At 40.1% G+C, this 144,179-nt stretch overlaps 1 protein-coding gene across 2 annotated transcripts; it reads right to left on the minus strand.

Annotated features, from left to right (window-relative positions):
• Positions 1–20,191: 20,191 nt before the first annotated feature.
• Positions 20,192–22,007, minus strand: LOC147459154 (uncharacterized). Of its 2 annotated transcripts, none has more exons than XM_086510483.1 (4): positions 21,836–22,007; positions 21,345–21,594; positions 20,916–20,982; positions 20,192–20,826 (listed from the first exon to the last, which is right to left on the minus strand). In XM_086510483.1, the coding sequence occupies exons 2-4, from the start codon at positions 21,518–21,520 to the stop codon at positions 20,569–20,571; spliced, it is 501 nt and encodes a 166-aa protein (XP_086366609.1). In that variant the 5' UTR covers positions 21,521–21,594; positions 21,836–22,007; the 3' UTR covers positions 20,192–20,568. The 2 variants fall into 2 exon arrangements, with proteins under 2 accessions (XP_086366609.1, XP_086366610.1); XM_086510484.1 differs by lacking the exon at positions 21,836–22,007 and adding an exon at positions 21,711–21,728.
• Positions 22,008–144,179: the final 122,172 nt, after the last annotated feature.

Raw genomic sequence — 144,179 nt, forward strand, 5'->3', positions numbered from 1 at the left:
TCTTCCAAGCAAACCCGATGTATAAGTAGACCAATTTCTCCACAATTCTACAAAGGGCATGCATTGTACAAATGTGGACATTCACAAGTGGTATTTTCAAAACCGGTCGAAAAGCAGGATCCTCAATGTGACGTGTTGGAGCTTTTCTCCACCACTTTGGGTCCATGACCTTTGCAGGCTCCATGCATAACAAACACGGTAACTTTTCCATTGCACCCATTCCACAATTATACATGCACTTTAATGTTTTGAGGTCACCTGCAAGATGCCACTAAACTTGAAAGTCTCCCCTTCCATCTAGACGTAGTACCTCTCCCTGGTTAGTCTGTCGATCAATCACCTCCGGAATATTAGTTCGATGGAATACCCAATATAAAATCTCATGATCTTCTTTCTTTACCTGCAACACAAAATAAATGAGACTTAAGTAGATGTGAACATTTGAGCTTACCTGAGAATCTCGCTTACCTCAAACGCACCAAGCCACCATATGTTAGATTCTGATTGAACACTAAAATATAAAGGATCATCACTGGGACACTTTGAGAGGGCTCTATTCATTAAAGTAATAGTAACACGCTCTGCTTTTTCTCTTTAACAAGCTCACACTCATCCAGTTTTAACACAATGTAATACCCCTCGTGACTCTTCAAATGTGATGTTGTAAAACTCCACCATTCTCTTCTGTAATATCCGCAGGTCCATAAAAATATTGTTGAACTCATCATATGCCATGTTTGCTCCATGGCCACTGTAAGTTGCTTTAATATGAAAGGGCTGTCCAAGATAGTCTCCCTGTGCCTCGTTAAGCTGAAGCCTCTCTTTCCAAACACTTGAGGCTGATGGTAGAAGTTTGGATTTTATACCCTTCCTAACAAAGATGGATGAGACAGACTTTTGGATAGCCGAATATCCTCTTTTGCTTACACCAAGTGAATCAAGTGTGCCTTGTATCTCTTTTGCAGGCACTGAGTTCTCTGAAATAAAGCGGTCCACTACATTTCGTTGTAGGACCTTAAACTTATTGTCATGTACTATATCTGCTTCCAGGCTTCTACTTATAAGTGGCTTCAATCTCTTTCCTATATTGGCTTTGGGGTCAATGTTTTCCTTGTCGGGATAGATTGAATCTCTACATGAAGACAATGCATAAGTAAATAACAGAAAATTTGCTTCACTAACACTATTTAGGCACATGAAAACAATGCATAACAAGAAAAAACAAAAAGATTACTTAACTAAGACAATGTAGCCAACCAAGAAGCATCACCTTAATGCTCGGATTCTTTTCTTGAGACCTCCTGATGCAACCTGCAATGTTTCAAGATTGCGCAATTTCTTCTTTTGGATATGACCACCCAAGATGGTGTCCTTCATTTGACAACTTCGCACCTTTCCTTTCAGTTCTTGTACCTCTGTTTTATGTTGCAAAATGGTAACCTGATCTGTAGAATGTAAATGTGAAAGGCGAACAATCTCACATTGTTGAGCTTGGAGAATGCTCTTGTAAGTTTCAGCTTCTCTTGTAAGAGATTTACAATAACCCAGAAGGCCCTTTTCTCCATCACCAGCAAAGGTCAATAAGCTTGTAGGATTGACAAACGGTGGAGACGCATTAGTCATTGGATTCTTAGGGTAGAGAGAGCCTCTCGTACAGATATCTATGTGTTTAGCTCCCTGAGCTCTGAGCGTGTCTATGGAAGCGGGAGGTATATGTGTGTTTGTTTTACTGCGCTTAATCAATGGTTGGTACTCATTGTCCAAATCAATGTGAAGGTGATATTTGGCACGTTTCTGGGTAACATTTGTGCCATTTGAGGAGTGCGCCATTAGCCAAATGTGCAGGTTTAATGGAAAGTGAATAGCGGCTGCGCCTTCGTCCCTCCATGTTAGCCTCATTCCCTTCATATTGACGAGGTTCATTCAATGCAACTGAAAAGAGGATTATCCCTCAATCACTACGAACGAATGTTCAGAAGAGTAAGGAATCTACTTAAAGTACACTTTTTGAACTTTTACTATGAAAGACCCAGCTCTTTTATTTGCCATTTTTTCTAGAGAGAGAGTGCAAAAAATACATTTTCTTAGCAGGCCCTCCAAATGACCTCCGAAATTCCCTAATGCATAATGGAATTCTTCTTTTGGAAAGTTCTATGGGGAGGCAATACCAACAAGGATCAAGGTAAAAGCAAGAGGAATAGGTATGAGCCTAAGCTCGGGATATAAAGCGACAATTGGAGACCCCCTCCATCTACTCAAAGACTACTCAGCCACGAGAGGTCTCATGGATAAAATCTACAAAATGAGTGTAGAAGACTTGGAAGATCCACTTCAACAAGAATGATATCATTCTAGGAGGAAGATTCTCAAAAACTAATCCATTCTAGTTTGCACACAGATTGTCAAAAACGAACTTGGAAATCAAGAAACCTTCGAGTATTTGAAAGAAACCCTGTGATGGTAAAATATGAAGAAACCATATAGGAAAGCAAGAATTGGATGCTCTGTGTTGAAAAAATAAGGCCTCTGATGAGTGGAAGCAAATGTATATCTGTATTAGTTAATCAAAAAGTATTGACTACAGGCTACATGCTACAAGTCGAAATACGTCTTGAATTTGCAATGTGTAAGAGGCTAGGAAAATGCGAACGCCTCCGCCCTTTTGTATATTTTGGCTCCTCAAGGCACAAACAGTGCTTGAGGCTTATTCTACATTCATTTCAAAGATAATTTAACTCTACCACACTCACAATTGTGAGTATGGCCAAAAAAAGAGCAAAACATGCCATAGAGAAGGAGAGGCGTGCAAATTTTGGAATATTTTTATTCTTTAGTGTGTAAATGCATGCCGTCAATTAAGGGCGTTGTGAGACTTTGTGAGCAGTATAAATATGGAATGTCTATTCAAGGCCTCGTGTGAGTTTCTTTTTAATTTTTGTTTTAAAATGCCTATGTGAAGCCATGGCTCGATGGGAGCAATGGCTAGCCTTGTTATTTTTTTGGCATTAATCTATTTTCCACTCACATTTTGTGAGTTTGGCCAAAAGAAAAAGCCTATGTGAGGCTTCACTTTGTTTAAACCAAAGAAGCAGTGCTCAAACCCTCCTCTCATAGTCCAACACCAAATGTAGATATTTTTAAAACTAATCACCACATTTGGACGTTTTATATCTTATGGCTTGGCAACTAGGAGAAGGCTACCAAAGCCATCCCGAAATTCCACATCTATTCTAGGATGATATTTGGATAGCCGTCCAAATCTCAAGGTGTGCTTAAGGCGCTCAGTTACTCCTTTCCTTCCATTCTCAAATGATCTTTGCAGAAAGGCTTGCAATGTAGAGCGGGTGGCTCTTGTGGGTTACCACCATTTCCAGTCTTTAAACCTTCATCAGAACTTCACTATTGTTTGCAATGAAGGTAGTATGTAGCCAGTAGAAAATAAATGAATGACCTATCTACACATGACTTTGGAGTCTTGGAAGCTTCTAATGATTAAGATGTGCAATGCCATCAAGTGCAAGGGTCACCAAAGCATCAATACAACTGATGGATGGTTTGTCTTCTTACATATTCTTGACTAGCCAAAGCCTCATCTTCATGTGACAACATCAACAATTGTGGATGCCATAGTAGTTGGGGATGGAGTCGGTGACGCTCGACACAATTTCCTTCAAATAGTAGTGTTTTAAGAATTCGCAATTAGTGAATGATTACTTAGCCCATGCAACATGCAAATAAGCTTTGTAACGCTTGGGTGATGCCAAACCTACCCATTGTGGAAAGTGGATACACCTAACCATGCACCCACACCTAGGCTTTCATAAACATTGTTCAGGCACTCAAAACTAGTATCTTAATTACATTAGTAATAACCTAGGATTTGATAATTGTATTACTCTTGCACTTAACCCCTAAAGAGCCTAATTTACAATACAAAACCCCCATTGCAGATTACGATATAGGGAGGACCATTTCCATAAGTCGTATCTCCAATCTCTCCTTCACTTTGGCTTTGTAGCTTGACTTTGTGTAATGCATTACGAGCACTACACACTATGTAAGGTGCAACGAAAGTGAATATTGAGCTTTGCTCAAGATAGTGCTCCAAACTGTGCTCAAGGGTTCCTTTTATCTACGGAAGGGAGAGCCTTCCGTTCCTTTAGTGAGAGAGTGCAAATGATCACAAACAAAGTGAGAAACACTGTGAATGAAGGTGTTGAGACTGAGAGATAGAGAGACAAATATGTGACACCGACGAGAGCGGTCTACTATTGATTGCACAAATCTCTACAATGCAATGGACTTGCCAATGATGTCGACGACGATGATGACGATGACGAGACGGGCTGAAAATTCAAAACGCTAATGGCTGAAATCTTTAAAACTTATATCTGTTGAATTCTGACTTTATGTCGGTGACGACGACGATGCGATGAAAACAGAGATGCTGAAATTTGCGAATAGCGGGCTGAATCTGCAAACTTTGGTTGATCTAACCGTGATACGGGAAGGTGAGATCTCCGAGGTTTGGGGGTTGCGGTACGGTTGCTAACTGCTAAAAACTGAAAACACTAGTACAATTGAAGGTTTCGTCGCCTGGAATCTGCAAACGTTGGGGGTAGTAAGGGTTCTGTTGTGGTTTGCTATTGCAAAGCTGATCTGCAACTGCAAAACGTTGGGACTGATCTACACTTGAAGAAAACGATGGGCTTGTTCTTGGTTAGAAAGGCGAGGTTGTCATGCCGGGGGGGTCCTACTGAGAAGGTGCTTTGTTGGACACTGGGTCTCTGCTGCCTCTTCTGTCCTACTGAGTGACCGTCAGTTTTCTTTTATGTGAACTTGGCAAATTTACCCTACCCAGTTTTCAAACAGTCACTTATTAATAGTAAGTGTAAAATGGCTAAAATAGGAAAAATAGGTTATGTGCACTGTAAAATGCTCTTGATGGATTCTGATGGTATCTGATGATCATGATGTGTGCAACCAGAGGATATACATATACTCTTAAGTGTTTGGATATGCACGGTCTGCGAACAGACTCACAACAGTGCCAGATGACTTCCTAGGCTAGACTGATTGAACCCTTGTCATGAAGTAGCTTGTCCACGTACACATAGGGTTAAATGTGCAAGTGACATCCCCTCCTTTTCAAAGTGAGGTACTGGTACCGAACTGTATGGTGTCGAGGGAGATCGCCAACAATGTCTGGAATCCTGTGAAGGACTCTTTGTCGGCCCACTCTGATGCGTGGGTCGTGCGATACTTGAACTTCATAAAGGTCTGCAACGCTTGCTTTCCTTTGGGCCGCCCCGAAAGCACGAAGTCATCTGTGGCTCCTTAATGCTTTAACTTTGTCTATAGTCATGCGTCTACCTTCTTCAAGGATCTCTGAGGATGAAAATTCATGAAACCACTTCCAACACAAAAACATGAATATACGCATTCCATGTAAAGTGACTGGAAAAATTCTAGTCTTCTTTAAAGGTTGTACATGCAATATAAATGACCATATAGACGGAGTGACAAACCGTTCATCAAACACACGCAACCAATGGAATCGAAACTTTTCTTTTTTATATAAATCAATCACCTGTGGCAAATCCCAATGGAAATGCCGATGCTTAATGCTCAATCCTTCTTGTGCTCTTTCAGATACTGTGTCATGCCAAGGAAGAGACATGGAATGTGAATTCCTTTGGTGCAAACATTTCATCTTTTCATGAGTAATCGGCATACATCCGTGCTCATTCATGAGTGAATCGTGTTCATCGTACCATATGGCATGCCTGTGAAAAGGGATCACATAAGGACGGTGACTAAAATACAGGAAAGCATCACGAATGAAACACTATAACCATGCGTGCTGACTAATCATTCGAATACATAATAATTCATGTGGGGGTTTGTTGGACCTCGACTTGAGAGCCAAGATTGGTTCATTCGTGATCGATCGAATCTTCAATGAGGTTAGCTTCACTAGACAAAGTATCAACTAAACCATCATCCTTGTGAGAACAATCACATCTTTATCCTGCAAATGATCATGCTTGGGAACAATCACATCTTTTTCTTGCATATCATCATGCTCGTGAATAATCACATCTTGATCATGCAAATCATGGGTGCCGTGCTTTGGAGAAGAAAAGACTGAGAGAGTCTCCTTCTCCTGATTCTTTTCAATCTGCGCCTGCACATTAAAAAATAGTAGGACCAACTCTTGCATGCATTGGTCTCTCTACGCTTAACGCTCTAATTGTCTTTCTTCACGCTCGCGATCCAATTTGGCTTTTCTTTCTTTGTGCTCACACTCTATGGCTGCCATTCTTTTTTTGTGTTCACGATCAAATGTTGCCTTTCTTTCTTCGCGCTCACGCTCGAAGGCAGCACGTTGCGCTTCTTGTTGTAATTTCATCCTGTCCATCATCGTCTTGACCAAAGCCTCCATAGGATTTGGTGCAATCCTGTTAAGTATGGAGCCTGATTTGCCCCTTTTAATTTTTTGTATTGAAAACGCACATTTGTAAGGCCCCTGTTATGAGAAGAAGCCATCGTGAGTGAAGAAAAATCACTCGCCAGAAATAAAAATCACTTACGGAAAACCAAAATTTTCACGCCCAGTCTCGAGCATCAAGACAATGGTACTTGAAGTTCGATCGATGGATTCAAAAGATGCAACTCAGATCATTGTGTTTACACGAAGAGTTTGGGAGATGGGAAGTTCATCATCCTAATGCTGTATGTTAATGACATGCTGATTGCAAGTGCTAACATGCAGGACATCAAAGACCTAAAAGAGGAGTTGTCTAAATCTCTTTCAATGAAAGATTTAGGTGCTACAAAGAGGATACTTGGTATGAAAATATCAAGGGACGGGACGAGGAAAACAATAAAACTATCTCAAGAGGATTACATCAAGAAGGTACTAGAAAGGTTTGCAATGCAAAATGCAAAAATGGTTTCTACACCTTTGGCTGGTCACTTTAAACTAACCAGGGATATGTGTCCAAAGACACAAGAGGAGATAGCCTATATGTCTAAAGTTCCATATGCTGCAGCGGTAGGTTCTCTAATGTATGCTATGGTCTAGACAAGGCCAGATATTGCACATGCAGTGGGAGTTGTGAGTAGGTTCATGGAAAACTTAGGTAAAGAGCATTGGCAAGTTGTGAAGTGGATACTTAGGTATCTAAAAGGGACAACAAAAAATGCTTTGTATTTTGAAGGAATTGATATTTTTCTAGAAGGGTATGCTGATGCAGATATGGTAGGTGACAAAGATACTCGAAGGAGCACTACTAGCTATGTCTTCACGGTTGGAGGCACAGCAGTAAGCTGGGCTTAAAGGCAGAAAGTGGTCTCACTTTCTACCACGGAAGCAGAGTATGTCGCAATGACGGAGGCAAGCAAAGAAATTATGTGGCTTCACAGATTTTTAGAAGAGCTTGGATTTAAACAAGACAATTTTGTCTTGTACAGTGATAGCCAAAGTGCTATCCATCTTGCAAAAAATCCAGCCTTTCATTCAAGGAAAAAGCACATTGAGGGGAGATATCACTTCATACGCACTCTTTTGTAAGAGGGACAGCTAAAGCTAAGAAAGGTGCATACAAGTGAAAATCCTGCAGTCATGTTTACAAAGGTGTTCAACAAGGAGAAGTTGAGCTTTTGCTCATCTTCAATCAGCATTGAAGAATAAAAATCCAGGATGGAAAGCAGTCACAGATTTGGTGTGGATATCACTCTCCAAGTGGGAGATTGTTAAGTATGGAGCCTGATTTACTCCTTTGTAATTTTTTGTATTAAAAACGCACATTTGTAAGGCCCCCGTTATGAGGGGAATCCATCGTGCGTGAAGAAAAATCACTCACCAAAAACCAAAATTTTCACCACAGTCTCGAGCCCAAGCTCGAGACTGGCTTCGTCGTAATATTATGGTCGGACGGTGGTCGGAAAGTGGTCGAAAAACGATTGGTCGGTTGGCTAATTGGTCGATGGCCAGTAGTCAATGTCCTGTGGCCGAATTCAAAAGCGGACTTGTCTTCTCAAGAGCGACAACACAAGGGCAGATTGGAGGGTTCGATTTGGATTTATCTACACAAGGGCGGCTACACATGGCTGTCTCTCATGAGAGAGGGCAGCCCTTTTGGCCTATAAAAGGAGGCCTCTTCTACACAAAAAAATGGATTGTGAAGCATTGTGGTGCATTGTGAAGTTGTTGTGAGGTGGTGAGAGTGAAGCAAGGTGGGAGCTAAGGTGGGAGCTCTATTAAGGGTATAATCCCTTTGTAACCTACTTCTTATTTGAAGTACTAAAGCCATTAAGTGGCTGCTTTTTCGTGGATGTAGCCCACATTGGGTGAACCACGTATATTGTGTGTCATCTCTCTCTCTCTCTCTCTCTCTCTCTCTCTCTCTCTCGCTCTCTTTCTCTCTCTCTCTCTCTCTCTCTCTACTCTACTCTATAATCTCACGTGTGTAAAAATTATCTCTCTCCATTAAATAATCCACTCAATTATCTACTTAGCTATGTCATATTTCCTAACAACTGGTTTCAAAGCAAGATTTGCTCGTAGCTAAATTATCTCAAGGAAAGGATTCCTTGAATTGAGTGGGAGTAATGGTGGAGGAAGGGAAGCTCAAGATCGAGAAGTTCAATGGCAAAAACTACGAACATTGGAAGATGCAGATTGAAGACTATCTCTACCAGAAGGACCTCTATTTGTCACTAGGCGGTCTTGCAAAGAAGCCCGCACAACAATGGTAGATGAAGCATGGATTGTCCTTGATCGAAAGGCACTGGAAACAATCCGGTTAAGCTTGGTGTCAACTGTGGCCTTCAACGTTTCGGAGATGAAGACCACGGAGGACTTGATGAAGTCACTTGACACCTTCTACAAGAAACCATCGGCATCCAATAAGGTATTTCTTCAAAGCGCTTGTTCAATCTAAAGATGGCTGAAAATGGTTCAGTGTGGCAGAGCACCTAAATGACCTTAACACAAACATAAGTCAACTTTGATTGGTGAAAATCAATTTCCATGATGAAGTGCGAGCTCTCTTATACTATCATCTCTACCGGATAGTTGGGACAGCCTTGTGATGGTTGTAAGTAACTCTATCTCTGGTACAAATACTCTTAAGTTTGATGATGTTGTGGGTGTTCTTCTAAGCAAGGAAATGCGAAGGAGAAGCACAGGAGAATCATCAAGTGCTGCACTGTCACTGGAAACAAGAGGAAGGCCTAAGAAGAGGTTCAAAAATCAAAAGGGTCGTGATCGCTCAGGACGGAGCAAGTCACGCACAAAGTTAGTTCTTGAACGTTGGAACTACGGCAAGAAGTTCCACGTCAAGAAGGATTGATGGTCCAAGAAGAAGAAGGAGTCGGCGTCTCAAGATAACAAGCCAACATCGGAGGCCAATGTGGCAGATAAAGTAGAGCAAGATGCTCTAATTCTCTCATTAGACAATGTGTCTAATTCCTGGACAGTAGATTCCGAGGCTTCATTCCATGCGACACCACACAAGAAACATTTCCAAGATTACACCAAAGGTAATTTTTGGTACCTATACTTGGGAGATGATAAATCTTGTGAAATTGTTGGCAAAGGTATAGTTTGTGTCAAAACTGCTAACGAAGATGAATGGAAGCTTAAAGATATTAAGCATGCTCCTTCTTTGCAAAAATTTGATCTTTACAGGACAATTGGACGATGAAGGTCACAACATTGCATTCGGAAGCAAACCATGGAATATCTCTTTGGTGGTTGCCAAGGAAGAAAAGGTTGGTACACTTTACTTGTGTATTGTTAGCACGCAACCTTCAGCTTGTGCAACAACTACAGAATTCGGCAGAGCGGTGTGGCACTACCGGCTTGGGCATATGAGTGCCAAAGGAATGCAAATCCTTCAAACAAAAAAGCTTCTACCAGGTTTGAAAGAAGTGGACTAATTAGAGATCGATGAAGATTGTGTTTATGGTAAACAAAAGAGGGTAAAATTTCAAAAATCAGGAAATGAAAGAAAAACTAAAAAACTTAAGTTGGTTCATTCTGATGTGTGGGGTCCTTCCCCTTAGCCTCATTGGCACCATTGTTTTCCGTGGGCTTAGAATTTTCTTTTAGCCGTGTTTGGAAATTGATTCAAGAGGCCACCATAGTATGATGTATTACCGCCGATATGGTGTGTGGCCTTTGGGAGTTGACATACTTCGCCATTTCTTCGGTTAAGCCAGCACAAACTTGCTGCTTTCGCTCTCCAAAATCCAACTTTTTGAAGTCGGTGGCTTTGAGTTGTAGGTCCCAAAACTTGCTACATATTTGTGGATGGATTCATAGGGAGAGAGCTTCAAGCTTCGCTATTTGGTGAGTACTTTGTCTTTGGCATCGGTGGCCAAAAACTGCTTCATAATGGAAGCTCTTAAAGCTTTCCATGTTTGTGGAGCTTCACCGTTGGCCCGTAGACTAGACCACCATTGCCTGGTAGACTTTTGAAAGTGCATAGCTACATGGCGTAGCTTAGAGGACTCCGTAAAGCCCTCATCTCCAAACGCCGCATCGAATTGTTGGATAAAGGCCAAGACTTTGTCCGTAGCACCAAAAGTGCCATCATAGGTAAGAAAGGATATGCTCTTCCCTCCCTCTTTGAACTTCTTGAGCTTGGATGACCTCTTCCACGCGGAATAGGATTTCCTATGGCCTCTTCTTTTTTATGGTTCAAAGGTTGCACCATCACTTTCTTCAGAAGATGAAGAATTTGAGGAAGATGGAAAAGAGGGTGACCTCTTTCTTGCCTTTTTCTTGCCTTGATCTTCGTTGTCTTCACCATCACTTTCATAAGAGGTTCATAAGAGGAAGAGGATGAAGAAGATGGAGAAGAGGGTGTCCTCTTTCTCGCCTTTTTCTTCTCTTGCTTTTTGTCATCCCTCTTTGAAGTATGGTGTGGAGAAGTATACAATGGTCTTCTCCGTTTTGGAGGCGATGGAGAGCGTTTAGCCCGCCGTCTTCGTGGAGCCATCTCTATCGAGGTGGAGGGAGACTCACTTATTTCTCGTTCCTTTGGTGGAGGCTCTTGAGTTCTCCTTAGAGAAGGAGATGCATCATCAAGGAGAAAAATTCTGAGCCCTTCATAGGGATCCTCTTCTTCTTCCCAAATCGGAGAGAGGCCTCTTTTGGAAGTCTCACAAGGAGGCTTCCTAGGTGTTCTCTCATCATGGTGGGGAGCTTGAAGAATCCCATGAGCACGAAGCTGCCGTTGCACTTCACTTTGGAGGGATGGATTGCCCATAGCTTGTTGAATCCTAGAAACAAGATAGTTAACAAGCATGGGGGCATCATTAGTAGCTTGCTCATTAGCAAAATCAAAGTTATCAACATTAATTTCACTCTCTTTACTATTGTTAGGCATTCTACCAACTTTTAGGTGTAAACTTTTTAGGTGTACTTTGGCACTTCAAGCCCTAGTTGCTACTCCTCTTTACCCCTTTAGAAAAAGAACTCAAGCTATTGTACCCATGGCTCGAATACCATTAATTGCAAGGAATAGAAGAGAGGGTCATTCAACACCAAAACAGCACGGGCTCCTGTCAAGCTTCTAATAGCTATTTAGTGGTTACCGTAGGCAAGCCCCGTAGGACTCCTCTATTAGGACCATAGCTCTCGACGGTGATGCCCCATTAACTGCACAAAGGCAGGCGCACTGCAAGGTTGAAAAAATCCTATTCTACTTACTCACATGCAATTAATAGTATCAACCATTTATAGCTAGCTTAAGGACCTCCCTTCTTGAGCAAGAAAAGAGAAACCTTGTGCTATGATACCGATGTAATATTTAATGGTCTAGTAACTTGTGTGTAGTGGAAAATATCATGAACATAGTGAGCATTTCATTAGAATAGCTTCCTAATGAAAATAACAAGAGTGCTTGGGTGTAGAGAGCAACAAAAAGCATAACATCTAGTTAAATAGCATGAACAATATTTCAAAAGAGAGAGAAATTAAGCAATTGACAATAGTTGAGGACCGGATTTGCATGGAGCCGGTCCACCCTCCAAAAGGCTTTGTATTATGGTTTCTCCCATCAAGAGAGACATTTTACAATACATTTCTTGTGTTCCGACAATACTAGATAGTGCAATGAAGATGGAAACTTCATGCACTACGCAAAACACTTATCAAACACAACATCAATTCCCTCACGGTCTCAGACCCAAGATCTCACACACCTTCGAAGATGGTGAGAGCTAGCGGGGTATGAGAGTAGATTAAGAGGAAGAAGGAGTATTCTTACAAGAAAGATGTACATATCCTCACATAATCACTCATATTAGCATAGCTTAGCTTAGTAATTAGCATGGTAGAGAAGATGAGCATGCATTGAAGCTTGGCTCTTGGTTGGATTTGCATCACAAAGCCAAGAGTTGTTGGTGTAGGCCTCCCTTCTCACAAGCTTGGAGTAGGTGGTAAGCTTTCCATTAAAGCTTGAGAAGGAGAGAGAGAGAGAGAGAGAGAGAGAGAGAGAGAGAGAGAGAGAGAGAGAGAGAGAGAGAGAGTCTTCTTTACTTCACACATGAGATTGTGTGAGTGTGTGTGTGTGATAATTCCTTGCAAAAATCAGCCCCCTCTCTCTCTTGGTTGACCCCTTCCAATGTGCTCTTGCTACAGTCCTATTGGACCTCACCAGGCTTAGCCAATGGGAATTAAGCAGTATAAGTGATAGCCTTCTAACATGTGTCCCCCTTTCCCTTTTTGTGAGAGCTTTAGGAAATTATTTAATTCAACTAAACTCTCATTGGAACCCTTTGCCTCCTGGCCAATAGGACTCAAGCAAGCCATTGGGCTGTTGAATGCTCATTGGTCCCCTTGGGAGACTGTCCAATAGTCTTCTAGAGAGCTTAATTATTATTGGTTCTTTTATTAAGTGTTTTTAAATTAATTAAACTACATTTACTCTAGACTAATTCTCATTGGTCCACCTTCAAGGCCATCCAATAGGAATTGGGTACACCCTGTGGACATCTGGGCTAGGGAGCTGACATGTGTCCCTCATTTCCTTTGTGTAAAGGGAGCTTGTGTGTGTGTGAGAGAGTTTCTCTCTCATCCCCTACTTGCAAGGCTTGCCCCCTCCTATGTAGGGATTGATAAGGACTTTTTGTGACACACACTAAGCATCCAATTTCCCTAGTGTTTGGCCTTTGGACACAACCTTTGAATTTTGGAACCTTAGCATTTTGGAAGTCTTAATGGGCTTAACCTTAGGTTCTTTTGAGCCCATTGTTGCACATAGCTCTTTTGAAGATGGCCCCCCCTTTGGATCCCTATTTTCCCTCCTTTGGATCCCTAATGTGGCCGGTCTGCTAGCTTAACCAATATTCTAGCGTTTTCTCCCATATCACTTCCCCATATTAAATAATCAGTTAACATGAGAAAATCATTTAGGAGAATTAGATATTGATTATTATGACATTTTGTGCTGGCAATGGCATTCGGAGACAAAAGACAACCCCAAGGACACCTCAACAAAATGGGATTTCAGAAAGGATGAATAGGACAATCATGGAGCGAGCACGAAACATGCGGCTACATGCAGGCCTACCGCTTGAGCTTTGGACGGAAGCTGTAAGTACGTCTGTGTACTTAATCAACCGGTCACTCTCAACGGCATTGGATGGGGGAGTTCCAGAAGACGTATAGACAGGTAAACCGGTGAATTATACATTTCTCAAAGTGTTTGGGTGTGAGGCTTTCATGCACATAAATAGAAGCCTAAGATCAAAGCTAGATGCAAAGTCCAAAAAGTGTTTCTTGATTGGCTATAGAGAAGGTGACTTTGGGTATCGCATATGGAATCCTGAAGATGGTAAAATCTTTAGGAGTAGGGATGTAATTTTTAACGAAAAAAATATGTACAAAGATTACTTGGAAAGAAACAAAACAAAAGAAACAGGTGATGAGTACATGGAGCTTGAGGACAGTGAAGACTCAAGGACAGCAAACGGTGACAATGTGCAACAACGTCAACCAAATGAGGAGCCTCAACCTATTCCTCGAAGATGTACAAGAGCAAGTAGACCTCCAAAAAGGTTCATTCCATCCTTCAACCATCTCTTGATCTCAAATTTTGGAGAGCCAGAATCATACAAAGAAGCTATGCATCACGAATCCAAAGAAGAATGGATGAAGAGCATGCAAGTGGAGATGGACTCACTACATCGCAACCAAACATGGAACTTGGTTGAGTTGCCTAAAGGTAAGCGGGCACTTTAAAACAAATAGGTGTACAAGCTGAAGGAAGAAGAAGGTGGGAAGAAAATGTACAAGCATAGGCTTGTGGTAAAAGAATTTTCTCAAAAGAAAGGTATTGACTTCAATGAAATATTTGTAAAAATGAATTCAATTAGGCTTGTCTTAAGCCTTGTGGTTGCTCATGATCTAAATTTTGAGCAAATGGATGTAAATACGGTGTTCCCTCACGGTGACTTAAAGGAGGAAATTTACATGCTTCAACCAAAGGGATATGAAGTAAAAGGTAAGGAGAAAATGGTTTGCAGATTAAAGAAGAGCTTGTATGGTTTAAAGCAAGCATCAAGAAAATGGTACTTGAAGTTGATCAATGGATGCTGGATCATGGATTCAGAAGATGCAACTTAGATCATTGCGTCTACATGAAAAGTTTGGGAGATGGGAAGTTCATCATCTTAATGTTGTATGTTGATGACATGCTGATTGCAAGTGCTAACATGCTGGACATCAAAGATCTAAAACAGAAGCTGTCTGAATCTTTTTAAATGAAAGATTTCGGTGCTGCAAAGAGGATACTTGGTATGAAAATATCAAGGGACAGGACGAAGAAGACAATAAAGCTATCTCAAGAGGATTACATCAAGAAGGTACTAGAAAGGTTTGCAATTCAAAATGAAAAAATGGTTTCTACACCTTTGGCTGGTCACTTTAAACTAACCACGGATATGTGTCCAAAGACACAAGAGGAGATAGCCTATATGTCTAAAGTTCCATATGCTGCAGTGGTAGGTTCTCTAATGTATGATATGGTCTGGACAAGGCCAGATATTGCACATGCAGTGGAAGTCGTGAGTAGGTTCATGGACAACCCATGTAAAGAGCATTGGCAAGCTGTGAAGTAGATACTTAGGTATCTAAAAGAGACAACAACGAATGCTTTGTATTTTGGAGGAACTGATATTTTTCTAGAAGGGTATGTTGATGCAGATATGGCAGGTGACAAAGATACTCGAAGGAGCACTACTACCTATGTCTTCACAGTTGGAGGCACAGCAATAACCTGGGCTTCAAAGCTGCAGAAAGTGGTCTCACTTTCTACCACGGAAGCAGAGTATGTCGCAATGATGGAAGCAAGCAAAGAAATTATGTGGCTTCACAGATTTTTAGAAGAGCTTGGATTCAAACAAGACAATTGTGTATTATACAGTGATAGCCAAAGCGCTTGCAAAAGAATTCAGCGTTTCATTCAAGGACAAAGCACATTGAGGTGAGATTTCACTTCATACGCACTCTTTTGGAAGAGGGACAGCTAAAGTTAGGAAAGGTGCATACAAGTGAAAATCCTGCAGACATGTTTACAAAGGTGGTCAACAAGGAGAAGTTGAGCTTTTGCTCATCTTCAATCGGCATTCAAAGATAAGAAGCCAGGATGGAAAGCAATCTTCACAGGTTTGGTGTGGAGGCCTCTCATGAGAGAGGACAGCCCTTTTGGCCTATAAAAGGAGGCTTCTTCTACATACAAAAACGGATTGTGAAGCATTGTGGTGCATTGTGAAGTTGGATTAAGGTGGTGAGAGTGAAGCAAGGCGGGAGCTCTATCAAGGGTATAATCCCTTTGTAACTACTTTTTGTTTGAAGTACTAAAGCCATTAGGTGGCTGCTTTCCCGTGGATGTAGCCCACATTGGGTGAACCACGTATATCGTGTATACTCTCTCTCTCTCTCTCTCTCTCTCTCTCTCTCTCTCTCTCTCTCTCTCTCTCTCTCTCTCTCTTGTGTGTGAAAATTATCTCTCTCCATTAAGTAATCTACTCAATTATCTACTTAGGTACGTCATATTTCCTAACAAATCCTTGGCGTAGATGGGGAAGCGGAAGGGTCGGAAAAATCTCCTGGTGGAGAAAATTCTTCTTCGCCACCTCATGCAAAGTATCCATTCCGCTTCGGGTGATGACCATACAATGAAGTCTTGGGTTCTTAAATTCACGAGGAACTTGGGTTCTTGTGGTTCTTGGGTTCTTGAGTTCTTGAGGTTCTTGGGTTCTTGGGTTCTTGAGTTCTTGAGGTTCTTGAGGTACTTCTTTATCTTGCAATCTGTGTTAGAGAAGGACCTTCTCTTACCCGAGCTCTTCTCTTTCCCGTGGGCGCACCCCTTGGCGACCTTGTGCTCACACCAAGGTTGTTTTTTTCCACCTCACGTCGATTGGCCGGCCGCTAAGTGCACGGTCCGCTCTTAATGAGTGAAAAGAGAAACAAGGGGAGGCTAGACAAACCCTTCTTTCTTGGATTTCCTGTCACTCTTCAAAAACATGATTAGGAATCGAGATGCCCAAGTAGACTTGGGTTATGTGCGACAGCAATAAGCAAAAAAAAATATGTGGTTCTTTCCTTGAGTAATACAGAACACTATCAAAGCGCTGATACCAATGTAAGGTGCCGCGGAAGTGAATGTGGAAATTTGCTCAAGATGAGTGCTCCAAACTGTGCTCAAGGGTTCCTTTTATCTACGAAAGGGAGAGCCTTCCGTTCCTTTAGTGAGAGAGTTCAAATGATCACAAACAAAGTGGTAAACACTGTGAATGAAGGTGCTAAAATTGAGAGATAGAGAGAGAAGAATACGACACCAAAATGTTGTCAAACCCTCCTCCGAAGGCCGCAGTCTCTATGGCGAGAGCGGTCTACTATTGATTGCACAAATCTCTACAATACAATGGACTTGCTGACAATGTCGACAACGATGACGACGACGACGAGACGGGCTGAAAATTGAAAACGCTAATGGCTGAAATCTGCAAATCTTGTATCTGCTGAATTCTGACTCTATGTCGGTGACGACGGCAATGATGACGATGCGCTAAAAATGTAGATGCTGAAATCTGCGAATAACGGGCTCACTCTGCAAACTTTGGCTGATCTAACCATGCGACGAGGAACTAATGCGGGAAGGTGAGATCTGTGAGGTTTGGGGACTGCGGTACGATTGCTAACTGCTGAAAACTGAAAACGCTAGTACAACTAAAGGTTTTGTCATCGGGAATCTACAAACAATAAGGGTAGTCAGCAAATGCAAAAACACTAGGTTGATCTGCTGTCTTGTTGCAAAAACGTTAAGGGTTTTGTTGTGGTCTGTTATTGCCAAGCTGATTTGCAATTGCAAAATGTTGGGGCTAATCTGCACTTGAAGAAAAGGTTGGACTTGTTCTTAGCTGAAAAGGCTAGGTTGTCATGTCGGGGGGGTCCTGCTGAGAAGGTGCTCTGTTGGACACTGGGTCCCTGCTGCCTCTTCTGCCCTACTGAGTGACTGTCAGTTTTCTTTTATATTAACTTAGCAAATTTGCCCTACCCGTTTTCCCAACAAAGTCACTTATTATAATAAGTGAAAATTGGCTAAAATAGAGAAAATAGGTTTTGCAGTGTAAAATGCTCCTAATGGATTCTGAAAGTAATCTGATGATCATGTTGTGTACAACCAAAGGATATGCATCTGCTCTAAGTGTCTGGACATGCACGGTCTGCGAACAGACTCACAAAGGTGCCATAACACTTCCTAAGCTAGACTAACTGAACCCTTGTCATGTAGTAGCTTGTCCACATACACATAGGGTTAGATGTGAATGTTGAACTTTGCTCAAGATGAGTGCTCCGAACTGTGCTATAGGGTTCCTTTTATCTACAAAAGGGAGAGCCTTCCGTTTCTTTAGTGAGAGTGCAAATGATCACAAAGTGGTAAACACTGTGAATGAAGGTGTTGAAACTGAGAGATAGAAAGAGAAGAATACGACACCAAAATGTTCTCAAACCCTCCTACGAAGGCCCCACTCTCTATGGCAAGAGCGATCTACTATTGATTGCACGAATCTCTACAATGCAATGGACTTGCCGACGATGTTGACGACGATGAGACGGACTGAAACTGAAAACGCTAACGACTGAAATCTGCAAATCTTGTATCTGTTGAATTCTAACTCTATGTCGATGACGACGGCAATGATGACGATGCGACGACGATGCGCTGAAAACACAGATGCTGGTCTCTGCGAATAGCGAGTTGAATCTGCAAACTTTGGCTGATCTAACTATATGACGAGGAATTGCTACGAGAAGGTGAGATCTATGAGGTTTAGGGGCTGCGATAAGGTTGCTAACTGCTGAAAAATGAAAACGCTAGTGCAACTGAAGGTTCTGTCGCCGGGAATCTGCAAACATTGGGGGTAGTCAGCAAATGCAAAAACACTAGGCTAATGTGTTTGTCTTGCTGCAAAAACGCTAAGGGTTTTGCTATGGTCTGTTATTGCCAAGCTGATCTACAATTGCAAAACGTTGGGACTAATCTACACTTGAAGAAAACGTTAGGCTTGTTCTTGGCTGAAAAGGCTAGGTTGTCATGTCGGAGGAGTCCTGCTGAGAAGGTGATCTGTTGGACACTAGGTCCCTGCTATCTCTTTAGCCCTACTGAGTGACTGTCACTTTTCTTTTATATTAACTTAGCAAATTTGCCCTACCCAATTTCCCAACGAAGTCACTTATTAATAATAAGTGAAAAATGGCTAAAATAGGGAAAATAGGTTTTGTGCAATGTAAAATGCTCCTGATGAATTCTGACGGTAATCTGATGATCATGCTATTGACAACCAAAGGATATGCATCTACTCTAAGTGGTTGGACATGCATGCTCTACGAATAGACTCGCAAAGGTGTCAAAACACTTCCTAGGCTAGACTGATTGAACCTTTGTCATGTAGTAGCTTGTCCACGTACTCATAGGGTTAGATGTGCACGTGACACACTAAGTCTACCACCTAGCAAAAATGTTAATTGTTTCCATCCCTCGATGTGTTTTGGAGGACAAGGATGATACCCAAGAGCGCAAATGAGTTATCCATCGTGTTCTCCATAAAGCTTTGACAAAAAGATTAAAATTGATTTTCCTCTATTGGAAGAGTTAGATGTAGGTAGCAGCTTTGACCATTGAGGCTGCAAGAAACTCGCATGTATGTGTAAATGCACACAAAATACAGAGAAAAGGTTATATAAATGGCAAGAAGCCGAGCCAAATGTGCTAACACCTCCGTCTTGGCCCTTCTTCCAATCCCTTAATTGCCCAATCCAATGTGCAGGTTCTGCCATCATGTTCATGCAATGCTGTCCAGACTGCCCACTGCACTGTTTAAATCTGTCAATATTTTAGCATGTCCACATGATGCGCTTCCGCCTGCCCGTGTATCTGGGGAGAGAGAGAGAGAGAGAGAGAGAGAGAGAGAGAGAGAGAGAGAGAGAGAGAGAATCAGTCCCCCACTTAGATTCGAGCCCTACAGAACGATTAGACCCACATCAAGCATCAATTGTGAAGCCACTAACATAGACCAATACGAATGAGACAGAACCACCAAGAGTAAGAGAGAAATTGTGCATGCACAAGAAATATTTACGGTCACAAGGGAGTGTCCTACATCAAACCCTACCAACAAGTGGCAAGGTGCTTCATTCCAAGATAGTCTGCAACGCAATGGAACTCAAAATACCAAGATTTTGCAAGTATCCAACATTAAACCCTACCAACAAGTGACAAGGTGCTTCATTCCAAGCTCATCTGCGACGTAATGGAACTCGAAATACCAAGAGTGGCACCCAAAGCCTAGGGTCAAGTTGGGCTGAGCGCAACAGGTCACTGAGTGTTGAGATTTAAAACCTGGAACACATGAAATGATTGCAAAAACAAACACATGCTCAAAAAACAAGCGACCCAAGAGCAAGGGAAACTTCAACAGCTCTTACTACATTCCAGAGAACCCGAACTTCAAGTTCACACAGGAGGTAAGGGGTAAAATCCTGGTCCTGACATTCAATGAAGAAAGGCATACCCCTTCCCTTATTAAATCTGCCCTTATTAAATCAAACCATTATTTCATTTGACCATACACAGCAAGATTATACTCCACCATTGAGACAAGGTCATTAAAAAAACTGCTTGCGATAATTTAATCAGCAGATATATTACATGCAATGATAAATCTGTACAAAATTTGTTGCCGATACTTAAGGTCCGGAATGACTCGGGATTTCCCACAGCTTCCACCCCCAAAATTGGGATGAAAATTGAAAAGGGATCCTTTAGTATCCTGCTCTCAGTTCAAACCAAGAGCGGAGACCACATGTAAAGGGGATCGTTACAACTCACCAAGTAAGCCTCTCTACGATTACATCTAGATTGCAAAAGGGGGGTTGATGGAAACGTGCAACTCTCATAGATACAGAAATCTACAGCAAGGCCATTAGGGTAGTAAAAAACTGCACACTTTACCAAGATGGCCTTGACGAATCATTTGCGTTAGTTAAGCGAAAGCAGATACACGGCGCCCCGCATCACGACCTGTACACTCGAATCCACGCGCCGAACATTCAAAACCCTCTATTCGAACCGAGGGATTTGCTCTGATTGGAGGTCCTTGTGGAACCTTGGCTTGTGAGGTTGCCACAGGGTATGCATGTGGATGCAAAAATTGTGAGTCCCGCACCAGCGGATTCGCGGCTCTGGAAGGAGGAGAACCGGAAAAAAACGGGGGAGAACATCCAAAGTCCCCATATGGGCTCTGCACACACAACACTCACAGTTACAGCAAAGCCAACCTTCACTTGAATGCGTAACAAGACAAGACCAAGATGCAAACCCAGTTCCAACCTTGCTTAGAAAGATATCCAAGATCTCACAGCCAGCATCGCTGCCATCAATTGCAACAGGAGACATGCTGCAAATCCATTATATTGCTGAGCCACATGGAAAAAATAAACACAGGCAGATACACAGGACGACACTGCTTGTGGCTGACTCAAATGATTAACTAGATTAACTAGGCATTACTTGCACATATCCATCCATAGGATGTAAAAGATTAGGTAATTGCGCACGAAGTGCACATATTCATCCATACGATGCAACAGATTTCACTTGATAGTGCACAACATGTGCATATCCATCCATTCAACACGACAGATTAACCTACTGCCCATGACATGCATATGTTCATCAGTATGATGCATAGATGCAGACATATATACTTACATAAGGCACGCAGAGCACTTGTCAGTATTGAGAGAGTACGCCACATACCTTCTCACTTGGCGGATGGGCTTGATGAAATCTACAGATCTAAGGTTTGCCACTGCAACACGCTGAGGCTTTGGGCAGATAATCTTCTCCTCGGAGCTCTCGGGAGATCTGAGGCTGCCACAGTCACGCATCTCTGAGCGTGGGTCCGTCAAGCTCAGGGTTGCTAGGTGCGACATCTTCCCAGGACAGAAATCGGGTATTCTGGCCTACGCCCCTTTGAGAAAACTACCCTCCTCAGAGTTGAGCAGCCCTGCAACATGAAGGAAAGGCGACTGAGTTGCCCACATATACACACCTCAGTAGATCTTCCTGCTCTCACACAGAGAAGTTTCACAGAAATGGCATGAGAACATGATACGAGCATACAAGAGGACATGCATCCAGAGCCTAATTGTCGGAGGGGCATGGTGGACCTCTCTCTCTCTCTCTCTCTCTCTCTCTCTCTCTCTCTCTCACACACACACACACACACACAGAAAAGAGCATAATACCTGCACATCTAGAGGGAAATCTGAGAAGCAGGAGAGGGGGGGAAGAAGATAAAGGACGGGACGGCACTCCAGCTTGCTTGGTTGCTGAGGGATAGGGGGACGGGAGAAAGGGGGTTTTCAAAAGAGGTGATGGATAGGTAGGGGGCAAGGGGGCACAGTGCGCGAGAGAGAGAAAGGAGAAGGGGGGAGAGAGAGAGAAAAGAGATGGGGTCCTGCCGCTCTCGCCTTTTACTGAGCACGAGTCCGTCCCCACATGGAATGAAAAAGCCACTCGCAGAAGGAAGAGAGAGAGTGTGTGTGTGTGTGAGGGGGGTGTGTGTGACAGAGAGAGAGGGGAGGGGATTATGTCGGAGATCGGAAAGGCGAGCTCACCAATGGAAGTTTGAGGGAGTGGGCCGCATTTTCATGATTGATTGCTAGCTCCTTTCCTCTCTCACAAAGGGCATTTGCTTTTGCATCTTGGACGGACCCCTTGCAGCGAGTAAAGTACTGGCCTCACATGCCTAGATAAATGCTGTGTTCACACCCACAAACATCTCTAGTGGGCACATGCCGCCCACCATTCTTGTTCAAAAGGAAAAGCAGAATTTGGAGAGCAAGGTCTGACTTGGAGAAAGCGGTGGAGTAGTGGATGCTGCTAGAAGGGAGCCAGAGTATGCTAAGTAGTGCAAATGAATCGATATGTAAGGGGAAGTGATTAGTTGTTGCACAACATCAATTGCTGGAGTGAAGCTCTTTGTGTGTAGGAGTTTCATGCAGTTTGTCCTACTTCCATTGTACATCCTGTAAGTGTTCGTTTACATTTCATCGTAAGAGGGCCCTCCTATAGGCCTGCTAGAGGCGCCTATGGAGGACCCTTGAAAAATATTGGTTGCAACCTATACCTTGTGTAGCAAGTCAAACCCACCTTTTTCAAAAACTGCTACGACATCTTCATTAGGGGGTGCTTCAACCACCCTATACATCGACGATGCACCATTTGACAGGCTACAACCTGTTATGTGAAGGCAAGAACCTACCACAGTTGTCGCTTCTCCTACCAACTCGCCATTTCTGTGGGTATTACTTACATGTTTTCAACTCTATGGGGTGGGGGTTCTCTTGGTTCAAACTGTGTATTTCTTGTTGTGTTGGACCAATCGTAGCTTACTCCCGGCGTGGAGCCATTCAAACTGCACAACCCCTAGCCTTAGCCCATCTAAGTTGGCATGTTGACTAGCACCCAACTTCACGCGATAGTCTTCCGGTTGTCCAGCCTGCCTATAGGTGGAAGAAGTTGTGTGCAGCCAATGAGTAGGCTGAGGGAACCTGACAGTGCAACAAAAAGTGCAGCAAGTCCAAGACAATTGTGAACCAGCTACTTGACTAGTGTCTGATTCCTGAGTGGAAAAGAGTTCTCCTCCACCTAGGTAGTCTAAATGGACCGTGTTCTTTTTGCATAGATACCAAGAAACTTATATTCTTTTTCTTGCTTGGTCTTTGCAAGTGTGGCTTGGGCTTTGACGTTGCGGCATTGGATATTGTTGTCACCCCTTGCCGTCACTTATGCCAGATGCATTTCCTATCACATCATTTCCTAGTGGAGACTCAAGCACGCAATGAAAGCATTTCCATTGACAAGATGTCTTGAATGGTTTCAACCCATCAAGAGTTGTGGACTCCACATCTTTTGTATTTTTTTCAATATTAAAATTAAAAGGTTTAGAATATCGTGATAGTGTACATGTTTCTTTAGATTAGTACTTTGGATTTTACATGCTAATTTAGTACTTACTATTCTAAGTCTATTGATACTATTCCATACATCCTACATTTAGCTTCTCTTCAAGTACTATTAGCAACTCTCTTTTAGTATTCTTTCAGTACTGCTCTGGTACTTGTTGTGCCCACTTCAACTTGATATCATTGTTCTAAAGTAATAAATTAGTGCACTCTATGACAATGGTTTAGTTCTACTATCTATACTACCATTGTCTTCAAACTCTCTAGTACTAGAATGTTAGCAATGCCTTATTTTGAATCAACACAATGCTGAAGGTTAGTACTATACAAATTTTATTTCTGTTGCATTGGGCTATGAATGTGTTACAGGATGCCCACAAGGGAGAGGGTAATGGTAATCCACTCCCCCCTCTCCCCCCCCCCCCCCCAAAAAAATGACGCAATATAAATTACCCCCTCATGTGTAACGTCCACAAGGTCACACGTAGAGGGGAAGCCATTGAGGGTAGGAGGAGAGAGAATGTCTGGGAGATCATGCACTTCTCGAACCAGATAATGAAATTTGTATCTTTGTATCTATGATCATTAGTCAGGGATGTTTTTTGCACAGTATCATAGTAACAGTACACTGCTCCTTTTTTGTAATTATCCCTATAGGCCTCCTTGCCTACCTCGTTTGTAGTAGTATCTTAGTTTCTCTCTAATATAATTCAATGCGCCTTACTGTTGGAAAAAAACAAGTGACAAAATCACAAGGCCTGCCTATACAGGAAACAAATAAAGAACATGAAAGTGAAAGAGAAAACTACAAGGATGGTAATCATATTGATCCATAGAGAAAGTGATTTGCAGATTACATCATGTAAATGTTGACCGCGATGAAGGATTGAAGAGTATCAAAGTGGTATTTTGATAGGATAAAGGCAAGCATAATGTTTGGAATCATGGTTTCTTTTTGTGGAGAGGATGAGGGAAGGGAGAGATGAAGGGAGGAAGGGATGGAGGGGGGAAGGAGGGAGGGAGTGATTAGAATCATTTAGGAATCATAAGATGTGTGGATGAATGATCCGACCAAAAGCAAAACCGTGTGCCCACTATGAATGATGCAGGGGGATTTTTAATCCAAATATGATCGAGTTTTGAGTTGTACACGGTGGTTACATCATGAAGTTGTTGTGTGTAGCCATGTGACTAGAGCTCTTCTTCCAAGTAATGATATTGATTGATTGTGGGGTCATTGTCTACATTAAAGTCTCCCATAACGACACTCATTCATCCAGGATGTGATTGTTGTAGCAAGGTATGGAGTTGTGACACTAACGAGGTTGAAGAGGTTTTTGGAGATTTGTAGACGCATATGATTTCCCAATCAAGGTGTTCATGGATGCCTAAGACAACTTGAATGATCTCTATTCCTGGAGCTAGCAGTGTGTTTGCAAATTGCAACTTCATGCAAGCCTTGTAGTAGATTGAAACACAAAGTTTGTTGTGGTGATGGACATGATTAAACTCTGGTGCAAGATCATTGGAAGGATTTTTTTGTTTTGTTTCTTGAAGGCACAAAATTTCAAAACTTGCAAAATTCAAATCCTATTTGATATGATAGATAAATTTTTTACTAGAATCAAGGTTCAACGATTGAATGATATGATGTGTGTGTTTGTATGTGAATGGAAATTTTGTTAGGTATTCCCATTTGGCTTCATTGCTAAGGCGATCAAGCTCATCAAGGACATTCTTGTCGACTTTGATTTGAGTTGGTTGGATTGGATTGAGAATGTGGAGGTTTGATGGATCTTTGATGCGATAAAGAGTTGTGTAGACTAATCCATGTGAGTTTATTGATGTTGGATCAAAGGCTACTATGCTCATTATCAAACCTTGCGATCCATGCATTCGCTGCCTGGATTGGAAATTGGGTTCGAGACAAAGTGTTCAATGCATTTTTTCCAACCTGAAATTCCTTTGTTGTTTGAAAAATTGGTGTCCACTGAGGGTTAATGGAAAGCGTATCAAGGTGTTTGTTTACATGTCGTTGTTTGAAGCCTGCTGAGCCATCAAAAAACTCTATCCATGCAATAGGGGAGGCATCTTTGCTTTCTACAAGTTTCAGAATTCCATTTGCGCCATTCACAAGACCATCTAAATATTCCCACCACAACTCTCAACAATCATTTTTGCTTTAAGCTCCAAGGTCGAGGCCAAGCCTGCAGTGTTTTGTGGGTTGTTTGGCACTACAAGGTTTTTTGAGCAAGTTTTATGATGGTTGACCCTTGCGTGGATGATGTATGCGTGAGCAGGCAATTTTTCAAAAACAACGCAGTTATGTGAGTCCTTCAAGTTATTGGTGAAGTATAAATGGGGTGTTGTCAATTTGTCAAAGGTATTATTGCTATGGTTGGTATTTAAGAGCAACAAATTCTCGCTTGTGTGTTTCACTTTGCACAGTCTATTGAGAATAGCAATGAAGTCATTGTTTGATTGACGCATTGTTTTCGTAAGCTCATGGCATTTTACATGGGTGTGACAAATCGAAGGCGAGAATAATTGTAGAGAATCTTGTGGCTCACTAAATATCCAGCGGTCTTGAATTGGGCTTGCTTGCCATAAGTCACTACAGAAAATGACATCCAGACCACCGAATGGCTCTACGTGATTGTGATTAATTGATCGTAGCCTTGGTTCTATGATACGTAAGAGTCTATTTCCAATCAAAGATGCTTCATCAAACACAGCCAGCGTGAGGTTTTTATAGAGCTGCAAGAGTTCGGCAAGACTTTAAGAAGAAAGAGAAATATTTGGTTGGAAGACAAAGGGCAAGCGCAATGCTGAGTGAATTGTTGTGCCTCCAAAGTTGAAAGCTACTTTTCCTGTATATGCCATCAACAATATTGAGGGGAGATTCAAAAGAGGTATTGTAGTGGCGGATGAAGCCTTGAACGATTGCTTGCAAAGTGAAAGTTTTTCCTGTTCCTGCACCCCCAAACAAAAAGAGATGGATTGATTGAGTTGGTTGCAAGCGTTTCCTAGTCATAATGTCATAAAAAAGGGAGCGTTGCTTGATGTTCAATTTGGACACAAGTGAGTGGTACTCCTCATTGCACAATGCCAAGTTTCAAAATTTTGGCAAGGATCTTGTGGTGGGCTTTCTTGTTTGAATATCAAGGGCCAACTCATATTTGTAAGGCTCGTTATGCTCAAATCTTGAGGATGAGGACAATGAAAGTGTTTTAGTGCTTGTTGCTCCAAGTTCCAACTTACTATATTTCTGACGATTCTCATCTATAATTGTAAAGTTTGTGGCATATTTGTCTTTCCTACATTCAACACTCAAAGGTTTTCTCATCGCCAATAAAATGGGAGGAACAACAAACAAAGTTCATGGTAATGCTGCTCTTTGTCCTTCTCCACTTTGAAGTTAGCATACCGAATGATTCGAGGCTTCTTGGATTCACAAGTGGAGCCGCGTACGTATTGGTAGTTGCTTGCGTAATCAGCCAAGCATGTGTGTGCTAGCTTATCCGGACGCTGAGTGTATTTGGTGACAAGGTCGTCAAAAAAAAAAAGCTTGTATCATCAAGATTCAAAGTGTTCAATGTGGCTCTTCGTTTTAAGAGCAAATGTGCACTGGCTTTTGAAGTCTGCATTGATAAACACAAATTGTCTACTTGCTATATGTAAGGGCAATGAAAGAGAAATATATGTTTCTTGTTGTGATGTCATCTCTTGTGTATTGATCAAAGCATTGCCAATTTTTTTAAATCGGTCCAACATTGGCACATTTGTTTTCTTGCAATCTTGTAGTATGTGCTTGATGGTTTTTCTTGCGGTTGAGTCATTCTTAGTCATATATGATGTGCAATATGCAACAGCGCCATGGCCATTGAAAATAAAATGAATGTCAATGTTTGCATCCCATAGAAGACACAACTCTTTGTTGAATTTGTTTGTGTAAATGTCCTTTGGATCTCTTATCAAGAGTAATGTTGGCTCTGTGATGGTTACAGAAAGGGATTGATTGTATACTTGTTCAGTCATACCCAAAGAGGTCAACCATTCATCATATGATGCATTTGAATCATGTGCAAGAGCAAGCAATCGATCGTCAATGCATTTTTTGTTGGCTAAGAGTGTTTCTTTCTCTTTGTTTGAGATACTGTGGGTGGATATAGCACCAATGTTTCTCGGGAGGGAGGGGGCGAGAAACCAAAGTGACACATGCTTTTGTGTTTTTTACATGTTTTGCGATGAAAGTGAGTTTGCACGCCTCTAAGAGACTCATCTAACAGATTCATGTTAGTAGTGATATGTGTGTCAACAAAACGTATTGTATCATTATCTGGTGCACTATCAAAGAGAGGTGCATTTTTTACCCAAAGCAATCCATGATCATGTTGAATTCCTCTATTTTGAAATTCGGTCACAAAAAAGGTAATCTACTAATTCACCAAGGATGGCATTGTTGCACTTCAACTCCTGCTTCATGGCTTGAAATCTATGTACGTAGTACCGGGCTGTTGTGACGGGATCTCATCGAACAAGTGCACGAATGAATGAAGCTTTGTTTGGGTAGTGTGACTCTTTAACATGAGGATTCGATCTACACAAACAATCTTTCAAAGGGTTCCATCTTTGCTCCGCACATGAAAATGTAATAAAGAAAGTCGGCTGGCCTAATTGACGAATCATTGCAAACACATTTCGCTTAAGTTTCACCTTGTAATCGATTGATGTGTACAATGATTGAAAGTCATGATAGCCTAGCTCAGACGAAAGTAGTTGTTCAATGTTAGTGCTAGCTTGAACATCTTTTGCTTGCAGTTGTTTGCCGTGCATTTTTCCCTTGCGTAGGTGTACCCAAATGGAACCAAGGATTTTTGCAATAATAATTTTCATTGTTGATTTTCAATGCTGCTTGCAAATCGTCTATCCACATTCTTAAGCTCCCATTGTGCTACTTTTTGATATTTTTTCTTTGCCAACACATGATACTTTCTTCTTTGACCAAAAAACAATGTTGGGAATGACAACTCCTCACAAGATTCATCATTGAAAATGCTCAGAGGACTGAATCCCTCACAAGGGGCTATACTTGCAACTTGTGAATTATGGTCGACAACTTGTTGTGCAGAGTAGATATCATGCACCAAAGTGTACGTAGGATTAGTCTCATCTTCAACATCTTCTTGGTGTGGACTACAAGCAAGATCAGCATGGAGTGTGAACGAAGATGACCAAGACATATCAATTGTAACACCATGATCAACGTACAATGGAGTGGCCAAAAGGTCAACCAAAGCCTGAAGAACAAAGTTTGAGCGCACAATGCTACTCAGATATGCATGATCGTATTCAAGCTTGCGTTTAATCTCTACAAGGATTGAAGCTTGATCATCAGAAAAGCGTGGCAACACTCTTTGCACCCATGAAACAGATCTGTTATTACATTCAGAATGCTTCCACGCAAACCAAATTGACCTTCAAAGTTTAGTTCTCGAATTTGTGCAAATGGTACGCGCAAGGATACAAGACGACTCTCTATTGAATTCAATTTTTCTACGGTAGGTATTTTGCTATTAAAATAAACCTCTCTTTTAAAACAAAACAATGGCTGTTCTTGTTTCTTCAACGCAGTCTTGCACGAGTAACACACTTGCAACCCTTTTTTATCACCAATGACCATTGATTTTATTTGCTTGAGAAGCTAAAATTCTACCTTTGACATGCTATGCAAACTATGACAAAACATGAGAGAACCACACGAGGCACAAGCAAAAACAGGGATATCTTCAATAGTCTTGACATACAGTAGAGTTCTACTAGGTGAAAAAGTAGACCTTCTTTGGTGAATCCGCGATGACTTGCACATGTTGTAAATTTTGGTCTTGACTTGTTTGACACTAAAGGAGTTGGGATATACTTGCAAAAACATAGATGCAATTTTTTGAACAGCAACATCATGAGTTTCAACAAGCGTTGTTAGACACAAGGTAGCTTCTTTACTCCATACACAATGTCTACGTTTGGGTGGCTGATCTCCAGAAGGAAATCATAGAGAACAACCATGTAAGTTCAATACACCAAGAGTTGGAAAAGTGGATGAAGATGCACAATCAAGTGCACCAAAAGACGAACTTCACGCAAAACCTCACCTTAGTAAAAGTAGAATTTGCACATTGCAAAGAACATCTTGCAAACCACACTCACCAAGTGTACACTTAACATCATCAATGAATGTCGACTAGCTAAAAGCAACGTCAAAAACTCCTTTTGATTAAAAGAAGGTGATTCTACATCTACAATCCAAGGATCAACCCAAATTTTTAGAATGTCATTATTTTTTAATGATATTTGTTCTACGATTCATCCACAAGTTTGGATTTAAGACATTGCAAATAAAGGGCCAAGTGAAAAACATGTAGCAAGCTTAGCAAAACATCTTTGTTCTTTGGAAAATTACAAGTAAATATGGGATCAACATCTGCGCGCAAAATAAGATTATATGCCATAACCCCAAAAAGTAAAACCTTGATATCAAAGAGACAAATTACGTGCCTTTGAATGCAGTAACCTGTCCCGCCTTGTCAATAGTGAACCAACCAGCCTTTTTGAAGTTGAGGAGTGAAGATTTTAACTCCAAAAAGTAAAACCTTGATATCAAAGAGAAAAATCGTGCCTTTGAATGCAGTAACATGTCCCACCTTGTCAATAGTGAACCAACCAGCCTTTTTGAAGTTGAGGAGTGAAGATTTTAACTCCACCAAGCTTTGTTACAAGAGATGCAAGAACGGACGAGAAAATCCAAGAACAGAATCAACCACAGCTCCTTGCAAAATAACAGAAACAGGCTCTCCGTCTTGGGGATATAATTTAGCAGGCAACACGGGCTGCTTAGTGATTGTAGATTGTCTGCCACAAGAGTAGCAAGATGGGTTGCTAGCTTGCCAACTCACATTCAGACCTTTGCACATACCACATGAAAACTCAACATCCAAGCTATTCACACTAACAATCTCCAGTGTTCTAAACACCTATGAATTCAACAATGACCATGAAGTGAACATAAATACATTCTTGATTTACATGCGCATACACAAAAATTACCTTCTTCCCAAAGCCTAAGTTCGAGACTTGTTTTAGCAAGTATTCTTGGAAGACAACATCCAAAGAGAGAGGAAGCGGACACAAGATAGTAGCATCAACAACACTAAGGGTGTTTGACAGGTGCTTGAAGATGTCGATGTTACGAGCAATGCATGAGTAGTATCCACTTTCTTTCACTTCATTCACCATAAGCTGATAGTCAAGCCGCCATGTTGGGACAAAGAGAAGCTGCCACCAATATACAAACATGAGCAATTATACAAGCGTGTTGCAGAAAAGATTTATCAAAACTCACACTAGCTCGGTCTCTTGTTGACGGTCCATTCGTCACAGTCAAACGAAAACTAGGAGTGCCATCGCTTCTAATTGCATTCTCTATTTTGACAACAATAAAAGCAACTGTTGAAACAAATTCAACAGCACTTGCACTTTGAGAGAGCAACTCTTTTGATTTTCTACTCAAGATAAAGCTGGAGAAAACAATCAAAAGGCTCAGCTTTGACAACCAAAGTGGTGGCATCCGCATACAAAGCCCACAAGCAAGTTCCATCGTCCTTTGCAACAACCCTTTTTACACATGCACCCTCAAGTCGCACAAAGTCATTGACAACAAAGGCCTCAATAAACTCTGAAAGATAGATCTCAATCACAACAAAGGTTATTGTATGGCGAGATTCCTTGTCAAGAAGATCAGTGCGCAGATATCTACCATATTTAGACTTTGGAATTTTGTAAGTGCCATAGAACTTTTCCTTCTAGAGCAAACCTAAAATTTGTAGTCTCAGACAATTCAGAAATTGGCATATTTCTCAAAGCAGGAGTTATGGAAATTGTGAGTAGAAAGTTTCAGCATTAAGCTCCTCTTTCCCTTCTTCTATGTTCTTAATAAAAGAAGCTGAGAATGAGGAATCTGCTAAGCATCTAGAAGCTTTACCTAACAAAAAGCATTAGATAAGTCAAGGACTGAAGTCTAATCAAGATAAACAAGCTGTAAATTTTACCTCTAACAGAATCAAAGCCTTTTTAATAGCTAAAGATGAAGCATTGTTCAGTTTTCCTCTAGGGCTGAGTTTCTTGCCAAGCGGAGATTCGGATGACCGATTTTTGTTTCGAGCTAAAGGTGACTCAACAACAGCTGTATTGTTCTTACTTTCAAGGTTTTTGTTAATCAATGTAGGTGATTCTAAGTCCACTGGCTCACCCAATGAAAATCATCGACATGAGCACTTTTATGTAGATGTAAACTTCTCATCCATATTCCAGTATTCCCATGGGTAGACTTGGGCAATCCAAAGATAAAATCCATGGATATGCTCTCCCATGGAGAATTAGGGATTGGCAAACATTGAAGCAGTCCAAGTTGCTTCCCTCTATCAAACTTCGTCTTTTGGCATACCACACATTTTGAAACATACTCATGTATGTTTGCTTTCATGGCAGGCCAATATAAATATGTCTCTATCCCTTTTAGGGTTGACGAATCCCTCTATGCCCCGCATAAGGAGGAGCATGAGATTCATACATTACTTTCTCACGTAGTGAGTTAGTAACGCATAGTCTATTGCCACAGAGAAGATTATTATCTTGTAGAGTAAATGGTTCTTCCTTCTTCCCTAGTGCAAGGGCTGAAATTAGATCTTTAAAATCGAGATCGATAGGCATACTCATCTATTATAGAAGATAGATCATTGTGAGTTGCTATGGATACCGCATTCACTCTCGGTTTTCTTGAGAGTGCATCAGCCACTTGATTATGCTTGCAAGCAATGTGAGCAATATGAAAATGAAATTGCGAAAGGAAATTTTCCCACCTCATTTGTTTGTCAGAGATCTTGGTCTGCGTTATGAACTACTTAAGGCTTTGGTGATCCGTTCCCAGAATGAAAGGAGTCCCCAATAAATAGTGCTTCCACAAGTCTAGAGCATGTAGAACTGCTAAGAGTTCCTTCTCATCTATGCCTAGAGCTTGCTCAACAGGGTCGAGCCTTCTACTTTCATAGGCTATGGCGTGCCCTTCTTGGAGCAAAACATCTCCAAGGCAATCACCACAAGCGTCGCATTGGACCTCAAATGGCTTTGAGTGATCCGGCAATGTAAGCACAGGTTGAGAGATAAGCTTCTTTTTAAGATTTTTGAAATCATTGTTCTCCTTGGTGGACCATATATACCTAATGTTTTTCTTTGTTAGGTCATGTAATGGTCCCGCTATTTGTGAGAACTTTTCTTTGAAGCGTCTATAGGATGCACACATACCTATAAAGCTTCTTAGTTCATGCAAATTCCTTGGATTAGGCAATCCTTTTATTACCTCTAGCTTTGATGGATCCATTTGGATGCCATCTTGAGAGATAATGTGACCTAAATATTGAATCTCTTGTAAGAAAAATTCACTTTTCTTTTCATTAATATAAATTCTATTCTCTCATAAAACTTGAAATATTACTTGGAGGTGTTGCTTGTGTTCATCTAATGAAATAGAGTAGATGATTATATCATCAAAGAACACTCCAGTAAAGGTTCGGTGAGGCCTGAATAGCTTCTCCATCAAGCGGTTAAATGTGGCTGGTGCATTCGTCAATCCAAAAGGCATGACAATGTACTTGTAAAGACCAAACGTAGTGCAAAATATAGTTTTTACAATGTCTTGATCAAATATCCTTTTTTGATGATAGACACTTTTAGGTCAATCCTACTGAAGTAGTTCGACCACCCTTGTAGCTTATCAAATAGGTCTTCTACCTGTGGAATGAAAAACTTGTCTTGATAGTGATCCTGTTTAGTGCTCTATAGTCAACGCACATACGATATGTGCCGCCCACACTCAAGAGAGAGAGAGAGTGAACCACACCATTAAGCTCAAGGCTAGTCCATCCATAGAGTGAACACTCAAGAGATAGAGAGAGTGAACACACCAAGGAGTGAACTAATGAAGAAATGGTTCTCTAATTGCAATGGATTAGCACTAGCCTCTTAAGCATGAACATTAAGCTCAACGCTAGTCCATCCATAGAGTGAACACTCAAGAGAGAAAGAGAGCTCACAAGAATGGATCCTCAAGAATGACTACTCAAGAATGAAGCCTCCTTGCATAAAGGCTTCCTTATAAAGGCTTGCACCACAATCCCTTCTACTATGGGTTTAAGTTTGAGCCCTCTAGCTAGCATATACAACTTTGGAACTCCCGATGAGCCCAAGACCTTATTCAATGTGAGTAAGAAATATTATGCACATCCATAGCATATCTCCCGCTTGATGCATAATAGGTGTAGCCTATGTTAGCCCCTGTTGCTAACATAGGCTCAAGCATGTAAGTGTGAGTGCGGTTTCCTCTTTCAGCGAGAAGAACATGGTTTTGTAGTTGGGGGCAATATGGGTGGTGTGATATATGAAGCGTGACCCACTGGATTTCTCCCAAGCCATAATACATTGGCATTGTAGAAAAGCTTCATTCACTCGGAGTCAATTGAAGCATCATGTAGCAAGTGTAATGCATCCCATCTCCCTAACCACTTCTTTAATCTTGCTTTTAGGCATCTTTTGAACTTTTTTGCTTGCTTCCCATACAATTGTAGGAAATCGATGTGAGGGGTTTTGATGCATCTGTATCATATACTCCACAACCCTTTCCATGCCCATAATTTCAATTGTAAGAGATCTCGACTCAAGAAGTAGGAGCATATATGGTGTTTGTGTCTTAACTTGGAAATTTTTTGTAAGAAAACACTTTTGGACATTCTCAAACTCTTTCCAAGTAGACTTTGAGATGCCCTCGCACCACACTTCAACTCCATAAAGAAGAACCGGTGTCACCGATTCATCAGAAAGGTACTTCTTGAGAACCTAACACTTGATGTTTCTCGCATTACACATGTTCTCAAATGCATAATATGCTCTCTTTCCTGCTTCCAAAACACGCATAGCACATTCTTGCCACTTGTAATTGGATGGAACCTCAAGGCCAAGGTACTTAAATCTCTCAACAACTTCAAGTTTCTCATGGTTGTACACAATGCATGGCTTCTCCTTATGGTTTGTTTTCACAAGCATAACCTCTATTTTGGATTCATTCACAATTAGACCACTATGCAAGAAAAAGTTCTCAAGGACAATCATAAGCTTTTGTGCATCTTCTAAAGTGTGTGCTAAAAGCACTACATCATTTGCATACAACAAAAGCATGATTACCACATTGCAAATAGTGACCTCTTCAATGCCTTCTTCTTGCATAAAGTCAATACCATTTGTTCCAATTGATCGATGCATAGACCAAAGAGAGTTGGTGACAACGGACATCCTTGTTTAATCCCAATAGTGCTTACAAAAATTTCTAAAATTCTTCTTCCCATGTGCAATTGGCATATCACCTTCTCATAGATTCGAGAAACCGCAAGCATAAACTCACTTGGCACTTGAAGTTCTTCCATCCTTCTCCACAAATTGTTATGTGGAATCATATTAAAGGATTTCTTAGATTTCACAAAACAACAATACAATTGCTTGCCTTTCAACCGAATTTCCTCCATGAGAACACGAAGAGTGACAAAATGATCAATGGTGCTATGACATCGACAAAAACCCGTTTGTCCTTTTGCACGCTTGTCATTCTCTTTAGCCCAATGATTCAATTTCATCTCCATTATGCACCCAAACAACTTTTCCATAAGAGATCCAATCATCATAGTTCGATAATGTTTACACTCTTTACATCCCCTCCTTTATGCAAAAGCTTGACCCAATTAGTACTCAATCATAAGGCATACCATGTTGAAGTGCAAGGTTGAACATATCACACATCCACTCATGGGTAAAATCTCTCGTCCATTTGATCATCTCCGGCTTGATACCTTGAAGATCTCCTGCTTTGTGAGTGGCCAACTTTTCAAGCCCACAACGTACATCTTCAATAGTAAAAAAAGAGGGCATACATGGAAGTGAACCATAAAATGGCATTTTTTTAGCATTTGGTTGCTAAGATAATCTCCTACAATGTGTGTACATATCCACAAGACTCAAGTTACCAAACTTCTCAACCCGCTTGCCCCTCAAGTTTCTCCAAAATCTTTCACGTGCACGTGTCTTTTCTTGGACTTGAAAACGTTGTTGCTATACTTCCCCATGTTCTTCTCTTCTTTTGAATCAATGCCTTATATGTATGCAAGTGACTTTTATAGTTGTCTTTGTCCATAGTTGCATCAAGCTTTATCAAGGACTTTTGAGCATCTTGACGTTCTTTATCAAACCACCTTTTACGTGATCTATCTTTGTTGATACCATGGAGATGCTTTATGGCAAAGCATTCTTCGGCACAAGAACAAATAACTTTCTTGAAATCTTCCCATTTAGTTTCTGATGGTGCATCATATTGAAGCTTTGTCATCCATAACTTTTGCTCAACCATTTCAATGTACATTGGTGCCCATTTGAAATCCATACATAGTGATAAATTCTCTTCCCTTTGGCTGAGATTATCATGCTTAATTGATTCTCCACATGCAAGGTCAATACATAAGGTCCGATTGTCTAATTCCGGGGTCCATTGGCCAAACTTAAAACTCTTTATGCGATACATGATGGCTTTGGAGAGTAGCATATAGTCAATCACACTATCCCCATTATGTTTTCTACATGTAAATCCATTGGTTCCACTCCACAAAGATACACCATTGGTAATGAGTATACCCGTGCTATTACACTTGTGTAAAAGTTACTTTCCATAGTGATCCGGCTCTTTCTCATCCATTGGAATACGATCATACAAGTGAACTTCCTCCAACTCCCTTGAAATGTATGGCATATCAAATTGTTGAGTATCATGTTGCAATGTTTTTGTGCGAGCATTCATATCCCCAAATACAATAACATCACCTTCGCCTTTGAAATAAGCAATGCACTCTTCTAAATTAAAAAATGGCTGATCTCTATCCACGCAAGCATGAAAGGGGGAATTGTGATGAGGAATGTAGCAACTGGCTACAAAAATGGGTGCTCTTTTTCATGTCATAATTTTTCAGCCATACATAATGTTTGTACTTGCCATCTTTCACAATTGATACAAAATCTTTCAATCATTTCTTAACCATACATGCTACCCCTTCTTTCCCTCTTTGTTGCTTGAGATTCTTTGACCACATTAATGAATGTACATTGTAATCCTCCAAGCCGCTAATCTTTTGTGTATCATGATCCCAAGTTTCAACAAGAAGTACAACATTGCCTTTGCTTATTAGTTCATCAGTGCCAACCCCCACATTCTATGGATATCCATTGCAATTCCAAAAGCATATTTTCAATTGTAACTTGGCCTCATAGGTCATGCATCCCTATTTGCTTGAGCAACATGCCTCCTGCTTGGGCACATTATCTTTGTGAGAGATCTCCTTCTTTTTCTTATTCTAGATCTCCTTCTTTTTCTTATTCTTTTCCTCATATACCTTGTGATGCATATTTTGTTGCTTAATAGTGCCATCTATACATAGAAAACATTATGTATCCCTCAAATAGATCCAACTATTATCAAGGATAATCTTTCGTTTGGTCTCAACCGGCATGGTACATACAATTGGCCGTTCTCCCAAGCGAGGAGCTCCTTGCTTACCCACTCTATTTGTTCCATAGACCATACTTCTAGACATGCCACAGTGGGTTTTGAAGAAATCTTCAATAATAATGGCAAGAGAAGGAGGCGTCTCTAACTTCTCTTTGGGAATTCCACGAATAACAATGTTCTTGGAACGTCGCTCCCGTTCCTTCAACTCCTCCACATCCACATTCTCAACATTCTTTGTTTGAGTCGTAGCTTGCATGAGTGAGGAATTAGGAATGACATTGATGCCACATACATCAGCCCAAGACTTGTTTGTGCATACATTTTTCATCTCACATACATCCCGACTCATGGTGTAAAAATTCTCCTATTTCAATACATGGTCATGCTCTACTTTGCTCATGTGCTCCTTCAAAGCATTCAAGTCCACAAGAGAGCATTTACATTCCTTGAATTCTTCTTTAAGTTTCATCAAACATGTTGTTTGCATCTCAAGTGTCCTCTTGAGATTTTCATTCTCAACCACAAGAACCCTTAGCGTGCCATTCTCCATTGTAGGTGTTCGTAAGTCTTCACCTTGTTTGTTTATGGTCTCTTGCAACAATACCAAGTACACATGATCATGTTTTTGATGTCACTGGTTGAGTGGTTGTGTTGCTATATCCACACTTAGGAGATTTGGATCGTTTTCTACAATGACTGTGGACCTTGTTGAAGAAGAAGAACCCTTGCGAGTGCTGGAAGATATTGTATGTAAAATAAGAGATGGGAGTCAACTTTCCTAAACTTGTTCGCTTCAATAATGTTGCTTCAAAAATGCCTTCCATAACTCTAAAAAAATTATGTCTTTACATCTATGTATAGAGGGCATTGTGCTCTTTGATTGAGGCTATAGATCACCCAAATCCGAGTTTGGATGAAGAAGTTATAATTGAAAGAGTGAACTGTTGTCTACTAGGTCAAAAAACGGCTGCATTAGAGAGAGAGAGAGAGAGAGAGAGAGAGAGAGAGAGAGAGAGAGAGAGAGAGAGAGAGAGATTAATGCATGATCATACTAACAATAGAGCATAAACTCTTTCTAGAAATTCACACTATCATTCATTCGTGATCTGCAATGTACATGGGACATATTTTTGAGAGAACATAGTGTTGTGGTCATAATTATTTTTAATAGTGCTTAATTATTCATTGCTATTGTTTGATACGTGACTTGGCTATACAAAATATCTCACTTGAATATTAGTCCACAAAGAGTGTTGTTCGTACTTGTTTTGTATCAAGGTTTTATTGATAATGTTGGTGTTGTCCGTACTTGTTTTGTATCAAGGTTTTACTGATAATGTTGGTGTTGCCGCAATGTAGCATTTCATTTACTTTGTTTGATAGGGCATGTTTTCATTGATGACATCCCTAGAGAGCTACCTCCAAACGAGGGGATGATGACCATGCCATAGAGCTACTACCAGGAAGTTACCTCCCAATAAACCTCCTTATAGAGTCTCTCAAGTTCAAGAAGAGGAGATTATGACGCAAGTGAATGAATTGGTAGAAAAAGGGACTAGTTTATCCCCAGTTTGCTCGCCAATTCTATTAGTGCCAAAGAAAGATGGTATTGCATGTGCATAGACTATAGAGTCCTAAATAGAATCGAAATTATTAATAGATTTCTTGAACCTCGGGTAGAAGATCTATTTGATAAGTTGCAAGGGTCTATCTACTTTAGTAGCATCGACCTTAAACATGGCTATCATCAAATAAGGATAGTCAATTAAGATATTTTAAAGGCCACTTTCTGTACTACATTTGGTCTTTATGAATATCTTGTCATGCCTTTTGACTTGACAAATGTTCCAACCACTTTTAGCCGCATGACGGAGAAAATCTTTTGACCATATCGCAACTTCACTGGAGTATTCTTCGACAATATAATCATCTACTCCAAATCCCTTGAGGAGCACAAGAAACACCTCCATGTAATTTTCCAAGCTTTGAGAGATAATAAGCTTTTCATTAATAAAAAGAAAAGTGATTTTTTCTTACAAGAAAATCAATACGTAGGTCACATTATCTCTCAATTTTCTATCTGTATGGATCCCACAAATCTGGAAAAGAATGGCCTAAACCAAGGAATTTACATGAGTTACGAGGCTTTATTGATATGTGTGCATATTATAGGTGCTTTATAGAAAAATTCTCATTAATAGCCGGTCCACTACATGACCTAACCAAGAAGAACGTTATGCATGGACTAAAAAGGAGCAACAATCTTTTGAGACGCTTAACCAAAAGATTATCTCTCAACCTGTGCTTATTTTATCAGATCTCACAAAGCCCTTTGGGGTTCAATGTGATCCATGTGGTAATTGCCTTGGAGCAGTTTTGCTTCAAGAAGGGCATGCCATAGCATATGAGAGTAGATGATTGAATTCTGATGAGTGAACATTGGGCATTTATGAAAAAGATCTAATAGATGTCCTAAATGCCCTAGAAAAATGGAAGCATTATCTCCTAGGGCTCCATTTATTCTACGTACGGATCATCAACGCCTCAACTACTTCATGACCTAAACCAAGATTTCTAATAAACAAATGAGGTGGGAAATTTTTCTTTTGCAATTCAATTTTCATATTGCTCACGTTGTGGACAAGCACAAGAGGGTGGCCGATGCACGTTCGCAATGGCCAAAGGTAAATGCTATGACAATAACAACTCACAATAATGATAATCTTCTATGATAAAGGAGTATGCTACTAATCTAGATTTTAAAAATGTAATTTTTGCCCTTGCTTATGGAAGAAAGAAGAAACATTTACCTTGGAAGATGGTTATCTTCTCTACGGTAATAGTCTATGTATTACTCACTCACTTCATGACAAAGTAACGTATAAATCTCATGTTCCTCCTTACATGGGGCATAGAGGGATTCAATCTACTCTACAAGGAGTAGAAACATACTTCTATTGGCCTACCATGAAAGTAAACATACAAGACTATGTTCGCAAGTGCATGATGTGCCAAAAGACAAAATATGATCAAGGGAAGAACCTTGGATTACTCCAACCATTTCCATTCCTCGATTCACCATGGGAGAGCATATCCATCGATTTAATATTTGGATTGCCCAAGTCTATCCATGGGAATATGGACCATAGTTGATAGGTTCAACAAACAAGCTCATTCATATTGTCAAAAAGACTATTAAGGCACATCAAATGGAAATACTCTTCATATCACAAATTTCCAAGTACCATGGCTTGCCTACATCCATTGTGTCTAGAGATCCTTGAATGGTCAGTAATTTTTGGAATTTTCTCTATGAAAATCTAAGTACTAGTTTAATTTCTCTTCAGCTTATCACTGACAAATGGATGACCAAAGTGAAATAGCCAACTCCATGATCCTTGATCTACTAAAAGCCTATTTTACAAAAGTAGATCAACGTTCTCAATGGGAGAAGTACCTACCTCTTGTAGAGTATGCATACAACAACACTGCACATACTTAAAGTCTATGGGAAAAGCACTCTTTGAGGTAATTGAGGGAAGATCCAGAAGCCCCTTGCTACTCAAAGTACATGGGAAGATCTTCACTGCTAATGAATATAGCGAAGAATATTTTCAAAAGCTATATTTATCTCTCAGCAAAAGCAAAAGCTTGATGTTAATAAGCACAGAAGAGATTTGACCTTCAAGCAAGATGATTGGGTCTTGCTAAAAGTTCCTAAAGCTCATCTAAGGCATACCTTGACCAAGAATCCTACATTGAATTCAAAAATTATCCTTTTGAAGATGCTAGATGGATGTAAGGTATCCAAATTAAGGATATTATGCACCTTGTCAAGGCTTATAATGACTCACTTGAGTAAGCACATGTAAATGTATATAATGTACAAAGTTTTTGTCTTATATGACTCCATTTCTTTTATTGTTCACAAATTTTTAAGTATGCATGCTTGTGGCGACTGCGTCTCCCAAGCACCAATAGAACTTGTCGATCTACTTCGGAGTATTGATATGGACTATAGAGTAGACATGCATTGTGGCAGCTAAGTTTCCCAAGCACCAAATGGACTAGTCATCAATTTTGGAAATATGTCGCTCAGTAAAAAGGGATCCTCTACCCACTAGGAAACCATGGACTAATGAAAATGCTTTATCTTTCCCACCTCATAGTCGAGGATGACTATGATTTCAAGGGCGAGGTAATGCCATAAAATCTAATATCTAAGTTTCCCAAATGAATTTCTTATATTAAATAGGCCATTTAAAATGGGAAGATAAAGGGCGCAAGAGTCATAAGATTAATATGTGCTACTAGACTTATCTCAATAATCAATAAGGGACCAAGAGGGGAGATAGTCTATCAAAGAGCAATGTGAATTCAATGAAGCTTTATTTGGCTTTAGGGTAAGCTCCATCAAGCCTCAAAAGGATAGTGCTAGAGTCCATTGGGCCTAGGTTAAAACCCCCATTACTGAGACACCACCCTTTACGAGGACTGGTGAGGCCCGATTATAAAGATAATGTGTAGAGTAGTGAAAGGACAAGCAAGCGCGGGCAATTGGTAGCTAGATTGGCGTGAAACTTGTTGATGTCAGTCATATTTGAGCTCAAGCCCTATTGGCTAGTAGTCTCAATTTACCCTAGGTATGTCTTACTTTACCCATGACGTTTTTTTATACTGTGTTTTTAAAAATGTGCGTGCATTCTTGTACGCTCTATCGAAGCATGCGATGTCATTCCTGCAGATTGTGAAGCTCCGTGGTACTGATTGTGCCCTTCAGTGCATAAAAAGATCCACTCTTGGCTCTGGTCAGAGGCCCCCAACTTCATTGTCCTTAAGTTGGGGGATCGACTCCAAGTAAATCCAGTCCTAAATTGTTGTCGGTCTTAATCTCTCTCTCTCTGTTTCAAGTTATTTTGCATGCCAAGCTAGCAAAGTTATGTTGTTTCTTGTTATAGATTCCAACTTCATTGTCCTTAAGTTGGGGGATCGACTCCAAGTAAATCCAGTCCTAATTGTTGTCGGTCTTAATCTCTCTCTCTCTCTCTCTGTTTCAAGTTATTTTGCATGCCAAGCTAGCAAAGTTATGTTGTTTCTTGTTATAGATTCCAACTTCATTGTCCTTAAGTTGGGGGATCGACTCCAAGTAAATCCAGTCCTAAATTGTTGTCGGTCTTAATCTCTCTCTCTCTCTCTGTTTCAAGTTATTTTGCAGGCCAAGCTAGCAAAGTTATGTTGTTTCTTGTTATAGATTCCAACTTCATTGTCCTTAAGTTGGGGGATCGGCTCCAAGTAAATCCAGTCCTAAATTGTTGTCGGTCTTAATCTCTCTCTCTCTTTCAAGTTATTTTGCATGCCAAGCTAGCAAAGTTATGTTGTTTCTTGTTATAGATTCCAACCAAGCACTTTCTTTTTGCTCCTAAGGAATCTTCCTAATGAAACACTCTCTCTTGTTAATATATTTTTGCTACAGTTAATGAGACTAGCTTAATTCTATCACGTTTTTCCTTGATGAAATTTTAATCTATAGAGCATATGAGGATGAGCAATTACAACATTTGAAGTAGGTGTTTGATCTTCTTAGGAAACACAAATTATATGCCAAAGAATCCAAGTGTGATTTTTTAAAGATATAAATTCACTATTTGGGACATATAATATTTTATGAAGGCCTTCATATGGATCATTCCAAAGTGGAAACCATCCATGAATGGCCTCCTCCTAAATATTTAGAAGAACTCCAAATTTTCCTTGGATTTATAGGCTTTTTTCGCAGCTTTTGTCAATAATTACACGAAAATTTGATGTTCCTATGAGAAACCAATTGAAAGCCAAGAGCAAAGATTTCATTAGGGAAAGGATCAACAACCATGTTTTCAAGCACTAAAAGTCGCTCTAGCTACTGCACCCATATTAGCTATTATTGGTTCAGTGAACCTTTTGTGCTTGAGATAGATACCATCAATCGAGTTATTGGAGCAATTCTTCTGGAAAGGTCAATTGCTTTTGAGAGCAAAAAGCTCGGTTCTTCCCATCATAATTATTTTTCTTATGAAAGAGAACTATATGCAATAGTGTACATTTCAAAAAAGTAGAGACACTACAATGTATGGTGCTCAGTTTGAAACTGTGTTTGACCATGAAAGTATCAAATGATTTACATAACAATTTATTTGAAGGATCAAAAGTCCAAGTGAGCTAAGATCCTTTAGGAGTATGAGAGAGAGAGAGAGAGAGAGAGAGAGAGAGAGAGAGAGAGACCTCTAAGCTCTAATACCACTATGAGGATCAGAAACTAATGCATGCTCATCTCCACCTAGCCATCGTCTCTTATAGGCCCCTGGCTCTATAAAGATAGGCCTGTACTCTATCTTTATAAGACCCCTTAACTCCATACCTATAGCCAACCTTGCTTAGGGGTGCTGCTACCCCTTGGTCCTACCTTTGTATTGACAATAGTAATAACACAACAATATATTTATACTAAAACTCTTTAGCCAAAGCTGAAAAAACAATGTGGCAACAAATTAGTAATTTAGTGCTACATTGTTTTAAACAATGTAATATAGTACTAATGATACCAAGTACAATGCTAACACGAGGATAATATTATGTAATATGATAGTACTAAATGATAATAACATAATCCTTGGGCTGCGTGTACTATTTAGAGCTAACAACTATCAATGAAAATAGACAACTAAATACAAAATAATGCTATCACATCGGTAGCATAATACTAAACTATTAAAAGAATGAGTGGTAATATAGTACAATGTAGTTAGAACCACATACAATGGAGCTGCTATGCAAGCACTATGACATGACTAAATACTACTAACATGGTGCTTACTTTAGTCAATAACATGTGCTTATATCAACCACCATGTGCAACCCTTTAAACCAAGGCAATATAAAAAATGGCTAGCATATAGACAGCCTAGTATTATAGCCGCATAAAATTAAAAGGTATTCTTAATAATGGCTTCAACAAAATTAAAAGGTATTCTTAATTCAAAGATTCCTCTCAACAAAAAGAAAAACGATGCGTTAGTTTATAGCACATAACAACAACACATAATTTGCAACAATATTAGCTTGAAAGGACGGATAGAACATTGAGAGAGAGAGAGAGAGAGAGAGAGAGAGAGAGAGAGCAAAAAAAACACCTATTTATATGGGCACAAAATGTCTTTTGAGTTTCCACCGTCATTTGTCTTTTGATTTTTTTGTCTTTTCATTTCCTAAACTCACCCTTCACTTATGCACTTAATATTTTTGAAAGAATCTATCTTTACTATATATGAAGCAGCTTAAATTTTTCAAGCAAGGAGAAGGCATTCCCATGTCACTCCTAGGTTCACTTCAAATAAAACTTTGCAAAATGTTTTATTTCTCTTAACCTGTGAACCATTTTAGCTTGAAACCTGACAAGTTTAAAAACAGAGATTGACTTTACTTTTTCTTTTAAGGCAAACTTTACTTATCCTTGTGAAAGCCAATTTTGGGTGTCTCAACTTTGCTTTTGAAAGGCCAATGGCCATAAAAATTGAAAATTTAAGCGATTGTTCGTATGTGCACTATCAGAATTTTAGCGGTTTATTTCAAGGCAAACTTGGAATCTAGGATTTTGCAATTTTAGACCATTAGAAATATACTAAAGCCCATTTGTTATCTAACACCACACTCGAATAGTCTCAAAATGAAAGGACACGTATGTGTGTGTGTGTGTGTGTGTGCGGGGGGGAGGGGGGGGGGGGCGTCTCAAAGAGGGCACCAAATCTTTTCTCGCAAATTTAAAGTAAATAAGGGGCACACTAAAAAATCTTTTGAAGAATTGATGGTATTTATACTAAAACTTGCAGAATTTTGTTGGTTTTTTTCAAGGTAAGCTTGGAATCCTCGTGGGAGGTCACTATATGTAAAACCTATATCATGTGTGTTCAAACACTATTCATAAAACCCTTAGCTGTGAATTTCTCACCAATAAAAGAGAGCATTTTTCTATTCAATTTGTAAAGTTTTTTTCAAGAATAGTTTTTCAACACCCTTTGGTATGTAAAATTGTGAAAAAAGTATATAATAAAATAATTCACAACGTTGAACCCATGTGATAGGTATTTTTTTATTGTAGTGACCCCCTTGAGTTGGAATCTATCTGGGATTTTACAATTTGAGCTGGAACACTGATTTTGAATAGCCCCAAAATAGAAGGGGATGATAGACGTAGAAACGTTGGATGCTTGGTACATCCAAGATTACTCTCCCCACCCCGAGGACATGCTTTGCAAAGAGAGGAGGGAAGTACCTGTTGAAAATCTTTTAGATCCTCACGTGCAACACTAACATGAGAGAGAGAGAGAGAGAGAGAGAGAGAGAGAGAGAGAGAGGAGCTATGGAAGCATAACACTGCTCGATGAAGGGTGGAATCCTCAGGGGGAGGTCACTATATGTAAAACCTATATCACGTGTGTTCATGCACTATTTTCAAAACCCTTAGCTGTGAATTTCTCACCAATAAAAGAGAGCATTTTTCTATTCAATTTGTAAAGTTTTTTCAAGAATAGTTTTTCAACACCCTTTTGTATGTAAAATTGTGAAAAAAGTAATAATAAAATAATCCACAACGTTAACCCACGTGATAGGTATTCTTTTATTGTAGTGACCTCCTTGAATTGGGATCTATCTAGGATTTTACAATTTAAGCTGGTTAAAAACATAATAAACCTTGGTTTTTTGTGAACACTAATTTTGAATAGCCCCAAAATAGAAGAAGATGATAGATGTAGAAAAGTTGGATGCTTGGTACATCCAAGATTACTCTCCCCACCCCAAGGACATGCTTTGAGAAGAGAGGAGGGAAGTACTTGTTGAAAATCTTTTAGATACTCACGTGCAACACTAACATGTGTATGTGTGTGTGTGTGTGTGTGTGACAGAGAGAGAGAGAGAGAGAGAGAGAGAGAGAGAGAGAGAGAGAGAGAGAGAGAGAGAGAGAGGAGCCCTGGAAGCATAACCATGCTTGATGAAGGGTGACTCTATTTTTCCTCTTGAAGGCAATTTGAAGCGTGGCTCTAATTTTCCTTTTGAATGCTTTAAAGAAACCCCCCTTTTCTTTCTACACAAATCCAAAGAGAGCTCTCAAATTTGAAGGGTGACTCTATTTTGATAATTTATCATGTTAAATATCTATAGCAATACTCAAAAGAGGGTTAATAGCTTAAAATCACCACCCATAAATAAGCCTCATGCAAAGAAATTGTTATTGCCATGAGGAGAAAACACAACTGACCATACCAGTTCATAAGGCTATCTACAAGGAAGAGTAACCCATAACCAGGTACATGCATTGGTGCCATCACAAGGCCATCTCATCACACTGAGGAACATTGTGCCCATATGAACATGGACCATGAACCATACAAAGAAAAAGGAGAAGAAGTCATGAGAATAGTACATGCTAAGCTCTCCATGATTCCACACATCACACGCAATGCTGAGCAAAAACCTTGTGATTGGCACCTAAATGCATAGCTATTCTACTAACCTCGAGGACGTGCACACTACATGTTACAACTTGACCCAAAGAGGCAAAGTCAGATGGTCTTTCAATCATGCTAGCACCACCTTTTCCTCACATGGGACAACATAAGCATGTGGCATGTGAGGTCTCAAGTAGGGCTTGCCAGAAACATTTTTCCCAATCGAACTAATTTGCTAGGCTTGCCAAAAAAAAGGATGGTACTCGAAGTACAGAAGGGCACAATTAAAACTTTGTTTTTTAGGCCAAAATTTGAGAAATTACCGCTAAAACTTGCTAAAACTTGCAAAACATTTCCAGTTTTTTTCAAGGCAAGCTTGGAAACTAGCCAAGATTTTTCAATTTCAGCTGATTAAAAATATAGTAAACCTTGGTTTTTTGCAAAAATTAGAAATATATAAAGGCGTAATAAAAGCTCTTTTGATTTTCAAGTCAAAATTTGAAGAATTGATAATATTTGCACTAAAACTTGGAAATTTTTTCCAGTTTTCTTGAAGGCAAGCTTGGAATATAGCCCAAATTTTGTAAGCTTATCCAGTTACATATACATGAAACCCCGGTTTTTTGTAAACATGGGCCTCAAATAGCCCCAAAATGGAAGGGCGTGATGGATGTAGAAGAGTTGGAAGCTCAGTACATCCACTGTCACACTCTTACCACCCTAAGGATAGTATGTGACAAAAGGAGGTGTTCACCTATCAAAAATTTGGTACATCCTCACGTGGGGCACCGACATGAGAGAGAGAGAGAGAGAGAGAGAGAGAGAGAGAGAGAGAGTTTCCTCAACAACCTGGTAGCCAGCCAAAAGCAATGCACATATTATTTCAAGAAAAAGGGAGTAAATTCTATGATATGAAATTTTTCATCTACTTATATTATTTTTCCTAATTATAGTAATTTAATAAATAAGGACACAAATAAAACTCTTCTAGATTTTAGGTTAAAATTTGAAGAACTGTCAATTTTCTTAAAGGTAAGCTTGGGATGTAGCCTGGGTCTTTCAATTTTAGCAGGTTAAAAATACACTAAGCCCTTTTTTTATGAACACAAGTCTCAAATAAACCCAAAATGGAAGGGTATGAGAGGCACTAAAACTTGGATGTACAGTACATCCTCGGTCACTCTTTTGCCACCTCAAGCATAAGCTATGCACGAAGAGGAAAGTGGACCTGTCAAAAATCTATTACACTCTCGCATGGGACACTGGCATGAGAGAGAGAGAGAGAGAGAGAGAGAGAGAGAGAGAGAGAGAGTTTTCCCAACAAGTTGGCAATCCTCCATAAGCAATTACATATTGTTAAAAAAAAAGGGAGTCAATTCTATGATATGAATGCTTCATCTACTTATACTATTCTTCCTCATTGAAGTAATATAGTAAATAAGGGCAAAAATAAAACTCTTCGAATTTTGGGGTTAAAATATGAAGAATTTTTGGTAACATTGATACTTGAAGAATTTTCAGTATTTACATTAACTTGCAAAATTTATTAATTTTCTTCAAGGCAAGCTTGGAATGTAGCCCACGTTTTATAATTTTAGCCGGTTGAAGGTACATTAAACTCTGTTTCTTTTTGTAAACACAGGTTTCCAACATACCCAAAATGAAAGGGCATGAGAGGCTCTGAAAAGATACACGCTCAACACATCCACGGTCACTCTTTCACGAACTTGAGCACAAGCTATGCACAAAGAGGAGAGGTGCATGGAAAACTAGAAGCCTTCCAAAAGCAACTACATACTCTCTCACGAACTTGAGCACAAGCTATGCACAAAGAGGAGAGGTGCATGGCAAACTAGAAGCCTTCCTAAAGCAACTACATACCATTTCAAGGAAAAGGGAGTTATGCATTTTTCAATGAGAAATGCTTTATCTAACTATCACTCGCTACTTCGGCTTTCACATACTCCATAAAATAAAAGAGTGTCAGTGTTAGAGTTTGTAGACATGTCATTCCTACGGGGGAAAGATTATGGAAAGCCAAAGATGAAGTATCCTAATATACAGTGATACAGTTTTGATTACAGCTAAAGTACCCAAGGTTGTGAACACCAAAAGAGGGAGAAACTATTCTGTTGGATTGAGATGATTACACTATTGGCTACTGAGGTCATTTTTTTGAGGCTCGAAATAAAGCAAAGGTGGTTCATTTGAGGAAAATGAAAAGTGTTATTTGAGAATGCGAGTTTAAACTCATGAGATTAGTTGATGTGAGCAAAATTATATTACCATTAAAATTTGGATATCTAGATAATAATTTCAACGACTTTCTTGAGGGAGAGGCTCTTGGATTTGTGCTACATAAGACATTGCATTTTGACATAGAACTTCTGAAGATTTATTTTATATAGAGACATCGATTGCTTGAAGGATTTTTTGTCTTGAAAACTTATAAAGAGATCAAGACCCTGCAAATGAGCATATCCTTACTGGAGAAGATACCAACAAGGATCAATTGTTAGAATTGTATTACATATACATTTTTGTAGAGACAATTTGTATGGCATGCTTCCAATTACAATTTCATAAGTCTGAGTGTGTGTGTGTGTGTGTGTGTGAGAGAGAGAGAGAGAGAGAGAGAGAGAGAGAGAGAGAGAGAAGTGGCAACTACTTACGGGCTTCCATTTTTCCATCAAAAGAGAAAGATTGATGGAGGGAGATAGAGAAGATGATCGCGGGGTTGAATGCCAGTGTGTGTGTGTGTGTGTGTGTGTGTGTGTGTGTGTGTGTGTGTGTGTGTGAGAGAGAGAGAGAGAGAGAGAGAGAGAGAGAGAGAGAGAGAGAGAGAATAGTGATAGTCGCTTATGGGTTTGAATTTTCCTATAGGGAGAGAAATACTGATGGAGGGAAACAAAGAGAGTAATTGAGGGGTTGTGCAACAACACGCGTGTGTGTGTGTGTTCCAATAACAATATAACATAAACACCAAAAGAATCCTTTCAAATTACAAAAGACATTAGAAACTATGTCAATGAAAAGGTGGTATAATTCCCATTCATAGTACATAACATACTTTATACACAAGTACAAGAGAATCAAGAGCTTGAAGATATATAAATCCGCCATCTTCAAGTCAAGGAACTTTAAAAACCATAGTTGAGAAGGTAACCCTCACATGGACCCATGGAAACAACACAACTTTCATTTAGCATTGGCACCGTATGCAGGTGATGCATGGGTATCCCACATGTTATAGATGTTACCCAACTAACTTGCTTTCAAAGATAAATAATAAGAAAGGTAAAGCTACTCATATATTCAGAAATGGTTTCAATTACAAGGGAAAAAACACACATTTGGAACCCCTTTTGCTTTGCAAGGCAATTTAGCCTCGAAGTGGGCCACATATACCTGTTTCTTGAATTTACATAGTTTGGCATTAATTGCCGCTATTTTTTCAGGGTTAGTGACAATGCTCATACGTGTAGTCAATCTATACTTTGGAGTCACCTGTAACATAAAAGATGTTAGTAAGTAAGTCCTACACCACCTTAGACAGAGTCAAAACCACATGTAAGGTAGTAAATATGAGTGATAATCCCCTAAATCATACATATATAGATGGGATATTCCATAGTTCCACATTTGTTCCAAAAGCTAGGAGAGTGAGTCGCCATAGCCCATAACTTTGACGCAATAAGCAATCATTAATAGCCTCATGAGCAGCCCATTTACAACCATATTCATCGTATTCCACAACCTTACATAACCATATTCAGCCCCAATCAATCTTAACCCTGTTCACATCAGCCATTTATAACCATATTCGGCCAAGTTGAGCAATTTTATAAAGGATCTATATACATGTAATGAAATTGGACTATTTAATTTGAGAGTAGTGGAAATTAATGAGAGTACTTTTGAGAAATGACTTTGTGAGCATAGCGGGTGAACATAATTGAAGATAACAACATAATCATAGCAATTAGTTAACTTGGCATGAACAATACTTTTGCAAGAGAGAGAATTTAGAGAACATGACAATAGTTGAGGACCGGATTTATGTGGAGCCGGTCCCCCCTCCAATAGGCATTTGTATTATGATTTCTCCCATTAAGAGAGACTTGTTACAATACAATCTTTGTGTTCCTTGTGACCTAGGTGATGCAATGAAGATGGAAAGATTCATGCATCACAAACATAACATAAAATTGAAGAAAGTTTTAACTATCCCAAGCCTCAGTCCCAAGACCTCAAACACCTTTGAAGGTGGAGACAGGGAATGAGGGTAGGGAAGAGGAAGAAGAAACATTTCGTAGGAGAAAGAATTAGTTCCTCACTTATCATAACTCTTGTTGCTAGCATACATAATAGCATAGTAATGAAGAAGAAGGAGATGGCAAGCTTAAGCATTGAAGCATGGCTCTTGGTTGGATTTGCACTCCATATCCAAGAGTGTTGGTGTACGCTCTCAACCTCTACTTGCTTCGAGAAGGAGAGGGAGCTCTTGCACTTTGCATAGCACACAATGAGAGTGTTTGTGAGTTTGTGTGGGTGAGTATACCCCCTAAGCAACCCCCTAGCTTGCTTGGTCGACCCCCCCTTGTAGCTCATGCTTGAAGCTCATTGGACCCCTCCAGGCCTAGCCAATCACAAGCAGGAGGCATTACAAGCAGCAAGGGTAGCCTTGAGACAAGTGTCCCCCTTTACCCTTTGAGAGAGAGGGCTAGATAAATGCTAAATCAATTAATTAAATCTCCTAAATTATTATTGGACCCCTTGGGTGGCCAACCAATAGGCTTCAGGCACACCATGAGGGCAACATGAGGAGGAACTTGACAAGTGTCCCTTTTGCTTTCTTTGTACCATGCATGCCTTGTGTGAGTGTGTGGGTGTTGTCTCTCATCCCCCCTCATGTAGGGCTCGCCCCCTCCTTGTAGGGATTGAATCTTTGACTTTTTGACACCTCAAGCCCCTCATGCATAGGCCCAGTTCCCACCACAAGCTTGGCTCATAAGCACTTTAAGCTTGGGCTGGGTTCTCACTTCAAGTGCAACCCTAGCATCTCAAGCATGTCAAGCATCTCAATAATTAAGCACCTCAATCATCAAGCACCTCAATCATCAAGCACATCAAGCACCTTAGTCATCAAGCATGACAAGCAGGACAAGCACCTCAACATGGGTCGGGTTCCCGCGCTCAAGCTCAGCCCTAGCTTACCTAAGGTCAAAGGCCTTTTACACACATTATTGGAGGTCTTAAATGAAGATAACCCTAAGGTCTTATGCTCCATTTGTTAGCCTTGCTCTTTGATAGACCATCTCTCATTTGGGCCCCTTTACCATTGGCCCCGTGTTGAGATAGATCTATAAGCATATGTCTATATCTTAACACTTGTTCCCGTTTATTCTCCCACATTAAGTGATCAATTTAATATGAGAAAATCATTTGGGTTGGTTAGATATTAGATATTAGATTTTATGACAATACACAACACTAAAACGGCATAGACGATATCTGAGCAAGCATGGTAAGCTCAATAACGAACCCAAAAGCATAACCTCAGTAGAATAACTGTTGTGGCAACCTTAAAAGGATACCAGGCCACTGATTTTTAACCCACAAGTAGGTCAACCCTACCATATAGGGTCATTCACCAAGTAATACGAAGAACTTCTATCATTACTTTTAAGATAAAAGGAATTCAAGGAAACATTTATCAAGTATTGAAAGAGGATACCACCTTACAATGAATTTTTTACATGCCTATGACAAGACCGTATATATGCATTAACATATATCCCTAAACTCGAAAGGGAATCACAAAACCAAAGCTATAGACACCAAAAGGGTGCTCATATACATGCTTATGATAAGTCAACAAATTGAAAGTATTTTCTAAACTCAAAACGCGAGTCAAAAAAAATAGTGTCGTAGATTCAAAAGGCTCAGTAGAAGTTTCCATTCATGTACACATTCCGGTATGTGCATGGGGAATATTACCATAACAACAAGTGAATCACAACACATCCAAACAGTTTGGACAGTAGTCTATCACAATGCCATAAGTCACTAAAGATTGAGTCGAGTAGCCAACTCCACAATGGCCTACTTATCCTTGCCTTTTGCCATATAGTCGACTACTTAACGCTACACCCTTTGCGTGTAAAACCCTCACAATCCCAATGTACACAAGTACACACACACACCTCAGAAGCACATAGTGCCAATGCTAAGTGAGCATGGAAGCTCAACTTTATAGGGTTTGGAGCTAGTGGTCATATTCCTTCACAGCATCATGACGGGCCCAACTTCAAGAGGGAGAAGATACAGCAACACCGCCTTGTGCAGTGGCCACATTCCTTTACAGCAGTATGGCGGGCCTAGCTTCAATAGGAAGAAGATACAACAACACCACCATGTACACACACACACACACGCACACACACACACACACACAGAGCACTTAGAGAGCGCCATGGCACATATCTGCCAAGGGGGGAGCCACCGTGATATAATGCAGAAGAGGCCAGTATAAATAGAGCAAGGCAACCCGCCCAACTTCATAACCCATTTAACTACTCAGTGTTAGGTACCATTAAGGTACCACCTACTGATACCTTTTTAGAAAATCACCAAGTGAATTCAAGCCGGTAATTCACCAAAGTTTCTCCAGGCCAATAGTCTCCAGCTAATAATACCAAGAAAATAGCAACACGCTATAACTAGCCATGTGTGTGTGTGTGTGTGTGTGTGTGTGAGAGAGAGAGAGAGAGAGAGAGAGAGAGAGAGAGAGAGAGAGAGAGAGAGAGAGAGAGAGAGAGAGAGAGAGAGAGAATTTTTAATATCATAGGAACACTCTAACAGATCTCAAATTTTTAACCTGACAAGTCTTTAATTTAAGAATTGGTTTTTAAGAGGGAATTTTGTTAACCAATCCACCAAAGTCAATGGTTATTATAGTTTCCTCTTTTTATTCAGTGAGAGAGGTCTCAAAGATCTACTTGACAAGTCTCCACCTCAAAATTGTTTGTGTGTGTGTGTGTGTGTGAGAGAGAGAGAGAGAGGGAGGGAGGGAGAGGGAGAGGGAGAGGCGGGGGCGGGGGCGGGCAGGGAGGGAGGAGGGGAGGGATATCAAAGGTCTACTTGACAAATCTTGATCTCATGATCTAATATGAGAGAGAGAGAGAGAGAGAGAGAGAGAGAGAGAGAGAGAGAGAGAGAGAGAGAGAGAATTGGTCATTTTTTTGGAGTGATCCACTCTCTCCACTTGTGTTCATACAGACACTTATCCACACCTACAAATGTGTGTGTGTGTGTGTGTGTGTGTGTGAGTGTGTGTGTGTGACCCAATGCCCATGCTTTTCTTGGCCGCAGCAACGTGCATGTCACACACTAGTTTTTATTTATCTGAGATTGGGGAGACCTAATAGCCACATATAATAATTATAACCATATAAAGTACTTGATTGGTAAGGTGCCCTCCCACACGCAAGGGGGGTAATAAGTAATCCAACTACTACGTCACTTTCACACACCATGATGGTAATCCATTGTTCGAGAGGGGGCTGATGCTAATTAAAGCTCAAAGAGGTGTAATTGTCTTAAGCCCTCCCATTATTTATCTCGATACACGTCGAGATTGTCTTGAACTGCACACATATATGTTTTTAAACGAAGGTGTATGGTTTTCAAGCCTCAAAAGGCAAGTATCCTCATCTTTATGGTTGTCTTGGATAAGATGCACTAAAAGGGAAAAAAAAAATCTTTGAGTTCAAAATGGGCCAAGTACAGCAGCCAAGCAGCCAACCAAGTCTACGTGTGACCATTTTTGCAAGGCTACGCTCTTGGAAATAAACAACCAAAGAGGTTTACGGCTTGGCATCCGAGCAAAATTGGATCTTTGCGACTTTGCACTAGAGATAAGTGCAACTCAAAAAAATAATTCTATTCCATTTAATTTTATCGTTTTGTTTTCTCTATCTGTTGTGGAAAATTCAAAGACATCAACATATTTTTTCATTAATCTATGATTAGTGTAAGATATCTTAATAGAAAGTAGAAATAACACTCTTTCATAGCAGGAATAGAGGAAAAGCCTAACCGTTTTGCTTGAACCTGATTTCTATTTATATATAAAAGAAGAGGTCGATGCTCGCTATTCTTCACTCGCTGCAACACTCATCCATGATAACAATGCCTCCTCTAGGTAGGGCGTGGTGAGCTTGTTTCTAGCAAGTCCGAGTCGATGGAAATGCACTAAAAATCTTTTGTGAGGCACGCACAAAGTTGCCTACTGCTGCCCTTTGAGCATGAATGGCATGGGTGCCAGCCATAATGACTAGCAGAATTAAACAAGACCATTCCTTGCCATCTTGACAGCGCAAGGTAGGCTGCTGTTTTCAAGAATATTGCAGTGCCCCACAATGCGTCGTGCCTCAACAAGGCTCGTTGAAAAAGGCGATCTCGCAATTGCATCACCAGATCTTCACCAGCTTAATATGGCCGGATGAGATGCAGCCTTGCAACTTATAAGCTTGGTAGATTTGGCACATACAAACAAGGCCAGAGGATGGCGCTCACACAGAGGATGGCGAAAAGTAGTTAACTAAGTTAGTGGTGTACCGCAGATCGAGCATGCAGCACTCTAGTGAAAAATCACTCATCTCCCACCCACCTCCCAGCTTGCATGGTTCCAAGATCCGTCGAATTGACTACCAACCATCTCACACGCCTTGCCAACCAACAACACACACATGCGCTGACTCACTTGGCTGTTAATTCACACCAACTGCTGCCCGTCAACGAACCCATAGGCAAGTGGTGCCGTTATCAGATCGCATGCATGTATTTTGCCTTAACATTGACCGCTACACGAACCCACGCCAGCCCCCTGTGCAACACCAATAGCCACCAACCCGGCATAGCGCTCTAGCCATGAAAGCACATGCAGCAGCTCTCGATCTCTCTCACTACATCCTTTGCATGTTTCACTCTCTCTCTCTCCCTCATCTGTGGTTGACGGCGCAGGAGCTGCAACAACCACCCACTATTTTCATATTTATTTTCTCTCTCTCTCTCTCTCTCTCATAATTTGGTAGCATGCGATGGCGTCTCTCTCTCTCTTCTTTGCGGCTCCACCCAATGTATTCCGCCAAACCACGCAGACACGCAGTGGTAAGAGACACAGCTCATGTAAGGATGGAGACCATCAGCCGGCAAAGACACACTTCTTGAGTAGGTATCGGCCATGCATCCATGCGATGATGATAGGCTTACCAGACGATCCCAAGAAAAAAAAACAAGGCACGTAAAATTTGTATCTCAAAGGCCTTTCTTAGGGTAACCTGCACGGAGAAATACCACATGCTTTACTGCAGCCTGCGTTTGGGGTGCATGCGAAGAAACTGACAACACAGATAACGAAGAAAAGTGTTCCTTTGGCATCTGAGGTGATAATAGAAATGAAAGCCAGAGCGGGAAAATAGAGTTAACTCAGGAAGAACAGGAATCCAAGCGGCATTTCATGCTACCTTTGACGACCTTGTGAGTTCCTTGAATCGTGTAGCATACCTATGAATGTCTTCCAAACGAGACTGAAATCGACTGAGAGGGAGCGAAAATGTGAGTTGCTCTGGCTAAAAATCACCGGCAATCGCAGACGAGGTTGTGCACCTACAGCGGTGGAGATTGACTATGTTCTTCAGCAACCACTGCAATACCACCTCGGCGCCTTCCTCGACTACTGATTTCATTTTTGTTTTTATTTCACTTTATTTTATTTTGTACCCAGATAATGTGGTAAACCCATAACAGCTTGATCTTATGGCCTTTTGAAGACCAGTAATATAACACTTCATTTCATTTCGCTCTCTCTCTCTCTCTCTCTCCCCTTGGACAACTGCTTACACTGGCGAATATGGATGAGCGACCGCGGCAATACTTTTTGGAATAGCCCGCCATCCTTAGTAAATGTTCCTTTTAGCGTTTATTATTTTGTTTCCAAACATTGGTTTAGATTCACAAGGATTGTATTCATTTCGGCATTTTGAGGACTATTAATATAGCGTTTAATTTCATTTATCTCCGTGTCTTAAATAGCACGTAGTAAGATGATAGGTAATTTTGTCTTTTGAAAAATGTTAATATAACATTTCATTTCATTTCTATCTCTCTTCCCCCCCTCTCCCCCTTACCTTTTGGACCGTAATTGACATCACTACTGCAACCACACTGCGGACCCTCCATTTGTATTTGACTGTCCCCAACCTCGCAAGTATACGCACACACACACACACACACACACACACACACACACACACACACATACTTGTTTGTTGTATTTATTCAACGATGACCATCAAAAGTAGTCCCTACGAAATTTTTCACGCGAAATTCTCTTTGAAAGAGCAAGGGTGGAAATCAAACTTTGGATCAGAGTAACCATAGCAATGTTTGTTGATTGAGTTAAGGCTTGCCAAAAACAACTTCCCTAACTGAAGAAAATAAGGGCACATGACCTAAAGCTCTTTTGGAAGATTTTTAGATATTCACACTAAAACTTGTCAAACTTTACCGATGTACTTGAAGGAAAGTATGGAATCTAGCTGATGTTTTGCTATTTTAGCTAGTTTCAATAACACTGATGAAAGTTAACTAATTTTCTTGTGACAAAAATCAATCGTTTAAACACTTACTCACATATACAGTCCACCTCACCGATTTCTGACATCTATCTGTACGACTTGAATTTTGGTTTGTTCTAACTTGCACAACATTACTCACATGATGAATTTTGGTATTGACCTTTGTTTTCAAGAAATTGTTTAGCATTTGTTGATTTGGATACTAGTCACTTCTGCAAACCACCTCCAGGTACGTAATTTCTCGTTGTTTTCTACAGTATTTTTCTCCTTAATGAATCCATTCCTACATATATCTACAGCTATCATATTTCTTCAGATCACATCACTTACGCAACATATCTCGTCTGCCTATATTGAATGACATCCCTTAACATATTCCTACAATAATACTCACTTTCTCTACTTGCTTGGAAGTTTATATTGTTGGTGCATATATTTAATGACACAACGTCAAGCAGTTTGCAATAAGGATAATACCATTGGACAATTTGAAAGCAAAAAGATCTTTTACTTTCTTGCATTTTCTTATGGCATATGAAATTAAGAATCATAAAGTTCTGGCTTGTGCTTGCACTGCATGTAATTTCTATTGAGAGGATTCGACATTACACTATGCAGCTACTCACATGCATTGCAGTGTTTTGAGTTTGTGAATAAAAATTTGGAAGTACTCTGCTAACCAACTACACTCCAATGTGGTGCCACACAGGTAGTACATGTTTTGTCTTTTTATGCCTTGTCTAGTCCATTGGTCACATGCACACAGATCCGTCAATTTAGGCAGTGTGTAAATGCTCATCTTGGTGTAGATTAGCCGATTTAGGCAACACCAGTTATCTGTGCAGATCCACCGATTTAGGCAGCACACTGAAAAATTACAGATTCACAAGGGTAAATACAGATTCGCCGATTTAGGCAGCATTAGTGCAGATTCGCCGATTTAGGCAGCACGTCTTATTGGTGTAGATTCGCCGATTTAGGCAATACCAATCACAAAATCATGCTGCAGTGGCTGGCCACCACTGTAACTGGTATGATTTTGTTACCCGGGTACATAATAAAAGTGATTTGGATTTGGACTTATATTGTGGAAATTGGAATTGGATTGGGATTTGGTATCTGATGATTATTATAGCAGTATTTATGTGATGGGACTTGACACTATGAGATTAATGATGAGTGTGACCAATGATATCCTGATTCATCAGGGTATGACATATACTGCTTATTCTAGTGGTATGGGACACTAGAATAGGTAGTATGTGGATGACGGCAGGCATAAGCTAATGATTGTTTAGTTTCATAAATTTTTCTTTTATTATGTGATGTTTTCGACACAACATACTAATCACTGTTTTTGACAAGTATTGTTTGCAGATTTTTTCACAACTGAGGACAGTTGCTTTCCAACGGAGAGGTATGTTATAGAATTGATATTTTATTATTTATTGCAGCTGACAGATGGAAAAGACTAGACCCAGCTTGGCCTATGCGAATGGATATGTATATCATGTACATTTTATTATTCAAGTGCTCTTTTATGAGCTTTGGCCATTTATGACCGGCCGGCCAGTTTGTACTCAATTTGACCATTCAAGAAATCTATAAATGAAATACGTGCAAGAGGGAAATGGTGACTCTTGCACGAGGGGAGATTGCACCCAATGTCTGTGTACTTCTTCTCCCCTCTCCCCTCTTCTCTCTCGCCATGCCGGCGTAGCACTCCGCTCTAGGAGGTGCGCCTGCACGTGCTCTCTCGTTCTATCACGCTCTCTTTCTCTCTCTGCTCGTGTACAACGTGGATTATCCATCGTGTGATTCGAGGTATGCAGATTTAGTCGTTTATGTCTCGCTATGTACTATTTTTGAGTATTTTGCAGGGCAGCCAAGCTTTCGGCTGTAGCAGCAGATGATTCGCGCCTTATGCTTCCCTTGCACGGTCGTCTCTTGCAGCTGCCACACTGCATATTCCACCTGCTTTGAGTCAGCCCATCAGCAGAAGCAGTCCTCATGGCTATCACTCAACTACACAGCCCATAACCTTTCGCAAGCATTGTTAGTGTATTACATGGTTGAGAATGAGCAACAAAATGCCTGCCTTGTTGCATATTCTGTTGATGTGGGATAGGGTCCGGTTTAGATTTAAGCTTGTTATGTGCATAAGAGTTCTATTTTGCTTTTCTAGGGAAATTAAACAAATAAAGCTCTGTGGTATGCTTGTTCTCCTTTCTACGACGGGGAATTTGCGATGATGTCTCGTTTATTGCCTGGACATCTTTAGATGTTTCAGTTGAAAGGAGAGAAGACTAAGCAAGCTTTAGATATGAATGGGATTTGTAATACAAGATAAGCTATGACGATGAACACATGCCTATTATGGATTCATGTCCATTATTTGGTTATTTTCTCTGAGCTTATGGTTTAAAGAAGATCCGAATTTTTCTTGGAAGTAAAAAATAAACCCTTTATGCGCAAGATCTGAAGATCTTGTTGTATTAATGCAATGACAAATGTATTACTTTGGGACCTTCCAAAAAGTTTTAAAGATGATATAGCATTGTGCGATGTTTAATATTTGTCTCTTTCTAGCTTTGGGCCACGTGTGTAACTTTAATGGAGTAGTATTAAAAAATAATTCGGGCTTTTGAATGTTTTTCATTTTGAATTATCCGGGTTTCTTTTTAGAATATTAAGATGATGTGTAAAGCCGCAGGTAGGTAATATTCCAAAATTTGAAAAATGCAAATTGTTTTAATTTCACTCTTTTTGAATCGATTTCAACCTTCCTTGATTAAGACTAGTGAATGATAAAAAAGATTCCTTTATTAAAAATTGGTTGTCCCAAAAAAAAATTATTAAATGATTATTCCATGCTGATTCATTTATAATAGCATAATACTCTTGCTTATTATTTTTACAAGCAATGTTGAATTTTAAACATCATTCCCGTAGTTTCAAAAATTATCATAATTAAAGTTTGAGATTTTCATGATTCCAGGTTTTTAAAGTTGTAGAGAAGTATAAAAAATATCTTTAGAAAATGTGTAATCATGAAAAAGAAACGTGAAGTTATTTTTTCATTTTCTCTCCTTGATGATAGCATACAACTTACTCGTGTTATCACTACTCTTTACTACGGCTGTCCATGTTGAACGTGAGACATTTACTCTCCTCATCATAGAAACATACAACCTTTATCCATATTCTCTCCCCCCTTCTCCTATATAAGAAATACTCTTATGTGCAATGACTGTGCTATTCTACAAGCTCTAAGTTTCTCTGCTGAAGGCTTTTCGTGTTAAGTAAGACTGCCTTCTCCTACTTCAATGGATATCCCTATGGATGGTCAGTACATGCATTTGTTTTGTTGTTTTATGAGTTGTGATTAGCTTGAGCATTTGACTTAGAGCATGTTTAGCAAACAAGCACATTTCATACCTATCAAAAATACTATCAAGGCCCATCAAATGGCAACCCTCACAAATCTTCAGATACCATGTCTTGCCAATGTCTATAGTATCGGATAGAGATCCTAGAATGACCCCAGTAATTTTTGGAAGGGTCTCTTTGAGAATTTAGGTACAAGGCTAAACTTCTCTTCCGCCTATCATCCCCAAACGGATGGCCAAAGTGAAATAGCTAACCTGACCATTCTTGATCTACTAAAAGCTTATGTCACAGAAGTAGATCAAAAGTCCCAATGGGAGAAGTACTTACCTATAGTGGAGTATGCCTACAATAACATTGTACATACTTCCACGGGAAAAGCACCTTTTGAGGTGATAGAGGGAAGATCAAAAAGTCCCCTGCTACTCAAGGTACATGGGAAGATCTTCACTGCTGATGCATATAGCCGAGACCTGCAAGAATCTTTCCAAAAGATTAAGGATGCTATATCCATCTCTCAGCAAAGGCAAAAGGTTGCTGCATGATAAGCACAGAAGAGCTCTAGCCTTTAAACAAAATGATTGGGTCTTGCTTAAGTTTCCCAAGGCTCGATTAAGGCACACAACGGGCAAGAATCCTATAGGACACCAAAATTACTATGGTAAGTTAGCAAAAAGGTACTATGGTCCCTTTCAAATTCTCAGGCCAATCAATGAGATGACCTATCAACTCAAGTTGCCTAGCCATTGGCTCATACACAATGCTTTCCATGTGAGCCTACTAAAGCCTTACAAAGGAGAGCCACGTCAAGAAGCAATCATTGAAGACCCACCAGAGATAGAGGACCAAGATGAGGTGATGCAGCCCGAGTCCATTCTCCGCCACAAAGACAAGGTATTATGAGGCGGTAAGACTATCCGACCATATCTTATCAAGCTTAAAAATTATCCTTTTGAAGATGCTAGATGGATGCAAGGCATACAATTAAAGGATAACCTAAACCTTGTCAATGCTTACAATGATTCCCTAGAGTAAGAAAATGTAAATATGTTTTAATTTGAACAAAGTTTTTGTCTTATAAGACTCTTTTTTTTTTGTTGTGCACAAATGTTAATAAGTATGCGTGCTTAGGATCATGTTTGTGGAGACGACGTCTCCCAAACACCAAGTAGAGTTTGTCACTCTACTATGTAAGATTGATGACATGCTTGCGGAATCTAAGGCTCTCAAGCACCAAATGGACTATCTACCTTGTAGTCAAGGACAACTACGATTTCAAGAGAGAGGTTATGTCATACAAACTAATATCTAATTCTCCCAAATGATTTTCTCATGTTAAACTCATCATTTAATATGGGGAAGTACCAGGGGAGTAAAAGCTAGAATATTGGTAAGGTTGTCAGACCATCTGTGCAAGGATCTAAAGGAGGGAAAATAGGGATCCAAAGGGGGAGAGTCTGCAAAAGAGCAATGTGCTTCAATGGGGCTTAAAAAACCTAAGGTTCAGCTCCATTCAGACTTCCATAGGCTAAAGTTTCAAAAATTAACTCAATTGTCCAATTGCCAAACTAGGGGAATATTGGATGGTCATGGGAAGACTAAAAAGTCTTCCCACATCCCTAGGAAGGAGGGGGCGAGCCCTAATAGTAGGGGATGAGAGAGAAACACACACACACACACACACACACACACACACACACACACACACACACACACACACACACACACACACACACACACACACACACACACACACACACACACACACACACACACACACACACACTCCAAATCTCCCCCTTTACTCAAAGGGAATACTGGACACATGTCAGGCTCCTAGGCTAGCTGTGGCCATAGAGGTGGACCAATGAGAATTAGGCTAGAGTAAAATTAATCGAATCAATTTAAAAATGCTTGATAAAAGAACCAATAGAAATTAAGTTCCCTAGAAGACTATTGGATAGTCTACCAAGGGGTCCAATGAGCATCCAGTAGCCCAATGGCTTGCCCGATTCCTATTGGGCAAAGGACTAAGAGGTCCAATGAGAGTTTAATTGAATTACTTAATTACCTAAATCTCTCACAAAAGGGGAAAGGGGGACACATGTCACAAGGCTATAAATTATGGTGCTAATTTGTGATTGGCTAAGCTTTACATGAGCCAATAGGATGCCAACATGAGCAAAAATCAAGAGGGGTAGACCAAGAGAGAGGGAGTTTGGCATTTTAGGCTATCTTTATGCTACACACACACACAACTCATGTGTGCAAGAAGAACTCCATCTCCTTCTCCAAGCATTGAGAAGTAGAGGCCTACACCAGCAACTCTTGGCTATGGAATGCAAATCCAACCAAGAGCCAAGCTTCAATGGCATGCTCATCTCCACTACCATGCTAATTACTAAGTTAAACTATGCTATTAGAGTGATGATGTGAGGAGAATAATTCTTTCTCGTAAGATACATCTTCTTCCTCTCAATCTATCCTCATTCCCTGCTAGCTCTCACCATTTTTGAAGGTGTGTGAGGTCTTATGGACTGAGGCTAGGGACACTAGGTGTGTTTTTCAAGCATAATTTGGTGTATGAAGCTTCCATATTCATTACACCAACTAGATTTGTCAAGGAACACAAATATTGTATTGTACAAAAGTATCCTTTGATGGGGGAAGCTATAATACAAAGCCTTTATGGAGGAGGACCGAAATATGGTCCTCAATTGTTGTCAATTGTTCTATTTCTCTCTCTTTTCAAGTATTGTCAATGCCCAAATTAGCTAGGTGTAAATTGCTATGTTGCTTTCTCAAATTAAGTACTCTCTCTATGCTCATTAGGAACTTGTTCTTAATGAAATGCTCACTATGTTATCAATCCGCTACACACAAGTTACTAGTGCATTAGATGTTACAATACAACAATTTGATGGGCCTTTGGAAATGAGGGCATCACAAAATCCTCTAAGCTACGACATGCTGCCATGCACTTTCAAAAGTTCGTGAAACAATGGTGGGCTAGTCTACGGGCTAGTAAAGAAGCTTCAAAGACATGGAAAGCCTTAAGAGCTTCCATTATGAAGTAGTTTCTTTCAAGCGATGCCTAAGATAAACTCCTCACTTAATGGTGAAGCCTTAAGATGTCTCCATATGAGTCTATCGACAAGTATGTAGACAAATTTTGGGACCTACATCTCAAAGCCACTATCTACAAAAAGATAAGCTTTGGAGAGAAAAAGCAACAGTTTCGTGCTAGGCTACCCAAAGACATGAATGAATACGTCAATTCTCAAAGGCCCAAAACCATTGACGGGAGCAAAGCGAACCCCGAACCCCAACGGCCTCTAAAATACCGGGGACCGAATGGCGCGCCTCGAGCCTGTCATGGTAAAGCAAACAGGGGGCACCACCTAGCTTGAGCGGCTAGGACGCAAACAACACACCACCATAACAAAGTTTTCATCCAAGAGAGATGGATGCTTGGGAGTAATGATGAAGAGGAAAGGGAATGAGATCGAGAGAGAGAGAGAGAGAGAGAGAGAGAGAGAGAGAGAGAGAGAGAGAGAGAGAGAGGGAGGGGGTATAGCGGCTTAGTACTTAGGCACCACAAAAGGATGGCGAATCCGCACACCCTTCACACATACACAAGCTCACTCCAAACACAAGACTAGGTGGCGATTCCGTACACCTCACATGGGAAAAACATTGCAAGAAAACATACTCACAAAACATCAAGCTATATTTAGAGAATAAGGCGATGAAATGGGGAGCATAGGGTAGGGGAATGAGAAGGGAGAGCGTGGTAGAGCACATGGAGGATAGGTGGGAGTTGATGGCGAAGACTCGCACGAGGGTTATGGCCATCATCCTTCATTTAGTTTCCCTTCATCTTCCATAGCCCAAGGGTGTAGAGGTCATGCTCAAGACGAGCATGGTGATTGCGGTGATGGTGATGGTGTGGGTGTGTGTGTGTGTGTGTGCACTAGGCACACACAATGCATAGTGTACTCTTTGGTGATGGTGTGTGTTTTTGTGTGATGGTGACCCCTCTTTATATAGGGGAGGAGGGGGGAGAAATTCTAGAATTTAGAAATGAAGAAATCATTATCTACATAGGCCATGTGACTGTGGGCCCCACTTGTCTGGCTGTGTGTATATGTGCCAGAACAGCAGTCTCATGAGAGAGAGACTAAGAGAGAGAGATGGGTTGATGAAAAAAAGTGAGAGGTGACATGGAGAATAAAGTAATTACAAGAGGGGAGAGAGGGGAGTGTGTTCAGAGGTGAATCTGTGTGCAGATGTGTGTGAACACAAGAAAAATCAGGTAACCACCGGGTGGGGATGGGTCTGTGGGCACCTTTTTTAGTGAAACTGAGTGTGTGTGAGTGTGGGGGAGGTTATTTAGCTACAAGACAAGAGACATGGCGCCCTTTAGAGAGAGGGGGGGGTATTTGGGTCATGGGATATGATAGGAGAGAGAAAGGGGGGGTGGGGTATACTATTTTGGAAGATAGGGTAAGTTGCATGTGAGTTAGGGTGCATTATTGGTGAGTTAGAATGCATTATTAGGTGGGGTAGCTTGAGGGGAGAGAGAAAGGAGAAAGGACAAGGGGAAGAGAGAGGGGGTTGTCCTTTTGAGTGGAGGAGAGGAAAAGGGACACACGACGGGGCAACAGTGAAGAAAAAGGAGGCAAGGTGGGGATGGGCTGCCCCGCAGGCATGAGGTGGCCTATTTTACCTTTCTCATATATTTACATAATCATACTTTATTTTTTCTTACTTTTTCCAATGTCTTTTATCACTCCCTCCCTAAGAGGGGGTTTTCATGGGGTGGGGACGAGAGAAGAGGGGTATGGGAGCTTGGCTTGTGAAAAGCCCCTATCATTAGCCCTCCCCGTTTGGCTAGAGGCATTCATGCTTCTAGCTCTGACTCCGATTCTTCTTCCGCTTAGCTGTAGGATCCGATATCGAGTTGCCTTTTGAACTAGCCATTCCATTTGGCCATTGGTGAGATTTCTGGGATATTCATGAATCTGTAACAGGTCCGGGTGATAGCTTGTTCCTTGGAATAGTGTCGGTTGATTAAAGGGGAAGCCCATGGCTTCCAGAACTTTGTGCCAATGTCCTCCTGGATCCCAAGTGAAAAATAGGATCATTGTTTGCAGTGTTCGAACAATAAAATTTGCATGCCAAATTGGATCAAATTTGTAACCACCAGTAGCGAGAGGGGAAATGAGTATCTTGGCTACTGCAAAGACAGAACTGAAAATTATGATTCCCAAGAGTGTACCAAGAATCCACCATATATGGCCGCCTTGTTGGTGTGGTGAGCTCAAGTTTTCTTCAGAATCCTGCTTACTGCCATGACTAGAAAAAATTGCAAGCATATCATGCTTCTTTTGGGTGTGCTCAAACATGTCAACTTCCTTTACTGGTGCTAATAGCAAGCCACCTACCTTGCGGCTTAAATACAAGCGTAATCCACTTACCTTTCTCCAAAGAGAGGATGCACTATTTGTAAAAAGTTGTACCAAATTGCGAATGAGGTCTTCATTCTTGCATTCTATCAGGCTTTTATCTATCCATGGCTCCTTTGCTCTTATCTCCATGCTGATCTTCTCTCTATATGTTATAGCGGCTAGCCATAGCCATAGGTCTGATGCATCCCATGCAAACAAAATGCTGTGTTGTGGAGGAGTTTGGAACATCCTTAAAAGGTTGGCAACATATTGATCATCAAACTTACTATGAACATCCTCACATAAACTGGAGGCATTACCCATCTCCAAGTTTATAACACCCTTCAGTAGACTAGAGGCATTACCCATCTCTAAGTCTATAACACTACACAATAAAGTCTTGCTCGGCTGCCAAGCCTCTGGAGCAATAGCCAACTCCAAACCTTCAGTCATACTTACCTCTTCGTTATGGTCCTTAAGTGAAACTGCCTTGATGCAAGATTCCTTTAGCTTGCCACACTGTCCTGGGTCCATGGTGGTGCACAGGCTTCCGTTTTCAAAGCCCTCCCCTTTGCTTGATATGTTGTCCACCTTCTGCAAAGCCTTGCTAGCAGGCTGGTCTTCCTCTTCTCTTGTATCTTTCATGCCCTTTGCATTCCTCTTACTTTGACGAGGCCTAATCAAGACTTTACACCTTCTTACCCTTACTGCCCAATGTTGTCGATTGATCGCTTTGGTGCCTATTTCATTCAAGGTTAAAGATGTACTCACATTTGTAACACAATTTTCTTGACTTACCTCCCCCACCTGGGTAGCATCTTTTGATTCTTTAACCTCTTGTTCCACTGCTTGAGTTCTTTGAATAAACTTCTCGCTTGATCCTTCTTCGGTTACCTTCATCTCGACCTCTTCTGCAAGACCAATGATACTTGGTGTGCGGGTACCAATTGATGGTGGGCGTAGGATGATTGTAAGTGGTGATTGTGGCGGACGTAGAATTTGTGTTGGTGGGGCTGGTGCTCGGGGTGGGGGTGTTCTTTCTCTAGGGGGTGACAATTGGTTCCTCCTACCTCCTCTATTATAGTTTTGTCGTGGTTTGGGACAGTAGTATATACCGTGACCGTCTTCTCCGCAGTTGTAGCAGTGATACTCTCTATTTTGTCATCGTGCTCTTCCAGGGTCTTGATCTCTTTCTTGACTCCTCCCTTGCTGTATTAAGTGGACAGACAAACTCTGCAGTTGGTCAGTAATATGGGCCAACATATCTTGTTGGTCATCTCTTACCCCAAGAGCCGGTGGTGGTGGTGGAATGGTGGTTGTCATAGTTGCTGGTCGACGCGATGTTCCTGCTTCTATTGACTCGGTTTCTTTGGCTTTCATTCACAGTTTCTTGTCCTTAAGGCGAGCAATCTCAACGTCTAACTTGTACGTAGCCGAGAATCTACCTTTCACCTTCTCCTTTAGAAGCGGCCATAAGCCATGCATGAACCGATCTTTTTTTAGGAAATCGGGTGTAGCTTCCCCCCTTGCCAGTGACTCAACCCACCGTTCCCACAAATCCACAAATTTGGACTCATAGGTGGCATATTCTAAAAGACCCTCCTGCTTCAAGTCTCTCAACTTGTCCCACAACTTTTCTGAAGTGGTACCTCTCCCAAAGCGCCTCTTAAAAGCGGTTTTTAAGGGTTCCCAGTCATCCTTGGTTGCTTGTGGAAGTGCATTGTACCATGATCTAGCTTCTAGCTTCATGAGATGCTTAAAGATTCTAACCCGGGATTCATCCGTATCTTTGTTGCTCACTACACATGCTACTTCAAAGTCATCTAGGAAGTCTGTTACCAAATCCTCCCCCTTCTTTCCTTTAAATGTTGGAAATGCTACACTTGCCATGATTACTGAGAGAGAGCTAGAAAGACACACTGCTTAGCTTGCAAAAGTTTTTTTCTTCTTTACAAGGAGGCATGTATACCCTCTTATACTAGGACATAGATTAAAACTTCAAACGTTACATTGCCTTGTACCAAAGGTAAGACAAATGGTTGATCTGATGCCAGAACCTCCAAAAACCGCTCCCCAAAATGGGAGAGAGAGTGTAGAGAGAGAGAGAGAGAGAGAGAGAGAGAGAGAGAGAGAGAGAGAGAGAGAGAGAGAGAGAGAGAGAGAGAGCAAGAGATAGTTTCATCTCAACTTCAACATTTAAGGCATCAAATACACACACTCTTGATGAGGAAGAGAAAGAAAGGGGCTTCAACAAAAAGAAAGAGGGATTGTGTGCATAGTATGGCACACACACACACACACACTCTGATTCTTAACATCAGCAACCCATTTTCCTGGATTGCAACATCGACTTCTCCTTTGACATCGATATACACCGACGTGGTGCCTCTTTTATAGAGGAGTGACACCCAGCATTGGCACCGGAATCAGCATCAACTTTAGTGGCATCGACTTTGGCTACTTTGACTACAAGTTTTCACATGTGGAAGGTAGGTTATAGATTGCTATTAGCAACAATGCTATGTGTTGACCTTACAGTGATTTTGCCGATTTTCTTCTTGAGATTTTGATCTCTATGCAAAGGCGACTTTGTCGAAATTTTCAAAGAAATTTTGCCATAAATTCCTAGTCTCACTCTCTTGCATTTTCTCTTGTCAGTCATGGCTAGAACTTCTGACAAAGAAGAGTATTATATCAAGAAGTTTGATGGCACAAACTTCACAATATGGAAGCATTGTATGCTTGATGTCTTGGTTAATAAGGGCCTTGAAACTCCATTGAAAGAGTGTAAAGAGGGTGTTTACACTAATGAAGAGTGGGAGGAGCTTGATGCTCGTGCTATGGCGACCATTCCTCTATACCTTGGTGAGTCTATTTTCTTTATGATTATGGACAAGAGTACTACAAAAGAATTATGGGATTCATTATGCTCAACTTGGGATGGTTAGAGTGCATTATATAAGGTGTTATTGATGAAAAAGCTTATGCACTTGAATATGAAAGAGGGTAGCAGTGTCAGTTTGCATGTAAATGAGTTCAGTAGCTTGTTTTCACAACTTACATCAAAAGGGCCAGATTTTGATGATGAAATGAAAGCCATTTTCTAGCTATGCACTTTGCCTACATCATGGGATACACTTAACACTACCATTCGTAAATTTTCCCCTCAAGGCAAGCTTGTTTTCAAAGATGTTATTAGTGCTTTGCTTGTGGAAGAGATTTGATGTCAGTCTATTGACACTAGTGGGCATGCTGATGCATATATGGCTAGTGGAAGTAGCCAAAAAAGTAATCAAAGGTAGAGAGGTTGTAGTCACAGTCACGATCGTTCTCAAGATTGCAAGAATGCACATAGCAAGATATGCGGACATGACACAAGAAGCATTCAATGCTACCATTGTCACAAGAAAGAACACATGAAGAAAGATTGGTGTTATTGCAAAAATAGGGTGAAGCCATTATCGTAAGTCCTGCACCTCCTAAAAGCAGGGTGAAGATAGAGGAGCTCAATGTCATGGAGTCTCTACATGTTGATGTTGTTCTTGATGTGTCACAGCCATCGCATGTACTAGTCTTCACTTTTGATTTGACTTCAGAGACATAATTAGCTCTTGATGAATGCTATGTGCACAATTGGATTATTGACTCATGTGCCAATTTCATGTAACTCCTAACAAGGAGTGGTTCTCCAGTTATGCTTCTACACATGGTACCGAGTTCATGTTTCAAGGTGTTATTGATGAAAAAGCTTATGCACTTGAATATGAAAGAGGGTAGCAGTGTCAGTTTGCATTTAAATGAGTTCAATAGCTTGTTTACACAGCCTACATCAAAAGGGCCAGATTGTGATAATGAAATGAAAGCCATTTTCTTGCTATGCACTTTGCCTACATCATGGGATACGCTTAACACTACCATTAGTGAATTTCCCCCTCAAGGAAAGCTTGTTTTCAATGATGTTACTAGTGCTTTGCTTGTGGAGGAGATTTGATGTCAGTCTATTGACACTAGTGGGCATGTTGATGCATATATGGCTAGTGTAAGTAGCCAAAAAACAATCAAAGGTAGAGAGGTTGTAGTCGCAGTCATGATCATTCTCAAGATTTCAAGAATGCACACAGCAAGATATGCGGACGTGACACAAGAAGCATTGAATGCTACCATTATCACAAGAAAGGACACATGAAGAAAGATTGGTGTTATTGCAAAGAGAATAGGGTGAAGCCATTATCGTAAGTCCTGCACCTCCTAAAAGCAGGGTGAAGATAGAGGAGCTCAATGTCATTGAGTCTCTACATGTTGATGTTGTTCTTCATGTGTCACAGCCATCACATGTACTAGTCTTCACTTCTGATTTGACTCCAGAGACATTATTAGCTCTTGATGAATGCTATGTGCACAATTGGATTATTGATTCATGTGCCAATTTTCATGTAACTCCTAACAAGGAGTGGTTCTCTAGTTATGCTTCTACACATGGTTTAATCATGCTGGGTGATTTTCATTAGCTTGAGATATGCAATCAAAGGTAGAGAGGTTGTAGTCGCAGTCGTGATCGTTCTCAAGATTGCAAGAATGCACATAGCAAGATATGCGGATGTGACACAAGAAGCATTGAATGCTACCATTGTCACAAGAAAGGACACATGAAGAAAGATTGGTGTTATTGCAAAGAGAATAGGGTGAAGCCATTATCGTAAGTTTTGCATCTCCTAAAAGTAGGGTGAAGATAGAGGAGCTCAATGTCATTGAGTCTCTACATGTTGATGTTGTTCTTGATGTGTCACAGCCATCACATGTACTAGTCTTCACTTCTGATTTGACTCCAGAGACATTATTAGCTCTTGATGAATGCTATATGCACAATTGGATTATTGACTCATGTGTCAATTTTCATGTAACTCCTAACAAGGAGTGGTTCTCTAGTTATGCTTCTACACATGGTTTAATCATGCTGGGTGATTATCATCAGCTTGAGATATGTGCCATTGGAGATGTGAATTTGTGTATGGCTAATGATACCGAGTTCATGTTTCAAGGTGTTAGACATGTGCCAAAGCTAATTAAGAGCTTAATTTCAGCAAGACATATTGATGATCTTGGATACACTACAATGTTTGGCAATGGTTCCTAGCTAACTTGGTCTTGCTCAAAGGACAAAAGTTTGGCTCATTGTAATCTTTGCATGTCTCTGCTGGTGTGAAAGATAATTCTATCTATGTAGTCAACCTACCTTCTACTAAGTTGTGCAATAGCTAGCTTGGCCATATGAGTACAAAGGGAATGAAGCATTTATATCATTTTGCCTATATCCATGTGTTAAATTATTCTACATCATTGCATATACAAGAAAGAGATTAGTCTTACCACTTCTCCATTGGATAGAATATTACAAAATCCTTTAGATTAGATTCATAACAATCTATGTGCGCCTATCTTCCAAAAGTTCCTAGCTATGGTTGAAAAAGTTGAAGGCTTTGCGCACTGAAAACAGCTGGGAGTACGTCTCCATTACGTTCAAGAATTTTTGTAGCAAAAGAGGAATTCAGAGGTAGTGTACTACACTGTACACACATGCTGAGAATGGAGTTGCTAAGAAAAGGAATAGAACTATTCAGGAGAGGGTCACTTCCATGATACCTAAAGACCTAAGAAAATGAATAGAACTATTCAAGACAGGGTCACTTCCATGATACCTAAAGATTTTTGGGGAGACGCTATAATGAGAGTGGTGCATATCATTAATAGGTCACCTAGTACACTATTTGAGCTACAAGATTATGCAAGAGATGTGGATAGGCAAGAAGCCCAATTATAATAGATTACGCGTGTTTGGGTGTGAGGCATTCTCACATGTGCCTAAAAAGCTTAGAAAGAAGGTGGACAAATGCATCTTCTTTGGATATGGTGTAGATGGAGAGATGGGTTATCGTCTCTGGCACCCGAAATCTCAAAAAGTCATTCGTAGCTCACATGTGATCTTTAATAAAATCAAAGATGCATAGACGGCCTATGAAAGAGGTTGAGTATAGCAAAGTGAGATTCAACCTCAAGTCTAGTCACGCAAACAGCTTAGTCTACTAGGGATCAACCTACCTATTAGTTCTCCAAAGAGAGCTAGTGATGCTCCTGAGAAACGATGGTCCAACAGTCAACAGTGAGTAGATCTACACGTGTCTCGCGTGCCCTTGAGAGTTTTCAACCAGGGTTAAGACTATTTATTCGTCACTGATTACAGATAGCCTACCTGCTACCAAGAGGCTATTGATATGGAAGATAGAATGAAATGGGAGCACGCAATGCAATCTGACTATACCTCAATTATGGCAAATGAGACTTGGGAACTGATAGAGTTGACAGAGAGAAAACAAGCCTTGCCTTGAACATGGGTATATAAGAAGAAGTACTCATTAGAAGACCTCGAGCCTAAGTATAAGGTTAGATTGGTTAGTAAGGCCTCAAGAAAAACAAAGGCATGGATTTTCATGAGATTTTTCTCAAGTAGTCAAGATGACTACATTGCATCTTGTACTTGGATTAGAAGCCATTGAGGACATGGAACTTGTTCAGATGGATGTGAAGATGGATTTCTTTCATAGGGATCTTGATGAGGATGTCTACATGAAGCAACCAGAGGGTTTTGAAGTCAAACTTGAAAAGCCTACAGGGGAAAAACTAGTGTGTATATTGTGTAAGGCATTTCATGGACTAAAGCAGGGCTCAAGGCAATGGTACATGGTTTGACAAGTACATGCAATCCCAAGGTTATGTAAGGAGTCAAGAAGATCACTGCTTATATACCAAGAGGTTGAATGATGGTTCCCTCATTATCCTCAAACTTTATGTTGATCATATGCTCATTGCTGGGAAGTCTAAAGATGAGATTTCCATCTTGAAAAAGTCACTTAGAATACAGTTTTCTATGAAGGATTTAAGAGATGCAGTCACTTTCTTGGTATGCGTATCAAGAGGGATAGAAAATGTGGAATACTAGAGTTTTCTCAAGAAACATATATCCACAAGGTCTTGTAGCGTTGTGATATGCAGGGGGGGAAGGCTACATTGAGTACTCGAATGTAGGAATATGAAAAAGTGAGTAAGAATGATGCTCCCAAGCCTGGTGTTGAGAAAGTAAAAATGGCCAAGGTGCCATATTCTTCATCAGTCTCGACAGTCTTATATACACCATGGTAGCCACGAGACCAGACATTGATTTTGCAGTGGGAGTGGTTAGTAGATTTATGAAAAATCTTGGCAAAAAACATTGGGAAGCAATGAAGCACATTTTGAGATATTTGCAAGGTATTGCAGACAAGTGCTTATGCTTTGGGAATAGTGATGCATCCATTGTGGGTTACACCAATGTGGATTATGCGAGTTGTGTATATTATTGAAGATCCACGTCTGGCTATGTTTTCTTATTTGCTAGAGCAACAGTGTCATGGAGATCATGTCTCCAAAAATGTACGTCATCTTCCACCATAGAGACAGAGTATGTGACAATTTTTTATGCTAGCAATGAAGCTACATGGTTAGCTCGCCTAGTGGGAGATCTTGACATTACTCACACTCTAGTGTTGCATTGTGATAGTCAAAGTGCAATTGCATTAGCAAGGAACATTGTGTTTCAACTACACGTAGAGTCCATTATCATGTGATACAAGACATATTGGCTAGCAAGCACATTGAGCTAGTCAAGGTTCATATGGATGACAACCATACAAATGCTCTCACCAATAGCCTGCCCTTAGAGCAGTTTGCACATTGCATGGAGATAATGGGTGTAAGGCAAAGCGACTTGGATTGCTTCATGGTTGTACAGAAGTGCATACTTACACACATAGGCCACTTGGGCCACATTGGACTTCAAGTGGGAGATTTTTAGTGTTCTAGCCAAGTTGCGAGACACCCATCACATTGACTATACTCACCTTATCTATTATTTTGATCATATAGAACAATGAGGAGTAATGGGGTAATTTCAAATCCTCATTGAGAGCTCCACCAACACTTTGTGTCTGATCTTCTCCTCCCTCCTTCATGGTCGAGTGTGTATTGGGTCACTACCCTTTTGGGTAGGATGACTGAATGTTGTTCTCTTCTTAAACCTTGCAAGAACTAATGCATATTTTTAGGTTGTCACCATCAATGTCACAATAGCACACTTGTGATACTCCTTGGTAGTCCTTGAGGGATGCACAACCACCCTCATGCTCCTCAATAGTCACCTTGAAGGATGTTGTACCACCCTCCTTGTGCTTCGTGGTAGTGGCCTATCCATGTTGTTGGCATTGGTCCTTGATGTATGTATCATTAACCTTCTGAGGTTCCAAGGCATTGGTCTCGGTGGAAATACTAATGGCCTCTTCATGTGAACATTGATCTTGCCAGACATGCCCTTCGATTCTCAAGGATATCTTCTGCAACATTGTTCATTGGCATGCTCGAGGCATGCTTTCATCAGTATGATCAATGTTTTATTGTACTTGATCCGCTACCTTCTAACTATTGGGATTATTTGCAGGTTTTCACCTCTCCACATCCTCAAAACCAAGACGATCACAAAAAATTTTCACTTCTTGATTTGTATCATGCACAAGCACACAAGAGCTAAGAATGTGGTGTAGCAAAAACATCACATAGAGGCTAGTAGACAATATTTATGACTAGAAACAACTAAATCCTTCAAGGATATGAGAACACATTAATATATAGACCTATTGTGTGATACCATGATTGGAGTGCACTCCTTTACATTGTATAAAACTCATTGTGCATTTTTCTTCTTGAAATGGTAGTCCCCTATGCACAAGGTAGTATGCCTTCTACAATGCCATGTCAATTGGGATTGATAAACTAGCATGCTAGTTAAAATGAATTATGTAAAGTAGAATGCTAAGTAAACATGTAATATCAAAACCACATGCTTGCCAATTGAAATGTATCTTCCCTTGTGATTTTCTAGCCCAAAAAGTCCATCGATTGAATCCTCCTTTGGGAAACCTTGCTTAAAAGCTCTTTTTGGTGGAAATCTCTCCTTTTGCACTCATAGTTGCTAAAGGAGTCACTTGCATTCTCATTGGACTCATAAGGCATGCTTTCGTGACCTCCTTTCTCCTTCTCCTCACCATCTAGATTGCCCACATAAAAAAGAAAGGGAACAATTATTTTCACTCAATATCAAAGGTGGGGTTTTGGTAGCTTGTCAATCTAAGAGGCTTTCCACATGAGTCTTTTGCAGACCCACATACACCTATAATGGCACATTCCTAATCGCCCTATCATCCTTGGTTCAAAATATACATGTTGCACCTAAACATAGTTGTGAGGACTAGGGACTAATGCATGTTCATCTCCACCCAACCACCTTCTCTTATAGGCCCTTGGCTCTATCTTTAGAAGATCCCATGACTACATGATTATAGCTGGCCTTGCCTAGGGCTCGTGCCCCCCTTTTCCTAACATTACTCCCCCCTTGAAGGAGAGTTTTCGCCCTTAAACACATCAATGAAACATCTCTTCTTAAAAAGATCAACGTTTTCCTAAATTAAACCTTCATATGTTCAATTGATCGACTCAATAATTAGCAAATACGGTACTCATGTGTGGAACTATCTGCTCATAGAAAAACTAAACTAAATGATTAAATCAAACACCCTCTTAAGAGACCGTTCTTTTGCCCAAAAGCAACATTTACCTGGAGCTTAGAAGCATAGTAAATCCTACCTCAAGCAAGATACTCTAATTGAGAAAAATCTCTCTCTCTCTCTCTCTCTCTCTCACACACACACACACACACACACACACACACACTACTTGAGTGCTCAACTTTTGACCACATTAGGTCCTCTTTTCCCCATATATTCAGCCATGAGATCTCCCTACATACCTTCCTCTCTCAACCACGATGTGGACTCTCTATTGCGACGCTCATTTCAACTATAATTGAGCATCGAGAGTCACTTATGACCTCCACTCACACCACATGACATGTTCATTTGGTCCCATAGGTCATATTTGACCTCCGAGGATGATAATAGAACTATCTCTCTCTCTCTCTCTCTCTCTCTCTCTCTCTCTCTCTCTACCTACCATTTCATTCCAAAAATTGGAATGCTTTTGAACTAATGTACAATAGCCAAGCGATTGATGAGCATTTGGATTTACTTGTGACAAATGAGAAAAGGTTGGTGCCCTATGTTTAAGTCCACGGGTGGAGTAAATCCCAAAACTGGAAGAAGAAAAGCAATGAACTTATATCCCTTTGTTGAAATCTTTGTCTCCTTAAGATTGCACATTGCTTATAATTTGAGTAGTCAAACATGATCATTAGGAGAAATATGGACCTTGCATGGGCCTTGTAAGGAATCCTAATTTTTAGGGATTAAAGCTAATGTTGTGTAGGGTTAAGGGGACAAGGGCATTCAAGAAGTTAGTTTTGAGTAGGCTTTTCTAGCCTTTTTTTTAGACACATGTAGGATGTGGACCTAGGAGGTCACCTTCTCTCTCTAGCTTTTTGAAAGTGAAGGGAGTAAAGAGGTGTGGCCACATCAGCAAAAATGTGGGTCACTAAGAGCCAAAATTTGATTTTTTTTCAAAAAAAAGATTTTTACTTCTTTTTTACTTAAAACTTCCCCCCAACATATATGCATATCAAAAAATCATTTTTTGACCTTTTTTAAAACCTACAAGCACTAAAAGTCCAATTTTTCAAAAAAAAAAAGCCTCCCCCCCCAAAAAAAACCTTTGTTCTCTCTTCCTCCTCCCTCCTTTCTCCTTCTCCTCTCCCTCTCTACTCCCTTCTCTTCTCCTCTCTCCCTCTCCCTCCCTGTCCCCTTCTCTCCTTCTCCTCCCCTCTCTCTCCCTCTCCCCCACTGCCCCCTTCTCTCCTCCCATGTTCCTTCCTCTCCCTCCCCCCTCTCTCTTTTCATCTTTTGCTTCCTCACGCAACAACTGCCATGGTGCTCACGGACATTAGAAATCGTATGCATACATGTTTTCTTGTCCGTGGCGTTTGCACCGAAGGCCACACTTAAGGGTGAGCAGAGGTCATCCCAAGAACGTCGTACCGTCGGTGAGATGAATGTTGATGGTTCTTCAATATCTTGCCAATTCCATCACATATTTGAATAAAACACCCCTTTGTGCAAGGTAACAATATACTTCTTTCTTTTGGTTGTGTTCTTCTTATCATAAACTTTGAAGTATAATGTGTTGCCTCTACTTGTTTTGTAGTGCTTGGCACAAAGGTTGCTTTTGTTCACAAATAGTGAAAAGCTGCAGGTTAGAGAGGCCAAGTGTCACCACTTTTCCTCTAAAACAGTCTTCTTTATTACATCTTGCAGGTAGGTGCTTCAAATCCATGATTATTAGAGGTGGGTAATCTCATCATAATGTATATTTTAGGATTGTTTATTCCCAGTTGGATGAAAATACTTGCACATTTGTACAACTTATACTTAACAAGTGTCTTTATTATACAGCTTGCAAATGTTGAATTCATACATGTTTTTGTTACAAGGTGACCTCTTAATATGTTAGTTGAGTGGTGTTGTTTGCAAGAATGGCTCAAGGAACTAGCATAATATGAAGCTTTTACGGTGGCACAAAGCTCTCCTCAACGGCAATGTGGCTCCCACTACACCAAAAATCATTATGCTAACATGGAGAGATCCCTAGTAGGACAATGCAACATCTTTTCATCAGCAGCAACACACCCTTTTCTAACATGAGGGCACTCCTACCAAAGATATTTTTATGTGATAGGTCACCCCATACCATGCCATATCATGGAATGGATGTAAGAACTGTGACTGCACTACTCCTTGGAAGTTGTTCACAAATGTATGTTTATCAAAGTTAATGAGAAGAAATTTGGACTTTTTTGTTTGTTAATGTGAAAGAGCACTCTAGGTCTACCATATTTTAGATTGTTTGATAAGTTAAATAAGATTTGTAGTCATTTAAAGTGTAAATTTGTTTTTGTTTGGTAAGATTGTACATGAGAAGACATGATAAAGTAGAAGAGATCTTGACGGAATAAACCTCGATACCACATCTCTCCTTAAACCCTTTGATTTCTATCGTTGTGGGAAGTTCAAGGGAAGTCCATTTTCAAATTTTTAGTAATAACTTTTTTTGAATGAAATTTTGGTTATTTTAAAGTTTGTACAAAGTTTAGGAGCTCATTATGATTATTTTCCTTCGATTTCAAATTTTGACCGAGGGCACTCCTTAGAAGCCACTTTTGAAGGTGTTAGGGTGGGATTTTGGGAAAGTTTTGTATGTAGGAAATACAGTCCTTAACACAATAAAAAACATTGGTTCTTTGAGTATTTTCAGATTCCATGGTTTTAATGCTCGTTGGAGCCCGCAGATTAAGGAAAAAGTAAGAAATGTCTGTTTTATATTAGTTTTTAAGAGATTGCCAATTTGCACGTTGTTTTTTAGAGAATCCGAGCAAGGTATGTTTTTTTTTGCATCAAAGTCTACAAGTTCAACAAAAAAAAAAGTGGCCACAAGGACGCGCGAAATGGCCATCCGGGACTTTTGGATAGCCATTTTGCACGCCCTTGTGGCCACTCTTGTTGAGGGCCCTGGAAGCTTTTACATGGAAAAAATTCACAAAATTATTGTGTATAAGTATGAGATAAGGCTGTAAATTAGATGTACAGAGAGCAAGAGCTCACCCCCTGGGGCCTTTGAAGGCGTTAGAGCAAGATTTTGAGAAAGTATTGTATGTAGGAAATACAGTCCTTAACACAATAAAAAACATTAGTTTTTTGAGTATTTTCAGATTCCATGGTTTTAATGTTCGTTGGAGCCCGCAGATAAGGAAAAAGTAATGCTTTACATTAGTTTTTAAGAGATTGTCAACTTGCACGTTGTTTTTTAGAGAATCCAAACAAGGTATGTTTTTTTTTGCATCAAAATCTACAAGTTCAACACTAGAAAAAAAAAAAAAAGGGTGGCTACAAGGGCGCGCGAAATGGCCATCCGAGACTTTTGGATGGCCATTTTGCGCGCCCTTGTGGCCACTCTTGTTGAGAGCCCTGGGAGTCTTTACATGAGAAAATTTTGTAACACTATTGTTATAAATATGAGAAAAGGATGTAAGATAGATGTACAGAGAGCAAGAGCTCCCCCCTTGGGGTCTTATACTGACAAATAGGAGCTTTTTTAATGCATGGCCATGAGATAGAGGTGTAGCGTTTGATGTAATCATAGCACCCCCCCCCCGGTCCCTTTTTCTATGTGTTCAAAGGTCTGGAACATTCACTATGTAAAATTTTCCTATATCATGTGCGTTCACCAGAATGGATTAAAAGTACCCCTTATAGACCTTATCTACACAAAATCCCTTATGTTGAACACGTGTGTTATGTTACATATACTTTAGTGAACTCCCCAGGTCAAAGGCCTCACAAATCCTGTGCACTAAATATTCACACTAGAAATTGACCAAACAAGGAGCCAATTTTTACTTCCTTGTGTCCATCTCGTGTTCTTGGGAATGTTTTGGTTAAGCCATTTCTTTGGTATTTGAAACCACATGTGACCCCTACTGTTATAGTATCCAACCAAAGGTTTCTTGATTAGCAGTTTACATAGGCTCGATTGGTACATATCTTCTATGTTAATAATGCATGTATCTATAATTGATGTTACACTTTCTCTATCCAAATGAGCTACATAGTAAAAATCAAATCCACAATTTAACAGTTAAGTTCACAAGGTAATAGCTATTGGTATCGTCTTTAGCAATACCAAAGAAATAGCTACCAGTAGCTCATGAATAGGGATATTTAAGAATATTTGATACCAAAAACTTGTCACCACTACTCAAAAAGGTGGAAAATCAAAGGCTTTACAATATATGTATGATGAAACATGAGTCAATAATAAGTCACCCTTATACATCGACACCTTCATCTCAAGTTGTCATTTCTCTAAGTCAAGCTTGGCATAGGCATAGTATGGAAACAATAACATGTTGGAAAGCAAGAATTTAGCTTTCTCAACTTGTGAAACGTTGTTAATGATATATATTCAGCATCCCCAAATGAGGACATCTTGACAAAGTTTATGATCCACTTTAATAAGAATAACCATTAATGATTAAACTGAAATCAAAATATTGCTTGAATTTCTGATTAAGACTTGAGACTTGAAACATCTTACAAGCAAATAAAAATATCCATAAAGTTCAACAATAATTCTCAAATCTGTATGAAACTCCAGTAATCTAAATTAAATACTCTCACTCAATGCGATGCCATTTAACAAAAAAACACATTTATCTTGCATTTATAGAAGAATCCAGCCTCATGAAAATAATTACAAACGGAGAAAATGTTGTTGTTATTAGGCTTCTCTTACAAGTATTTGTCTTCCTCATCTAGAGATTCATATACACTTGAGTATTTGTGTGTCTATGACATTAGGGAAGATAGTAGTACTATATGGATGGCTTTTCTAAGAGCTCCTAGAGAGTACCTATTGGTTTAAGATTCTACAAAAATTCTACTATTCTTATCAAAATCCTTTAACATCGTAGTGAAAGGTTCCTCATGGAACAAAAATAGAGTGATTTCCATCTCTGCACATGTTTGCTTGCTCATGTCCTTTGAAAAGAAGTTGACTCTGTAAGTAAACAACAGATTATGTGAGCACAAAGTTATAAAGTAGAAAATGATAATCTAATGACAACTATACAAAGAATAAATTATAAGAAAAATCTTTGATGACTCTCTATACATAACACAACTTACTTGCAGTGTGAGACTCAATCACATGCTACACAACTATAGATGGCGCGCCAAAGCCATCAACAAAATAGCACCACCCAGTGTTATGAGGTATGAAGCCTAAACATTGAAAGCCATAAAGAGGTTTATTCTCTCTAGCATGATAAACTTAAAGATGGAGATGATGTTAAGCTCTGAATGTAAGCTACAAGGGTAGTTTTCTTACCATTTTATCTTTATGTTGGAGATCAACCCTTGCAAAGCCCACACACTATTCACACCTCCTATTGTTGTGGTATTCAAGTCATGTAAGCTCATAGTTTTTCCATCTTCGGGAGTAGAGGTTTCCATGTAGTGTGAGTGAATAGAATTAGAAGGAGTAGAATCTTGTTTCATGGTGTAATGGAGGTGAGAGAAGGAAGAGGAGCTAGCTTGGTGTGAAACTATGTGGTGGCCAAGGGAAGAGATGGGGGATGAGCTTGCTTGGTGCTACAATGGAGGTGGGAGAAAGCTAGTAGAGAGATAGTGTTACACTATAGGGAGTGCATGTGGTTGTTGCAGCAATGGAGAGCTTAGAAAAGAGTTTGTAGAGAGAGAAAATCACTTTTTAGCTATAGAATAGGTTTGGAAAGACTTTGGAGGGTGGAAAATGATGTTTTGAACTTTTTTGAAAAAATTCAAATTTTTGTATTTTTTAGTGCACGTTTTTTACTTTTGGAGGTCAAAAATACTTTTTTGACCATGAAATAAGTTTGGGGATCTTTTAAAGAGGGAAAATTTGAAATTTGAATTTTTTTGAAAATTTGAATTTTTTTGAAAATTTGAATTTTTTAGTGTATTTTTAAATCCGGACCAAAAAGTGGGGGAAAAAAAGGTCAAAGTGGTCCCCCCCCCTCCCCCTTTCCCCTAGCCACCTCCCTTACCTTCTCACTAGGTAAGAGGCCATAAAGAGGTGTAAGGCTACCTTGTCCCCCTACTTTTTTGAGCGTATAGAGTGTGTCCACTCTTCCTATTGGCTGGCCTCTAATTAACCTTAATCCCAAAGGGCCCCTAGAGGGTTCATATTTTTCCTAATGTTGCTGCTAAAAAAAAAGGTGGTAATAGCAATGTAACCACTTCTCATGGTTCTTTTGTGGTTTTTCTGCGAGTGGAAAATCTTATGTTGCTAATGCTTCTATTGTCACCACTTTGTCTAGGAATTATGGTGATAAGGATAAAAAGAAGATGTGTTGCCATTATTGTAAAGCTAATGATCACTTGATTGAGCAGTCTCCAAAATTGAAGGCAAAAGAGGCTAAGAAGAAAGAGGCTGGATTAACTATAGGGTCCAATACAAGCGCAACTATTGTAGAGTCTTCTATAATAAAAGAATGTGATGCTGCTGTAGATGCAGTGGGCTTTTAGTGCAGAGTGTACATATGATCCTGTTGTCCATGATGCATGCATGTCAATTGCTACAGATTCACATGTGTGGTATTTTGATAGTGGTGCTACAAAGCACATTACCTCACATCGTGATTTGTTTACCTCTCTTGAATATGTCCCTCATGGTAATACTATCCCTTGTGCCAACAATGCCACTTATGCGGTTAAGGGACTTGGAAAGATTGTGCTTACTATTGCAAATGGCAGTTCTTTCACACTTGTTGATGCATTATATGTACCTGGGATAAAAAAGAATCTTTTCTTTGTATCTGCACTTGCTAGACTTGGTCTTTTAGTCAAATTTTAGGATGCCAGATGTACAACACGATCTCAATTTTGATGATGAAATTGTTTCATCTGGCATTTTATGTCGTGGGTTGTATAAGCTCACTTTGTACGACAAGTATGGGATGAATTATGCAAACGCTGTTGTGGATTCAAAGACTATTTCACATGCAAAACTTTGGCATGCATGTTTTGGGCATCTAAATTTTGCCAGTTTGCTGCGTTTGCAAAAATCCGATATGGTTGCTTCTTTGCCGCCTCTTGAAGCACCTGCCAAACATGTTTGTGAAGGCTATATTTTGGGAAAGATGCTGCGTTCAAAGTTTTCAAAGGATGGTTCAGTTAGGGCCACATGCAGATTGTAGCTTGTGCATATTGATGTTTGTGGGCCGTGCAAACTCTATCCTTGGGAAATTACCTTCACTTTATGACTTTCACTGATGATTACTCTAGGCATGCATGGGTGTATCAACTTAAAGCGAAGTCTGAAGTGTTGATATGCTTCAAACAATTTCTCGCTATGGCTGATTTTTTTTGAAATGTATTATGGGCACACTCCGTTCCGATCAAGGGAGGGAATATATGTCTCATGAATTTAATACATTTCTAGCTATTCATGGGATAAAACACCAATGTACAATGCCGTATACACCTCAACAAAATGGTGTTACTGAGAGGAAAAAAAGTTCTCTCATGGAAATGGCACGATGTATAGTCAAAAGTCATGCTTTGCCGCGTTTGTTTCAGCTTGAGGCTATCATGTGTGCCACTTTTGTACTTAACAGGTGTCCTACAAAAGCTTTGAAGTCTATGACTCCATATGAAGCATGGCATGGTAGAAAGCCTTCTATTGAGCACATGCATGTTTTTGGCTATTTGGCATATGCTTTGGTGCAAAAACACAACGTAGAAAATTGGATGATAAGGCTATCAAATGTATTTTTGATGGTTATAGTGCTGAAAGCAAAGGTTATAGGTTGTATCATCCGCAAACAAAGCGTATCTTGGTCTCATGGGATGTTGTGTTTGTGGATGATTCTATTCAACCTTTGTTGTGAGGTACTAGAGACAGTAATGTAAGCTCACAAGACATTTATGACACTTTGTAAATGTACAACCTATGGTGGTTTAAATTTTTTTTACAGATCATCCTATTACTGATGCAGATGTACATTATGTACTTGATGATGAAAGGGTTGAGAATGAGGAGGCTAGACATATGCCAAAATTCCAGGTGCATAATTTGCGTGACAGTAAATTGGATGCACCTTTGTCTAGTTGTACTCGTTCAAGTTCTCACCATGTATCTTATGCATTAGATTGTCATGCTTTGGTTGTGTCTAGCTTATGTGATGTTGAGGAACCTCTATCTTTTGAAGAAGCACATTATTCAAAAAATTGGATTGCTACCATGCAATCACAATATGATGCACTTATAGAAAATGACACATGGAATTTATGTGATTTTCCTCCTGGAAAAAAGGCCATTGGTACAAAAGGGGTTTACAAGTTGAAACATAAGTTTGGATGGTGAAATTAATCGCTTAAAGGCTCGACTTGTTGCCGAAGGGTATGCACAACAGAAAGTCACAGATTATGAAAAGACTTTGGTCCCACTTGTTGTATGAGTACTATGCATTTTCTATGTGCATTGGAAGCTCATTTTGGTTGGGATGTACATCAATCAGACATTGTTACTGCTTTCTTGAATGGTGAAATATATGAGGAAGTTTATGTAATGCAGCCTCATGATTTTGTTAAGAAAGAACAAGAGGATGGGTTGAAGCACTCTCCTCGTGCTTGGTATGAGAAAGATGACACTCATTTGGTCAAACGAGGCTTTTGTAATAGTCCAATAGAAAGCACATTGTATGTGAAGCATGAGGGTGATGAACTTCTCATTGTCGTACTCAATGTGGATGATTTGTTGATCACTGGACAAAATGAAAGATATATTTTTGAATTTAAGGTTGATTTGAATTCTACTTTCAAGATAAAATATTTGGGGCTGTTGCATCATTACTTGGGCATAGAGTTTAAGCATTGTGATGGTGATATCACCTCTGTCAGACAAGTTACATAGAGAAATTGCTATGAAGTTTGGACTTGAGGATTGCAAACATATTGCCACTCCCATGGAAACGGGTTTGAAATTGAGTCTTCATGATGCTGATGATCGTGCCGATGTCAATCTTTACCAAACTGCTGTTGGATGCCTTATTTATGTATGAAACACGAGGTCAGACATTTAGTTTGTAGTCGAGAGGATTTTTTGCTACTTGAGTGGCACTTTATATCTAGTCTTGTTTTATCCCAAGGGGGGATCATTGCCGCCAGATTTACATGCTTTTATAGACTCAAACTGGGTTGGTTGTTTTGACACATGAGTGTCCACAAGTGGTTTTTGTTCATGCTTGACAGTTCTTGCATATCATGGCTGCGCAAGAAGAAACCTAGTGTGCCCACTTCCAGTTGTGAGGCTGAGTACAGGGTAGTCTTCACAACTACGGCTGAATGTGTATGGCTCAAATGCCTTATGAATGATTTGGGAGTTGGACAGGACACTACCAACACTATCTACACTAACAATTAGAGCACATTGGCATTTGCCAAGAACCCAGTTTTTCATGCTTGCACAAAGCACATTGAGGTGCATTACCACTATGTCAAGGAAAGCCTCTCAGCATGAGAGATCAGCTTGGCTTATGTGCCGACACACGACAACCTTTCAGATCTTTTCACAAAGGCATTGTCTCGTGAGATGTTTGTAATTTTTTGCAAAGCTTTGGGCTTATTCCCCTTTATGGACTAATCATGTCCTCGGGGCATGGCACTTCCCTATACTCTATGTGCGAGCTCTCATTCACCGTATCACTCCTAGAGGGGGTTTGCTACCATATACATGTGGTAGTGATGTGTGTAAACACACTTAGGACCATCAGGCCATTTTTTCTCTCACTACCTGAGGTTTTTTCCCCCATGCATTGTATATATACCCATCACTCTAGGGCTATCTTATCTTTCTATTGCACACTAAGTAATACACTCTCTGTTGTGTGCCTTAAGCTTCCTTCGTCTTCTCCAAGCTGTGTGCATTTCCTTGCAACACTATTTCCAACATTGAGCGGGTTGCTCAAATGTTTTTGATGTCAATGTATTCTCTTAAATAGAAGATCTTGAAGTATTGAGCGTGTTCTTTAATGGTCCTTTGCAATCAATCATCTTTGGTTGTTTGATTAGTCTTTTGAGAGATCGATTGTTGCTCAATTGGAAAAATTGGAGGTTGTTGAAGCTTGGGTCCCCATTTATAAGTTGCCTTGGTTACTGTCTTTGCTTTTGACATGTTCTTTGGCATCCCACTTGGTCTTTGGTGGCTGCAATTTCTTTTTGCTCCATTGTTTCATTGTTGGTTTTTGTGGTTGGCAGGTACTTTATTTGTTCCTTAAACACCCAATTTTGCTTAGGATTTGCCGGAAACTAAGCCTTTGGTACCCAATATTTTCCTGGTTCTTTGCATGCTTGTGTTATAAGGATAGATCTTGTGTTGAACAATTGGCATATGTGATATGCTAAGACATGGTTTTGCTGACTTTGAAGCCTATAGGTCTGCCTTCCATTCTTCCTTGCTATAAGCAAATGATACTTTCAACTACCCACCATTTAAGCGTGAGCTCCAAGACCCTCGTGTTCCAATCTCAAACAACTTTATAAGTTATTATCCATGGAACTTCTAGTACCATGCCTTCATTCATGTGCTCATGTGGAATGGAGATAAACGTGTGTGGGTAAGGAAATCCATGCACAAAGATATTGAGGTTGATCATTATCAAAATTGGAAGTCAATTCTTTGTGACACGACTTGACTTTAGGTCTACAATACTCCAAGGGTTGGGTATTTGCCTTCTTGCAAGTGGAGAAACTTATCGTATTAATTTGGCACTTGTATCTACCAATACCTTAACTTTAGCTCCATCCTTCAAGGTCATTGTAATTCATATGTCAAGACCATCCAAACATTCATTATCTATCTCGACCTCATCTTCTAATAAGGCCTAAGTGAAATGGAGATCTCGAATTTGAAGCGTATTGACTGGCATAATTTTTGGGACCGGTCACATTGTTGCTTTTTTCTTTAGAACTCGACTATGAGCCTCTTCAATGACCTGTTGGTGCTTGATCTTAAGTTCTTTTGCTATATGCATTCTTTCTAAAAGATCATTGGTCAATGGTAAATTATATTTTTGCAAAAAACACCTACTTATCCAATTTGCCAAGATTTCTGTGAGATCCCCAACCCGCCAATACCAAGATCGGGATGGGATCCTTGACAGGTCTCTAGGTCTGATAAAAAATCAAAGTCTCTAAAGAAGAAAAATCCAAGGAATAGACCTTTACCATTGACAATGGCTTGGGTCTATAGCCTTAGAAGAAGACCTAGTCCTGTCTCGCAGGCGGGAACGGGACAACGTATTAAAAGTCCAAAAAACTATTTCAGCCCTATAACTTCCACAAATGGGGCTAAGGTATCCTCAACCAACACTTTTTTCTCCCTAACATATGTGAGGGCACAGCTGTGGACTCCTCTTCCAAGTGAAGAAGTTTTCTAAACTTTTTAGTGTGTAGGGATGGATAGTTGCCTGACTAATTAGGTCCACCCGTCCTTGATTGACAACCTTAGTCAATCCCCACTTACCACCCCACACTCACATATGATTCTTTTGTTTTCTAATTACCATCACATTGTTCTAACACTTAAAATAATAGTTTCTTTTAACTTTCCATCAGAGGAGTTTCTTAAAGACAACATTGAAAGCATTCTTTTAGAAAACAAACATCTTTAAACTTAAGACAGGGTACTATCAATCAAAACATTGTCCATAATAACCATGACAAATACTCTTCTTGTCTCAAGACCACCTAAGGGTGAAAAAACGGCACCCATTCCTTATTCATAATCCGGAGTGGATAAACCCCTACCCAAGGTTCCGGGTGCCCATACACCAAACCAGTTTCCCATACAACTGGGCGGCTCCCTAGGATAAAAACGGTATCCTAACTTATGTAGAAACATCAAGACATGACACGAAGTAGAAACTCATCGTTCATGGGGGTAACCCACTTATCCGTGGCTGGAAAGCCATCATTATCATCAATTTATACCAAGGAGTCGGAGGTGTCTTGAGACAAGCTGTCTTAAGGATGATCAATCATGTCTTTCCTAATTCAACCAGTTTTAACCCAAACAATTCTTTCCTACATCATAAACAAATGCACGTTGGAAGTTACCTTCCGTTTCTTTTTAGTCAATTATTCCTTTTTTGATTCTTACTCACTCCTTACGTATGCAATGCTACCTTATAAAAGAACTTAAACTATTTAAAGACTTAATTGAATAATGTGAAACCCACCTGGGATTGATCGGCCATCTGCTGCTGCACTGACGCCTGAAGACTCTCCTCCGTAGGCTTACTACTAGGCCCAGCTTCATCGTCCTGCAACGCTCTAGTTCTTTTAGAGCTCTGTCCTCATCGTCAGATGTAGGATTGGCTCGGGTCCTTTTAAGTGACATAACTTCTTATTCCTTATAAAAAGGACGTCTAATCTCTAGGTAAATTATCCAAAAGCTAGACTTAACCTTTGTATCCAATTTTTCCCAAATCTAGGTTAAATTTACAGTCTTACTTGGTAAATTCTTGACCTAGTAATGTCTTGTTTGCATATATAGGCATGATAATTTTTTTCACAGCTTCCCTAAGGGTTTTCTAAGCTCTTCTAATTTTCTTATGATTTTCTATATCCTTTTCCTAATTTCCCCATCAAATTTTAAGCTTGGAATCTACTTATTTTGAGCTTAATATTATTTCTATTTATTTTCTCATAAAGATTTCATTTCCTCAACTTTATATCACATATTTACACTTACTATAATTCTCCAAAAAAAATGACCGTAAAGTCTATTTATTTTAATTAATCTTTTGCTAAAAATAAGACGTTTGGTCAATTATAATTTTCTAAACTCACTAATTAACTATGGTTTAATTATCACAAGTAGATAAGGATGTTTATAACCTTTGGTAATTATCCTTTAATTTTTCAACTCAATTATCTAATTTCCATCTTTGATTTTCAGCTAAAATTAGTATAGCTTGACTTAGATAAATATCTATACTAATTTTCTAACCTTGACATAACTATCACGTCCTTTTTATCATGTAATCTAATTATGATAAATAGCATGTAGTCATATAACATGATTTACTAATATTTCAATTTAGTTTTTAACTAGAATTAGTATAGTTTGACTTAGATAAATATCTATAATATTTTTTTAACCTTGAAATTATAATCACGGCCTCTTTATCATGTAATCTAACTTTGATAAATAACATGTAATCAAATAACATGATTTACTAATTTTCCTCTTTAGTTTTATTTAGAATTAGTATAATTTGACTAAACTAGATATCTAATACTAAGTTTCTAACCTTGAAATAATTATCACAGCTCCTTTATGATGTAATATAGCTCAAAAAAATAGCATGTGATCATCTTACATGATTTACTAATCTTTCCCTTTACTTTTTAGCTAAAATTAGTATAATTTGACTTAGATAAATATCTATACTAATTTTCTAACCTTGACATAATTTTCACGTCCTCTTGATCATGTGATCTAGTTTTGATGAATAGCATGTAGTCATCTAACATGATTTACTAATCTCTCCCTTTACTTTTTATCTAAAATTAGTATAATTTGACTCAAATGAATATCTATACTAATTTTCTAACCTTGACATAATTATTACGGCCTTTTCATCATGTATTCTAACACTGATAAATAGCATGTAATCATATAACATGATTTACTAAATTTCCAATTTAATTTTCTCTTAAAAATAGTGTTTTTCTTACTAATATAATTAGCTAAACTAATTATCTATGGTCAAGATAGTTATCACGAGTTTATTAAAATGTTTTTAACTCTAAAAATTATCTCAAAGCTATTAATTTGCTAATTCACCCCTTTAATTTTCCCTTAAACCAATGTTTTTCTACTAAGATAATTGGCTAAACTAATTATTTGTGGTTAAGATAATTATCACGAGTTTTTAGGATGTGTTTTACCTTTTAAAAATATATCAAAGCTTTTTAGTTTAGTTTTCTATTTTCTCCCTTTAATTTTTCCTTAAAAAGAGTGTAATTATGCTTAAATAATTGCAAAAATTATTCAAAAAATCAAAAAATAATTTTTCTAGCATCTTAATAGTCTAATACAGCTCTGATAATTATCGAGGAATCCCAAAGTCCGAGCAAGTCTTTCCGAGCTAATGCAAAATCGAGCGACATCTACCAAAGCACCTTGAATATATCCATGTTGTAAAATTGATGGAGCTCATGATCAAGCAAGAAAGCATGGCCATGCACTGTGACTAGCATCGCATATTTCTGCATCAGCACCAGATAGAGGTCAACTATGTGCACAATATAGGTGATAGTGTCTAGTTGCCATTACCTTCTTATCTTTGATAGGTCCATATGTACTAAAATTTGTTTGCAGCCATCCTCATCAAAGTAAGGATGAGGCTATAGCCTACTAGTTAAAGTATGATGATTTTGGCATAGTTGCCAAAGCCCCCAGTTCTACTATGCTCACAGCTACAAAGCCCGTGATCATAATTGATGCATAGTTATTTGAAAAGTAACTGAAAACTATGCATCATGTGACCATGCTCTTATGGTGGTCCACTGTAATAGCATACCCTCATGATCAAGGGACATGCTTCAATTAATTGAAAGAATGATTTTTCCCCCAAATTGAAGCTACTCTAAAGCTAAACAATGACACTAGAGGGAAAATTTAAAGACTAATAAAGGGTTAATACAAGAGCAACATCAAGTCATTACTAGACTTAAGTAGTGTAGGCTCCTTTTGGCCACTCAAAAAAGCTAAACTCTAACATGTCCTCTCTCTCTCTCTCTCTCTCTCTCTCTCTCTCTCTCTCTCTCTCTCTCTCTCTCTCTCTCTCTCTCTCTCTCTCTCTCATATGTAGTGAAATACTCAAATGCGATTTGCATTGACGACAGAAAGAAACATGCTAGTATGAATGTAGAAGCCCTCTAAAATTTGTTTCCTAAAAAATCTAGCTTCCTTCTTGGATTTTTTTATGGTCTTGCCACATACACACCTGCAACAAGAGCAGCTTCAATACTAAGTCGATGCACCAATAGGTTTTCCCTTCTTGCACACTTACTCTAACAATAGCTTTTCCTTGGGCTCTCTAACGAGCTTCCAAATCACAACACCATCTTTGACGAGCTTCCTGATTGTTCTGCCACGTGAAAGTGACTTGGCCATGTAAATCTTGTTGACCTCATTGGGATTGAGCCATGCTTTACGTTTCATGCATTTGAGAATGCTGGCCATGAGACACTTTTGTAGCTTGAGAGATCCATGGTCTTCAACCAGGGAGAGACCGATCAGTCCTCGACAATGAGAGCCTCTCTCTCTCTCTCTCTCTCTCTCTCTCTCTAAGATGGTTGAGAGAGGAGGAGGTGAGCAATGGTGTTTGCTGCACAAAGGGAGATATTCGCCTTTGAGCTTCCTGGATAGATGGTTCTGTTGATGGAGAAAGAACAAGTTGAAAGGTAAATAAAATAGTACCCACATCTCTTCACTGAGCTAATAATGATGTTTTGCATCACTTTAGATGTGTTTGAATGCTACTTACGACATGCTTTGGTTGTTATGCAGGAAAGTTTGGATCCTGTCCTGCCAATGCTCCCCTCTTTGAGCTAGTCCACCGTTCTCTACTACTTCTCCATCCTCACACCCATACCCAACGCTTTATAAAGTGAGGGTGATGGGTGCCCGAAATCAAGATCAGGTTAGGTGCAGGCTTCAGTGTTGCAAGGCAAGAGAGTGGACTCGGAAAACTATACAAAGAACTTGGAAGCCACGATGAGTATGCGATCGATGCCACTGTAAATCCCATCGCCCCTTTGCTCCCAAGAACGCATGCAGCTGCTGATAATATTTGGCGAGCCACTCAATATACTGAATATTATACTTGAATGCATGCAGTTGTCGACCATTGGTAAGCAGCTTGAGCTCTAAAGTCGAATGAAGATCAGCATCAAGCGGGGATGATGGAGCCCTGATTTCCTTTGTCGCTCCTATGGGAGAGGTGTAGGATGGGATTGCGCAAGAAATTGGAGAGCCGTGACATTACCTGTAGCCATCCACGCCGGCATGGATGGCTACGGGCAGTTCAAAGGTTGAACGCTCATGCTCTCATTTGCATGCTATTCTTAAAAGTAGAAACACAAAATTGGGTGGTGTCCACTCATCCAACTAGAAACATCTCCCTCCCTCTCTCTCTCTCTCTCTCTCTCTCTCTCTCTCTCTCTCTCTCTCTCTCTCTCTCTCTCTCTCTCTCTCTCTCTCTCTCTCTCTCTCTCTCTCTCTCTCTCTCTCTCTCTCTCTCTCTCTCTCTCTCTCTCTCTCTCTCTCGTGTTGATTGTTCGCTCGTTCTCGACATCCAGGTGTGTGTAGACTCAAAATTTTCAAGAGCCTATGTGTGTGTGTGTTTGCGCGCACATGCACGTGCGTGCGTGTGTGTGTGTGTGTGTGTGTGTGTGTGTGTATGTGTGTGTGTGTGTGTGTGTGTGTGTGTGTGTGTGTGTGTGTGTGAGAGAGAGAGAGAGAGAGAGAGAGAGAGAGAGAGAGAGAGAGAGAGAGAGAGAGAGAGAGAGAGAGAGAGAGAGAGAGAGAGAGAGAGAGCTATCAATCCCTATAGAGAAAGTAGGAAGTATAGGTGTGCATAGTTTGAATCTGAATTGAAGGACCCAAATGCCTAAATATTTGCATCCCTCAAGCCTCCTAGTAGCCACAACAACAAGAATAATTCTATATGGGGATTCTTGCCTTGGCAAGGATGCCTTCTCAAGCACTTGCAATGCTGCTTCCTTCTCTTGTTTTCTCTGTTTTTTTGTGGCTCGTTTGCATTTTCTTGCATATTAATGGAAGGAAATGTCAAGTTATCAGTTAAGAGAAGCCCACAAGGGAGAAGGCTTTTGGGTTATTATCACATGGAAACACGCCCACTTAGGATCGAGCCCGTCGAGTCTAGAAGCTTCACAATGTCACCTTCATATGATACTCATACAAAGGATATGTCTGCAAATGCCGCATCAACACATTTTGAGGCTGCTCTCCATGGTCTTGGTGATGTCTACATGAAAGGCACGAAGCCCATGCAGAAATTGATCATTGCAAACCTTGAAGATTCCTACGACATGCTTGATTTAAGGCTTTTCTTGCGAACTCGATATCGGAGCCATACCATGTTGCGGTTGCAAGGGTTTCCTTTGTGGGTCATTTTCTATTTGATGCAATTTTTGTGGTGTGAATTGTTTGGAGGGTCCATATGGTTTGGAAGCAGCAGCAGGGAGCTCCATATGGCCACTCGCAGCAGCAGCAACCTGGAGCTCCATTGCTCCATTGAGGGACCATTTTGTAGAGCAATGCATTGAGGAATCATTTTGCTAGGCATTGCAGGGATATCTTGAGAGATGCATTGCCGCTCCACTGCCTTATAGTAGGCCACATGAGAATCACAATGATAAATGGCTACCTCCCATTGAAGTTATGATGAGTAGGAATTTGTTATGGTCACCTATGGATGGTCATATGCTCAAGGAAAAATGAGCCCATTTTGTGTTGTCTACCAGGCATCATTTTCCTTGACCTTCCATCACGGAGTTCCAACCTCTCCATTGCTAGTTGACCAAGATGGGTTGTTTTGACAAAGGATCGCGTTCTTGGTAGAATCGATGAACCTTTGGCTCTAACACTTAAACTCTTTCTAGTGCCTTTCTTGCATTATATTAAATTTTGCACTCATGTGCTGACTACAAATTACCAAATTTGGTTATGTTATTGTTCGAATTAAAAAATTATTTCATTCAAGGGAAAAACTAAATCATGTTGTCTTTGTCAAAATTTATTATTTTCATGTTCGCTCGATTTCTGGTCTCGCTCGATATTTCTTGCTCGGCTCACGGTAAGACTCATAATTATCTTATCTCAACCTAAGTTTAATTAGTATAATTATCATTAATTTATGATTAAAAAGATTATTTTCGGTCCTAATATAACATAATGATTAGTTAGATTAGTATCCCTTAACCTCAATAATCAGTAGAGAATTAAGAATTAGAAGAGAATTTTAGAGTGTAAGTAAGTTTAATCTTCTTAATTAATTGGATTAATTAAGAAAATGTAAGTAGATCAACATAATTCTATTAATTAAAAAGGTTTAGTGCTAATTATCGTGGATTAATCAACTAGAGTTTTGCTCTCTAGTGATTTCTGAGTAGAGATCTCTCTAGGTGAGAGAGAAATGGCAAGGACTCCGAGTCTGTTAAAAATATGAAGCAAGGGGTCTTATTTATAGGTTTTTGGGCACTCATAAGCTCTCCTAGGTTGAAAATGGCAGTTTCTTGCAGCTCAAGCAGCCCTACAGCTCAAGATGGCGTCCCGTATTGTCAATTGTGTCCTTGGCAGGTCAATGATGACCCCTCCCATTACCTGCCAGCTTTAAAATATCAATTCTACTATATTTTGACCTATTTTTGCTTAATTGGTAAATATCTGGGAGGCCTTTAGTAAACTCTATGCTTAAATGATTACTGCAACCATTCAATTTTTCTTAATAATTTAATTTACATTGAATCTTTTAGAAGGACTAGCGGGGTCAGTTTTTGTCCGAATTTAAATCTGAAAATTTCTAGCCCGGGGTTTGTTGTGCTTAAGATTCCAAAAATACCATTTTTAATTGCTATTGAAATAGTACTTTACCTGTTTGTAAGTCCAATGCTTTCCTCTAAAACTTTGAGTTCATCCCTCTGCAGCTAGAAAGGTGGAGACCTTACAATTTCTCTATCTAATGTGGCTAGCTTAGCCGGTCCACTTAGTGAAACACTTTCAATCACAAAAGGACAGTGTCCTTGAATTTTGGGATGTGTTGTTTTAAGGAATAGACCTATGTGACATTCCCTATGTGGTTCGTGCATCGTTCTTCCTAGTGGATTTTGCTTTAGTCCACTTGGTTGGATAATTTGTGGCTACAATAATATATTGTGCCTGAGTCTTATAAGCAGGTGGTTATATAGGACCAACAATGCCAATACCCCACTTATCAAATTCTCTTGCTCCCATCATTGGTTGCAATGGCATTCTATACATACTAGTTGACATTTTAGCTGTTTGGCAAGAGTCACACCTCTTGACCAAATCTATAGCATCTGCAAATAGGGTTTGCCACTATATGGAAACCATCATAATTTCTCCAGTTGTGGTCTCGTGAGAGAAATGACCCCCACTAGACCTACATGTGTCTGTTCTAAGATAAAAATATACTTACCTTTATTGGATGGCACATAGTCTTAGTTGCTGGTCCTTTCCTCATTAGTATAATTGTTGGTCGATCATGGTGTAATTTGCAACCTCCAATTTAATTTCTCTTTGTCTGCATTTCATCATCTCTTCAAGAAATTTTTTGTTTTTCAAGTGCTCCACTGAATATTTTTAGGTGTAGTAGATATTTGGAATAAAGTAGCATGTGGTATAATTGTTCTCTTTTTGCATTGGAAACAACTATCTACATAGTCATGAAAATCTCCTTTCATGTTTGGCAGCCACGTAAGTCTTTTAAGATACGGTCTGCTACAAAATGAATCCCCATTATTTTTGTATGAGATTGATTTTGGTAGTGAGCCTATTCTTATAGGCTAATACAAAAAAGTAGAATTTTGTCTCTATTCTTTCGATACAATCTTCTTGCCACCAATAATTGATTAGTTGTGTTGTTATAAAAAATGGAATTAGTAAATCTACTTGTGCTATCATCATGAGAGTAACAAGATATTCTCACCATCTATGAATTATCTCAACTAAAAATAACTATGTATCTGGCAAGTCACCATCAACTCCCTTGAGAGGTTCCCCTGACGTGATCCTTGACAAGTGATCAGCTCCGTGATGTGTGGTTCCCTTCTTAACCAACCATTGTAAAGTCAAAATTCAATAATATGATGAACCATCTTACAATTTGTCCTATATCACATGGTTTGTTGACAAGATAAAGCAGTTGTTAGTGGAATACAAAGAAGACAAACTTATTTTCCAATAAGTAATGCCTGAAATTCTTGGTGGCATAAACCATCCCAAGAACTTCTCTCCTTGCCGTGGTATAATTCTTTTCTGCCATGTTCAATTACTTGCTAGCATATGAGATGGGAAAATCCATGGTTCCCTCTCCTAATTGTGCCAATATGCTACCAATAGCAAATATTGAAGCATCAACATGCACATGGAAAATGTTAGTCCAATCTGCATTCTTTAAGGTAGGTGTTAAAGTCAAAGCTTGCTTGAGATTTTGAAATGACTCTTCACACTCATCAGCCCATACAAATTGCGCGATAAGTCCATAGATGGATTTAGTAATTACCGGATACATGTAGATAAATCTTCAATAATATCCACAATGTTCGATGAATGCACAAACTTTCTTGACATTAGTTGGTCTAAGCATTTCAACAACAATCATTGTCATTTTTTCCATATCCGTAGTAATTTCATTTTTGGAACCAATATGTATGAGAATTTTGCTTTGTCTAACCATGAATACACATTTCTCAGGATTTAAATAAATCCTATATAGAAAAAAATTCTCAAAGGCACTCTTGAAGTGCTCAAAATGGTCTGCACTTTTGGATGAGTATCTGCACATATTATTTATATAAACTTTCTAAATGTATGCACATATCATCCATATAAACTTCTAAGAATATTCATAGGTAACACATATTCGTTGAAAGCATGGCTAATCAACCTTTGGATGTCAGCTCAAAAGACATGATTTTATATGTGGGTACTCTCCATTTTGTGGCAAAAGTTGTTTTGTGATTGTCTTTTCGATCAATGGGTAGCTAGTTATAGTTGAAGAATCCATCTAAGAATCTATAAGCTTCTTTTCCAACCACTCTCTCTAAAACGTGGTCAGTGATAGGAAGAGGGTTATTATCTCTTATGGTCGTAGAATTCATCTTCTTGCGATTTGTGTACGTTGTGACTTTACTGTTTTTATTTGGTACCACCATGATTGGGGACACCCAATTAGTGTGCTGTATTTTATAGATGAGTTTTGATTCCTTGAGTTTTTCAATCTCTTCCTTTATCTTTTTTGCAGAAGTTTCATTATAAGTATAGGGTCATTTTTTGCTTGGCTTAGCATCATCTCACATGGGTATAATATGCTAACTTATGTCGGGATCCACTCCCTTGAGATCTTTATAAGAACAAAAAAATACATCCTTATATTCTTTTAGGGTTCTGATGAGGATCTCTTCTTCTCCTTGAGACAAGTCAGTTGCTATGTAAGCCCGCTTTGATTCTTCCTCAGGTTCCACTAGGTCAATCTTCTTGGTGTGTTCGAGCCCCTTGTAAGATTTTTTTGGTTCCCTAAGTTGTCTTGTGAGCTGATCTACAATGGGCCTTCTGTCCTAGAAAGTGTATTTCTTGTAGAGAGATGGAACACTTATAGCCCCTTGTTTGTCGCTCTATGATTCAATTTTAATGGTTCAAACTTCCATTCAGGTTCTTTTCAGTTTATATTTGAACTTTCATTTTGTTTTAGACATAGACGGTTCTTTTTCTTTGGCTTTATGAGGTTTTTATTCATAGAAGGTTCTTTTTCTTTGGCTTTTTGAGGTTTCAATTTTGTTTTAGTTTGTCATTTTGTGTCTTTTCCTTTTTTTGAGATGGGATATTTATTAGTGATTTGACTTTAATACAATATTCTGCATCACCATCATCAAAAATTGTATCTTGCGCTTGATTTGTGGCCAAGCTCGGTCTTTTTTCTGTTTATTCTGTTGTTTTTTCCTCTACCTGTGTTATCATCTTTGATGCTGATTGGAAAATTCAAAGAACTTTTCCTCTCTTCTCGTAGCAAAAGTTTTGCTCTTATGTTCTCTTTCTCTGAGTCGAATACATCTATTATAAGAGTTTTCTCCTCTATCTCATTAGTAGCATCATAATAATGGTTAGAGAAACTTGTTGATCATCCAATGGCACAATTGCTGCCATTTGGATTGGAGCAATTTTGTAGCCTTCTTCATCACAAAAAAAAGTTGGTGTGGACTCATTGATACATGCATCCATAGTAGTGAGTATTTGAGTCCACTCAAATGGTTTGAATAAGTGTTCAGGTAATAAGTATCATTCACTTATGATACAATACTCTTGTCTTAAGCTACCATTCTTTGAAGCCCTACACATATAGATAGGAGTGTCTTTGATCAACCACGATCGTAATTTAGCTTTTGATGATGTTTTCAAATGAAGTTTTTGGACACGTGTTAGGAAATCCTTGTAAGAGTGATCTTTCTGGTTTACTCGTGTAATTAATCCAACTTGTAAATCACATATAGATAATTATTTTCCAAATCTTGGATTAGTTGTATTTGTCTCATGAAAGGTCATTCCAAAATTATCTCATAATTCAATTTCTTTCCAAAATCTATATTGGCAAATGTATGTTGGTAGTCAATCCCACATAAGCTTACTATCACATTTTCTAGCATTCCTATTATCAAGTGTCCAATGTGCCTATCTGCCAATAGTAATTTCATTTTTGTTTGCATGATTGTTGGTCTACCCTAAGCTTTCCAGACCGATTTAGTGGCTATGGACATGCCTGAACACTGTCCAGTACAACCATGGTTTGTACATCATTATATTTCACAACAACGAGTTGTCTTTCTCTCATTTTCCTCGTAGTAATCTCCACTTTGTTCATAGAAATAGATTTGATAAGTTTGCTTCAAGATTATTCTAAGCACAACTCTTCAACTTTCTCCTTTGTTAATCCTATAATACCCACTTTTTATAAGGTGTTTTATAGATATTTCCTTAAAAAGGTAGTTTAATCTTCAAAAATTATACCAATGTTATGGTGCATTGAATAGGCATTGACATGGGTTTTCCGCATCTAAAGTTTGCTTTGCACAATTTAGCTTTGTGGTCTCGCATACCAAGGATATTTCTTCATTGACTCCTAAGCACAAGGGTAGGGTTTTGAGTGTTTGGGCTTTAGAAAATCTTTATTGCTCTGATCTCCAATCTCTATATAGAGATTGTCTGTCCAATTCCATGGGTGGCTGGTCTAACCAAACTTCTTTGATTGGAGCTGATTTTAGTATCAAGCTTCCATCATTCACTTCATCTTTTCCACAAGTGATTTGGACACTATTCCTCCACAAAGAGGATTCTTTCCAACCCATCTTCACTGTTTGGTATTATGATTTCACGTCTTCCATTTCCAACTAAATGATCCCTCAATTCTTTAGTATCCTTTATTTGTCGGTTTTGGTCTTGTTTTTTCTTTTTTTTGCATTCACAATGGTTTTCACTTTTGGTCTCTATGCCTCAAGCATTGTTTGCATGATTTGCACTAAGTTCTAGAAAGCTTCTAGCTTTGCTACTTCCATATTAAGAATTGGGTAGTTCTTCCATTCTGTTTCCATTGTCTAACATGCTTTTAAGCCCGCTTGAAAAGCTTCCAAGGCTTCATTGATGGGTTCATAAATTTTATCTACCAATACTGAGCCTCCCAATTTTGTCTTTGATTCCTCGGACTCAGTCAACATTGACTTCGTTCTTTCCTCAAACAACCTTTGAGATTTCATTTCAAATCCTCTTCATTGTTTTTGTCTCCTAACTTTGTAGCATTGTCGTCTCCGTTTTTTGGAGTCCTTAGAAGACTTCTTACTACTATCAAACTCACTAGCACTGGTTTGTTTGTTTTTCTTTGCCTATGCCCTTGCCCTTCTCACCTAGCACTGGTTGTGGTCTCTTCATAGCCATGGGTGGATTTTGCATTTGTCCCATGTTAAGGGGATACTTATACATAGATTCTCCTTGTGGTCTCATAGGTGCTTATTGGACATCTCCATCGTACTTTGGTTGATAATATCACTCAGTAGTCTCATGGTTTATCCATTTTCCCTTGATGGTACACCATTTAGATGGTCTCACTCGTCCCATGGGTTGCCCTTGTGGCGGACCTTGTCCTAGCATTCTCACTTGCATCCCTTGCATATTGCTCATCCTGCCATTCATTTGTTAGAGCATAACCTCTAGCACATTCATTGGAGCTGCCACAATGGATCCTACTTATGCTGGAACAACAGATGTAGTTCGCTCGCTATGTGTATCCTTTACAGTGATTTCTTTGTTAAAAATTTTGTAGTTGTTTCCCAATCCTACAATATCCAAGATGCATGCTTCCAAGGTAGTGTGCTCTATGCTATATAGAGTAACATGCAATTCAGCTAGTTTGACTTTTCGATTATGTTTCACACTCGCTCTCCTAGCTAGTGGTCCTCCATCTAGGCCTTCAAAATAGTTGCTTGATAGTGGTAACTCATTTGGCCCTCTTCTGGTCCTAGTGTCACCCAATCTTCCTCGGTTAGTGGTTTTTGTACCTCTCATCCAATTCTCATCATCAAGGTGGGTTCCTTAGGCTGTACTACCCCGTTGATTGGCCATGCTACCAAAAGATCTTTCTATTGATTCAATGTTTTGATCACTTTCAGGTCCTATTTCCATGATCATGTCTTTGATTGAGTAGCACTAACATTTAGTCTGTTCAACCTCTTTTGGAATCATCAACAAAGTCAATTGTTATAGCAATCCCTAAGGAGGTGTATGGTAAGATTTGTTACACCTTTCTCCATAATCTTGAAAATCTACATGATTTTCAAGGGTGTTAATTATCTTGATTTTGCGTGAGCTATCCATAGTAAAGTTGTTACGTTATTATCCTCCCGACAATAGACTCTTAGTCTTGGGCTATCGGTCAATATATGCTTTAGAAGCTTGGCGTCAATCTGATCATACCCTTCTAACTCTAACACTAGTGGTCCCTTGTTGGTAGTCATGCCTAGAATCAATGTATCGACTTCCAACCCCCATTTGTCCATGATGTCAAGATTTACAATCTTTAAGTATTGCACTCTGTTTTGGTCCATGTAGAAGGTTTCTTGCTCATTGGCTTTAACCTCCTCTTTGAATTCAACAGTATGGTCATCAAATCTAACTACATACTCCTCATTAGGATCCATATAAATTTGAGCCCCATGTTTGTTGGTCTTATAGAAGGTCAATATATGCTTAAAGCAAGATTCTAGTACTCGAACGATAGAAAAGGAAGACATCTCTGAACTAGAGTCTGAGTAAGTGTCTGACATTTCTTCAACTATGGTCTCTAACGGTCTCGTTTGGCTTACACTCTCCTCAATGGTCGCTCTACTCTCAGTTTTTTTTGTTAAATCCCTGATTGCCTAGTACAGGACCTAATCTAAGGTACATAAAAACCAATAATGCTCAATGAAATTGAATACATGGCCTTTAAAACTGATACCAATTCGTGTCAATTGTCACAATTCTAAACTTTATTTTAATACAAGCTTGGTCTTGATCAATCCTATAAAATAAAAAATATACAAGTCAATCTATAAGCTACAAGCATGTATAGTAACTCCTGGTCAAACTTTTTAGTGTATCAATTCGCAAAAGTAGCCAATGGACCAATTTGCAACCTTCAATCCCTATAAATTTAGTTTCTAGTAGCAAACAATGTCCAAATGACTCCATAATTTTTAGGCTGCCTGTATGATAGGTCTTTGAACTTTGGCAACCAAAAAATGTTGGAGGAAATAATAAGCACGTTTATTATCTACTCGCTCAAAAAAACACCAATAGTTCACTTTTGTTGATTCCCACTAGTTAAGGGTGTGTTCAATAAGCGGTTTACAAATTTTAAGCAAATTTAAATTAATTTTTATAGGTTTCAATGCTTGATAATTTTCAATGCAATTCAAGTAGCTATCCAAGTCAAAACTTTTTCAAATCATTTGAAATCTGGCACATGTACTCTCTTACTACCCTATATCAAATTCCCTTTAAGAAATTTTCAAAAAGTTGAATTTTTAGGGCAGGAGATAATAAGAAACACTTATTATCTCTTGGGTTAAAATAAAGAAATATTTCCACTTTTTTGACTTGCAATGAATGTTCACACTATAAACAAGTTACTTGCCAATTTTGCGTCCAATTTTTCAAGTTTCTACGTCCAATTTTGCATCTGCTATTGATCTTTAGTGAAATCTAAGCCTAACTAACTTTAAAACTCCAATTGACTTCAAACTTGAATCAGTGGCTCGATACACTCTGTTCTAGCCTGTGATGTTACCAAATAATGAAAATTTTGCATCTCCAAGCTAGAAGATAATAAGTACACTTATTATCTTGGTATCTAGATTTGCAAAATTTTCAAATTTTTACACCTCTCACAGTTAGTTCAAGGTGTTTTAAGACCTATCCAGGTTTCATCCAATTCTGAACAGTTTTGGATATACTTACTACACTTGGCTGTTGGTCAAAGGTAGAGGCAGATCCGGATCAACTTTTGCATACAAATGAATTCAAAACTCCTAGAGCCTTCACAAAACTGGTTATACTTCACCTAAACAAGATGTACTTGAGCTAAAATTCCAATTTCAAGCCTAAAAATAAGGTGATTATTATTTACACACTTAGAAATACACTTTTTTAGAATTCTGATGCCGTTCAGGTCTTATACAATAGTTTGCAAGTACTTTTGGTGAAAAAAATCAAATTTGTACACATTAATCACGAAGAGATAATAATCTCTTTTTTTTCCAAACTTTGGAATTTTTCTCAAAAGTTGATTTTGACTTACGACAGCTTAAGACCAAAAAAGTATAGTGAAATTTGTCCACAAACACTAATTTTTCTTATGAAATGAGTGTCAACTTTCAGAATCTGACATAGCCTAACTTCTCAGCCACTAAAAAACAACCTATACCTAAAAGGTCCTCGACAAGTACGACTACTCCCAAGGCACCTCTACACAACTAAAGTTGACACACCTCAATCGTGCAATTTCTAACAATTGTTGTTTTACTCTAAGTGAACCTATAGGAAGTGTTGAAAATTTAATATATCTTAGTACTGAGGTTTTCTCTAGTTTAGGTCACCTCGTCCCCACCAACGACATCAAATGTAAGTTCTTGGGTTGCCAAGCCTCACTCATCTTATTGTAGGAATAGTGAGAACCACATATATATATCTCATGCCATGGGACACAGTTGACACGACTACTGCATGGAGGCTGCAAGAGCTTGCCAAGCTCTTAGAAAGCACATTCAATCCCTATCTACTCAATGCGACACTCAACCATGTGTAAGACAACAAAAACTAACTGTAACATTTGCAAGCAAATCTTGATGATCCACCAAGCAAATGAAGTCCAATCGTTACGAAACTTATAGGTCGGGTAGACAGAGCCTAAATACAGATGCCTAGGGTCTTAAATCCACATTTTAACCACTTTAAAAAAATAAAACCCTTATTATCTATAGGGTTGTCTTGATTAAGTCCATTTTTGGCTCGGAATGCACTTAATAGCTTAGCAATGCTACCCTAATACCTCTTCTATGCACAAAATGCAATTTGGTTGCTTAAAACTTGAATTATTATTAGATTAAGAAGAGGATTAGCTACAAAAAGGTATAGAATCATCACAAGAGACTTACAATTTGCATAGAGGTTTTGCTAGTGAACACAATGGAAAACACGACGCGCCAAACAGACAAGCCGCGAGGGAGTTATGAGCAAGAGAAGATTGTAAGAGAGCAGACAAAACTCAGAGTCTGTATGTGTGCTTACTATTGAAAAACTTCATAAGGCTTTTTTACAAAAGTTGGCCAAGGTTTTAAAATGTCAAGATAGACTCAAATTTGGGTAGGAAGGGACTAGAGATAACATATAGGTAATTACAAGCTTGAAGCTCATAGCTCCGACTACCAACTTTGCATTTTTGTAAAAGTAATTGAAATTACATCTTTGAACATGACAAAATTTTTAGATTAAAAATGAAGGGAATTACAATATTAAGCTTAAAAATGGGCTCCTTTGTTAGCATGTTGCTAACATTCTTGCAATGTGAGAACCACCCCCCCATAGCCATTTAACGGCCAACCAAATGGTGGCCTTGGGTGTGAATATAAAGCTTCTAAATCTATGGAAATGACAACGGTAGCATAGACGAATGAGAGAGAGAGAGAGAGAGAGAGAGAGAGAGAGAGAGAGAGAGAGAGAGAGAGAAGAGTAGAGCGCATGAGGTCTTTCTTGGCACCACTACACAAATGGATTTTGTAGGACTCTCCCTTGCGTTATCAACAAGCCCGCTACGCTGTCGTTTGGTGTAGGGCCAAGAACATGTGTGTGCGAGGGCTCGTGCTACCCATGATTTCTTGATGCTCCTTTGTCTCACACCCTCCATGATTGCATGCATGCATGCAAGGATTAGTCACAAAGCCTCTACACTCTTCCTAATTTAAGATCTGATACCTGTATGAGGCACAAAGACAAGAACCCCTCCCTTCCACCTAGCCATTCCCTCTATATATATAGAGGAGCCTCGTATTCGTTCCCAACAGGTTGTGCCTAAATCCTTGGCCTTACATAGGGACTATGGTAGTCTAAGTATGTCCGTTGGCTAAGAGCAAGTGCATTGTGTGCTCCAAGTTTTGCTTTTTAGCAATTCTATTGCAGTATGCCTGCGAGATGATACGCTTGAGCAACATGAAAACCAAGACCCTTTTTACTACATTAAGGAACTATGTGTGTAGTAGATGTGTATCTAGTTTAAATTTTCCCCTCGATATTTCTATTTCATAATACTAGCATATGTATATATAGCTATTTCATTCTATTGCAGTATGCCTGCGAGATGATACGCTTGAGCAACATGAAAACCAAGACCCTTTTTACTACATTAAGGAACTATGTGTGTAGTAGATGTGTATCTAGTTTAAATTTTCCCCTCGGTATTTCTATTTCATAATACTAGCATATGTATATATAGCTACGATCAGGACAAAAAGTGCTACTATTTTGAGTTTCTCTTATTGGCATTACTACTTGAGAACAATATGAGAGTGCAGTTTGAAGTTATCTTTGATCGTATTTAGCCGGGCCACTTGGGCTTTAATCCCAACAACCTCCCACTTAAAGTCCAATGTGGCACTTTAAGTAACTATAAATCTATGAACATAAATGTACAAAGATTTACATGGCTACCATCTATCCAATGCCCAATAACTCACGACAATGCACAAAGCCCTCTCCTAGAAGTCCCTTTGTGAGTAGATCAACAGCAGGATTGTCCTTGGTGTGGATCTTCCGCAGTTGTATCTGCTTGTCTTCAAGTACTTCCCTACTTGTATCTGCTTGTCTTCAAGTACTTCCCTACTTGATTGTCCTTGGTGTGGATCTTCAGCAGTTGTATCTGCTTGTCTTCAAGTACTTCCCTACTGAAGTGATATTTCACATCAATATGCTTAGTCTTTAAATGGAACACTAGATTCTTTGCCAATTGTATAGCAATTTGACTATCACAATATAACTCTGGCATATCTACTTTGATTCCCAAGTCTGCTACCAATCTACCAAGCCAAATAGCTTCTTTGCATGCCTCATTTGCTGCAACATACTCAGCTTCTGTAGTAGACTGCGTAACACAATCTTGGGATCTCCATGATATGGCACCTCCAGCCAATGTAAAGACATAGCCTGATGTAGATCTCCTCTTATCCAAGTCTCCTGCATAATCTGAGTCAGTGTATCCTCTGACACTCAAATCCTGACTACCATAGCATATGCGCATACTCTTTGTATGTTTTAAGTATCTCATGATACCTTTCACTGCCTCCCAATGTTTCTTTCCAGGATTTGACATATATCTACTAACCACTCCCACTGCAAATGCAATATCCGAACGTGTAGCAATCATTGCATACATCAAACTACCCACTGCAGACACATATGGAATCTTATCCATTTCAGCCTTTTCTTCCTCAGACACAAGACAATCTTGTTTGTTAAGTTTCACATATGGTGGCAATGGAACACTCAATGCCTTTCCCTTATCCATATTGAAACGTTGCAAAACCTTGTCAATATACTCTGTTTGAGATAACCAAATCAACTTCTTTGATTTGTATCTCTCAATGCGCATACCAAGTATATGACTTGCCTCACCCATGTCTTTCATGTCAAACGATTTTGCCATCTTTGACTTCAAAGCTGAAATTTCTTCCAAGTGTTTGCCAGCAATCAACATGTCATCCACATACAAAATAAGGATCAGCCAACCGCCATCCTTAGCCTTCTTTGTATATAGACAGTGATCGAACTCACTACGTTTGTAGCCTTGAGAAAGCATAAACTAGTGGAACTTATGGTACCATGCCCTCGGTGATTGTTTTAAGCCATAAAGACTTTTTAACAACTGGCATACCAAATCTTCCTTGCCTTTCTCAACAAACCCTTCTGGTTGCTCCATGTAAATTTCCACATCTAAATCACCATGCAAGAATGTTGTCTTGACATCCATTTGGTGCAACACCAAATCCAATATAGCAACCAATGCAAGAAAGCATCTCAATGTAGTCATCTTGACCACTGGAGAGAAGACTTCATCAAAGTCAATGCCTTGTTCTTGCTTAAAGCCCTTGACAACAAGCCTTGCTTTGTACTTTGGCTGACTATCATGAGCGGTGATCTTATACCTGTAAACCCATTTACAAGGTAGAGCCTTTTTTCCATGTGGTAATTTAACTAGCTTCCATGTATGGTTTTATGCAGAGCTGTCATCTCTGACTGCATGGCCAACTGCCATTTTTTTTTAGTCAACCACTTGTAATGCTTCCTTGTAACAAGATGGTTCTCCGCAATCTGTGAGCATGACATAATTTAGAGATGGCACATAACGATCAGGTGGTTTGGAGACACGCTCAGAACGTCTCACCACAACTGATTCTGCCTCTCTAGCCACTATAGGCTATTCCTGAGTCTGACCATGCTGCCTTGATGTGCTAGCACTAGGTCCATCTTCCCTGAAGACAACTCTTCTGATCTCCTCTGTCTTCTCTGGCTTAGCGTGAAACTTGGCTTCATTGAAATGCACATCATTGCTACAAATAAGCTTTCTGGACTCAGGATCCCAAAGCCGGTAACCCATCTCGCCCGATTCTCCGTAGCCAAGAAATATACACTTCTTGCTCTTTGGTTCTAACTTATTCCTGAACTCCTTAGGAATATGGATATAAGCTTCACAACCAAAGACTCTGAGATGCTTATACGAAGGTGCCTTGCCTGTCCATAGCATCTCGGCCACTGCACTCTTATCCAGAACCCTACTAGGAGACCTGTTGATCAAATGGACTGCTGTAGCCACTGCTTCCGCCCAAAATCCATCAGGCAACTCAACATTTGACAACATGTTTCTGACCTTCTCTTGTATGGTCCTATTCATACGTTCTGCAACCCCATTCTGTGAAGGATTATATGGTGCAGTAAGTTCCCGCTTAATCCCTTTTGCTTCACAAAAGTCTTGAAAAGCTTTGGAAACGTACTCTCCACCATTGTCAGTTCTCAAGCACTTCAACTTCTGACCACTTTGATTCTCCACAAGCTGCAAGAATGTCTTAAAGACCTTGAGCACCTCATCCTTGTGCTTCAAGAAGTAAACCCATACTTTGAGAGAATAGTCATCTATGAATGTACAAAAGTACGCTGCTCCCCCTAGTGACAAACTAGGCATTGGTCCGCATAGATCACTGTGCACAAGAGCTAACCGTTCGTCCCTACGATTCCTCTTTGATCTGTGTGGTTCCTGTGTTTGCTTACCATAAACACAATGCTCACAAAACTAAAAATTTTGAAATGAAAAGCCAGGCAAATAACCATAATGAGAAAGTATTTCCATTCCTCTTTTTGACATATGTCCCAGCCTACGATGCCATAGTGACACACTTGGCTGCTCAATCACATTGATTACATGGTTTTTAACCTCTGAAACATGTAAAGTGTACAGAGTTCCTGACTTGCTGCCATGTGCTACAGTCATCGAACCTTTGGAGATCTTCCAAGCACTATTTCCAAAAACTGTCACATAACCCGCATCATCCAGCTTCCCTGTACTGATCAAGCTCTTTCGGATTGATGGAACATGTCTGACATTCTTGAGCCATAAAGAAGACCCATTCTGAAACTTCAACTGCACATATCCCACTCCAAGTATGTCACAAACCTGCTCATTGCCAAGTTTGACATAATCTTTAGTAGTCACATATGATGTAAACCACTCTTTGTGCGGAAACATGTAAAGATGCCCCTAAGTCGATAATCCAATCACTCATAGCATGTCCGTCCTCTGCAGTCAAGAAAATAGAATCAAGATTTCTTGTGAGGAAGATGTCACCAGCTGCTATACCAGAATCACTGTCTGAACCAGATCCTGTGACATTCACCTCTTCAATCTTCACTAAACTCTTCTTTTCATCTTGCTTAGAACTCTTTGTTTTGCCTTTTTCTTGTCTCTACTTCGTACAGTCTCTCTTCATGTGACCCTTCTTGCCACAATGGTAGCATTCCTTTGACTTTGAGTCACTAGACTTACTTCGATTTTGTGCCTTCTCACCCTTCTTCTCTTTAGACTGTTGTCTCCCTCGAACGACCAAAGCACTATTGCCTTTGCCTTTGTCAATGTTCTTCCTGTTCACTTCCTCTGTGAGCAAGATGCCTTCTACATTGGCACTTGTAACACCTTCTGGCGCGACAAAATTACTTAACGATGTACGAAAAGTATCCCAACTATCTGGCAAAGTGATTAAGAGAAACATAGCCTTCACTGAATCTGGAAAGACTATCTCTTGTGCTGTTAACTGGCTGAAAATTGTGTGAAATTCATTGAGATGATTTGACATAGCTATTCCTTCCTTCATCTTCAAATCCACCAATTTCTTGAGCCAGTAAATATGAGAAGAAGCACTTTGTTTCTCGTACATACCACATAGCTTTTGCCATACGCCATACGTTGCAGTCTCTTCTGCTACATTGAAGTAAACATTTTCTGCCAGTGTCAGCATGATTGTGGAACAAGCTAACTCGTCAAGCTCTTCCCATTCATCTTCACCCATACCTTCTGGTCTCAGTATTTTGAAAAATTTTGACAGAGTCTCCCTTGTAAACTGAGCTCTGGAAACCAAAAGATAGCTCAAAGAACAACCATAAATAGTTGACCAATGACAAATCTGAAAATCTCTGTAATATGCTATCATGTAAGCATGCAGTGTCTCCTGTCTGGGCGATGACAGAACCTGTATCTGTCTCAAGACTGAACCCTGAACAATGCCTCAACGGCCTGACGCATAAGATGCAATCCAGTGTCTACACAAAGTCATACATCCTATGGGATAAAAGTCGCCAAAGAGGATGCGTGTAGAGGGGAACTCTAGCAACCTAATCCACCTCACACTCGGTAACCCAGCCCCCAGTCTTCCCTAGTGCAAGGGTTGAAATCACATCTCTAAAATCGGAATCAATAGCATACTCATCTATCATAGAAGATAGATCATTGTGATGAATTGCTATGGATACTGCATTCACTCTCGGTCGTCTTGAGAGTGCATCAGCTACTTGATTATGCTTGCCAGTAATGTGAGCAATATGATAATGAAATTGCAAAAGGAAATTTTTCCACCTCATTTGTTTGTCGGAGATCTTGGTCTGCTTCATGAAGTACTGCTTCATGAAGTACTTAAGGATTTGGTGATCCGTTCGCAAAATGAAAGGAGTCCCCAGTAAATAGTGCTTCCACAAATCTAGAGCATGTAGAAATGCTAAGAGTTCCTTCTCATATATGCCTAGAGCTTGCTCAATAGGGTCGATCCTTCGACTTTCATAGGCTATGGCATGCCCTTCTTGGAGCAATAAAGCTCCAAGGCAATCGCCTCACGCGTCGCATTGGACCTCAAATGGCTTTGAGAGAACTGGTAGTGTAAGCACAGGTTGAGAGATAAGCTTTTCTTTAAGCTTTTTGAAAGCATTGTTCTCTTTGGTGGACCATATATACCTTATGTTTTTCTTTGTTAGGTCATGTAATGGTCCCACGATTTGTGAGAAATTTACTATAAAGCATCTACACATACCTATAAAGCTTCTTAGTTCATGTAGATTCCTTGGATTAGGCCATCCTTTTATTACCTCTAGCTTTGATGGATCCATTTGGATGCCATCTTGAGAGATAATGTGACCTCAATATTCATCAAGCCACCATAGTATGGTGTATGACCGCAGATATGGTGTGTGGCCTTTGGGAGTTAACATAATCCACCATATCCTCAGTAAAACCCGCACAAGACTATTGTTTTTGCTCTCCAAAATCCATATTTTTGAAGACAGTGGCTTTGAGATGTAAATCCTAAAACTCATATTTGTGAACAGATTTGTAGGGAGAGAGCTTCAAGGCTCGCCATTCGGTGAGTACTTTGTCTTTGGCATCGATAGCCAAAAATTGCTTCATGATGGAAGCTCTTAAAGCTTTCCATGTTTGTGAAGCTTCACCATTTTCTAGTAAGGCTAGACCACCATTGCCTGGTGGACTTTTGAAAATGCATGGCTACATGACATAGATTAGAGGAATCCGTGAAGCCCTCATCTCCAAACGCTGCATCGAATTGTTGGATAAAGGCCAAGACTTTGTCTGTAGCACCAAAAGTGCCATCGTAGGTATAGAAAGAGATGGTCTTTCCTCCCTCTTTGAACTTTTTGAGCTTGGATGACCTCTTCCATGTGGCATAAGATTTCCTATGGCCTCTTCTTTTAGGTGGTTCAAGAGATGCACCATCACTTTCTTCAGAAGAGGTAGAATATGAGGAGGATGGAGAAGAGGGTGACCTCTTTCTCGCCTTTTTATTCTTTTGTTCCTCCTTGTCTGCACCATCACTTTCTTCAGAAGAGGAAGAGGATGAAGAAGATGGAGAAGAGAGTGACCTCTTTCTCGCCTTTTTCTTCTCTTCTTTTCTCTCGTCCCTCTTTGAATTTTAGGTGTAAACTTTTACTTGTACTTTGGCACTTCAAGCCCTAGTTGCTACTCCTCTTTACCTTCAAAGATAAGCACTCAAGCATCTATACCCATGGATCAAATATTATTAATTGAAAGGAATAGAAGAGAGGGTTCAACAGAGCCAAGATAGCACTGGTTCCTGTCAAGCTTTTAATAGCTCAATAATGGTGATCCCCGTAGGACTCCATTAGTAAGACCATAGCTCTCGACGATATCCCCATTATCTGCATAAAGCAGGCGTGCTTCAAGGATGAAAAAACCCTATTCTACTTACTCTTTTGCAATTAATAACACCAACCATTTGTAGCAAGCTTGAGGACCTCTCTTCTTGAGCAAGAAAAGAGAAACCAATAGCTATGATACCAATGGAACATTTAATGCACTAATAACTTGTGTGTAGTGGAAATTGATAACATAGTGAGCATTTCATGAACAAGTTTCTAATGAGCATAGAGAGAGGTAATGGCCATCTTTCACTCGGCTACTTCGACATTCAAATTATCGTGACATTGTGCTGCAAAGTTCACATATATCCCATACTATAACAACTAAAATTCCTTTTGGTAAAATCATCTCTACCCCGGCCTCTACCAAAGAAATTCTAGTACCTCCGTCTCCCAACCATACCCCTTGTGCTTGCTCTATTGTCTGGATTGTCAAGGGCATTCTCTTGCCTGATTAGTTTGGTGTTGGTTAGAGTAATTATTGATACATTCTTTCTTTCTTTGAAATGGTGCATACTGATTTTTCAATTATTCCATACATGACCATAAGCTTTACACTATGTACATTGAACACATTCATTTGTTCAGTGCTTATTTGATTTGCACCTAGTGCACTAGGTTTTGACCTTTTCAAGTGAAGGTCTGATCTTTGTGATTCGAACATGTGTTTTGACAACTCCTCAATTTTCTTTGTGCAGACTCTTTTCTTCTTAGTCTTGGGTAGCTCTCCACACTGCTTGTCGTCAAATGAAACTAGAGCTTGAGTTGGTTCTAACATTTTGGCCATTCTTCTCCTTGGTCTACTGCTCCATTTTGGCCATTCTTCTCCTTGGTCTGATGATTATAGACAAGTTCCTAATGAGCATAGAGAGAGTCCTTAATTTGAGAAAACAACCTAGCAATTTACACCTAGCTAATTTGGCATTGACAATACTTGAAAAGAGAGAGAAATAGAACAATTAACAACAATTGAGGACCGGATTTACATGGAGCCGGTCCCCCCTCGATAAAGGCTTTGTATTATAGCTTCTTCCATCAAAGGAGACTTTTGTACAATACAATTCTTTTGTTCCTTGACAAAACTCATTGGTGCAATGAAGATGGAAGCCTCATGCACCAAATTATGTTTGAAAAACACACCTAGTGTCCCTAGCCTCAGTCCCAAGACCTCACACACCTTCAAAAATAGTGAGAGCTAGCAGGGAATGAGGATAGTTTGAGAGGAAGAAGAGGTATCTTACAAGAAAGAATTATTCTCCTCATATAATCACTCTAATAGCATAACTTATCTTAGTAATTAGCATGGTAGAGGAGATGAGCATGCCATTGAAGCTTGGCTCTTGGTTTGATTTGCATTCCATAGCCAAGAGTTGTTGGTGTAGGCCTCTACTTCTCAATGTGTGGAGAAGGATATGGAGTTCTTCTTACACACATAAGTTGTGTGTGTGTGTGTGTGTAGCAATGAGTTAGAGTAAAATGCAGCCTTCTCTCTCATCTTGGTCGACCCCTCTTGCTATTTGCTCATGCTGGCATCCCATTGGCCCCTCTAAAGCTTAGCCAATCACGAATTACAAGCATAATTGATAGTCTTTTGACAAGTGTCCCCATTTCCCCTTTTGTGAGAGCTTTAGGTAATTAAATAATTCAATTAAACTCTCATTGGACCTCTTAGTCTTCTACCCAATAGGAATCATCCAAGCCATTGGGCTGCTGAATGCTCATTGGACCCCTTGGTAGACTATCTAATAGTCTTCTAGGGAGCTTAATTTCTATCGGTTCTTTTATCAAGCATTTTTAAATTGATTAGACTAATTTTACTCTAGCCTAATTCTCATTGGTCCACCTCTATGGCCATCCAATAGGATTTGAGGGCAGGTTGGGGGCAACTGGCGTAGGAACCTGACATATGTCCAGTATTCCCTTTGTGTAAAGGGGGAGCCTTGGAGTGTGTGTGTGTGTGTGTGTGTGTGTGTGTGTGTGTGTGTGTGTGTGTGTGTGTGTGTTTCTCTCTCATCCCCTACTAACAGGGCTCGCCCCCTCCTTCCTAGGGATGTGGGAAGACTTTTTAGTCTCCCGATGACCATTGGATTAATGAGTTAATTTTTGGAACCTTAGCCTATGGAAGTCTTAATGGAGCTGAACCTTAGGTCTTTTAAGCCCCATTGAAATGCATTTCTCTTTTGCAGATTGTCACCCTTTGGATCCCTATTTTCCCTCCTTTGGATCCTTGACAGTGACCAGTCTGGCAACCTTACCAATATTCTAGCTTTTACTCCCTTGGTACTTTCCCATATTAAATGATCAGTTTAACATGAGAAAATCATTTGGGAGTATTAGATATTAGTTTTTGTGGGACGCATGTCTAACCTCACTTACCTATCTTATTGCAGTATTAGCGAGAATCACGATTAATTTGTCAAACCATGGAATGAAGCTGACTCGATTAGTGCATAGAGTCTACAAGAGGTTGTCAATCTCTTGGAAAACAACTAACAACTCGCATCTAACTCAGGCTACACTCAAGTGACTAAAATCACCAAAAGCCAATCGCTCATTGGCAAACAAATCACATCCGTTACAGCATCAAATGACATCCAAATGTCACGAAACTTCTAGGACAAGTTTATAAGACCTAAGCACACATGCCTATGGTCTCAACCCCCACTTTAGGTCAAGTTCCAAAATCGCAATTATTAATAGCAGTGGATTTTTGACCTAGTCGTTTTCGACCCAGAATGCATCTAAATGCTTAGCAATGATGCCCCAATACCCCGCCTATGCTTAGTTTTTGATTTCAAAGTGTAAATTCCTAGTTATGATGAAATTAGGCCGGGGGTCGTCGGCGACGCCAAAAGCTACGAAATACTGTGAATGGCTTACGTCAATGCGTAGAGCTCTTACCTACGGTTGCAATGCAACAAATGCAATCGCAATGTGACAACCGGGGAGGGAGTAGGAAGCGTGAGAAGGAGAGAAGTGAGCGCCGTTAGCTCACGCTGTGTATTTCTTATCCAAACTTAATAAAAAAGTTACAAAAATTGGCTTTTATACCTTAGCCAAGGTTTTTGAGTGGTTAAAACTAATAATCTGGAGTTCTACCAAAGCTAGGAATTGACTGGCTGATACAATCTAGAAGCTTGTAGCCCCGGCTCATTAATTACAAAGTTTACCAAGAAAATAGGAGTTAAAATATTCCCGATTTATCAAAATAATAATTGTTTTACAAGGAGACCTCCAAAAAATGGTGTCTGTGTTAGCTTGCTACTAACATTCCCCCCCTCCTCGCATGTGTCGTCCCTTGACACAGCTTTATGGGCTGAAGTAATTTTCGGGTTGACGGTGGGCGAGGCGGTCTTTCAGTGCTTTCAGTGCCTTTTAGTATCTTATTTTGCGTTCTTTGTCAAGCACTTGCAAAAATTGCATGGTGACTTGGTTTTTCAGTTCCACCACTGAGTAGCCTACAAATCTGGATGTGAGGTTGCTTATCACCGACGCAAATATCTTCGTTTTCCAGGTGAAGAATCCAGTGTAGAATGCTTCTTCAAAAGCTAGCATATTATGCGATGGTAGGAACATGCATCTGGCATAGAATTCGTAAAGGATTTCTTCTGAAGGTTGCCCACTCAGATTATAACTTAAGCCTTTGTTTCCTTCCAAGAATGAGAGCCATGGGGCTCCTGTCTGCTCAGGCTCATTGAAAACCTGTATGCATGTGAGTAGCATCCTGCAGATCTTATATAGCATTACACAGGAGAGATCTGGAAGACTTTTGAAGAATGTCATGGTGCCCGTTAGGGTTTTCACCATGTATTCTTCCGTCTCTGGCCTCTCTCTGGAGCCGGCAACCTGGGGAAATTGAGCCAAGTTGGCCTCTTCTTCTACAGTGCTTCATGCGCTTGCCATGTCCTTACTCTAGGTACAGGACATAATGTTGGATCTTTTTGTAAGGCTGCAGGTGCTCTTGTGAACAGAATCAGGTATCTCGGATTCTTGTTTAGCCAGCTTAGCCTCCACTTCGGGTGGTCTTTATCTGCGCCATCTTCTTGCATATCCTTGTACAAATTTTCTTTTACCTGTAAAAGTTCTACTTTGATGATAGGGTATGGCATGGATAGCTAGTGCCATTGAGTGTTGATTTGGTTGGGAGTGAGTTGAGTGACGTTGACAGAGTGTAAAACTCTCAACTCCCAATCCATAGCAGCCTCACTGTTCATCCACCTCTAAGGTGATCTTTTCCTTCAGTGCGTCTTCTTCAGCTTTTGACAGCTGGACCATTGGCACTGTATCTTCATCAGTAATGTGGACCTGAAATTCTTCATCACCACTCGGCTCTGTTGTAGATTGCGTCTCAAATTCAGCAAACGAGACCGAGGGAATGTCAATTTGGGGCGGCTCTAAAGTGCCTGCCTCTTCCTGTGTGTTGGGCTTTCCATCTCTCAGGAGTTGATTCATACGCTTCAGTTCTGCAATCTCCTTTAGGAGCTCCTCCTCTCTTTGGACCCGCATCAGTGCCAGGTGACTGTTCAAGCTTCAATTCCAGTTCTAAATCTCTATTTTTCTTTCAAGTTCCTTGTACACTTCATCTGTTCCCTTGATCGAGGGAACGGCTGGATTTTCTCTTATTGCTGCAAGAAAATGGCTTAATCATTGATTCTCTGTTCGGAAAATTGCAGAGAAGCGTTGGCTACATCTAACTGCACTTGAATTTTTTGAGCTGGCAGAGAGGTGGTAAGAAGTTCATTCGTCACTTCTGTCAGCTGCTCGTCTTTCACCTTGCAAGCATCAGATAACTTAGTGAGGAGGTCACCTAACTCCTCCATTTCCTTTTGTTGTTTGTCCCTGGCTATCTCATGCTGTTCTGCTTCTGTCCTTAGCTCTTGCACTTGCCTTTGGAGATCAGTGATAGTAATCATCCTGTCGTCGAGCTCTCCTTGAAGAGCATCGATGACCATTTCTAGTTCCTTGGCCTTTGTCCTGTGGTTTAAGGCTGCTGAGTGGAGTTTCTCAGTCATGTCTTGCATCTGCCTTGCATACTCGTTTACTTGTAAAATTACTTTGTCATTGGACTGCCACTCCTCCTATCTTGCTAGCTGGGATGTGCCTGTAGCCTCCTGCATTGCTTCTTGCTGTGTTGTAAGTGCTGGTGCACTGTAGAGGTGAATGGTGGTTCTTCTCCATGGCCATCCTGAGGCTTTGATGTCTTGGCAGTTTCTGGCCGAGTGGAAATAGCTGGTGTGGTCTCAACCCTTACCGTCTCTTCAGTTGATGGCCGCTCTGCCTTCTCCGACTCGGGCTCTTTCTCATGTGTAGTGATATGCTCTTTTTTTGTATCTACCTCTTTATCATTTTCTTCCGCCGGCTTTTGAGTTTCTTCGGTTGCCTGCTCCAGTTGTGGCTCGGCCCTTTTCCTCATGTCCTATGGTGTGGTCACCTTTTTATGTGGCTTCTGTTTGGTGGGTGAATTCAGAATCTTTTTCTTTTTTGATCTCGGCTTCTTCATTGGTATCTTGGCCTTGCGGTGATGGTGGTGGACTAGGCATGGGATGGTCCTGTTGTTCCGACGGTGGCGAGGTGGGTCGGGGAGATGCCGGCTTTGCTCTTGGGTAGCCGCTTCCTCAGCTTTCTTTGTCGCTTCTTCTGTCTCTTTTAGCTTTATGGCTTCGGCCTCTTGGTACATTCTTTCTAAATAATCTTTTGGATCCTCGGCCTCTTTTCTTGTATGATGCTTCATTTGAGGTCCTTTCAGCCTGTGGGTACCCACTTTTCTGGGTCCTTTCCTTGTGCTTGCCTACTGTGCTGATAAGCCTGTTTTTCTCTTTTAAACCGTGCTTGTTTTTGAGCCGGCTCCTCTTGGTGGGAAACCACAGCTTTCCTCTTCATCTCTTCCCTTCTAGCTCTCTTTTCTTCGTTGTCAGAGCTTTCGCTGATGTGCCGCTCTGATGAGCTATCATCTGATTCATCACCTGATTTAAAAGATCTTTTACCTAATCTTGTAGCTCTTGGAGAGGGTTGTGCTGCTATGATCCATGTATTCTAATCAGGCGCAAGCGATAGGTTATCAACCATGCCGATGGCATGATAGGCTATTCTTGTCAGCACTTCTGGTGCACCCAAGTATGTGATTTTGCCCTCCTTCTTGGTGGCCTTCAATGTTGTCAAGACATATTGTGCGTGGTCCACAGGCTGCCTTGTTGTTGACTTCAGAACTTGAGTAAAGGTGGTGGCCACGGCGTGATTTGGTGTCGTGTATCTTGGTGGCCTTTTGCCCAGGAAATGGAAGTGTTGATAGTACAGATGGGCTGGCTCTTCCACCTATTTGTGGATGAGATCCACGAATGTAGTCGTGGCTATTTCCTTGGTAAATGTGCCTGCGGTCTTCATGTCTCTTGCCCGTATGGTCATTCCTTGAGTGAGCAGTCTAAGTGCCTCTGCCACTATTTCTTTTGTAATTACTACCTCAACCTTGTTTCCTTGGGGGTCTGATATCTGGGCAGTTCCGTCTTCTTTGATTGTGGACACAAGCTCGTAAGCTTTCTAAAAGTCCACTCTGCAAGGATCTTGTTCATAGAAATGTCGGAGTCCCAACCTGCGGTTAGCTTCTTTGGTTTCTGGCTTTGCAGCTACATCATAGACCTCTTTAGGCAAGAGCTGCAACTCCACCTGATGCCTTTCTTCACTCTTGAACCTGCCGGTGAAGACCGTGGTGTGGTGTTCTTCCAGCTGTTCTTTCGAAAGATAGGATTCTTTTGCCGCCTTGACTGACTCAGGGTCGAGTTGATACGCAGGCAATTCTTGTAGTTTCTCTTTTTGGTTTAGCTTCTTTTTGGCCTTCTCCACGGCTTGCATTGCTCCTGTTCAGTGAATAGAGTGCAAAGTTAGCAGATTTGTTGGATTTTTCTCTAGAATGTCCTTTTAGACTGAAATGCTGATAATCTGGCCAAATTGCTTCAAATCAATTTTTGAACAAGCAAAGATGCATAAAATCATACAAGGAATAAAGCTGTATGGTCAAAACAAAAATTTGCAACCAAAGTAAATAATCGCGATTATTTACAGCTGAGAAAAATTTTCAACTTTTTGCAAACTTGGCCTCATAGGGTTGAAGTATATACCAAATACATGCTCTGAGTGAAATAGCAATATCCCGTCTTGATTTCTTTTATATAGCCTTCCAGCTAGTAATTGATACATAGCCGATTGCTCAATTAAATCAATTGTGATAGGAAGTGGTATTTGTGAGTCCACTTGAGCTATTGTCATCAATGACACAGTTTTTTTCGACCATCTAGGTATCATTTCCACGGAGAACAAATAGGCATCTGGTAGATCATCGTCTACCCCTTTAGGTGATTCCCCTAAAACAATCCATGACAAATGATTTGCTCGTTGATGTGTAGTGCCTTTTTTTACAACCACAGTGAAATCAAATTCAAGAAGAATGATAAACCATCTCACTATTCTTCCTGTGTTGCATGGCTTGTTGACCAAATATAACAAAGCTTGGTGGTCCACAAAGAACACAAACTTGTTGGCTAATAGGTAATGTCTATACTTTTTAACGGCATAGATCATTCCTAGTCCTTCTCTTTCAATGGTGGTGTAATTCTTTTCTGCCATGTTCAATTGTCGGCTAGCATAAGAAATAGGAAAGTCAATTTTCCCATCTCCTGGTTGGGCTAGTATACAACCAACAGCAAAGTTTGAAGCATCTACATGTACGTGGAATACCTTATCCCAATCGGGTGCTTTCAATATTAGAGCTGAGGTGAGAGCTTGCTTAAGCTTCATGAAGGATTCTTCACATGCCTCGGTCCATTTAAAGTGCGTAATCAAGCTATACATGGGTTTTGCAATATAGCGTACATGTAGATGAAGCGTCGGTAATATCCACAATATCCCATGAAGGCTTGTATCCCCTTGATTGTTGTTGGTCTAGGCAATTCAGCAATGACATGAATCTTCTCAATGTCGTTAGCTATACTATTTTTAGACACTATATGTCCAAGAATTTTTCCTTGTCTTCCCATGAATGTGCACTTTTGAGAATTTAAGCAAATCCTATAAAGTCTACATTTCTCGAATACCTTTTTGAGGTGTTCAAAATTATCAACCCGGATTGACGAATGTATGCATAGATCATCCATGTATACTTCTAAGAATTCCCGAAGATAATCTTTGAAAGCATGGCTCATCAATCTCTGAAATGTGGTTGGAGCATTAGTTAAACCAAACGGCATAACCCGATAGGCAAATATACCCCATTCTGTTGCAAAAGCAATTTTATGCTGATCTTTTGGGTCAACCAAAAGTTGATTGTATCCCGAAAAACCATCTAAGAAGCTATAGGCTTCTTTTCTTGCCACTCGTTCTAAGACATGCTCAGTTATCGGAAGAGGAAAGTTGTCTCTAATGGTAGCTGCATTCACTTTTTTGAGATTAACACACACTCATAATTTCCCATTCTTCTTAGGTACTACCACAATTGGAGACACCCAATCTGTGTGTTTGATTCGTAAATAAATTCGACTTCCTTCAGTTTTTCAATCTCTTCTTTGATCTTTTTGGCAAATGTTTTGTTATAAGTGTATGGTCTTTGTCTACTTGGTTTCGCATCGTCTGTCATGGGTATAGTATGTTGACAGATTTCTGGATTGACACCCTTGAGATCCTTGTAAGACCAAGCGAAGATATCCCGGTATTCCTTTAACAAGCTCAGTAAAAGATTTTCTTCTTCTTCTATTAGGTCATTTGCAATGTAAGCCGGTCTAGGCCCTTCTCTAGGTTCAGCCAAGTCTACCCTTTTAGCGTTTTCAGGTGCTTCGTAAGACTCGCCTTGTTTCTGTAGCTCCCTAAGAGGTTGTTCGATTATGATTTTTTGATCTTGGAGAGTATACTTTTTGTAATGGGATGGAACATGCATTACATCCTTACCATCCTCTTCCGTGGTTTCCATTTCGATTGTGTATATCTCCTTTAGAGATTTTTTCAACTCTTGATATTTATTTTTTCGCTCGACTCTGGTCATGAGTGATTTTTTATTTTGATGTTCTTTGTGAGTATCCTTCATTGCTTTTCTCGATGCCTGAGACATTTCTGAGTTTCTGTTTGAAGGATATCTGCCGGTTATTTTGTCCTTGACACAATCATTAGCATCTATCTGCATCAGGAATTGTGTTTTACTGGAGACTGATGACATACCTCATGCTTTCACAATATTGGTGTCTCTCTTTTGTCTATACCATCTTTGTCTTCTGGATTTCTGGTTTGGAAAGTCAAAAAAAAATTCCTCCCCTCCCTTTAAGAGTAACTGAGCTTTGGTATGCTCTTTTTCTGACCCCGAATCTTTTGAGGTAGCTGAGTGTTCATCTAACTCATCAGTTGCATCGTAATAGAGGTCACAAAAGACTTGTTGAGCTTTCATCAAGTCCTTTATTTCCTCATCTTTGTTTTCAATGTTAAGGACTGACATCATTTGGATGGGAATTATGTCGTAGCCATCCTCATTGCAAAATTGAGTAGGCATAGACGTATTCACACATACATCCATTGTCGCTAAAATTTCAGTCCACTCGAATGGTTCAAATAAATGCTCTAGAAAGGGTTCAGGTATGTAGGCTTCGTCTGTACAGTCCCTTTCTAGGATACATTCCTCTAATCTTAAGCTTCCATTTTCTGAAGCTCCGCACATCCAAATAGGAGTGTCTTTGTTTAACCAAGATGGGAGTTTAGTTTCAGTCGAAGCGACTGAATCAAACTCTTGGATGGGTGCTTTCAAGACATCTCTATAGGTGTGATCTTTTAGATTGACTCTTGTTATAGATCCCACATGCTTCAAGTACAGATAGTCGTTTCCTCAATTTTGGATAAGTTGTACCTGTCGCATGAAAGGTCTCCCCAATATGATTTCATAGTTGAGTTTTTTCTCAAAGTCTACTATGGCAAAAAGTGTGTTGATATTCAATTCCACAGGAGTTGACTATCCCTTTTTCTAGTAGCCTTAGTGGTCTCTCAATGTGTCCGTCAACCAACTGCAATATCATTTGCGTTTGTCTAATGGCCGGCTATCCCCAGGATTCCCATACTGCTTTAGTGGCTATGGCTATGCCAGCCCCACTATCCAGTATTGCCATGGTTTCAATGTCATTATATTTCACTGGGAGGGTAGTGTTTCCTTCTTTCCCTTCATAATATTCTCCGACCTTGTTCATAGGAACTGATCGAATCTCTTTGTTTTCCATTTTATTTCTCAATTTTCTCAAATTCTTAGAGATTAACCTCGTTATCCCCACCTTCTCTAGCGTTTTGTGTAAATCATTCCATAAGTATGGCCTGAGTTTCAATAGTTCTCCCAAATTAAGAGTGCATTGGATAGGTGTAGACATGATTGAATGAATGTTGTCTACTTCTAAGGTCTGTTTTCTCTTTTTACTTGAGTGGTCTTGCAAATGATAGATTCATATCTCCCAAGTAAGAAGGTAATGTTTTTAATGTCAATGGTTTAGATATTCTTGAAGCCTCCGATCCGTAATCCCCGTACAAGGATTGTAAATCCATGTTCATATCAGATGGTAGGTTATCCAACCAGACTTCCTCTATAGGAGCTCACTTTAAAATTAGGCTCCCATCATTGATCTCTCTTACCTTTTCCCATAAGTGTCTTGGCCAGTCTTCCTCTACGAATGGAATTCCGTCTAAGACATCTTCGCCGCCCGGCACTATGAGCTCTGGTTTATTTGTTTCAAGGTGGGGTTCTGCCATCACATTGGATTTTTCTTTCGTTTCTTCTACCGCAAGCTCTTCCGGTTTTGCAATATTTTCAAGCTAGGATTTTTGTTTATCCAGCATTTCTTGGGTGATTCTTATGAAGTTTTGATAAGCCTCCAGCTTTGCTGCTTCCATGTATGGAGATGGTTAGTTTTTCCGTTTGTTTGCCATGTTTTGGCTTGCTTTAAGTCCTGCTTGGTAAGCTTCCAAGGCAGTATTAATAGGCTCAAAAATTTTATCGATTAGAATGGATCCTCCAGATTTCACGGTTGTTTCCTTGAATTCACTGCCAGTTTCTTTCAACTTGTCCTGGGCTAGCATTTTTGCTTTCTCTTTGTTTTCAACCCATAGTTTTTGTTTTCTCATCTCATATCTTTTGCTTTGCTCCTTTTGATTCTTTGAGAAGAAAATTTTGTGTTCTCCAAATCATCAGAGGAATTGTGTTTCTTTTTCTTTGCCTGGGCTCTATTGATTACCTTGATTGGAACAATCGGTTCGCTCTCTGATGAGCTATTAGGCATCACTTGGACTACGTTTACAACAGTTTTTCCCTTGTTCAAAGGATTCTTAGGAAAATCTTCCGGAAAGTGTCTTCCCTTTTTGCAGCATTGTATGCAATAGGCTTCAATTGGTTTGAGGTTTTTGTCAGGCTCTGGACATTCGTTCTTCCAATGGTCATCAGCACCACAGTTATGACAGTTTCCTGTTCTGGGCTTCATCATGGGTCTTCCCATGGGAGGTGTGACACCTTGATTAGCTACATAATACATTGGTGCGAGCTCTGGCGGAGCATAATTCATGGTTTCCTCCATTGGTGGTGGATGTGGACTATACTATTCTCCCTCTACCATTACTGTAAATGGACTAGGCTTTGCATAGGGTGTAACAGGCACTAATGCTTGTTCATCTATGACTCCATCTGAGTGCATGTACTTTACAGGCACCACATTATGTCCTGGATACGGAGGTTATTGTCCCAACATAGGTTGAGGTCTCTCCATACCCATTGGTGGTCTTTGAGCTTGGGCTATATTAGGCTGATATCTGTACATGGGTCGTCCCCGGGGCCTCATGGGCACGTATTGAACATTCCCATCATACTTTGGTCTGAAGTAGAACTCGTGGGTCTCATGGTTGGTCCATTTATCCTCGATTGCGCACCATTTTTGTGGCTTAATTGGTTGTCCCTGTGGAGGTATCCCTTGTCCCGGTCCTCTCATAGGTGCTTTTTGCATATTTTTCATCATGTCATTCATCCTTTTTAGCATATCTTCTATGGTTGAGAGTGGTGCCGCAGTAGCCGTTCCCACTTGTGCTGGTTTTGTGGATGTTGTCTTCTCGCTTTGGTTATACTTAGGACATCCTGTTCATTGAAGATCTCACAATTGTCCCCTAGGTCAATAGCATCAGACACACACGCTTCTAGGGTTGTATGTTTTTTACTATAGAGTATAGCATGAAGTTCTTTGTTCAGCAGTCCCTCTAGAAACAAGGATACAAGTCGTTCTTCTGCAGGTATCTCCATCTTTGGGCATCTGGAAATGTATTGTTTCATTCGAATTGCACAATCCCTAACAGACTCACCATGTTTCTGTTTAAAGCTGTAGATTTGAGCTACCGTATTATGTTTAATCCCCGTTTTAGAACAAGCAGCTACAAATCCTTGAGCTAATGTATTCAAGTCCATGATTGACCTCGGTAGAATGTTTTGGAACCATGTCAAGGCTTTTTCTTCTAATGTCATTCCAAACCCCTCGAATTGAGTATGGGAATCGAATATACGCTCTGCTCTTAGCACTTGCTTAAAGCTTGCTAAGTGGTCATATAGATCCCCTGATCCACTGTATTTTCTGACCCATTTTTGAAAATCAGCTGGTCTGACACGTCTATTTGGTTCAACTCCAGGTCTTCTGGGAGTTGGTCCTGTTCCGAGTCCTTCAAACACTACAAGATGTGCTTAATAGTAGCAACGCTCGTAGTGCGACGCTCAAACATGAAAAAGCACGGCGTCGCTATCAGCATCGCTATGTTACTTGTAACATAGCGACGCCTATAGCGACGCCGCCAGGGCTAAAAAAAATAACCGAGAGCGTCCAAAAACTCAGATCTGAGATCTGAGTTTTCGGACGCGCGCTCAAGCAAGCAAGGTAACGCTCTCCCTCTCTCTCTCTCTCTGTTTCTTCTCCACACACACACACACACACACACACACACACACACACACACACACACGAAGAGAGGAAGGAGAGCCAGGTATGCTCCCTCCCTCTCCTCACTCTCATGTTCCCTTCCCCTCTTTCTCTCTCCCTCTCTCTCTCTCTCTCTCTCTCTCTCACACACACACACACACACACACGAGGAGAGGAAGGAGATCCAGGTATGCTCCTTCCCTCTCTTCACTCTCATGGTCCCTTCCCCTCTTTCTCTCTCCCTCTCTCTCTCACACACACGCACACACACACACATTGTGTTTTTGTGTGTGTGTGTGTGTGTGTGTGTGTGTGTGTGAGAGAGAGAGAGAGAGAGAGAGAGAGAGAGAGAGAGAGAGAAAGAGCACAAGCATAAACAAAAAACGCACACACACATGCATAAACAAAGAAAGCACACACACATTGAGAGAGGAAAAGAGAGAGACAGAGAGAGAGAGCATGCATAAACCAAAAACGCACACACACGTGCATAAACAAAGAATGCACACACACATTGAGAGAGGAAAAGAGAGAGAGAGAGAGAGAGAGAGAGAGAGAGAAAAGAAGAAGAAGAAGAAGAGAGTCTTAACATCGTAGGAAACTATCCCAAGAGACCTTAAAGATCTAGTCGACAGGAGTTGAACTCAAGACATGTTATTCATAAGGGAAATGGCATAACCAATCTATCACACTTCGGTGATAGAAAAGTTATACCATTTTTCTCCTTTTTTTATTGGCGTGCACACACACCCGAGAAGAAGAGAGTTTAATTTAACGTCGTAGGAAACTAATTAAAGAGACCTAAAAATCTAGCCGACGAGGAGTTGAACTCAAGACTTGTTATTCAAGAGGAAAATGGCATAACCAATCTACCACATTTGGGTGATAGAAAGGTTATACCATTTTTCTATTTTTATTGACACACACACACACACACACAAGAAGAAGAGAGTTTTAACATCGTAGAAAACTATCCCAAAAAACGTTAAAGATTAGGTTAGATGTAGACTTACATTAAATTAGATTTAGGTTTATTTAAGTCAAATTAAATTAGATTTAGGTTTATTTTTAGTTAGATTTACGTTTGATTAGATCTAGGTTTATTTACGTTATATTAGATTAGATTTAGGTTTATTTATGTTATATTAGATTAGATTTAGGTTATTTACCTGTTATTGAAGAAGGAAAATGGCATAACCAATCTACCACACTTGGGTGATAGAAAGGTTATACCATTTTTCTCTTTTTGTTGGCACACACACACACTCACACACACACACACACACACACACACAAGAAGAAGAGAGTTTTAACATCGTAGGAAACTATCCCAAAAGACGTTAAAGATTAGGTTAGATGTAAACTTACGTTAAATTAGATTAGATTTAGGTTTATTTTTAGTTAGATTTACGTTTGATTAGATTTAGGTTTATTTACGTTAGATTTAGATTTACGTTATATTAGATTAGATTTAGGTTATTTACCTGTTATTGAAGAGGGAATTGGCATAACCAATCTACCACACTTGGCTGATAGAAAGGTTATACCATTTTCTTCTTTTTATCGTTTAAGATAAGGTTAGAAGAAATGGCGAGAAAATTTCCTGCACTCATAGCCTCGACAGTCCATGCGGACCAGCAATTCCACCTGCATGTTCGACTGCTACTACCATACAATAAGCCATCATGTTCAGCTAATGGAAGAGCAAATTGAGCCTACACAGAAATTAGTGATGCAAGATGAAGATTCCAAGGGTCACACACACACACACACACACCACATCCCGCCAAATCTAGATTAAGAATTAAGTGGCTTGAGCAGACATCAACTACATTGCAAGAATGGCGTACCTGCATGCTACAAACAAAGATCTACTGTGAAAAGATATTAAGATGCTGTGAAATGCTACATCTAGAGAAGAGGCAAAGGGGTTTTGTCCACTACATGCATGCAGTATCATGTAGACGTGGGTGTGTAGATTTCTTGTACCCACAAATATAGGCATTGACCAATAAAGACGAGATTATAACCCGGTAGTTCTGATCTCCATGCACCTCTAGACCTAGGTGTGCGGGGATTGGACATGACTAGAGAATGTGAGGTAGTTTATAGTGTGAACAAAGAGAGAGAGAGAGAGAGAGAGAGAGAGAGAGAGAGAGAGAGAGAGAGAGAGATAAAAGACGAAGAATGCCAATAGAAGATTAAATTTTTTGTCCAAGTTATAAGATTTTTACCCTCATTATGAGTAGTAGTGACAAGGATGTGTGACCGTCCAACCGAAACACCTATCTCTCAATGAGGATCTTATGTCCTTGTAACCATTGCAAGCATGCTGTGCGACGGACAAGACGCGTTTTTTTGCAGCACGTTCACGAATTTGGTGAGTTCGATCCATCTATTATAGATCGAGTTGTTGCCAATTATAACTCGTCGGACTCTGACGCTGGCCAACAGGCAGCAATCTTGCAACCCAATAGACGTGTTCGCAGGCACTTTGGTCAAGCAGCATATGTGAGGCCACAAGATGTAGCCTCTGACAGCTCGGGGGATGATCATGCAGACCACATTCGCAACGAGGCAATGTTTGAGCCCAAGATTGATGAAATGATCGAGACGATCATGGATTCAGAAAGGCTTGTCTATGATTATATGAAAGCGCGCGTGTAATGGAGCACGTGTGTCTAGATTGAAAGCGCTCCTGGTTCTTCTCAACATGCAGACAAAGTTTGGATGGAGTGACACTAGCGTCACGACGCTTTTCAGGTGATCTATTACAATTAGTTTACTTTAATAAAAATCTAAATGTATAATGATCTGATAGATTTTTACACAATTGTACCGTATTTTTATGTTGTGTAGATTCCTCAAAGAGCATATACTACCAGCTAATAATGTGATGCCAGATTCCCGAGAGGAAGCAAGAAAGATTTTGCGAAACTTGGGGATGGATTACAATTCGATCCATGCTTGTCCTAATGAGTGCATTCTTTTCAGAGGTAAATACATAGACATGGACAAGTGTCCAAAATGTGATTCCGAAAGATATCGAGTAGATCTCCACGGAACAAAAATTTCGCAAAAGGTTTTGCGACATTTTCCTCTGCTTCCTCGCATCAAGAGTTTCTTCGAATGTAAGTCCATGGCCGCCCTAGCATCATGGCATCAGGAGAATAAATCTTCGGATGGTGTGCTACGGATTCCTACAGATTGTGCAGCCTGGAAACATATAGATGGAACATGGTCGGATTTTGCCAGGGAAGCTCGAAATTTGCGCTTAGGCCTGGCTATGGATGGCGTAGATCCATTTGGTCAAAGATCAACATCTTACAGTGTATGGCCCGTTGTCATTGTCAACTACAACATTCTCCCATGGTTGACTACGAAGAAGGGGCACCTATGGCTAAGCTTGATTGTGTCGGGGCGATATAAAGTGAAGAATATGGATGTGTATCTTCGTCCACTATAGGAAGAGCTACAACAATTGTGGATTGGCATAGAGGTGGTGGATATGAGCCGACACACAGGTCGACGGAATGCTTTGATCACAAGCATTCTAATGTGGACCATGCATGACTATCCCGGACTAACAGAATGCTCAGGTGATCTATTTACACTCCTCATTCAGACACTGTAAATCTTGGTTTTTCTCAAGCTGATCTATTATCATGTGTATACATGCAGGGCTTCAAACAAGCAGATACAGAGCATGTGTCACATGTGGACCTAGAATGAATGCACGTAGGGCGCCCTCATTGAAGAAGCAAATCTACGAAGGTCATCAAGCGTATCTTCCAGAGAATCATGTGTTACGCGATGGCTTTTTGGGAAGAGAGCCACTGAGGATGTCTGCACAAGCATGGTTAGAGCAGAAGGAGATGTGTGATGACGGATTGCCCCCAAGGATGAAGAGACTATCTCTATGGTACGAGTTACCATACTGGCCCCGACTCATGATCAATCACTTGCTCGATCCAATGCACATATTCAAGAATGTGGGTAATCTACTATGGGACCATCTGACCAGCAAGAAAGATACTTTGGGAGCCATAGTTGACCTTAGAAATGTGGATCGTATGAAGCAATATTGGCCACAAACAGCGTCCGATGGATCAATAAAACTCCCTAAAGCACCATGGATTTTCACAGGAGCCCAAGAACGCAAATTAAAAGAGACCATTCGATCTTTGTAGACCCCCACTGGCGTAATGCACTCGCTCTGAACGTGTTTTATTAAAGAAGGAAAGCTTACCGGTTTGAAGTCACACGACTAGCATAAAATGTGTCAGGTATGTTCATAGTGGAGTATATCATAGTGGGAATTGTGTAACAAATTCGTGTGTGGACTTTAATACCATTGCTACACGCGTTTGCAGTTTATTTTACCGGTTGCCATTAAAGGATGTTTGTCTCTTGACGTCCGTAACACAATCTACAAACTTGAGAAGTTGGTGCAATGGATCTCACAAAAGGAGATCAACGTAGACTCCATACCATTCGCCAAACTAAATGATGTGGAGGTTGTGTGCATGTTTGAGAAACATTTTCCTACTACCATGCTAACCATTCAGGTGCATCTTCTTGTTCACATAGTTGATGAGGTGGAAATAGTTGGCACAGTACATTCCAGATGGATGTTCTTTTTAGAACGTTTCATGAAAACGCTCAAGGGATATGTGCGTCAGAAGGCATGTCCAGAGGGTAGCATGGCAGAAGGTTAGCTGGTATTAGCGTCCCTAGTGTACATTGGAGAGTGGCTAGACGGATTTGACAAAGCCCGGGACACGCTATGGTGAACCATAGATGATGAGCGCATATATGGAATTGTCATGTGCAATCTCAGTGTTGAGAAGAAGATGATGGAAGATCTAGAGGCTAAAATCAACCGATTTTGCACGCTTCACAATCCAGTCATGCAGAAGTGGATTTCACAATATGAGGATGCAAAGCAAGAGCGACAAAGGGCAAGAATCGAATGAAGACGAGGAAGACGACCACCAATGCACTATCCGACGGGTCTGGAGAGCCTACCAACATTCATGAGCTTAAGATGGTTGCACAACCAATTGAAAAGCGTCGCTATATGTTTTTTAAACGTCGCTATATATTTATACTTACAAAAAGCTATCTTATTGTTTTTTTTTCAGAATCCGACAGATACGTCGCTTCGACGCGATGAGACGTCTGATTAGACGACGTCAGTTTAGCCATATCTAGATAGCATTAGTTTCTTTTTGTCATAGATTATGTATCATGAGACGACTTTTATACGTCTTTTTGAAAACCATGTATATTTTTTAAATAATGACAATGGTTTGTAACTATTACATTTGCAATGATTAACAATCAAGTGATTTTGTTGCTGTGTATAATTGTCATTGATTTACTTTTATGAATTCACTCTTGTCATTTTTGTATCTTTATTTTGCAAACCATACGTACTATGGATGATGGAGTTAATGATTATATTGTCTTGTGGGTGACTATTTTGGGTCTATATTTACCTTTGCACTTTTTTTCAAAGGTAAATAGACAAATGAAACATTCAATATGGTTGATGGGTGAATGCCCTGCCACCAAAAAAATTTCATCTCGGGCATCGCTATGACCGTCGCTATATTAGGCTCTGCAACGTCGCTATAAGCGTCGCTATTGATGGCCTTGCAGCGTCGCTATAGTCGTCGTTATAGACGTCGCTATATAGCGACGCTTATAGCGAGTGCCATAGCGACATGTATAGCAACGTCTTTGTATCGACGCTAATAGCGACGCTCTTAGTGACGCCGGGGGTTATAAAAACCCAGTGCATTTCCGTCGCTAAAAGCATCACAAGAGCACACAACCTCTTGTAGTGAAACCAGTCTGTTGGAAATAGTGACTCATGTAGCCCTGGACTGGCCTTACTGTCACCCGGTTTTCTACATGACGAGGTGGTTTCTGGTTTCTTCATATTACTCTCAGATGATCTCTTAGGATGTTCGTCTCTTGGAGTGGTTTCTGGTCCTTGACCCAATATCCAATCCCGTATGGAATACCCCTGATATTTGATTTGTTCTACCTCCTTAGGAGTCATCATAACAAAATTGTTGTTATAACAATCCCTAAACAAGCTAGCTGGTAGATCTACAGATCCCTTATCTCTAATCTTGAAGATATAGATGATCTTCATAGCCATTAATTGTCCTGGTCTAGCATGAGAAGTCCACAAAAGATCTTTTATGTTTCTATCTTCTCAACAATAGACTCCGATCCTAAGATTATCCTTACTAAGCCGTTTCAAAGGCTTCAAGTCTACTTGATCGTATCCTTCGAATTCCAAGATTGGTGGTCCTTCTTTTGCTGACATATCTGGGATTATAGTGTTTACTTCTAATCCCCATTTGTCTACCACATCAAGATTTTTGACTTGTACATATTGAGTTCTGTTTTGATCCGTGTATATTTTTCCTTGTTTGTTTGCCCTAACCTCTTCTTCGAACTCAATGCCATGGTCATCAATGCGAATAGCACTCGTTAGGGTCCAGGTAAACCTGGGCTCCATGACGGTTAGTCTTGTAAAAAGAGAGTATATGCTTATAGCGCATTGTCGTTCCGGTTTCCGAGCGAGTTGAGTAAGAAGACGTTTTGGACATTGAATCTGAAAAAGTATCTGAGACTACTTCAAGAATTATGTGCAAGGAGTTACCTTGATTTACGCTTTCTTCGGTGGATACTCTACTAGTGGTGTCTCCGAATAGGCCTTGATTTCCTAGTACACGACCAGATCTAATGTTCATATAGACTTATGAATCCCTAAATAGAGTACTCACCTTGGATTGACTTGTCGTCAATTCCACTCGATTCAATTGCAACTTTCTGTCAAGCCATTGATTCCTCGTCTGCAACCTGATTCCTGTACAAAATTAATCAAATTAGCTATTTTTGTATAAGGACACTAGAGCTCTTGAGAACTCTCGTGGTTGGTCTCTGTATATCACTTCAATTCGTGCTATGGAAGTCAAAATTTTGACTTTCAGATTCAACTTAGCAAAATCAAAGGTCTAATCTGCACCTGTAAACTGAGTGTATCTGTACCAATTTTGATCCGATTGAACCCAAAATTTTCATGTGGACTTATTTTATGATGTTCTAACACTGTATAAGCCCAAAAGTCAAAATTGAAGTCTCTGGATAGCAGAAGTAAATAATAGTGATTATTTACTTTTGTCAAGTTTTTGCACTTTTTGGATTGGTTTGGCATGTATACAACTTATTTAAACCCTTGGACAAGTTTTAACAAGTTTGGACAAAATTTGATCAAGTGTACCCACTGTTCCATGTCCGCAGACTCTGATTTTGATAATCTGGCTTAAGTCTCACTTTTGTGGTCCAAATTTCACCAAAATTGATTTGTGGGGTCTACTTGATGTGCTTAACCTTGTGGTATACTCAAATTTGCAAAATCACCAAGTTTTGAAGCAGATATAAATAATCGTGATTATTTACTCCATCTATATTTTTGTAAATTTTTACCCCAGCTTTGACACAGATCTGTTAAGCACGTTAAGTTAAGGTCACTAGCCAAGTTTCATCAAGTTTGGATAATTTTTTGGTCAAATGGTCATCAATTATCTGTCCACAGACTAACTTTGCAATTTTAGTCACAATTTTCAATCCAGTGATTCAAATCTTACCAAATTTGGTTTTTGGGCTTATTACAACATGGTAAAGCTAGTGGTATGCCAACTTGGTCAAAAAAGTTCAAAAACAGGGCAAATGTAAATAATCGCAATTATTTATATTTGACAAAATTTTACAAGTTTTTGGTCAACTGAGCATGTACACATGTTTATCACATCAATATAAGCGTATGGATCAATTTTCGACAAGTTTGGATAAATTTTTACCCAATTTACAAGCAAGATTCAAAAAGTCAATACAAACTTTAGTTTTTACCCAGTTTTTTGTCAGTTTAGTGATCCAAATCTTTTGGGCCTTTACAAAAGTTGTTTGTACACATGCAATGAGTCAATGGTATGAACCCTCGCCAATTTAGAGCAAAAAGTTAATAATCGAGATTATTAACTTGAGGCTTGAAATGAGCACTTTTTTGCAATTTTCTCAAAGACGGTCTTTTTATGATGTTTTTTAAGCCTAAAAATCAAGTCAAAACTTAATTTGGCCTAAAATATCAAGAAAAAGTAAATAATCTGAGTTTTGGTCAGCTTCTTGAAATTTTTACCTCGAAGTGTCTTTGAGCTTACCCACTGGTTCGGACAACTCTTAGACTTACTTTCCAGTCCGATTGAGTGACTAGCCGTAGACCCTGAAATTCTGCAACTTTACATAACAACTCACACTGGATTCTTTCAGAGAGAGCAATGTTCTGAAATCCACCTCGGATTCTACTTACCCTACTCCTAGTTTCTCATGCAGTGGGGTTGTGAAAAGTGTCCACAAACACTCATTTTCTTGTATTTTTTATGTTTTTCAGAGCCTTGATCTTAAGACTTGTCTCGTCTACCAATCATTCTCCAAATCCTAATCTAAATTTACAATCCTACAACCCTAAAGGCAATCGACAAGTACAACTTACCTCCAAGCTACCTCTACACAGCAAAAGATGACAATCTTAAGCTATGCGGTTTCTAAAAAGAAAGCTTTACTCTAGGTGAACCTAGAGGAAGCTAATGGACAATTACACAAGACGCTCGTGTTTTCTTTAGTTTAGGTCTATTCAATCCCCGGCAACGGCGCCAAATGTGGGACGCATGTCCAACCTCACCATCCTATCTTATTGCAATATTAGCAAGAGCCACGATTAATTTGTCAAACCATGGGACAAAGCTGACTGAACTATTGCATAAAGGCTACAAGAGGTTGTCAATCTCTTGGAAAACAACTAACAACCCGCATCTAACTCACGCTACACTCAAGTGACTGAAATCACCAAAAGCCAATCGCTCATCGACAAACAAATCACATTCGTTATAGCATCTAATGACATCCAAATGTAACGAAACTTCTATGACAAGTTTATAAGACCTAAGTACACATGTCTATGGTCTCAAACCCCACTTTAGATCAAGTTCCAAATAGCTATTATTAACAGTAGTGGATTTTTTACCTAGTCGTTTTCGACCCAGAATGCATCTAAATGCTTAGCAATGATGCCCCAATATCCCACCTATGCTTAGTTTTCGATTTAAAAGTGTAAATTCCTAGTTATGATGAAATTAGGCCGCGGGTCGGCGATGCTAAAAGCTACGAAATAATGTGAATGCCTAACGTGAATGCGTAGAGCTCTTACATGCGGTTGCAATGCAACAAACGCAATCGCAATGTGACAACCCAAGAGGGAGTAGGAAGTGCGAGAAGGAGAGAAGTGAGCGTCATTAGCTCACCCTATGTATTTCTTATCCAAAACTTAATAAAAAGTTTACAAAAATTGGCTTTTATACCTTACCCAAGGTTTTTGAATGGTCAAAACTAATAATCTGGAGTTCTACCAAAGCTGGGAATTGACTAGCTGATACAATCTGAAAGCTTGTAGTCCCGGCTCATTAATTACAAAGTTTACAAGGAAAATAGGAGTTATAATATTCCCGATTTATAAAAATAATAATTGTTTTACAAGGAGAACTCCGAAAAATGGTGTCTGCGTTAGCTTGCTGCTAAGAGTTTTTATGACATCAAGGTCATCCCTCCTACTCTTTTGAATGTCAGAAATGCGATCTTTAGGTCATTGATCTCTTCCTGGTGTCTAGGTTCCTCATGGTGATCACCATTTCGTCGTTGATACCTAGGTTTATGTAACATTTAATGGCCTAATAACTTATGTGTAGCGGAAATTAGCATGAACATAGTGGGCATTTCATTAGAGTAGATTCCTAATGAGAATTACAAGAGTGCTTGGGTGGAGAGAGCAACAAAAAGCATAACACCTAGTTAGATAGCATCGACAATACTTTCAAAAGAGAGAGAGCAATTAAGCTATTGACAACAGTTGAGGACCGGATTTTCATGGAGCCGGTCCCCCCTCCAAAAGGCTTTGTATTATGGTTTCTCCCATCAAGAGAGACATTGTACAATACAATTCTTTGTGTTCCTTCAAGACTAGCTAGTGCAATGAAGATGGAAACTTCATGCACTAAGTAAAACACTTAACAAACACAACTTGAATTATCCCCGTTCTCAGACCCAAGACCTCACACACCTTCGAAGATGGTGAGAGCTAGCAGGGTATGAGAGTAGATTGAGAGGAAGGAGTATCTTACGAGAAAGATGTACATCTCCTCACATAATCACTCATATGTAGCATAGCTTAGCTTAGTAATTAGCTTGGTAGAGGAGATGAGCATGCATTGAAGATTGGCTCTTGGTTGGATTTGCATCCACATGCAAAGAGAGTGTTGATGTAGGCTTCTATCTCACAAGCTTGGAGTAGGTGATGAGTTCTCCATTAAAGCTTGGGAAGAGATAGTCTTCTCTTTCTTCACACATGAGCTTGTGTGAGTGTGTGTGTGATAATGCCTTGCAAAAATCAGCCCCCTCTCTCTCTTGGGCGAGCCCTCTTGCTAAATGCTCTTCCTGAAGCCTCATTGGCCCTCCCCAAGTCAAGCCAATTACAATTAAGCAGCATAAGTGATAGCCTTCTGACATGTGTCCCCCTTTCCCCTTTTGTGAGAGCTTTAGGTAATTAAATAATTAAACTAAACTCTCATTGGACCCCTTTGCCTCCTGGCCAATAGGAATCAGGCAAGCCATGGGGCTCCTGAATGCTCATTGGACCCCTTGGGAGACTGCCCAATAGTCTTTTAGGAGACTTAATTCTCATTGGTTTCTTTTATTAAATGTTTTTAATTAATTAAACTATATTTACTCTAGCTTAATTTTCATTGGTTCACTTCAAGGGTCATCCAATAGAAATTGGGCACACCTTGTGGGCATCTGGCCTAGGGAGCTGACATGTGTCCCTCATTCCCTTTGTGTAAAGGGAGCCTGTGTGTGCGTGTGTGGCTTTCTCTCTCATCCCCTACATTTAGGGCTCGCCCCCTCCCATGTAGGCATGTGCAAAGACTTTTAGGGCACACACAAAGCATCCAATTTTCCCTAGGGTTGACCTTTGGACACAACCTTTGAATTTTGGAACCTTAGCATTTTGGAAGTCTTAATGGGCTGAACCTTAGGGTCTTTTTAGCCCATTGTTGCACATGGCTCTTTTGCAGATGGCCCCCCCTTCGGATCCCTATTTTCCCTCCTTTGGATCCCTACTATGGCCGGTCTACTAGCTTAAGCAATATTCTAGCTTTTTCTTCCCTGGCCTTCCCCACATTAAATGATCAATTTAATATGAGAAAATCATTTAGGAGAATTAGATATTGATTATTATGACATTACCTCTCTCTTGAAATCATAGTCGTCCTCGACTATGGTGTAGAGAAGATAAAGCATGTTCATGAGTCCTTTTCTTAGCGGGTAGAGGATCCCTATGTTACCCTATGACATCATTCCACAATGGATGACTAGTCCATTTGGCACCTTGAGAGCCTGAGGCTGCCGCAAGCATGTCTGCACATTAGTCCTATAAGTCTTCCATAGTAGAGTGACAAGCTCTACTTGGTGTTTGGGAGACGTCGTCTCCGCAAACTTGATCTAAGCATGCATACTACTTCATTTTTGTGCACAAATAAAGAAAAAGAGAGTTTTATAAGACAAAAATTTTGTTCATTTTTAACATTTTGTACATTTGCTTACTCTTGGGAAGCATTGTAAGCATTGACAAGGTTTAGGTTATCCTTTAATTGTATGCCTTGCATCTATCTAGCATCTTCAAAAGGATAATTCTTAAACTTAATAAGATATCGTCGGATAGTCTTACCGCCTCTTAGTACCTTGTCTTCATGTCGGAGAATGGACTCGGGCTGCAGCACCTCTTCTTGGTCCTCGATCTCCGGTGGGTCTTCAATAGTTGGTTCTTGAGCTGGCTCTCCTTTGTAAGGCTTTAATAGGCTCACATGAAAAGCATTGTGTATGAGCCAATGATTGGGCAACTTGAGTTGATACGCCATCTCATTGATTGGCCTAAGAATCTGAAAGGGACCATAGTACCTTTTTGCTAGTTTAGCATAGTACTTTTGGTGACCCGTAGGATTCTTGCCCGTTGTGTGCCTTAATCAAGCCTTGGGAAACTTTAACAAGACCCAATATTTTTCTTTAAAGGCTTGGGCTCTTCTGTGCTTGTCAGCAGCAGCCTTTTGCCTTTGCTGTGAGATAGAGATAGCATCCTTAATCTTTTGGAAAGATTCTTGTAGGTCTTGGCTATACTCATCTGCAGCGAAGATCTTCCCATGTACCTTAAGTAGCAAGGGACTTTTTGATCTTCCCTCAATTACCTCGAAAGGTGCTTTTCCAATGAAAGTATGTACAGTGTTACTGTAAGCATACTCCACTAAGGGTAAGTACTTCTCCCATCAGAGAATGGTTAGGTTAGCTATTTCACTTTGGCCATCAGTTTGTGGATGATAGGCCGAAGAGAAGTTTAGCCTTGTTCCTAAATTCTCAAAGAGACCCTTCCAGAAATTACTGGTCATTCTAGGATCTCTATCCGACACTATGGACATGGGCAAGCCATGGTACTTGAAAATTTGTGAAATAAAGAGGGTTGCCATTTCATGGGCTTTGATAGTCTTTTTGACAGGTATAAAATGAGCTTGTTTACTAAACCTGTCTACTATCGTCCATATTCCCGTATTCCCATGGATAGACTTAGGCAATCCAAAGATAAAATCCATGGATATGCTCTCCCATGGGGAATTAGGGATTGGCAAGGGTTGAAGCAATCCAAGTTGCTTCCCTCTATCAAATTTTGTCTTTTGGCATACCACACATTTGGAAACATACTTTTGTATGCTCACTTTCATGGTAGGCCAATAGAAATATGTTTCAATTCCCTTTAAGGTAGACTGAATCCCTCTATGCCCCGCATAAGGTGGAGCATGAGATTCATACATTACTTTCTCACGTAGTGAGTTAGTAACGCATAGTCTATTGCCATAGAGAAGATAACCATCTTGTAAAGTAAATGGTTCTTCTTTCTTCCCTAATGCAAGGGCTGAAATCACATCTCTGAAATCGGGATCAATAGCATACTCATCTATCATTGAAGATAGATCATTGTGAGTTGCTATGGAAACCGCATTCACTCTCGACCGTCTTGAGAGTGCATCAGCTACTTGATTATGCTTGCCAGCAATGTGAGCAATATGAAAATGAAATTGCGAAAGGAAATTTGCCCACCTCATTTGTTTGTCGAAGAGCTTGGTCTGTGTCATGAAGTACTTAAGACTTTGGTGATCCGTTCGTAGAATGAAAGGAGTCCCCCATAAATAGTGCTTCCATGAGTGTAAGGCATGTAGAACTGCAAGGAGTTCTTTTTCGTATATGCCTAGAGCTTGCTCAACAGGGTCGAGCCTTCGACTCTCATAGCCTATGGCGTGCCCTTCTTGGAGCAAAACAACTCCAAGGCAATCACCACAAGCATCGCATTTGACCTCAAATGGTTTTGAGAGATCCGGTAGTGTAAGCACAGGTTGAGAGATAAGCTTTTCTTTAATCTTTTCGAAAGCATTGTTCTCCTTAGCAGACCATGTATACCTAACGCTTTTCTTTGTTAGGTCATGTAATGGTCCCGCAATTTGTGAGAACTTTTCTATGAAGCGTCTATAGTATGCACACATACCTATGAAGCTTCTTCGTTCATGCAGATTCCTTGGGTTAGGCCATCCTTTTATTACCTCTAACTTGGATGGATCCATTTGGATGCCATCTTGAGAGATAATGTGACCTAAATACTGAATCTCTTGCAAGAAAAAATCACTTTTCTTCCGATTAACATTAAGTTTATTCTCTCTTAAAACTTGAAATATTACCTGGAGGTGTTGCTTGTGTTCCTCCAATGAATTAGAGTAGATGATAACATCATCAAAGAACACTCCAGTGAAGGTTCGATGAGGCCTGAACAGCTTCTCCATCAAGCGGTTGAATGTGGCTGGTGCATTGGTCAAGCCAAAAGGCATGACAATGTATTCGTAAAGACCAAATGTAGTACGAAATGCAGTCTTTACAATGTCTTGATCAACTATCCTTATTTGATGATAGCCACTTTTTAGGTCAACCCTGCTGAAGTAGGTCAATCCTTGTAGCTTATCAAATAGGTCTTCTACCCGTGGAACGGGAAACCTATTCTTGATAGTGATCCTATTTAGTGCTCTATAGTCGACACACATACGATATGTGCCGTCTTTCTTTTGCACTAATAGCACAGGTGAGCAAAATGGAGATGAGCTTGGCCTAACCATACCCTTCTAAACTAACTCATGCACTTGCCGCATAATCTCCTCTTGTTGAGCTTGAGAAACTCTATAAGGAGGTTTATTAGGCGGTGAACTTCCTGAAAGAAGTTCAATTGCATGGTCATCATTACCTCATTTAGGAGGTAGCTCACAAGGGATGTCGTCAATAAAAACATCTTGAAACCCCTTGAGAAAATTGGATAACTCTAATTCCTTTTGGTTGCTTTTATTTTCTTTTGCTAAAGCATTAGGTTCATTTTGAGAGTCTTTAACAAAAATCATGTACACGGAAATAGAGCTCTTTATTGACTTGTTGAAAGCTGGTGTATGTACAATGGGGATGGTGTTACCCATTTCTTTAGCATCTATATACATGTCTTTTTCCCTGAACTTAAAGGAGATTCTCCTTTCAGGAAATTTAACATCGGCAGCCAGGCGGTCAAACCATGGTGCCCCTAGGACTACATCCTCATGCTTGAGAGGAGAGATAAAGAAGTCCTCTTTGTCCACATAGCCTTGGACATGAAGCCTCAATTTCCCGATTAAGGGAGTGACTGAAGCTTCTTGCCCCTTGAAAGCACTGTCTGCGGGTAGGACATCTCCCATCTCGTAGGATTGTATTCCTAGCTTGGTGGCCAACTCTTTAGATATAAAATTGTGAGTAGAACCAGGGTCAAAGAGAATAAAAGCATCATGTTCTCTTACCTTTCCCCAAGCATGGCATAGAGGAGATCCTTTGTGGTGAGTTTGGTGAGTCTCCTCCTCTTGGATTTCAACCAAGGAAGCTCTAGGAGGATCTTGGCGGTTGTTCTTTTGGGGACAAGCGCGGTACGCATGCCCTTGTTCGCCGCACTTGAAACACCGGTTATCCTTACGATAATGCTCAAGCTCTTCAGGAGAGAGTTTATTCTTACCTTTGTAAAGTCCCTTCTCTTTAGCTTTGTTGGAGTTGCCCTTAGGAGACTTTTGGACATTTTCCTTCCCCTTAGGCTCATTGGAACCCTTATTTTTCGGGGGCTTATTATTTCTTTTTGCCCCTGTTTGGAAATTGATTCGAGAGGCGACCATAGTGTGGTGTATTACCGCCGATATGGTACGTGGTCTTTGGGAGTTGACATACTCCGCCATTTCTTCGGTTAAGCCCGCACAAAATTGTTGCTTTTGCTCTCCAAAATCCAACTTTTTGAAGACAGTGTCTTTGAGTTGTAGGTCCCAAAACTTGTCTACATATTTGTGGATAGATCCATTGGGAGAGAGCTTTAAGCTTCGCCATTCGGTGATTACTTTGTCTTTGGCATCGGTGGCCAAAAACTGCTTCATAATGGAAGCTCTTAAAGCTTTCCATGTTCGTGGAGCTTCACCGTTGGCTCGTAGGCTAGGCCACCATTGCTTGGCGGACTTTTGAAAGTGCATAGCTACATGGCGTAGCTTAGAGGACTCCGTGAAGCCCTCATCTCCAAACGCCGCATCGAATTGTTGGATAAAGGCCAAGACTTTGTCCGTAGCACCAAAGGTATCATCATAGGTAAGGAAAGAGATACTCTTCCCTCCCTCTTTGAATTTCTTCAACTTGGACGACCTCTTCCATGCGGCATAGGATTTCCTATGACCTCTTCTTTTTGATGGTTCAAAGGTTGCACCATCACTTTCTTCAGAAGGTGAAGAATTTGAAGAAGGTGGAGAAGAGGGTGACCTCTTTCTCGCCTTTTTCTTGTCTTGATCTTTGTCGTCTTCACCATAGCTTTCATAAGAGGAAGAGGATGAAGAAGATGGAGAAGAGGGTGTCCTCTTTCTCGCCTTTTTTTTCTCTTGCTTTTTATCATCCCTCTTTGAATTATGGCGTGGAGAAGAGTGTGATGGTCTTCTCCGCTTTGGTGGTGATGGAGAGCGTTTAGCCCGCCGTCTTCGTGGAGCCATCTCCGCCGAGGTGGCGGGAGACTCGCTTCTTTCTCGATCCTTCGGTGGAGGCTATTGAGTTCTCCTTTGGGAAGGAGATGCATCATCAAGAATTAAATTCTTGAGCCCTTCATATGGATTCTCTTCTTCTTCCCGAATCGGAGAGAGACCTATTTTGGTAGTCTCGCAAGGAGGCTTCCTAGGTGTTCTCTCGTCATGGTGATGAGCTTGGAGAATCCCGTGAGCACGGAGCTGCCGTTGCACTTCAGTTTGGAGAGATGGATTGCCCATGGCTTGTTGAAGCCTAGAAACAAGATAGTTAACAAGCATTGAAGCATCATTAGTGGCTTGCTCATGAGCAAAATCAAAGTTATCAACATTAATTTCACTCTCTTTACTATTGTCAGCCATTCTAACAACTTTTAGGTGTACTTTGGCACTTCAAGCCCTAGTTGCTACTCCTCTTTACCCCTTTAGAAAAAGCACTCAAGCTACTGTACCCGCGGCTCGAATACCATTAATTGCAAGGAATAGAAGAGAGGGTCTTTCGACACCAAAACAGCACCGGCTCTTGTCAAGCTTCTAATAGCTCAATAGTGGTTAAGCCATAGGCAAGCCCCGTAGGACTCCACTATAAAGACCATAGCTCTCGACGGTGATGCCCCGTTAACTGCACGAAGGCAGGCGCACTGCAAGGCTGAAAAATCCCTATTCTACTTACTCACAGGCAATTAATAATACCAACCATTTGTAGCTAGCTTGAGGACCTCCCTTCTTGAGCAAGAAAAGAGAAACCTTGAGCTCTGATACCAATGTAACATTTAATGGCCTAATAACTTATGTGTAGCGGAAATTAGCATGAACATAGTGGGCATTTCATTAGAGTAGATTCCTAATGAGAATTACAAGGGTGCTTGGGTGGAGAGAGCAACAAAAAGCATAACACCTAGTTAGATAGCATCGACAATACTTTCAAAAGAGAGAGAGCAATTAAGCTATTGACAACAGTTGAGAACCGGATTTTCATGGAGCCGGTATCCCCTCCAAAAGGCTTTGTATTATGGTTTCTCCCATCAAGAGAGACATTGTACAATACAATTCTTTGTGTTCCTTCAAGACTAGCTAGTGCAATGAAGAGGGAAACTTCATGCACTAAGCAAAACACTTAACAAACACAACTTGAATTATCCCCGTTCTTAGACCCAAGACCTCACACACCTTCGAAGATGGTGAGAGCTAGCAGGGTATGAGAGTAGATTGAGAGGAAGAAGGAGTATCTTACGAGAAAGATGTACATCTCCTCACATAATCACTCATATGTAGCATAGCTTAGCTTAGTAATTAGCTTGGTAGAGGAGATGAGCATGCATTGAAGCTTGGCTCTTGGTTGGATTTGCATCCACATGCAAAGAGAGTGTTGATGTAGGCTTCTATCTCACAAGCTTGGAGTAGGTGATGAGTTCTCCATTAAAGCTTGGGAAGAGATAGTCTTCTCTTTCTTCACACATGAGCTTGTGTGAGTGTGTGTGTGTGATAATGCCTTGCAAAAATCATCCCCCTCTCTCTCTTGGGTGAGCCCTCTTGCTAAATGCTCTTCCTGAAGCCTCATTGGCCCTCCCCAAGTCAAGCCAATTACAATTAAGCAGCATAAGTGATAGCCTTCTGACATGTGTCCCCCTTTCCCCTTTTGTGAGAGATTTAGGTAATTAAATAATTAAACTAAACTCTCATTGGACCCCTTTGCCTCCTGGCCAATAGGAATCAGGCAAGCCATGGGGCTCTTGAATGCTCATTGGACCCCTTGGGAGACTGCCCAATAGTCTTCTAGGAGACTTAATTCTCATTGGTTTCTTTTATTAAATGTTTTTAAATTAATTAAACTATATTTACTCTAGCTTAATTTTCATTGGTCCACTTCAAGGGTCATCCAATAGAAATTGGGCACACCTTGTGGGCATCTGGCCTAGGGAGCTGACATGTGTCCCTCATTCCCTTTGTGTAAAGGGAGCCTGTGTGTGTGTGTGTGGCTTTCTCTCTCATCCCCTACCTTTAGGGCTCGCCTCCTCCCATGTAGGGATGTGCAAAGACTTTTAGGGCACACACAAAGCATCCAATTTTCCCTAGGGTTGACCTTTGGACTGAACCTTAGGGTCTTTTTAGCCCATTGTTGCACATGGCTCTTTTGCAGATGGCCCCCCCTTTGGATCCCTATTTTCCCTCCTTCAGATCCCTACTGTGGCCGGTCTGCTAGCTTAACCAATATTCTAGCTTTTTCTCCCCTGGCCTTCCCCACATTAAATGATCAGTTTAATATGAGAAAATCATTTAGGAGAATTAGATATTGATTATTATGACATTTACCATGGTAATCAATTTCCTTCTCTCGATGCCTAGGTTTTGTCATCGGTTCAGAACATCTTAGGCTCCTTTCCCTTGCAAGGTTTTGTCATCGGTTCAGAACATCTATGCTTATGTCTCCCTAAATCACTAGCATCAGTATTGATCTTAGCTTCTCCCTTTCCAATTGAATGTTGAGAACTGTGGGAATTAGAACATCTCTCAGAACTCTTTACACTTTTTCTTCTTTAATGCTCTGACTATCCAGAAGCTCGATAAAATAGATGATCAAGCCTCCTTTTTTTGCATAGAGAACTCAACGGTGTAGGGACCACATACCCCATGTAACCCAAGAGGAATTTAAAGTGGAGGGAAGTTTTCTTCAAGGTAAATCATGAGAAATTTAAGTTTGAAGGCCTATAGCCAAGACATGAGATGCTCAAGTATAACAAGTATGTGTGTGTGTGTGTGTTTGCGCGCGCATACACGTGTGTGCGCGCATGCGTGTGCGTGTGTGTGTGAGTGAGGGGTAATTACAATAGATGAAGGTCTTCGCTCAAAGATTCCCAATGGTTGATCGATGTGTGCTGGTGACGCAACAAAATAACAGTAGCATTGTTATGAAATAAAGTGCACATGAATTGAGAGAGAGTGAGAGAGAGAGAGAGACTTTCAAAAAAATAAGTTTTGTGCTCAAGAGTTCCCAATGTTTGAGCAAGGTGTGCTTGTGAAGATAACTCAATGACAATAGTCTTGTGATAAAAATTTAGTGCACATGAACAATTGTAATATGTGTGTGTGTGTGTGTGTGTGTGTGTGTGTGTGTGTGTGTGTGTGTGTGAGAGAGAGAGAGAGAGAGAGAGAGAGAAAGAAGGAAGTTCACCCTTCCTAATTGGGTGAGATGAAATCACTTGCATTGTTATTTCATGTGGGTTGAGTACATACACTCCAAAGCACACATAGGTTCTACGTTGTGTGCTAATCCATTGACACACATATACACACAAACAAAGGAAAATAAAGTGAGAAGAACCCTTAACTCAATGGCAAGTCCCTGAGCACATTTGTGTGAGTTCACTCAACGATGAGACACATATGGATAAGGCTTTGTTAATAAAAGTGCATGCAATGATGGTGGCAACTAATATAGCTACTATTGTTAGCTATGGCCTTCCATGTCCTGTGTGTATGCATGTGTGCTTTTATGTTTGTTCGTTTTACCGCATGTATCGGAGGCTGGGAACTTGCGCAACACTGTGTGTGAGCCACGAATGGTTGTAAGCACACAACTAGACAGTCCTAGCAAGCTCAAAGGGGTAATGGTGTGTCACTCACCGCTCAATGCTTTTCGTCGTGAAGGATCCCGTGCCGCAAAGAAGAAGGAGCCGCTGTCGTCGCTGCACTCTGATGGGTGCTACGGTGTGTGCAAGAGAGAGAAGGAGAAGGGGGAATTGGGAAAGAAGGAGAAGTTGCACAACACAGTGGGTTAGTGGAGAGGAAAGTGAGAGAGTGGTCAAATCTCTCACTTGCTCTCCGTATATTGATTAGGAAGAAAAAGTGTAAGGGTGGTTTCCCACGACCACCTAGCCTACATCCCAACAATCTCCCACTTGAAGGTCATGGTGGCCAATAGTGGCATCCGTATAGTTAGTATGTACAAAGTTGTTGAAGCATCGCCTAGGCTTCATCCTACACCCATAAGTTCTATGCAATGTGTAAATCGCTTTGAGGCTAGACTCTTCATGAGA

Source organism: Adiantum capillus-veneris, chromosome 4 (assembly GCF_014529385.1).
Source record: "Adiantum capillus-veneris isolate H3 chromosome 4, ASM1452938v2, whole genome shotgun sequence".
NCBI classification, from domain to species: domain Eukaryota; kingdom Viridiplantae; phylum Streptophyta; class Polypodiopsida; order Polypodiales; family Pteridaceae; genus Adiantum; species Adiantum capillus-veneris.

Bases quoted from the DNA above. Each gene is read 5' to 3' on its own strand.
- LOC147459154 (XM_086510483.1), bottom strand. From the start codon at position 21,520: ATGTCGCACCTAGCAACCCTGAGCTTGACGGACCCACGCTCAGAGATG. The intron at 20,983-21,344 runs GTATGTGGCGTA...ATGGATTTGCAG, and splicing joins CCCATCCGCCAAGTGAGAAG to CATGTCTCCTGTTGCAATTG. The intron at 20,827-20,915 runs GTTGGAACTGGG...TTGTGTGTGCAG, and splicing joins TGGATATCTTTCTAAGCAAG to AGCCCATATGGGGACTTTGG.